Raw genomic sequence first — 144,179 nt, forward strand, 5'->3', positions numbered from 1 at the left:
GGCAGAGTAGTCCTCAACAAAGTGGAGCCAAAGCAGGAGGTAGTACGGTTGCCAACAATTGAGTATCTCATACTATTGGCATCTCCAATAGACTGTGGTCTTCTACTGCATCTAGGCTTCAACAGTAGCCTCTCATAGGCTCCCTTCATGGTGCCAAGCCTCCTATTGCTTGCATGACCCCTTCAGCACCTGCAACTAAGGCTGCACTTTCACAAAAGACCTTGGCTAGGCCCTGAGGCAATGGCAGCCTGACAGGAAGACCAACAGTCTCATCTAACCTGGACACCTGGAAGTCCCTAGAGTCTGACCTACCAACCAAAGAGCATACATGAGATGTTCTGATACCTGAGGCACATTTGTAGCAGAGGGTTGTCTTGTCTAGCCTCAGTGGGAGAAGATGATCCTAATCCTGACTAGAATTTATGTACAAGGTGGAGGTAATACCCAGGGGTTCCACCTTCTTAGTGTTGAAGGAACAGGGGTGGATGGAGAAACCCTCTGAGGAGGGATATGGAGGGGAAGCCTTTGGAATAGAAATGAATTGAGAGATTTTAAAATAAAAAAGAAAAGAAATAAATAAAACCAACCAACCAACAACCATCACCACCACAACCACCACCAAAACCAAAGAGCCTTCCCTGGTCTCTCCCAATGCCAGGGTTCAGCTGCTCTTTATGATCCTTTTATGTCTCAAAAACCAGTACCTCCTGGGTGATTTTTACACATTACCAAGTGTAGCTGCAGCATGAGGTACAACCTTGGCAATCTCTGGAACACAGCTTCTTTGTGCTCTCACAAATCACTTCTAAGAAATTTTCAAGTCTGTGGTCTTGGTCTTCTTTTTTTTTTCTTTTTTTTTTGAATATTTAATTTACATTTCAGTTGTGATCCATTTCCCCACCCCAGGAACTCCCTATTTAATTCCCCCTCCTTCTGCTTCTATGAGGATGTGCCCCTACGTATGCCCCCACTCCCACCTCACCTCCCACGAGTTCCCCCACACTGGGGCATCCAGCAATCACTGGACCAAGGACTTCCTCTCCCACCTATGCCCTACAATGCAAAACAAGGTCATGTGTCTCTCCATATGTGCTCCTAGGCTGGTGGTTTAGACCCTGGGGAGCTCTGGCTGGTTGGTATTATTGCTCTCCTCATGGGGCCACCAGCCCTTAAGTTTCCTTCAGTTTACTCTCTAACTCCTCCATTGGGAACCTTTGATCAGATTAATGGATAGCTGTGAGTATCTGTCTCTGGGTATGTCAGACTCTGAGGGACCTCGGAGGACGTCACCTACCTGGTCCTCTGTATCTTTTTCTTTCTGGTTGTGTCTGAGCTATGTCCTGAAAACAAATTAGTAAAGGTGAGTGGGTCCTTCCCAGGTAGAGATGGCAGGAAATGAAGAGAGTCTTCCCTGGGGAAGGTGCCATTTCCAGACTATCCTGGGACTATGTGACTACAGGAAAAAACTTTCTGTTCCTTATTTTATTTTAACATAATAAAACTGTTGTTCTGGAAACCTGCTCAGGAAATCTATTAATACAAATATTTTACCCACCAGCAATTTAAACAGTCCACTTGTTATTACTGATTTTTTGTTAGTTTTTTTTTTTTTTTTGGACAGTGTAATTAGTTGGTTTTAGTTTTTCTACAATTGATTTAGTCTAGACATTTCCCAGATTTTTCTGTAGCTAAACCGAGTTCCTTTTCATTTCATGTATATAACAACAATCAACAATCAACTTTTCTTTTTTTCATATTTTTTATTGGATGTTATGTTTACATTTCAGATTTTATCCCCTTACCCCATTCCCACCACCACCCAGGAACCCACTATTCCATCCCCCTCTCCTGCCTCCACAAGGGTGTACCACCGCTTACCCCCCACCTCCCCCACCCCACCTTCCAATTCCTCCCCACTCAGTGTTCAGCCTTCATGGGACTAAGGATCTCCTCTCCCACCCACGCCTGACAAGGCCATCCTACACTAAGTATACAGCTGAAGTCATGGGTGCCTCTCTTTGTGCTCCCAGGCTGGTGAGTTAAACCTTGGGGAGCTCTGGTTGGCTGGCACTGTTGCTCTCCTCTTGGGGCCACCAACCCTTTCAGCTCCTTCAGTCCTCTAACTTCTTCATTAGAAACCCTTGTTATTGATTTTTTTAAAATGCTTATTTTCAGTTACAATGTATTCCAGGAAAGATGAAAGACATGTTTTGGCCTAAATAAATAAATAAATAAATAAACAAATAAATTTTTAAAAATCAAGTAAGAGTTTTTATAAAGATAAGAGCAAAGTTGAGATTTACACATGAACATTTTCTAATAACATACTATCTAAATGAAATTTGTCTTGGACCGCTCTGCCCCACGCTTGGGGGCCAAAATGTCGGGGGCCGCTCTATCAATGTTGGAACCCACACTGCCAAAAGCCTTGGGGGCTAAACTGTTAGAGCCTGCACTGCCCCAAGCTGCTCCAGTCCCTTGGCTGGGGTTCAACAAGAGAGAGAGTGAGGACAGACTCGAAGAATGGAGACCAGACAGAGTGTGATTCAATCTCATTTATTCTCCAGTCTCTCTTCTTCTCTCCAAGTTCCTAGTTCCTAGCACCAAGTCTCAAGTCCTAATCCTAGATCTAAGTTGCTAGTCTCTTTCCCAGTTCTAAATTCCTTCTTCTGAGTCTTAAGTCTCAAGTACTCTTCCAAGTACAAATGTCTAATAATTTCTTTTTTTTTATATTGAGACTTTATCAGGCCAATTGAAAGTATGTTTTTTATTGAGATTCATAGTTAATATTTCTTTTTTATTTTATTTAATATTTTATTTACATTTAAGATGACATCCCATTTCCCCTCCCTAGAAAACCCCTGTCATGGCCATGTCCCCCCTTTTCTTTTTGCTTTTATACAATTTTTTTAATGTTAATCAAAGGATTTATAAGTTTGGTAATGCTCAACCAGAAACGTAACCCAATACCCAACCTAGATATAAAAACTATCTTTGACTGGTGGAGACCTGTGAACATCTGCCTCCATGCCCCCTCTCTCTTTCTCTCTCTCATCACCTAGCTTCTCCTCTTCTTCATCGTCTCTCCTTACTCCATCTCTTCCTCTCAATACTCTTTCCCACTTAGCTCCTCCTACATATCACTCTTCCTGTTAAAGTAAAACTTTAAATCTGTATAATTAATATCAAGATGAAGATATAAATTCTTAAATGGCACCAATTTACTTTGATTACAAATTTTAAGGTTTTCATTGGCATGAGCTTCTTAGTGATATAAGAGTGAGATGAATTTTGTTGCTCTCATAGGCATTGTACCAGTATAACACATTTAGGAATACAAAGCTTAGACCCAGTCCTTCTTTAACTTTTTAAACAGATTTGAGATGGTTAGCCTGTGAGTTAAGGGACTATAGCAAATTCATGGCTTGGAGTTTATTGTTAGGGTGTTCTCTATGTTTTATTTAGAAATAGTTGAGAGGAGTTAACAGACAGCAGTCCAGGTTACCTTACATGGATAGTTGGTTTTCAAAACGTCAGAAGTCCACAGAATTGACGTTATAAACATTTCTATATTAATGTTCCTTTTGATTAAGACCTGTCTGCTCATGATAGCTTCCTGTCTTGGATTCTAAGAGGAAATTGAGCATCCTTGGAGTTACTCCAGTTGTGCAGAGACAATCACAATGCAAGAATTGCCCTCTTTCCATCTACAGACAAATTACTGTCCAGAAAAGGACACACATGCAGAATAGTCGACTGATTATATCTGCCTAGACAGAGTAATCAGCCCTTAATAACTCTGCATCACTAAGTTCTGTCAGATGATTCTGGGCCAGCAGGCTGAAGATTTGATGCTCCAATGTTCTGTAGTATAGGGGCTGTCCAGGTGTTCAGAGGTCTCTATAAATTGGCTAAGTTTTAGAAGCTATGCTTTGTGCTTCCCATAATTTCAGTTACCTCAGTCATTCTAGATTTCTGACGGGGTTGAAGACCTATAGTCTCATAGCCAATCCTGGCTATTTACTTTGAGAGAAAAGATCTGAGTGGAAGGTTTTCAGCTGACACTTATTCTAAACATCAGATTTCTGCATTTTGATTTTCAATATTAAGAACATTATTGATGTGAATTACCAAGGGAAATAATTTTTTGGTTGGGGCTTACGAGGCCCTGAAAAATGGTATTAAAAGGTTGCAGAATTAGGAAGGTTAGGAACCACTCTTTTTTGCAGATATGATGGAGTGCATTGCTACTGCTCTCACTTGAAAGCAGAGGAAGCTGGAGGACAACATAGGTAAATGAGGACCTTGAACAGGGACTGTGGTGTTTGAATAGGGATGGCCCTCAGAGTCATATTCGAATGCTTGGCAGATGGGGAGCTTCACTATTTGGAGCTGCAGCCTTTTCCCAAAATGTGTGGCCCTGTTGGAGAAAGGGTATCACTGGGGGGCAGGGTTGGCTTTGAGCTCTCCTGTGTTCAAGCTATGCCACATGGTGCACACAGTTCCTTTTTGTGTTGCACACAGTTCCACGGCAGTTAACCATGTTTAGCCATATGTTGAGGCACAAATCTCTCAGCTAACCTAGAGAAAATATGAGTGAATTCTTCCCAACCTAACTCCATTTTCTCTTCTGAGCTTCCTTGGCTGAACACAGTGAGAAAACTAGGTTTCGCTGTGTCCTGGTGTTGACAGGAGTCTGGAGTGTACAAAGAGCTCTGCTCCCTACCCTGGACTTGTGCAAATGTGAGACTCCTGAGCCAATGTGGTCCCTTTTAAAGCTCTTAGTTTGATTGATTTTGACACAACAGACCTGTCTATGGAGGGTGTGTCAGGAATGGTTAACCTGGAGTCTTTAACCGAATCACTCATGCTGAGGAAAGAACCAAGGTCCTGGTCAGGCTATCCTAGGCTACATAGGAAGACCTCCCACAGTCTGGATTGAAAACTATCAAAGAAACAAATGTTCCGGGCCGACTTAGCAGAAAGCGGCTATCAGCTTTGCAGCCGTCTTGAGCCATATACCCTGACATGAGACTTGGATTACAATAGCCTACAACAGCTGAGCACACTCCGATAATCTTGGTTTAGATACCTTGGGTGTGTGAGATTAAAGGTGTGTGAGATTAAAGGTGTGTGACTTAAGAGTGATCTAGAGATCAGATTTAGAGACAAGACCTAAGGGCATGATCAAAGGTGTGACCAAAGGCATGGCTTAGAAGTGAGACATATAAGGGCAATATGCAGACAGGAGACAGAACAGAGAATCAAACAGAGATGAGAGAATCAGACTATGGGGAGAGAATGAGACACTTAGAGAAAGAGAGACTGAAGAATAAACAGGATTGAAACACACTCTGTCTGGTCTCCATTGATCAAGTCCGTTCTCACTCTCTCTCTCTTGCTGAACCCCGACCCGCGGACCAGAGCAGCACCATGGAACTGGATACAATGGCCTCCAAATGCGGGGCAGCCCACCAAACGCGGGCCTTAACATTTTGCTTGAGCGGAGACATTTTTTGGCCACCCGAACATGGGGCTAGTGAGGTTCTCGACAAACAAAGTAACTCCAAGGCCAATTTATTTTACTTTCTTTTCTGAGAAAGAGTTTATTTACATAGTCCTGGGCATTCTTTTTTTCTTTTGTTATTGGATATTTTATTTACATTTCAGATGCCATTGCCTTTCCCCATTCCCCCCAGCTAGAAAACCCCTATGCCCTGCCCTCTTTTCCTTTTTGCATTTATACAATTTTTTAAAATGTTAATCAGAGGCTTTATAAGTTTGGTAATGCTCAATCAGAAGTGTAACCCAATACCCAACCTAGATATATCAGCTATTTTTGACTGGTGCAGACACATGAACATGTTTCCCCCCTCTTTCTCTCTCTCATCACCTAGCTTCTCCTCTCCTTCTCTTTCTCTCCTTACTTTTTCTCTTCCTCTCAGTACTCCTCCGACCTTAGCTCCTCCTATATATCACCCTGGCTGTTGAAATAAAACTTTTCTCTCAAAATACAATTAGTGCATAATTGTGCCAATTTGTACCACTGAGGTACAAGATAGTCCTAATACCCACTCTATCCTTTTGTTGACTAACCAGAACCTCTGTCATCTCTCCTAACTAAAACACTTAGTTCTGAACCTGGCTTTTTCCTTGGCTTTAGAATGAATTTCAGCTGAAAACCATCCACTCAAACCTTTTCTCTCAAGGTAAATAGAATAAACTATGAGACTATAAGTTTTCAACCCCGTCAGAAATCCAGAATAACTGAGTTAACTAAAATTGTGGGAAGCACAAAGCATAGCTTCTAAAACTAAGCCAATTTATAGAGACCTCTGAACACCTGGACACTCCCTATACTACAAAACATTGGAGCAGCTGTTCTTCAGCCTTCTGGCCCAGTCCTGGGCATTCTTCAACTCAGTAAAGTGAAGACCAAACTCTCCAGCACAATAGAGTGATCTGCCTGCCTCCACCTCTGATGTACTGGGATCAAAAGTATGGCTCATAGATTAAAACATTTGCAAAATGCCTTCACCTCATGTAAGCTTCATCATAAACTAAGGGAAACAGAATTTTGATTGTACCCTGTTCTTTGTAAATGAGAATCATCTCTTTTTTAAATTTTTTATTGGATATTATATTTACAGCTCAGATTTTAGCCCCTAATTCCATTTCCCCTACCACCCAGGATTCCCATATCCCATCCCCCCTCTCCTGCTTCTATCATGATGTGACCTCACCTACCCCCCACTCCCACCTCCCCACCCTCGAATTACCCCCACACACACACACACACTCAGTGTTCAGCCTTCATGGAACCAAGGATCTCCTCTCTCACCTATGCCTGACAAGGCCATCCTCCCCTACATACACAGATGGAGTCATGGGTCCCTCCCTATGTGCTCCCAGGCTGGTGGTTTAGACCCTGGGGAGCTCTGGTTGGTTGATATTGTTGCTCTCCTCATGGGGCCACAAACCCTTTCAGCTCCTGTAGTCTTCTCTCTAACTCCTCCATTGGGAACCCCTTGATCAGTTCAATGGTTAGCTTGAGCATCCTCCTCTGAATATGCCAAGTTCTCGTAGGCCTCTAAGGAGACAGCTATATCAGATTCTTGTCAGCATGCACTTCCTGACATCCACATCAGTGTCTACTTTTGGTGACTGCACAAGGGATGGATACCCAGGTGGAACAGTCTCAGACAGCCCCTCCTTCAGTTTCTGTCCCACACTTTGTCTCCATATTTGCTCCCTTGAGTATTTTGTTACTCCTTCTAAGTAGGACCGAGGCATCCACACTTGGTCTACCTTCTTCATGAGCTTCATGTGGTCTCTGAGTCTAATCTTGGCTGTTTCAAGCTTTTGGGCTAATATCCACTTATCAGTGAGTGCATACCATGTGTGTTCTTTTTTGATTGGGTTACCTCACTGAGGATGATATTTTCTAGTTCCATCTATTTACCTAAGAATTTCCTAAATTCATTGTTTTTAATAGCTGAGTAATAATCCATTGTGTAAATGTATCACATTTTTTGTATCCATTCTTCTGTTGAAGGACATCTGGGTCCCCTTCAGCTTCTGGCTATTATAAAAAAGGCTGCTCTGAACATAGTGGAGCATATGTCCTTGTTATCTGTTGGAGCATCTTCTGGGTATATGGCCAGGAGTGGTATAGCTGGGTCCTTAGGTAGTGCTATGTCCAATTTTCTGAGGAACTGTGGGGAGCCGACAGAAGATGGCTATCATCCTTGCTGCCATCTTGAGCCATATCCCCTGATAAGAGCCTTGATTACAATAGCCTACAACAGCTGAGTACACGCTGATAACATCTTGCTTTAGGTACCCAGGATTTTCCCTTGGGTGTGTGAGACTTAAATGTGTGTGACTTAAGGGTGTGACTTAGAGATCAGATTTAGAGACAAGAACTAAGGGCATGACTTAAAGTGGTGACTTAATGTAGTGGCTTAGAAGTGAGACATATAAAAGGAGAGAGGCAAAAAGAAGAAATTATTATTATGTATTAGGCACTTGGAGTAGGCACTTGAGACACCAGAGAGGCAATGAGGATTAGACACTTGTACTTGGATTTAAACATTAGGCACTAGAACTTGGAACTGGAAACTTGGAATTTGGAGGCACTAGGGACTAGGAACTAGGGACTAGGAATTCAAGACTTGGGACTTGAACTAGGAAGAGAGACTGAAGAATAAACGGGATTGAATCTCACTCTGTCTAGTCTCCATTCTTCAAGTCTGTCCTCACTCTCTCTCTTGCTGAACCCCTACCAGCTGGCCGAGCAGCTTGGGGCAGTGCTGGCTCTAGCAATTTAGCCCCCAAGGCTTTTGGCAGTGCAGGTTCCAACATTGATAGTGCCATCCCTGACATTTTGGCCCCCAAACAAGGGGAAGCTCAGTCTGCAACACTTGTGCCCCCAAGCGTGGGGTAGAGTGGTTCTCAACAAGAAACTGCCAGACTGATTTCCAAAGTGGTTGCACCATCTTGCAATCCCACCAACAATGGAGGAGTGTTCCTCTTTCTCCACATCCTCGACACCATCTACTCTCACCTGAGTTTTTGATCTTAGCCATTCTGACTGGTGTGAGGTGGTATCTCAGGGTTGTTGTGATTTGCATTTCCCTGATGACTAAGGATGCTGAGCATTTCTTAAGGTGCTTCTCAGCCATTCGATTTCCTCAGTTGAGAATTCTTTTTCTTTTTTTTAGCTCTGTAACCCATTTTTCTTTTTTGGTTTTTCGAGACAGGGTTTCTCTGTGTAACCCTGGCTGTCCTGGAACTCACTCTGTAGACCAGGCTGGCCTCAAACTCAGAAATCCACCTGCCTCTGCCTCCCAAGTGCTGGGATTAAAGGCGTGTGCCACCACCACCCGGCTATAACCCATTTTTTAAATAGGGTTATTTGGTTGTCTGGAGTCTAATTTCTTAAGTGCTTTCTATATATTGGATATAAGCCCTGTATCTGAGTCTTAGCCCGAGCAATTAGACAACAAAAGGAAGTCAAAGGGTTACAAATAGGAAAGGAAGAAGTCAAAAATTTCACTATTTGCAGATGATATGATAGTATACTTGAGTGACTCTAAAACTTCCATCAGAGAACTCCTAAACCTGACAAACAACTTCAGCAAAGTGGCTGGATATAAAATCAGCTCAAATAAATCAGTAGCCTTCCTCTACTCAAGGGATAAACAACTGAGAAAGAAATTAGGGGAAATGACACCCTTCACAATAGTCACAAATAATGTAAAATATCTTGGAGTGAATCTAACCAAGCAAGTGAAAGATCCATATGACAAGAACTTCAAGTCTCTGAAGAAGGAAATTGAAGAAGATCTCAGAAGATGGAAAGATTTCCCATGCTCCTGGATTGGCAGGATTAACTTAGTAAAAATGGCTATCCTACCAAAAGCAATCTACAGATTCAATGCAATCCCCATCAAAATTCCAAATCAATTCCTCATAGAGATAGAAACAGCAATTTACAACTTCATTTGAAATAACAAAAAACCTAGGATAGCGAGAAATATTCTCAACAATAAAAGAACCTCTGGGGGAATCACCATTCCGGACCTCAAACTGTACTACAGAGCAGTAGTGATAAAAACTGCATGGTATTGGTACAGAGACAGACAGGATGATCAATGGAATAGAATTCAAGACCCAGAAATGAACCCGCACACTTATGGTCACTTGATCTTTGACAAGGGAGCTAAATCTATCCAGTGGAAAAAGGACAGCATTTTCAACAAGTGGTGCTGGCTCAACTGGAGGTCAACATGTAGAAGAATGCAAATTAATCCATTCTTATCCCCTTGCACAAAGCTCAACTCCAAGTGGATAAAGGACCTTCACATAAAGCCAGATACCCTGAAACTATTAGAAGAGAAGTTGGGGAAGACCCTCGAATACCCAGGCACAGGGGAAAAGTTCCTGAACAGAACACCAATGGCTTATGCTCTAAGATCAAGAATCGACAAATGGGACCTCATCAAATTGCAAAGCTTCTGTAAGGCAAAGGACACTGTCAACAAGACAAAACGGCAACCAACAGATTGGGAAAAGATCACCAATCCTACATCCCACAGAGGGCTAATATCAAATTTATACAAAGAACTCAAGAAATTAGATGCCAAACAACAAAAAACCCCATTAAACAATGGGGTACAGAGCTAAACAAAGAATTCTCAACTGAGGAAACTCCAATGGCTGAGAAGCACCTTAAGAAATGCTCAACATCCTTAGTCATCAGGGAAATGCAAATCAAAACAACACTGAGATACCACCTCACACCAGTCAGAATGGCTAAGATAAAAAACTCAGGTGATAGTAGATGCTGGCGAGGATGTGAAGAAAGAGGAAGATTCCTCCATTATTGGTGGGGTTGCAAGCTGGTACAACCACTCTGGAAGTCAGTCTGGCGATTCCTCAGAAAATTGAACATAGCACTACCTGAGGCATATACCCAGAAAATGCCCCAACATATAACAAAGACATATGCTCCACTATCTTCATAGCAGCCTTATTTATAATAGCCAGAAGCTGGAAAGAACCCAGATGCCCTTCAACAGAGGAATGGATACAAAAAAAATGTGATACATTTACACAATGGAATATTACTCAGCTATTAAAAATGATGAATTCGAGAACTTCTTAGGTAAATGGATGGAACTACAAAATATCATCCTGAGTGAGGTAACCTAATACAAAAGAACACACATGGTATTTACTCACTGATAAGGGGAGATTAGTCCAAAAATTTGAAACAACAAAGATTCAACTACCAGACGACATGAAGCTCAAGAAGAAGAAAGAACAAGTGAGGATGCCTATTCTTTCTTAAAAGGAGTAACTAAATACCCAAGGGAGCAAATATGGAAACAAAGTGTGGGACAGAATCTGAAGGTGGGGGGGTTGTAGGGAGACCATTCCACCTGGGTATTCATTCCATGGGCAGTCACCAAAAATAGACGCTGATAGGGATGTCAGGATGGGAAAGCTGACAGCAGCCTGATAAGGCTGTCTCCTTAGAGGTCCCCCAGAGTCTGACATACCCAGAGACAGATACTCACAGCTTTCCATTAATCTGATCAAAGGTTCCCAATGGAGGAGTTAGAGAGTAAACTGAAGAAACCTTAAGGGCTGGTGGCCCCATGAGGAGAGCAACAATACCAACCAGCCAGAGCTCCCCAGGGTCTATACCACCAGCCTAGGAGCACATATGGAGAGACACATGACTCCAGCTGTATATGTAGGGGAGGATGGCTTTGTTGGGCATAAGTGGGAGACAAGGTCATTGGTACCCTGAAGGCTGAGCATTGAGGGGGGGGAATCTCAGGTTGGGGGGCGGGATAAGGGATTCCTGGGTGGTGGGGGAAATATGGTAAGGGGATAAAATTTGAAATGTAAATATTATATCCAATAAAAGACGGAAAAAAATAGAAAAGCAGTTAGAACCAACATTCTTAATAAAATGTCGGCCCTCTTTAAAAAAAATACTATCTTGATACTAAAATTTGTTTTGAGAATTGTATATTGCAGAATGATCAGCCTTGGTGTATCTACTCAACAAGCAAGCTGGGCAGACCTGCTCAAACCTCTGAGGTCCGGGAATTCCATCTGGAGGCAGCGAAGACACAGCATCAGAGGATTATCAGTTTGCTCTTCCCCCCACTCCTCTTCTAATATCTCAACGCCCATAATCAGCTTGAAGAAGCTAATGGAGAGTCAGCGCCCCTATTCTCTGGGCTTGGGGACTAAGGTGGTAAATGTTGGACTGTCTTTCTAGGGAAAAGTAGTGGTTTTGTGGGAATAGAGAGGATTAGCTAGGGGTTAATTGCATAGCCATAGCCTATTAGTAGAAATCTGTATAATTAATATCAAGATGAAGATATAAATTCTTAAATGGCACCAATTTACTTTGATTACATATTTTAAGGTTTTCATTGGCATGAGCTTCTTAGTGATATAAGAGTGAGATGAATATTGTTACTCTCATAGGCAGTGTACCAGTATAACACATTTAGGAATACAAAGCTTAGACCCAGTCCTTCTTTAACTTTTTAAAACTGATTTGAGATGGTCAGCCTGTGAGTTAAGGGACTATAGCAAATTCATGACTTGGAGTTTATTATAAGGGTGTTCTCTATATTTTATTTAGAAATAGCTGAGTGGAGTTAACAGGCAACAGTCCAGATTACCTTACATGGATAGCTGGTTTTCAAAACATCAGAAACCCTTAGAATTGACATGACAAACATTTCAGTATTAATGTTCATTTTCATTAGAGACCTGTCTGCTCCGGACAGCTTCCTATATTGAATTCTAAGAAGAAATTGAGCATCCTTGGAGTTACTCCAGTTGTGGTGAGACAGCCACTAGGCAAGAATTGCCACTTTCCTTCTACAGACAAATTACTGTCCAGAAAAGGACACACTTGCAGAATAGTTGACTGATTATATCTGCCTAGACAAAGAAATCAGCCCTTAATAATTCTGCAGCACTAAGGTCTGTCAGATGATCCTGGGCCAGAAGGCAGAAGAACAGATGCTCCAACGTTTTGAAGTAGAGCAAGTGCCCAGGTGTTCACAGGTCTCTATAAATTGGCTAAGTTTTAGAAGCTATGCTTTGTGCTTCCCACAATTATAGTTAACTCAATCATTCTGGATTTCTGATGGGGTTGAAAACTTATAGCTATTTACCTTAAGAGAAAAGATTTGAGTGGATGGTCGTCAGCTGACATTCATCCTAAAGCCAGGTTCAGAACTAAATGTTTTAGTTAGGATAGATGACAGAGGTGCTGGTTAGTCAACAAAAGGATGGACTGGGTATTAGGACTATCTTGTACCTCACTGGTACAAATTGACATAATTATGCTCTAATTGTATTTTGAGAGAAAAATTTCATTTGAACAGGAAAGGTGACGAGTAAGAGGAGCTAAGGTGGGAGGAGTACTGAGAGGAAGAAAAGGAGTAAGAAGAGGAGAAGAAGAAGGAGAGGAGAAGCTAGGTGATGAGAGAGAGAAAGAGGGGGGAGACAGGGAGGCAGATATTCATGTAACTCCACCAGTCAAGATAGTTGTTATATCTAGGTTGGTCAGTGGGTTACACCTCTGATTGAACAATTCCAAACTTATACAGCCTATGATTAACATAATTTTTTTTTAAAAAAAAATGTATAAATGCAAAAAGGAAAAGGGGGCATGGGATAGGGGTATTCTAAGGGGGGGGAGGAATGGGGAAAGGGGATGGCATCTGAAGTGTAAATAAAATATCTAATAAAAAACAAAACAAAACAAACAAACAAACAAGATCCTTTGCCATAACTAACTTTGCAAAGAAACTAGAAGTTTCCACTTCAACATCACTCTAGCTTGAGAATCAAGAATAGAAGGAGTTACTGGGACAATTGATGCTGGTTAGTTGGAGAATAGAAATTACTAAAGGAGGGGCCCTCTGGAGACTGCTCCACCTGGGTATCCATTCCTTGTGCAGTCCCCAAAGACCAGTGGTGATGTGGATGCCAGGAAGTGCATGCTGACAGGAGCCTGATGTAGCTGTCTGTTTATAGGTCTGCCAGAATCTGACATGTTCACAGGTGATGCTCACAGTTAACCATTGAACTGATCAAGAGGTTTCCAATGGAGAAGTGAGAGAGAAGACTGAAGGAGCTGAAAGGGTTGGCGGCCCCATGGGTAGAGCAACAATATCAACCAACCAGACCTCCCAGGGTCTAAACCACCAGTCTGGGAGCATGTAGGGAGGGACCCATGGCCCCAGCTATATAGGTAAGTGAAGGTGGCATTGTAGGGCATAGGTGGGAGAGGAAGTCCTTGGTCCAGTGATTGCTGGATGCCCCAGTGTGGGGGAACTCGTGGGAGGTGAGGTGGGAGTGGGGGCATACGTAGGGGCACATCCTCATAGAAGCAGAAGGAGGGGGAATTAAATAGGGAGTTCCTGGGGTGGGGAAATGGATCACAACTGAAATGTAAATTAAATATTCAAAAAAAAAGAAAAAAAAAAAGAAGACCAAGACCACAGACTTGAAAATTTCTTAGAAGTGATTTGTGAGAGCACAAAGAAGCTGTGTTCCAGAGATTGCCAAGGTTGTACCTCATGCTGCAGCTACACTTGGTAATGTGTAAAAATCACCCAGGAGGTACTGGTTTTTGAGATATAAAAGGATCATAAAGAGCAGCTGAACCCTGGCATTGGGAGAGACCAGGGAAGGCTCTTTGGTTTTGGTGGTGGTTGTGGTGGTGATGGTTGTTGGTTGGTTGGTTTTATTTATTTCTTTTCTTTTTTTATTTTAAAATCTCTCAATTCATTTCTATTCCAAAGGCTTCCCCTCCATATCCCTCCTCAGAAGGTTTCTCCATCCACCCCTGTTCCTTCAACACTAAGAAGGTGGAACCCCTGGGTATTACCTCCACCTTGTACATAAATTCTAGTCAGGATTAGGATCATCTTCTCCCACTGAGGCTAGACAAGACAACCCTCTGCTACAAATGTGCCTCAGGTATCAGAACATCTCATGTATGCTCTTTGGTATGTAGGTCAGACTCTAGGGACTCCCAGGTGTCCAGGTTAGATGAGACTGTTGGTCTTCCAGTCTGACTGCCATTGCCTCAGGACCTAGCCAAGGTCTTTTGTGAAAGTGCAGCCTTAGTTGCAGGTGCTGAAGGGGTCATGCAAGCAATAGGAGGCTTGGCACCATGAAGGGAGCCTATGAGAGGCTACTGTTGAAGCCTAGATGCAGTAGAAGACCACAGTCTATTGGAGATGCCAATAGTATGAGATACTCAATTGTTGGCAACCGTACTACCTCCTGCTTTGGCTCCACTTTGTTGAGGACTACTCTGCCCCACACTTTGGGGCCACTATGTTGCTGTTCATGCTTCCACATGCTTGGGGCTAAGTGCTCTGGTCAGGAGAGAGAGTAGAGATGGAGGGGCAAGAGATGAGAAGAATGGAGACAAGACACAGGGTGTGACCAAGTCTCATTTCTTGTTTATTGTCTCTTTCTTATTGTTTCTTTTATTGCCTCCCTCTTATTGTCTCCTCCTCTCTTTTATTGTCTCCTCCTATTGCAAGGAAATCCTGGGTATTTATGAACACAAACCAAAGAACACAGCTGAAGACATTTTTACCACCTTCACCATGCATCTGGGGTCAGTAAACAGCAAAAAAAGATATGTGGGATAAACTTGATGTTTATCAGAGTGTGCTCAGCTGGTAATAGTGGACCTGTATGGGTTTCATTTGAATAGAGTCTAATTGTTGTTGTGCAAAAGTGCTCAGTCTGTTGAACAGCATGAACCCGAGAGACAAGAGACTTAATGCCTGAATGGATGGTATAAAAGCAACACACTTCTTTAAGGGTAGCACACAAGCCCCCTGTTGGAGAAGTAAAAGGTCTAAGCCTTGTACCCACAAATTTTCAATAGAAGAAATTATACCAATGAAATCCTTGAATTTGCATCAGCTTAGTAAAAATTATACAGATTTCTACCAATAGATTATGGCTGTGTAATCAATTTTAGCTCTTCCTTCCTGTTCCAATAAAACCATTTCTTTTCCCTAGAAAGACAGCCTAATATTAACCACCTCAGTCCCCAAGTCCAGGGAATTGGGGCACTGACTCTTCATTAACTTCTTCAAGCTGAATATGGGTGTTGAGATATTAGAAGAGGGATGAGCAGAAGAGTAAATTGATAAGCTTCTGATGTCTGTCTTAACTGCATCCAGCTGGAAGTCCATGGTCATCAGTGAACATGCAGGTGATAAGAAGATTCATTCACCAAGACTGTGTATTCTGTAATATACAAATCTCAAAACAAATTTTAACATCAAGATAATTCTTTTGTTTGATTCCCTGGAATCTAGTCTTCTGGAAGCCTACCTCTGTCATGTCTGATCTATATAATTCTGGAAGATATAACTACTACCTTAATGACCTCTTCTGAAAACACAGAGAAAAACATTTTTTCCCAAATCCGTCTTTCCTTGAGCCAGCAACCAGAAAAGCCTTTATATTGACCTTTTGTCCAGAGGAAAAATATAACTATACAATTCAGAATCACACCCATTTTAAAAGTTAAATCAATCTAACACAATTGATTAACACTCTCCTTCTTCTGTTCAGCTCTCTGCCTAGAGCAACCTTCTATTTATCCATTTATCTCTTTGACTCTCTTAACTCAGAGCAGCCTGCAATTTACTCCTCAAATCTTTAAAGCCTTTTTCATCTGTTGCTCTGTCTCACAAAGCTGGGTATTTGAGCTGGTCATGTGTGTAAGATAGAATCCTTGAAGAAGTAGGTTCCAAGAAAGGTACTGGCAAGAAAATGAAAGCAAGTAAAGAAGAAAGAATCCTTTTTCCCCCCACAGCCCTTATGTAGTCATCCAGGAGAAGATATGACCCAGATCAAAGCTGTGTAGTGCCACAACTGTAAATAAATAGTTCATAGGACTTACTCTTTTTCAGGCTGACTGTCTTGAAGGCAGTGATCTGCTTGCCTCAGTCCCCTAGGCTTAAAGGTATGAACCTTCCATGGTCCTAAGATTTTCATGACCACTCTGCCTCATGACCAGGATCAAAGCCTGTGTCTTTTAGTCTCAAGATCTGGATCACAGATGTGTCCTCCCATTTAGCAATGTCATTCATTCCAGATATAGTCACATGGACAACTGAAGAGCCATCACAGAATTAAATGCCAGAGCTACCATATCTGAACCCAAACTGCTGGTTAACTTCTTTTCATAGAATGGATGTGGAGCAGGGTTGGGGTTTACTTGGAGGTCACCATTCCCTTTATTTCACTTATTGATCTATGTATCAGCTAGAATGTCCGACTTAACCCCCATGCCATTCCGTGTTGTTTCATTTCTCCTCCATCTGTCACATTTGCATTTTTCCTTCCTTGGCTTGCTACCTTTTATCAAAATAAAATGTCATAAGAATGAACAGTAGCAACCACAAAACACAGCCTATAGTAGGCTGTTTTGAGATTTCCTCTGATAATGCAGTGAATGTAAATCTCTTCACCTTAGCCTCGGGCAATTCTCTCAACAGGGAAAAAAAAAAAAAAAAAACCACATTCTTTGCCAAACTATTACAGGAATGATCTCTAAGCAAAACACTAATATTCTTTTTTGAAGAGTCTTAGGCGAGGGCCCCACAGGCCAATCCCTCTCAGCACCACTCACATGTATGTGCTCATTACTATGGCCCATTAAGGGGCTTTTGAACCATGCTACCTTTTTCCTAATACAGTGTCAGAAAGTCCGAAGCCCTCTGAAGAGAAACTTGGCCAGGCCTATCACAGCAATACACAGTCCCTGGTGCCAATTTCTATCTAAGCTAAGGTATCTTTTTCTGTGAGGTGACAGTCTGACCAAGGTAACAGTGATAAAGGAACACATTTAATTGGGGTATGCTTACATCTTCTCCAATGTCATCATGGTGGAAATCAGGGTACCACACAGACAGACATGTTACTGAAGAAGGAGCTGAGAGTTCTGCATCTTGATCCCCAGGCCACAAAAAGGAACTGTGTGCAACACGTGGCATAGCTTGTTTCTATGAGGGTGTGATTTTCCAGTAAAAGACAGTGTATATATCTAAGTTGGGTATTGGGTTACACTTCTGATTGAGCATTACCAAACTTATAAAGCCTTTGACTAACACTTACAAAAAATTGTATAAAAGCAAAAAACGGGGGTGTGGGGGGGAGCATGGGATAGGGGTTTTCTAGGGAGGCGAAATGGGGAAAGGGGATGGCATCTGAAATGTAAATAAAATATAAAAATTTTTAAAAATGAAAAAAAAAAGAAATCTGATGTTTTGGATGGCCTTAGGTGACCCCTGAGGAAGCTTCATTAACTCCAAAGGGATCACAACCCAAAAAGGGACAACAATGCCTGCTCTAACCTCAGTCAGTGGATGCACTTACCAATGAGGATGATACCTAGCAGGCAATACAGAACTTACTTCTTTTTCAAAGATGTGTCCCAGAGGAGAGCCTGATTTTTCCACTTCTAAAGATTGGGGAAAAGTGTATTTTTCCACCTCACATAACTACATCAAAAGTACAATTTTCTGATTCAAGTGATTAAGCTAATTCCTCAGAAGGGTGTCTACACATTTGAGAGTTTAGTTAATTCTAGATGTATTCAAGTTGAAGGCAATCAGAATGTCAACCTGACTGACAGTCATATCAACTCAGGTCACCATTTATTTAACAAAATATATCTGGATGCTAATTAAATCTAAAGAGATGTAACTGTCCTAGGTTGAATGGCAAATGCAATATATATATATATATATATATATATATATATATATATATATATAACCAGACCACATATCAACCTAACATCATATATCAACCCCTCTTCCACCTGTAAATGCCTTACAAATTTAGAATAGTAGCAACGACCCTTGACATATAGTATTTTACTATCTGAAACTTAAATATTTAGGTAAGTTTTCATATTCTCTCAATTGATATTATAATCCCCACCTAAGTACAGCTCAATTTTGAACCCATTTTCCCAGTATTCTGAATAAATTGAGGCTATGAATCACTGATCACAATTTCCCTAGCAAGAGGGCCAGAGAAAGAAAAAGCTGCTGAGCTGGGATCTGGGAAGTAGAGGTTCCCTTTCTAGAGTAGAAGCCTCAGGCTCAGGAGTCTGATGAACATCGAGGGTAGACACCAGATGCCAGGTCCCCTGACAAGGAACATCCACCATTAAATGCCACATCCCCTCCCCTCTACACTTATGGCCTCCAATGAAGTGACAAGAATAAAACATGTGAAGACAGGTGCATCATGTAAATTTATTTAATTTCATATTTTCCAGTCCAACAAGATAGAGAAATTGAGTATCCATAAAATGCTGTATGATTCTGAGGTTTATAGAGAAAAAGAAAAGAGGCTTCACGTGTCTTCACTGAGGATTTGGGCTGTCATTCATAAGTTGACCATGGCACTTGGAGGTTGGTGTCTCCAGGGACAAAGGCAGGAAGTATGTGTGGTACTGTCCTTGGATAGGTGGCATTCCAGGCTTCCGATCCGGGATCCAGTGAATACTGACTGGACACCATCATTGATGGGTTCCCATGGAGCTGTCCAGAAGATGCAGACATGTCATAATCCCAAGGCTGGTATACTGGAGGGGGCATCACCATTGGAGGTTGAGGGCACATAGAAGGCAGGGTGTTACCAGACCGACCATACCAAGCACCTGAGAGGAAAAGAAACAGAGAGAGCATAAACATGGCACCCTCACTCTCCCTGAGTCACTGTAAGTAATTGCCTTGTCCCTGGGTCAGAGTCAACTATGACCAAGCCCAAATTCCACTGCCTTGGGGTGAACCAGGAAGTTTTCCTCATGAAGGCCAGAATTTGCTGCTGTGTGCAACACAGTCCTGTGGGAATGGGGCTTCACTACATAGTCTGCTCAGCTCTATGCCCATGAGAGACAAGCGGGCTGATGCCACTATTGACAGTACCCAAAGTGTCTATGCAGGAGAGACTAACCTTGGACATGGCCGTCCTGCCATCTGGGGCCCAAGATCCTGTACAGGGCCTCTGCATAAGGAGAAAACAGGGGCACGATCCCTGGTCTCTCATTACAGAGAGTTGTGTGCAGGTCCTTCAGGGTCCACATCAGGTCCAAACAGCTTTCCCAGCACTTCTTCAGGCCCATCTGATAGAGGCGCTGGCAGATAGCACTGTTCTTCTTCTTCATCTTCTTGCCTGGGTGGTGGATTTCCTGTTCCACCACTTCCCACTCCTGCAGGAAGATCCTGATTTCAAGGTCAGTCCAGGAGCAACAGGCAGGAACTACAGGGACAGAGAAGCCGGATGAGAAGATCAGAGGTCATGCACATGTACATGTCAACTTTTCTCAGGGACTCTCCCTGCACATTGACCTCCCCGAAGTGGTGTCATTCTCTTATCAAGAGGTTATGAACTCTTGCCATCCTAGGGTTCAGTATCTACCCTGTACTTAATACTAAGGAGTACATTCACTGGTAAAGTGGAAGTGTTTTTAATTTTAGGAATATAGTGTGGTTCTGAGTTTCAGTCCACCTGTGGAGATGCTAGACTGCATTTACCCTATGCTTGCTGTCAGGTGCTGGGCCCAAGGGAAGCATTGATACACCACTCAGGGTTGAGAAAACACAGCCTAAGATTTGGAAGGCCAAAGCTGGAGTTTCCTGACTCCCAGGTATCCTGTCTCCACTGAAAACTATGAAGAGGAGTCAGAAAGGGAGGATTGGGTGTCCACAGGCTTGTGATGAGGAATCCCAGGGCTGGGGGTTCCCAAACTCCTGGACATCCAGGCACTTCTGGGTCTCAGGGAGTTGGGAACCGAGTTGGGCCCATTGGCCAAGGAGCCTAGGGACAGGGGGGAGGGCAATTCTGACTTATCTCAGTGGTGGCAAGTCCAGGAGCACAGAGAGGCCTTCTGTGGGAGACTTAAGATAGTGAGGCTCTGTAGACAAACATTTCCTCCATGCTCCCCAGAGTGGTTCTTGATGAAAGAGATAGTCCTTGGTTCCAAACTGTTAATGGATTGTTCATTGTGAAAATGGGTGCATACCACCTCCTCAGTGTGGACCAGAGATTAAATACCTTTTGCAGAAAGGAATGTCTGAGAAGGGAAGCTTATTGGCTAAACCCTCAGTACCTCTAGATACCTCATTAGCATAGAGAACTTTATTCTGATCTATGTGACCATAGGTCACATTCCTATGTAGGGAGTGTGGTCACAAAGAAGGGCTTGGTCAGAAGCAGGTAAAGCTCCTCTGTGTTCTGGGGCTTCCAACCCAGTCAACCTTACTAAGATTCCAGGCAAGTCCACTGTCCTACACTATATCTCAGACTACAAAGGATTCCAAAGCATTAGTGCCACCTGAGGATGTTGTCCTTGCATAGACTCATAAGCACATCCACACCAGGGAGGTACTCAGAGCCTTTGGCTCTTCTGGGAGAAAGGCAGACATCAGGTAATACTGAATGCTAGGCTTTCCTTGCCACAGATGTCCACATCAGGGCTCTTGCATCTCCTCACAGTCATAGAAAAAGAACCATAAGAGCAGAGTTAGGATTTAGCAGGGATTTGATTACCTGAGGAACTTTGGCCTTCATGCCTCAGCCTCCTTCTCTTATTGGTTTCTTGAGTGTTTCTCACGCTTTGGACTTGGCTTGCATCTCTCTGTGCAGAAATGAATAAATTAAATATTAAAACTGATTTCATGCTACAGGAATTCATGTTTCCTAGCTCTGCATGGACTCAGGAAACAGCCTCCTGTTGCATTAGCTAAGCAATGGACTCTCACTTCCTCATCCACAGATGCTGCTCCATTCCCACTTAATGGCAAAGCTTGTCTGTGAAGTTAAACCATGGAAAATCTAGAGTGAAGAGGGCAGGTGTCCTTGACCAAGTGGAAGGTAAGGAACAGGAACACTTCTCCTTTGAGAAGACCTCAGCCACTCTCTCCAGCTCACTTTCTCCTTACTATCTTTGGGCAAAAAAAAAAATAAAATAAAATAAAAATAAAAATAAAAATCAATATCAAAATCTCCTAATAAACTCCAGCTGTGCTTCAAACATATTAAGGTATCAGACAAACTGTGTGAAACTATACTTTTCCACCCCATATCACAAAACATGAGTGATTGTCTGGTACATAGTCCCAGTTCACTTCTAAGAGGCGTAGGTATGCTCAAAAGTTTAGGATCATTCTTGAGTACATAATTTGTTGTGGGCTAGCCTTGGATAAATAAGATGCTGCCTTAACAATCTAAAAACAAGAAAGACTAATAACAAAGAGTTCTGACTTCTGCACCTCTGTAAATTGCAGATATGGGTTCACAGTCAAGGTAGTTAACTACTTTTACCACATTTCATTGGTTGTACCGTGAACACCATAGCAACACCTTCCATGAGGCTTGCTTGCTATGAGTACCAAATGGTTTCATATTCATATGGAGTGGAGAGACACCAGAAATAGGAGGAGGCTGTAAACCTGAGATGAATTGAAGGACAAATGCCCTAGCTGTGCTCCAGAAAACAGGAGAGTGGATTCCCCTCATCTCACCGTCTGAACTTCATTTGCCTAACACAGTGAGCCAAGTAGAGTTCACTAAGTCCTGATAATCTAGAGTGCTGAACTTCTGCAAGTCTGAAACCCCTGTGGAGATGTGGCCCTTTATAAATCAGGGCTACCCAACCTGCATGTGTAGGGTGGGTTAGCACATGTTAAGGAGGATCCTTTAATCCCTTCTCAGGAGGTAGAGGCAAGAAGAGGATGAACCAGGAGCAAGTCTCAAACTTTTGGAACTCTTAGCCTACATGCAAGACCACATAGTCTCAATTTAAAATTATCAAATAAAGTATATAAGACCAAGGTCAACTAACTCAAGTTTCGTTTCTAAGACAGAGTTTCTTTGCATACTCTTGGCCATCCTAGAACTCACTAAAATTTAGACCAAACTGTCCAGGACTCCACACTGGTCTTTCTGACTCTGGCTCCTTAGAGCTGAGATTAAAAATGTGAGCCACCAACTAACACATTTGCTAAATATCTTCACTTCTAGTAAATCTTAGTTGAAAACCTGAGACATACAGAATTTTTTAATTAATTATTTTTAAACTAAGAATCACCTCTAAGACTGTAGCTGATCCATAGTAATTGAGGTATTTGGTCTGGGAAACTGCTTCCCCAAGGAGCCAAAAGAGAAAAGGGAAGCAGAGAGGAGAGGGGGAAGCTGGAAGTCATGTCCTGTGGAAAAGGCAGGAGTGATGGAGCATGGGCCTTTTGTGATGAATGCCACACTACATATCAAAATTCTGAACCCAACCACAAACCCTACTGCTCTTCATCTTCTCTCAGAACAGGTGTTACAGCCAGAACACCTGTGTCCTGGATGCTTTTCTGTTCTACAGAAGTTCTCAATTTGTGGGTCATTGGTTATTTAGAGGTTAAATGGCTCTTTTACAGGCATTACATGTAAAAACACAGACATTTACATTGGGATTTATACCAGTAGCAAAATTACAGGTATAAAGTAGCCAGGAAAATAATATGGTTGGGGTCACCACAACATGAAGAAACATAATAAAGGGTCTAGCAGATATGATGGAAGGTCTTCCTACACTGTTCACTTTAATGCAAAAGAAACTGAGGGACAACTTGGATGTATACTGGGAATAAGGACCCATGTCACTCGTTTCAAGAGTAGGGAAACCCTTCATTTTGTTTGTTGATGGGTTTTGTTGATTTGAGTGTCTTGAGACAATATTTCATGTATCCCAGGCTATCCTTCAACTTACTACGAAGACAAGAATGACCATGAACTTCTGCCCCTCCTCCTTTGACCTCCCAGCTGCTGGCATTACAGCCAGGAGTCCACACACTCAGGTAATTTCATAGTGGAGTGACAACCAGTAGCTCATGTAATGAATGCAGCAGAGATGGAATCTGATATGAGATCTTCATATAGATTTTCATATGGAGATCACCTTGGAGGCATGGATGCAAAGCATAGGTGCATCTCTTTCTTTTCTTCCTTTAGAGACAGGGTCGAGGATCATTAGGGCTGGCCTAGAACTTTTTCAGTACCGTAGGATGACCTTGAACTCCTGATCTGCTTTCAGGTCCAGGATCTCTGCCCAGCAGATGTGCAAAGCCTCATGTGAAGGAGCAATATCAGTGTGATGTATCAGAACAGTGTGATAGTTTGTATATGCTTGGCCCATGGAGTAGCACTCAGCTCCACCTGCACCATGCCTGCTTGGATGATGCTGTTGATGGTAATATTTAAAACAGCTGCACCTGATCTGTCTTGTGGTATGGGCCACCATCTTCCCAACTAGACAAGGCCTGAGGCCACGAGCAGTGGCTTGTTCTCGCTGCTGCTTAGCTCAGGCCACCAGCTCAGGTGGGTCAGAAGTACCTGCCCTGACACCCACAAGTTGCCAGTGAGGGAGACAGCTCTGCCAATCTTCTCCACAAGGCTGGGCTGAGCCCAGACCATCCCGCCGTCCATGCGTAGCTGGTAGAAATGAGACTCTAATGCTTAGATTACCCAAAGGCTTTATAAGTTTGATAATTAACAAGATGCTCACATAATTAGAGGTGTGTCCCAATATCTAACTTGATATAAGTTATTACCCAGGACTGCTCTTGATACATGTGTGGTCATCCATGGCTCCTACATCTCTCCTCCTTAGCTCCTCCTCTTCCTTCTCCTCTTTCTCTCCTTACTCCTCCTACCTTAGCTCCTCCCAACTTTTGGGAAAAATATGCCACTACATGCTGCCATGTTCCTGCCTTGATGATAATGGACTGAACCTCCAAACCTGTAATCCAGCCCCAATTAAATGTCACTATAAGAATTGCCTTGGTCATGGTGTCTGTTAACAGCAGTAAAACCCTAAGACAAACAGCCTTCCTAGGTAGCCAATGTCCCATAAAAACCTTGTCTTTTCTGATACCTCAGAGCTTCCTAGCAATCCTTAATTACTCTTTTGATAACTCAATAAAGATATGCCTGATGTATAGTCAGAGTTCTCTAGAGTAACAGAGCTTATAGAATGAATGGATGTATGTAAATATAAAGGGGATGTATAAGAATGACTTACAGGCTTTAGCCCAGTCAATCCAAAAATGGTTGCCTATGAATGCAAAGTCCACGAACCCAGTAGTTCTTTATTGCTGGATATTTCAACTGGTCCTCAGTAGATACTTAAATCGAGAAAGTGTAGGCTCTAATTCCAGTGAGGTAATGGACTTGCTGTCAAAGTGAAAGCAAGCAGGCAACCAGCTAAAGCTTCTGTCTTCCATGTCCTTATAGGCTTCCAGCAGAAGGCATAGCTCAGGTTAGATCTGGAGTAAAGGTGTGTCTTCTTTCCTCAAATATCTGGATTTGAAGCAGATCTTCTCTTAAACAGAAATCCCTCACAGGTATGCCCTTCACTTTTGGGGTTTTGTTCATTTTAAATGTAGTCAAGTTGACAACCAAAAGTAACTATCACAGTGATCAATCAAGAATCTATTTTTTAAAAAGCAAGTTAACAAGCTGAGGGAATTAATAAGCTGAATGAACCACAAACAAGAAACAGAAGGTATACAGGATAAATAGATGTCTCCTTTGGGTGTTCTGAGTGTCACTGATAAAGAGATCTAAGAATGGACTCAAGTGTAGGATACGGACAATTTTATTAGACTTTAAAATTTAAAATTAATAAATATATAAAACAGCTTCAGAGAAGGCAGGTTGTTAACCTCATTAGTTGCTCAGAGGAGGGGATGGAGAAGAAAGAAAAAAAAAATCGGCCATGCCTGGTCAGACACATACCCATGAGCAACCACTCGTGGGGGTGAGGGGAACGAGTTTAGAGAAATAGTAAAGAAGCCCAAAATGTGGGAGATTCAAAGTTGTTAGAGAGACCAGGATTTTAAAAAAAGATGGAGCTAAGCAGTAGTGGCCTATCTCTGTCCTTGCACTCAGGAGGCAGGTGGATCTCTATGGGTTTGTGGCTAACCTGGCCTACAGAGGGAGTTCCAGGATAGCCAAGGCTACATAAAGAACCCCTCTCTCAAAAAAGAAAATGAAGGGAGAAAAGTATTAAAGCCAACAGACTTCCACGCCATATGGATGTCTGTAGCCTACATATATTCCCATAAGGGTGGAGATTCTGTGAAGAAAATAGTAAATATCTCAGTGAAGAGCTAATAATTCTTCCTATCTCTTAGCTTGGCCTAAGGTAAGCCAGCCTTCCTAGGGGTGCTTCTTCAGCTAAGTGAATGAACCATTCAACTGGAATGTTAAGTCTCCACCCAGGCTAGAGATTTGATTCTTGTGACCAGGAGTCTCCTCTACTCTAGCACTATGAGAAGGACGCTCAGGGATCGAAAGTTTCCTGTTAAATCAGCACGCTGGCCAGGTGATAGCACACACCTTTAATCCCAGCACTCAGGAGGCAGAGCCAGGTGGATCTCTGTGAGTTTGAGGCCAGCCTGGTCTACAGAGTGAATTCCAAGACAGCCAAGGATACACAGAGAAATTCCATCTTGCAGAACAAAAACAAAAAAATTAGCATGCTAGAAAGGAAGGAGACAGGGGGCAGGGACAATATTTTAGAAGTTGAGAAATTATCAAGTCTAATGAAAGATCTCATCCATGGATTAAAAACCCAGTGAATTCCAAGTCCCCCTGCAACTGGAGTAAAACACTGCCTCGGGGCTTGCTATAGTAGAAGTACAAGCATGTAGGTATGAAGATGTTTATCTTAGTCCTCCTAGGTCATCTCTGCTTTCAGTTTGTATTATCTTCTACTCGTACGTTCACACAGAATCTGACTCATTCCTATTTCTTCTTATATTTTTTGTTATATTATGAACATTCTCTGTCTATGTTAGTACATTTTCTTTTTCAAATGTGTAAACTCTGAAGGCAGCTAAGGTCCCGTCACTTAGGTCACATATGCACTCACCTGCAATCCTGGTGCTCAGCAGGATAAGGCAGGATAACCAAGATCTGGCCAGCCTGGGCTGCAGAGTACTTTGAAGATAGCCCAAACTACTGTGTGAGGTCCTGTCTCAAAACCCAGACACAAGAAAATAAATAAATAGATTCCACCATTTCATTATATGACAATTTATTTAATCAAAAGCCAATTTTGCAAGCATATCTTTTTTCTTTTTCTCTCCATTTTTCATGCTATGCATATGTGGGTGGACATGTTTTTTGCATGTGTGAGGAGGGTGCATTCATGTGGCCAGGGCAGAGGCTGAAAGGTGATGTGGAAAATCAGCCTCAACCCTTCTTCCTCTTTATTCAGTGAGTTGTGGTCTCTTGGTCAAATCAGGAGCTCACAGCCATGATCAACCTTGCTGGGCAGCTTACTCTGGGGATCTCTCCCTTCAGAGGTAATCCACAATATCCACCAGACATTTACACGGTTTTCTGGGGATCCAAACTCCAATACTGAAGTCCCCATTGGTTATTTCTTCATGACAGCTGCATGGGAGTGAGTTGCTGAAGTGAAGGAGATGAAGTCTAAGGTGTAGCTTACACTTCATTGTTTTCCAGGAAGATTGTCCTACACCTTGGCCCCTGAGGACCATGTCTTAGCTGTGGAGTAACCACTGTCCCCAAATTTACATTATCTGACTTTCATGGAGGCTCTTATGCACTAACTGGAAGCCACAGACACAGACAGACTAGTAAAAGATGCCCAAAGGAACCCAAGCCCCTCAGAAGCAGACAAATACGAAAATGTGGAAATCCTTTCACTGTCTGTAAGCTTTGGCTCTGTTTTCCAAAACAATGGCACTTCATTTACTTGAACAAAACATGTTAAAGTGCATCTGTCATCCATTTTTTACCCCTGGGCTCCAGGCAGTTTGTTTTATGACAAATGGTGGCCTTAGCTCAGACCACGTGGCAAAAGACATTCAGCTCAGGTCCCAGCCTCTAATCACAGGCCATAATCAAATTCTCACATTTCCCTCTGGTTATCCTGCTTGACCCTGCTGACCAAAGCACTTTTATTGTACTGCTTAAAAGAACCAGGGATTGAGCAGAAACAAAAGCGAGGTCTGAGAATTGTCACACCGTGTATCCATCCAGCTCTGCCTTCACATGAATAGAACTGAGCTGGAGTCCAGCCAGCATCACTTGATGGAAAACTCTGACTTCCAAAATAAATGTTCCTGGTGCTTTTGAAAATGTATCACAATTAGCCCAGGTTGAAAGGAAGACCCATGTAGTTACCATAAGCACACAGCTGTCTATCATCTCTGGGACCCAGGGTTCCACAGGCCTTCCCTGTATGGTAGTTACTTTAGACATGAGAGCCAAATGGTCCCTTATGCAACCACTCAGCTCTGCTTCTGGCACAGAAAGTGACCATAGACACCAGGCTGATGAGTGTGGCAGTACCCACACAGCGTCACCCACCAGAGGTGGTAGCAGGATTCAGTCTGAGACTTCCTGTTTATAACTGATAGCCCTTCTTGACCTCTCTAACTGTATAAGCAGCCTCAGCCCTGTGGGGTAGGAGTGGCATTTTGGAATTTGGTTGTTCAGTACTGACTGGAGACAGAGCTGAGAGTTAGAGTGGGCTGAAGAGCGGCCAGTGTGAGGTAGCCTGCCTGGTTCCCATTGTTGCAGATTCCTATGAAACAGGTAAGAGTCAGAATGGACTGCCCACTGATGAGCAGGCACAGCTTTCAAGACAGGAAATAAAATGGCTCTTAGCTCTCCCCTTCACCAACAAAATTCTCAGGAGCAGCATTGCTTTCTCAAGCTTCTGGTCAGCATTTTCAACTCCACGTTCATGCTAACTGACCCAGGGCCTCTGACATCAACCTCCTGTTTCCTCCAGTGCTTCCCCATGGTCTCCCACGGATGGTGCTGAGGACCATTCCCCCAAATCTTGTCTCTGTAAATATGCTTCTTTTTGGTCTCACCTTCTTCTCAACCCCTGTCTTTGTAATCAGCTCATCTCTTCTCTAGGACTCCGAACCCTACATGCCCAGAAACTGGACTGAGGGTCCACCTGGACAACCTCGTCCTCCTGACCACTCTTGGAGTTTGTAGAAGCTTATATCAAAACTTAAGTGATACCGGGTGGTGGTGGCACACACCTTTAATCCTAGGATTTCAGAGGCAGAAGCAGATGGATCCCTGAGTTTGAGGCTAGCCTGAGCTACAGAGAGAGTTTCAGTACGGCCAGGGCATTCAGGAAAACCTTGTCTCAATGGGAAAAAAAAAAAAAAAAACTTAAGTGACACTGCTAAGTTTCCATGACTGTGATATTTCCAAGAGAGTTTAAAAAGAGAAAAGGGTTGCCTTGGTGCATACTCTCAGACATTTCAGTCCATGGTCACTGAACCTTATCACTACAGTCCCATGGCAGCATAGAACATTAGGGTGAGAGCTGTGGCAGAGACCACTTCCCCTCTTGTCAGCCAGGAAACAGAGAGGTAAGAGGGGTTGGGTCTCCATTTCCCTTTCGAGGGTATGCTCTCAATGACCTGCCTAGGTCCTACCTCCTAAAAGTTCCTCCACCTTCCAATAGCACCACAGTCTGAAATTCCATATCTCTCTCTCTCTCTCTCTCTCTCTCTCTCTCTCTCTCTCTCTCTCTCTCACAGACACACACACACACACACACAAACACACACACACACACACACACACCACTCAGTACCTTTTCCTGAGAGGTCCATTTCTCTATTTCTGTCTCCTTAGTTTTTCACCTGTCCTCTCTTCAGCCAATCTTGAGCAAACTGCCCAGGTTCCTATTTTAAGGACCCATTTTGAAGTTACTCACTGCTGTAGTTTCAATGTGAAAGTGTCCAAAAGGCTCTTGGTCCCCAGCTGGTAACACTGCTTGGGAAAGTTTATTCTAATTCACAGTCAGAGAGGAGTCACTCATCAAGGTGGATAAGACACAGTAGCAGTGGCCAATAGCCACTGGTCACATTGTATCCACGGGACTGGATACAAAATTTCAAGGTTCACTCCCAGTGGTCCACTTTCTCCCAATAATCAATAGTAGCCAGGATAATATGATTTCATTAGAACCCAGCAATCTTACCAAAGCAAGCCCTGAATACGGCAACATTGATGAAGCACAGGAAAAATTCTTTAAAATAGCCTTTATGAATGAGATAGAGGTCCTCAAAGAGGAAATGAGTAAAATCCCTTAAAGAAATCTATGAAAATACAAATGGTAGAAGAAAATGAATAAAAAAGCTCAAACATGAAACTGGAAATAGAATCAGTAAAGAAATTTCAAACCAAGGGAAGCCTGAAAACAAAAAGTTAGGAACTTGAACAGGAACCTCAAAGGCGAACCTCACCAACAAAATACAAGAGATGGAAGAGAGAACATTGGGCATTGAAGACACTATAAAAGGAACGGATATCTCAGTCAAAAAAAAAATTGTTAAATCCAAAAACTCCTGGCACAAAACATCCAGGAAATCTGGGACACCATGAAAAGACCAAATCTAAGAATAATAGGTAGACAAGGAAGGAGAAGAAACTCAGGTCAAAGGTCCAAAAAATACTTTCAACAAAATCATAGAAGAAAATTTCTACAATCTAAAGAAGGAAATGCTTACAAAGGTATATGAAGCATACAGAAGACCAAATAAGCTGAACCAGAAAAGAAATTCTCCACAATACATAATAATCAAAGGATGGAAGATGATATTCCAAGCACATAGATCTAAGAAGCAAGCTGGTGTAGACATTTTAATAGGCTTCAAATCAAAACTAAAGCAAAGAAATAAAGGACACACATACTCATCAAAATTTAAAAAAAAAAAACACCAAGAAGACATGAAATTCATAACTCTTGAGAACCACTCTGCCCCACGCTGAGGGTCAGAATGTCCCGGACTGCTCTGCTGTTCTGGTCCGAGGGTCAGGGTCTAGCAAGAGAGAGAGTTGGGGGAAGAAGGGGAAGAGACGAGAAGAATATAGACAAACCAGAGGGTCTGTAGTCAAGTCTCGTTTACTGTCTCCCATAGACTATATTCTCCTCCTATTGACTATATTGACACTCTTACAAGGAAATCCTGGGTATTTATAAGCATAAGCAGGAGAACACAGATGAAGACATTTTACCACGTGCACCATGCAGCTGGGGTCACTAAACAGCAAAACAAGCTATGTGGGATAAGCAAGATGTCTGTCACAGTGTGCTCAGCTGTTGTAGGCTGTTGAAAACCAAGTCTCTATCAGGGTATATGGTTCGAGATGGCTGCAAAGTTGATAGCTGCTTTCTAGCTGCTTTCTGCTAAAAGTCGTCTCCCAACACATAACAGCTATGCACAAAACACAAGGGCACCCAAGTTTGTAAAAGAAACACTACTATATCTTAAATTACATATTGACCCTCACACACTGATAATGTGGGGCTTCAATAATTGACTCCCACCAATAGACAAGTCACCAAGACAAAAAAAAAAAAAACTAAACAGAGATATGTTCAAGCTAATAAAGGTTATAAAAAAATGGACCTAAAAGATATTTACAGAATGCTTTGCCCAAATACAAAAGAATAAGCCTTCTTCTTAGAATTTCATGTAATTTTCTCCAAAATTGACCACATACTTGGACACAAGGCAAGTCTCAGCAGATATTAGAAAACTGAATTAACACCTTGCATCCTATCTGACAACCACGAATTAAAGCTGAATATCAGAAACAACAGAAAACTGACAAAGTCATGGAAGCCAAATAATTCATTACTGAATAAAAATGGGTCAAGGCAAAAATTAAGTATTTTCTATAATTAAATGAAGATGAATACACAACATACCCAAACTTATGTGACACAGTGAAGGTAGTTCTAAGAGGCAAGTTCATAGTATAGAATGTCTACACAGAACAAAAAAAAAAAAAAAAATGGAGTGATCTCATACTAGTAACTTAATAGTACATCTGAAAGATCTAAAGAAGGAGGAAGAGAAGGAAGAAGAGGAGGGAAAGTTGAAGGAAAAGGAGGAGAAGGAAGAAGAATCAAACCCAAAAGCAGCAGATAGAAAGACCCTGAAAAAAATTAAAGAAAATATCAGAAGATGGACAGATCTCCCATACCCGTGTGATCAATAGAACTAATATAATAAAAATGGCCTCCCTCCAAAAGAAATCTACAAGAGAATCAATGCAATCCACACCAAAATTCTAACACAATTCTTCACAGATCTTGAAAGGGCAATTTGTAGCTTCATATGAACACACAGACACACACACTAGCTAAAACAATTTTGAGTAATAAAAGAACTGCTGAAGGTATCACCAGTTTCAATTTCAAGTTCTAGTACAAAGCTTTTTAATAAAGCATTTTATTAGCACAAAAAACAGGCTTGCTGATCAATGGAATTGAATTGAAGACCCAGACATAAATCCACATACTAATGGTCATTGCTTTTTGATAAAGAAGTCAAAAATATACATCATTTTTACAGCATCTTCAAAAAATGGTCAAACTGGATGAAAGCTTGTAGAAAAATTCAGTGGATCCATACTACTCATGTACAAAACACAACTCCAAGTACATCAAGGACCTCAGCAATAAAACCAAATATGGTGAACATGATAGAAGAGAAAATGGGGAATAGTCTTGATTTCATATGCACAGAAAAAAGACTTTCTGAACAGAATACTGTTAGCACAGGCACAGAGACCAACAATTATAAGTGGGACCTCATGAAACTGCAAAGCTTCTGCACAGCAAAGGATGCCACCATTTTGACAAAGCAGCAGCTTACAGAATGAGAAAAGAATTTTGCCAACTACCAATCTGATAGAGGGCTAATAGCCAAAATATAGAAAGAACTCAAAAAAGAGTTATCAAGAAAAAAATCCAATTAAAAATAGGGTCCAGATCTAAACAGAGAATTCTCAAAAGAGGAATCTCAAATGGCCAATAAGCACTTAAAGAAATGTTCAACATCCTTAGTCAATAAGGAAATGCAAATCAAAATTACTTTGAGATTTGATCTTACACCTGTCAGAATGGCTAAGATCAATAAAACAAGTGAGAGCTCATGTTGGAGAAACTGTAGAGTAAGGGGAACACTCCTCTATTACTAGTGTGGTAGTTCCTCAGGAAGATGAAACTTGATGTACTTCAAGACCCAGTTAGATCACTCTTGGGCATATACACAAAGGACACTTCATCCTATTACAGAGACACTTGCTCAACCATGTTCACTGTTGCTCTATTCATAATAGCCAAAAATTGGAAACAGCCTAGCTATCCAGCAACAGAAGAATGGATAAAGAAAATATGATACATTACATCATGGAGTATTACTCAGATGTTTAAGGAAATGAAATCATAAAATTCACAGGTACATGGATGGAACAAGAAAAAATTATCCTGAGTGAGGTAACCCAGACCCAGAAAGACAAACGGGGTATATACTTACTTATAAGTGGATATTAGCCGTTAAGTTAATGATAAGCGTCCATAGAGCCACAGAGGCTAGTTATAGAGTAAGGAGCAGGGCCAGATAGATTGGAGGAAAGGGAAATAGAATGGATAGTTATGAATGAGTGGGGAACTGGAATGAGAGGATCAAGTGCAGAGGAGGAGAGGGAGGGGGAGGGGGGACCAGAAAGAGAATGCAGAGGAACAATGTTTTTCCTTGTGGTTTCAAATACAGATTCTTTCCTGTTTTAACAAAGTAAAGTACTGCCTCAGAAAACCTAAGACCTAAAGCGGAATGTTTTACTGATAATCTGAATGTGGGCTGTCTGGAATCATTCCTGCTTTTCTCATCATCAGTCTCTGTGCCCTCCTTTTTGCCTCACTTCCCTGACCTACTGCAGTTCACTAGAATGTGTTTCTGTCAGCCTTTCATGACTGTGCCCATGTCCAGCTGCAGCCTCTTTATTGTGTTTCATTGAAAGCTTGGCCACATGATGGTCTCAGACGGTTCATTCAACCAGGATGGAGAAGCTTCTGGACCAAATCATCAGACTCCAGGAAAAGAAGAAACAAGAAGACAGAGATTTTTAAGTAACTACATTTGAGCTCAGAAGGTTTGGTTCCCAGTAGAAATGTGAGTAAAATTTACCTCAGTTTTGCGGGCTTCTAGAATGTACCACAAAGCTGGGATTTTGGTAATAAAATAAAACTGCTTCCCTTTTCTTCTGTGCCCCCTTCTGATAACCTTACTCAGAAGAATCCATTATGACCAAAGCAAAAGCTTTTCCTTCCTTCCATGTCGAGGTATGAAGAATACCGCTAAGGAATGCATGGCAGACACTCACAGGCATCCACATGAAGGCACAAGCTGCTAAACCTCTGTGTTTTTGTGTTGGAACTGTTTTCTTAGCCCAAAGAGCCAGCTCGTGTTGATCCAGAGGGCTCAGGAGACAGCAGAGAATAATACATCTCAAATTATAGAAAAATTCAGGTTTAGTAGAAAGGGCAATGTTGTTCTTGTGACGGTTCAGCCGCTGAATTCCCTAGTGGTTAGAGAATTCTGTTTCCATAATAGTAACAGCTACAGCCTTGCCCTACACCTGCTGCCCAATATGGCCCCTGCTGCAGCACCCCACATAGAGCTGTAGCCTGCCTTCACCGAGCCCAAGGCATGAGTGCCAAGTGGGTAGGAATGAAATGCTTTTGATGGTCCTCGGGTCAAAGGGGGAGACCTCAGTGCTAGCTAACACAGACAGATGTCCTAGACTCTATCTTCTGCGGAAGGCAGGTCCTGGGCCCTTATTTGTTGAGTGGGCTGGGGTCCTGAGCCACCTCCCTAAAGACCACCAGGCAGAAGCTGAACTTGCCCTTCCCAGCCTCCTTTTCCATACCCAGCAATCCAAATCAGCCTGTTTAGTAAAGCTGAACATCTGCTGAGAAAGGTGGTTTTGTACTTATCTTTCATGTGGGGATCAGAATGGGGTCACATGGAAACCATGAGAATGTGGAAGTCAGAGGATAACTTGCAGGCATTGGTTCTCTCTTTCTACCATATGGGTCCAAGGACACTAAGTCATATTGACTGGCACCTTTATTCACTCAGCCTTCCTGCCTGCCCAGGAAAATGATCTCAAGAAGTACCAACTACTGCAGCTGCAACTTTACTCATGACCAGCCCTGTTCACTGGACTTCTGCAAAAGTGGTGCTGCCTCCTCACTGCTGGCTGCTGCTGAGTTTTGGCAGGAAGGACTCTTATGCCCTCTAGATGCTGTCAGCCTCTCAAAATCCTACAAACTCCATCAGTGAGACACAGGCAAAGAAGTAGCCAAGGCCAGCCCTCTGTGGCCCAAAGACACCTGCTGCCTCATGTCCCTGAGGATCTGGATCAGAATGAGGCAGATAGAATACCAAGGCCAGGGCACTCCATGGAGCTCCCTTCCTTCTACAGGACAGGCAGTGCATTTAACAAGTAGAAATGTCCCTAAGTACCTTGCCTGACTTGGAAAGGCTGGGCCTGGCTCCATCCAGGGCTCTTGCAGGCTACAGGGTACCACTCTGCAAGAGTCCTGGACCTGGGAGAGACTAAAGCCACTGGAAGCAACTAATCAGCCCTTCCTCACACACTCAGACATACATCTTTGGTCAGTAGCTATGGATTGCAGGCTTCTGGTTATGGAATCATCTTCCCTCCCCTCCCCTTTTACTTGTCTTTCTTTCTTGAGGGGAGTGGTGTGGGGTATATGTGTAAGACAAAGATCTCAGTTTACATATATAGCCTCACCCTCTCAATCCTCCTGCCTCAGATTCCCAAATGCAGGGACAGGTAGGTGTCCATTCGTCGTATCTGGCCATCTTACCTTCATGAGCTGTGATCTCACCATACACCACAGTTGCTTGTAAGGAATCATTCAGACTGACGTGACCGAAGACTCAGCTTTTTCTTTCCTCCTCTTTCTCAGAGCTAAGCCAAGGTACAACCCAAGCACGGTAGATGTGCTAGCACTCTACCACAGAGTTCCACCAGCCCCTCAAACTAAATGTCTATCATAAGATCTACATGGGAAAAAAAAAATCCACTAAAACCTAAAGGATGATGCGGAGATGGGCTCTCTTGGACCCTGGATCCACAGACTTTGTCAAAAGAAGTCACAATTTAATAGCCCCTTCTGGTCTTGCCACAGTATTAAGCTTAGGGACTTAACAATGTAAACTTTTATTGTGTTTTTGCACTCAGAGCCAATCTGAAATTTCTCTTTCTCCCTCCCCCCACGTGTGTGTGTGTGTGTGTGTGTGTGTGTGTGTATGTGTGTATTCCCCATATTAGAAAGTAGCTTTTGTTACAGGAGTAGTGATGTTTCTTAAAGAGCAAGCCAAAAAGTCACAAGGCAAACAATGCTGCAGTAGAAAACATAGTGCAGTAAAGGGACTTCCAACAACTAACAATAACCTGCCAGCTGACGGTGCAACCACAGTCCATGGAACTTTGAATGGAAAGGGATTAGTCTGCAAGACAATGATATACTAAGAGGCAAATAAAACAAGAGTATAAGTAAATAGGTAAACAAAGAAAGAAGAAAAAGAACAAAAGAAAGAGAAGTTGTATTATTGCCTTCCAAGAGGAATGCACATGACTCACGGTCTGCCAGTATGCAGGAATACCTACCCATTCAAGGAGACAGTTTTAAAAATGAGACCCAACAGATAAACATTTGCAACCAATCACTTATGGTAACAAATTAGTGGCTTTGAACCCCACTTAAATAAAATGGGTAGCCCTCTTAAATAAAGGGCATTCCATCCTTATTGGAGCTTTATTAGAAAATACTGATTTTTCTGTAAATTGTCATCTTGCAATAGAAACCTTGTGGGAACTCATTTAAGTACCTCATAACATCATTTTTTTTTCCTGTTGGCTTTTTTTCCCTGGGGCCTAGCATATTCTTTGACTCTTTACAGATGCTTACAGATGAGAGTACCGTGCCTTGCTGCTAGCAGCTGTGGCACTGACTGAGCCCTCCCTATCACTGGCTCTCCTGTGGCCACTTACCACCTGCCTCCTAGCTTCCAAGACTTCTTGCACACCTCTCTATTATTTTTGACTTGGCATGTACTCACTTGCCATTTTGTTATCAAGAAGAGTTCTGGGTTCCAGGTCACTGGACTTCCTGCTTCACACCTGGAAGCACTGTACGGTGGCTCCAGAGCACATTTCTAAAACCCCAGATGGCATTTCTGCCATCAGCTTGTGACACGGGCCTTTTAAACTGTGATAGTACCACCTTGCAGGTTGTATTAAACAGAAGACACTGGAGAGTGATTGCTCTTAATCCAACAGGAATTTTTGCTGGTGTTAGGGAGCCTCACACTTTGGGTAAAACACTCAACTCCAGCTTTGGTGAAAAGCACCATTATTACAGCATAAATATGGCCCAGGTGAAGCTCAGTATAGAAATTTAAGTGGAATCTAAAAAAGAAATGTAGGGACAGATCACTGCCTCTGAACCAGAGGGTAGGGCTTTCAGACTTTGAGATCAAAAAAATACGTGTCACCCAGAACAGTAAGGGTTAGCTGAGCTTTGTTAAGAATGCCTTTATCTCACTCTATCTACATGCCCTGTTCCTTTAAGGATTTGTGGCTGATTTTGACTAGGTTTCTAACCAATATTACAAACACAGCTCCTCTAAAGCCCATGCAGACTACTAATCAGGTGGCTACATCTAGCCCTAAACCCCAACTCCCTTGTATTGAAATGGAAGGCCTAAATGGAAGGTCTAGGAACTCAGGAGGCAGCAGGAGAGATAGTAGGATAGTCAGCAGAGATCCAGTAAGACACAGATGCTCAGAGGCACATTCTTATGCATCGTTTCAGTCTTAAAACTTTCAAATTCACTCAACAAATATTTTTACAATTATCTTTATTTTATGTGCACTAGTATTTTACATACCTGTATGTCTGTGAGGTTGACAGAGTCCCTGGAATTGTTGTCACAGACAGGTTTGAGTTGCCATGTATGTTCTGGGAATTGAACCAGGATCCTCTAGAAGAGCAGCCAGTGCACTTAACCACTGAGCCACCCCTACAACCTTGCAACATTTATTAACACCTAATGTCAGGAGCCATAATGGGACAAGCTAATAATTAGCAGATGATCATCCTGAAATAGCTTGCCTTGGATTATTATATAATCTGCGACAAGTGAGCCCTCATCCAAGAAGGCTGTGGGGGACTTATTTTAGGAAAGATTCCTGCTATTAATATGCTTTTCCTATTATTATTATTATTATTATTATTATTATTATTATTATTATTATTAAACATATGTAACAATCACTAAGCAATAGCACACCCCTTTGGAGCAGATCTCTGCAGATCCACAAAGATGTATTGTCTTGTAATGTTGCTATATAGATAAATAGATGACTTCTTGTCTTAATGATGATCCTATAAGAATTCCTAAAATTATATCAATGATTATTAAGCTCTTTTATAACGGGACTGCTATTAGGTCCCTCTCTGATAGTCAAAACTACAATGAGAACTCTGCCAGTCTCCCAAGTGTCATCAGTTAATTGCCCTTAGATAGCAACCAGATTTAATTGCCCTTAGATAGCAACTGTGCTCAGAGCACAGTCCAATAAGGTTGTAAAACAATTAACCAAGGGTCACTAAAAGGGAACTCAGGATTTACTATAGGTGCGAGGACAGAAGTTAAAATATTGCCTGGGTTTATCTATACAAAACTTCACTAATTTCTCAGCTTTAGTTTTAAACCTTCAGTGAACCTGTGGAGCTAGACAGGTGATAAATGTTTAGCCAGATAATTATTCCTAATGGATAAGCATATAAACATTCTGTGTTGTAAACTTCTATTTCAATTTATGATTTGAATTTTGGTGTGAACTTGTGAACTTTGGTTTTGTTTTGTTTTGTTGGGGGGGGGGTTCGAGACAGGGTTTCTCTGTGTAGCCCTGGCTGTCCTGGAACTCATTTTGTAGACCAGGCTGGCCTTGAACTCAGAAATCCACCTGCCTCTGCCTCCCAAGTGCTGGGATTAAAGGCGTGCATCACCACTGCCCAGCACTTGTGAACTTTGTAACATATGATCATGTACTCTGTAAGATGCGTAAGTACTGAGGACAAAGACAAAGAGAGGAATAGTAGTAATAGTCGTCATCGTAGATGTAGAGGTTCGTTAGAATTGCTCATCCTTTCCTTTTCTCCTGCCTAGAATTTTTTCCCTTAGAATCTTTCCTTTGTTAGAATGTTTTCCTTTTCCCCCACTTAGGATCTTTCCATTTTTCCCCTTAGATAGCTTTCATAAGAAACTTTTTACAGTTAGCAATAAACTCTATAATAACTTCTACAAGTGTTTTTTTTCTTCCTGTGACCTCAAACTAGCAGGGGTAAGTTCAGAGCCCAGCAGTTCCTGCTGAGATAGTACAAAAGCTATTTGCCTAATCCTCTGCTGTTAGGCTACAGGTGTTTCACACCGAAGCCTACAGTCTTTTACCCTCAGAAGTTTTTAGGACTTTTTTAGAAGTTATCATCAGCATTCCAGTACAGGTCAGAGAGCCAGAAAGCCTTGAGACCCTCAGACTTTAAAGCCATCACCAGAGTCCTACTCTGTGCCCCTGCCACTACCCTCTCCAGACTGGGAGACTCGCGGCAACCTAATATGTGCCAGAACTGCAAGTCCTAGGTACTTGCAGTGGGAAGTGGAGGATGACCATAACCACACTACATTACATTCTCACAAAGTATGGTGTATACTGTGCTCTTGTGGCAAGGAGACATTTAAAACAGAAGGGGGACAGACATGCACAAATAAATCTCTGAAGACAGAAATCTCAAGTCTGGGAGATGTTCTCTGCTATTTCCACTTTGCATCTCCTTCTGGACAGAACTGGAAACATGTCAGTAGAGATGCCTGGAATTTCAGTCAGATAGACAGAGCTGGTCTCACTGTGAGTTGGTACTAGGTATAGTACATCACTTACAGAAAGGCCCAAGTGGCCACCTTAGCTGACAGTCTCCTCATATCCTGGAGGAGGAACCTGGTTCGATGCCCCACTCCATTCTTAGCATGACTAGGTCCCTAAAGGATGGTCAGTTTGCTGAATAAATGACTGGCTCCTGTGGAAAGAATAGCTCTCCACAAAGGTGTCCTTTTCACATACTTAGGCTACAAATGCCCAAAAGGGTAGAAAGTGATTGTTACATTTTAGTGATTCAGAATTCAATGGTGAATCTAAAATTATCACTTGTGTATTTTATTCCTATTTTATGCATTCTTAAAATCCAAATGGGGCCAGGCATAGTGGCATACTCCTTTAGTTCCAGCATTTGGGAGGTCGAGGAAGGTGGATCTCTGAGTAGAAGCCAACCTGGTCTACATAGTGAGTTCCAAGACAGTCACAGATACATAGTAGACTGTCTCAGAACAAATAAATCCAAATGCAAATCTTAGATTTATCTCTACTCTTCCCCCAACCAAAAAAAAAAAAAAAAAAAAAAAAAAAAAAAAAAAAAAAAAAAAAAAGCCTAAATATCTTACTAAAAATACAAATTATTACATTTCTTATCACCAATCCCTTATTAATAATACTTTAAAATTCTGAAAAAAAATTTCTCCAAGTCTGTTGACAGAAATGGACTTACATTGTGTACAGCATAGCGTATGTCAGTCACATTCTTGGTTCTTAACTGCTGTAAAGTCTAATATCAATGTGCTGCCCCAACCCCATTAACATCAATCTACAGCATGTAATTCACCCTTAAAGATTCTATATTACAAGATTCCCAAGGACTTTAAATATAGTATGAATACCACAAATTGATACCATGCTGTGCACTACTGCCACCTTCTGACTGCAACTCAGAACTAAAAAATTGTGCATTAGAAAGAGGCAAAAGCATCCAGAACTGATGAGATGCTATCTCAAGTAACAAAAAAACCAAACTATTAATATGTGATCAAAGTGTATTTTATATTGTATAGAGCTAAGAACACACTATGACTTAGTGAGCAGTGTTTATTCCAAAAGCAATTGCTGTCGAAACCCCTCTACCAATGTAGAACTAATAACCTGCAACATGTTGGACATTAATGTGTTCCACTTATTGTACAGAACTTGGAAACTGGGCTTCTTTTGATTCACTGTAGCCAAGGTCATTGTATACATGGCTAATACATGGTGAACATTACAGGTATGTGGGTGGGAGCTACTTCTTACTGGGTTGGGCTGAAAGCTGTAGACCAGGGCTTGATACCATCACTGTCCAGAACTACTCTGACCATTTCCACTGGAGCACCTGCAGTCACAGGACAATCTACAACATTCACAGGCAGTGATGGTGGCTTAAACCTAGAGCATGGCAGTAGTCTTTGGGAATACTTCTAATGTGTTCACAGCCTTCTGAAGATGGATGGGGAGTGCAGCCCTGTTATGTAGGTATATCTTGTTTAGAAGTACTTTGACACACTTTTTCTCTACCTACCCTAGAGAGCAGTTCTGTGGCATACACAAATTTTAAAAAAAAAAAAAAAAAAAAAAAGTATGTAAAAAGCCAGGCATGATGGTACACAGCTTTGATCCTACCATTCAGGTGGCAGAGGCAGGCCAGCAGCCTGGTCTACAGAGCAAGTTCCAGGACAGCCAAGACTACTCAAAAAACCCTGTCTGGATAAACCAAGAGAGAAAAAAAAAAGTGTGTAGTAAACAGTTTTGTGTTAATAGTGGTGTGCAGTTTTGAGTTGAACTTTAAAACTGGTATGATTTCTGTACTAAAGCTGTTTCAGACCTTCCCCATCTCCAAGAAAACATGGTAAGTGAATCATAAGGATTGACTGTCCATCTGTAAGGTGCACTATAACTAAGCAGTACTGACCTTCAGAAACCTCAAGCCCTGCCATTCTTACTGTCACTATGCTGCAACAGAGAAATGGTCAGTTTGATACTCAGCTGAGATACCACTACCTGTGGCTCTCCAGTCCCACACAAGCTGAGGCACTTGGCAACACATGATCAGTCTGAACTCTGTAACGATTCCAAAGCCTGAGTGTTGTCATAATGGCCCTTCAACAATTTTGGATTTTTAAGACCACTGCAGATCTCAGAATTTCAAACTAGGAATGCTCACTTTGTCACTACTGTCTACAAGTTAAATTTCACCTTGTATTTTGGTCTAAATTCATGAGCTTGTAATTCAGCAATCAGGATATTCCCTGCCTTTTATTATAGGAACATTTTCCTATCCAATTCATCTCATCCTGTGGTAAGCACAGTGGTTTATTGATTATCCTTCCAAATATCCATCTTCCAAATGAAGACACAGAGTCGATGTTTCTACTCCAGCCCCTTAATAAGGTATTGCCTTGTTGTAGATATAAGCTTCCAAACTGGTAATACTCTGCAACTGGTGTAATCTCAAAGACAGCAGAATAGAATTAGCAAACTCCAGTCTACTCTATACATACATAATGGCTTGTCAGGTGTAAAACTGGTAATTCTGTAATTAAGTTAATGAAATTTATTCTTTAAAATGCTTTCACACAGACACAAGTCATGACTTTTTTTTCTTTTTTGAAGAGAAACTAAAGTAACTTACAGTTAATGGTAGCTTAAAACAAAAGCACAGCCATGTAATGATACCCCTAGAAAATAGCTAGCCAGATAAAATCGTTAATGTTTAGTAATTTAAGACTGTATTTAGGGTACTTAAGACATTTAGGATTGCAAACTAGGTAGTACACATGGTAGAGAAACACAAACTCAAACTCGCTGTTTTCTGCCCTCTCCATCAATACTGTCCTCTATGCCCCATATAAAAAGTTACCCCAGTTTGAAAGTCACAATTGGCCAAGACAAAGGGAAGACAGAAAAAGCAGTGTAAATTAGAAAGCACAGAACAATATGCACGCTTCTCCTATTTCAGTATGGACACTCCAATAACCACTCCATTTCATGAAAGAAAAACATGAGTTGCGATTTGAGTAAAAAGTACTTTTATGGGGGAAAAAAAAAGGCTGAGCGTCTTGCCTAGAAAAATCCTTTAATATCTCATGTTACCTAATACAGTAAAAGCCTTTTGAAATGCGTTGAAGATTCAATCTGCATGGGAAATCCTCCTGCTTCAGAATAGCTAGTCACCTTTTCCTTGAACGATTTTAAGTGGCAAAATCGTTCAGAACAGAAAAATATAGTATCTTCAATAGACATCTCAAGACAATAAAGTTATATTTACAAGATGCTGTCTATAATCAGAAGTCATCGAGAAGTAAAAATAAACTATCATTTCAATGTTCTTTCTCTCAGCAGTCAGTTATGGCCACACACTAAGGACAGCCAAGAATCAAGGAAATGTGTTCCAGGTGAAATAAATTTCCCAGAACAATTCTCATAAAATAGTTTGTTTTTCTTTCCCCCTGAGAATCAAGTAGATCAATCATTGGATTGCATGAGACAAAGACAAGCTCTAAATCCTCTATCATGTACGATCAAAATTTTGCAGGCATTTCTGCTTAGAAAAGCTAAAATGTACAAACAATAAAAACTAAATAGCAAGACATGGTGCTTAGTAGTACCACGGCAGAAATTTATGGTATTTGGTAAAATATACAAGTGACATTTGTGGGTGAGTTTATTGCTTCTTGGATGGGCTGTAGCACCACTCTGAAGAATACAAGATGGTTAGGATTAACCAGCCTATGGTTACAATATGCATTTATAGTAAAAGTGCTTCAGGAGGAGCGCTGAAAAGGCAAGAAACATCTGCATTGTTGTGTTTCCAGCTTCATTTAACAGGTGAGGGGTAGGTCTAGCTTAGTGAAGTAAGGAGTTGCTACTATCAGTCTGATGATTCAAATATAAAACCAAGGGACTGAAGTTATTCAAACTTATAAAAATTTAGAACACTATAAATTTTCATGCCAAAAACATTTCAGATAGTTATTGCTTAAGCGAGCAGTGGCTATACCTGTGAAATTTTCAAAATCATGATTGAGAAAATTTCTTTACTGTGCTAAAATTTATGCTAAAGAAGAGAGAAATTGATAGGGGCTATATAGACACTGTCTAGTCACTATGGAAAACAGGCCAATTTCCCTCAGAACTATTTTGAAAACTAGTATCAACATGGTGATTTCAGGATTCAAAAATAAGAAAGTAACATCACACATGCTATACAAAGTCAGCTAAATAATTGATAATTTTCAAACACCACTTTACTCAGTCTTTAGAAAGTATAATTTGAAGTAAATTTCCTTATCTAAAAGTTATGAACAGATAAACTGCTATGCAGAAGCACAAAGGTATTTTAAATGTAATCTTCTATAAGAAGTAATTAAAATTTCAAAGCCAAACAACCTAGTACCAAGCACAATTTCCTCTGAAACTGACTTCATCCACCAGCTTTTGTTTCTTCAATCACTTGGATTAATCAGCATTCTCCACTGGTAATATCCGTAGGACAATGTGACACTATCTCCCTTCAAGTGGCCTGACTTTCTAAAATGACTATTTTAGGAGTGGCATTTCTAAAAATAACTCTGCCCCACATATGCATCAGTCACTTCTGGAAGCAGGCACAAGAATTCTAATAAGAGCAGTAAAACTTGAGAGTGCTATGCAAGTTGTAATGCAGCATGATCTGTACCCGTAACAGGGGGAGGGTCTCAATACTGATGGTTGGCACGGAAAAAGAAAAACAAGAGTCTGATACTGTCACCAGACATTTTACAAAGAAAAATGTCCTAATCTTGTTTTCAAGTTATAGTCACTCTCTCTCACTCTCTCTCTACTTACACATATATACATACTTTTTTCCCTTAAATTGATGGGGTAATGCAGAAAGTCACAAGTGAGAAAAGGACACTAAGTTTTAATAAGGGGAACATAAAGTTGTTTTCACCAGCATAAGTTCACATTACAGAACACCAGTATCGACAGCATTCTCTTGTCTATTTTTGGTACAGAAGATGGTATCTCTCTACATAACCTGGTAAGGCTTCAGTAACTAAAACAAAAACAAACAAACAAAAACCCAAACAAAACAAAAAACCCAGCCTATTAGTTTACAGTTTATTTTAAAAATTCTGAAAGACACTGCAAGTTCTAAACTTGAGTAGTGCTACCCATACACAACCATCTGGTCAAGAACGCAGTAAAAGCACACCCTTTGAAGGGAGCTTTGCAACAGTAGAGCAGTGCAACAAGAAAAACGTATACATGGCACATTCTCTTCATATTTGTAATGTAAAAAGTTACAAACATACCTAATCAAATAAATAATAATAAAAAAGAATTTGATGTATTTGTTAAGTATCCTAAAACCACTACATAGAATAATGGCAACTTTCACTCACAGATTATTTACATGGTAATACCCAGTGTGGGTACATTGCTACAAAACTCAGAACAGAAGGAGTAAACTTGAAATGTTTTCCTGTAAAGATCTAGCAGCATGACTATCTAATGCTGTGTTATCCCATTGCTTCTGAAATGGTCCTTTTTAGTCTGTGTCTTCATCCAGTTCATAATTGTCTTTATCATAAATGTCTTTTACTAGAAGAACCCGTACAAGCATATTTTCCAAGGTGTTCCGGTCCAGGGAAGTAGATGTGTACCAGACAGGGCTATCTGTAGAACTAGAACATTCTGGTTGCAAATAAAAAACATCCATTCTCTGATTAAGATTCTGTGGACTTTGAAGGAAAAAGAAAAACAAACAAACAAACAAAAAAAAAAGGTCAATTTCACAAAACATAACAAAATTCCCTGCAAATTTACTTCTTTCAAGAATAACTCAGCCCCAAACAATAGATATACTCGGAGCCTCTGCTTCATTAACTGCAGTAACAATATTATCAGTAAACTGGTCTCTAAGTTTTTGTAATAAAGGATTAGTTCCCAAATATAACTGAATTTCTTATTTCATAAAAAATCCAAGACTCCATCAATATACATACTATTATTTTAGTCATTATTGTACTGGTGCCAATTACAATTTTAATCACATTAAATATGCAGGTCCATTTCTGGAAAAGGAAATGTGAAAAACGTGACCTAAAAATGATAAAAATATGTAACACATAGAAAGTCTTACTGCACTATAGAATAGAAAAAACACTAAATTCCAAAAAAGGAATTCCCACCTGCCAAATTGTTACCAGCACTGGAAATCTACAAAACTTAACTGATGGTCCAGAATAGAGCTGGAAAAAGCTACCCTTATGCCACAGTTAGATACATGGTCATGCTAGAGGCGACATTCATGAGAACCACCCTGGAAATCACACTATGATTTGGAAAGTTGTTTACAATGTACAATGCAACTCCGTACTTTCTCTTTCTGAAAGTCAGAGTGCTTATTTAAAACAACACTCAAAATGAGACAGTCCCTGGGCCCTCAGCTCTTTGGTAGTTCCCAGTGTGTGCTGTTTTTAGACAGGGGAAGATGGCAGTCATGCAACTGAAAAGTTAAGGGCCTTCCAAAAAGACTATCTTCAAAGATTTTCCATTCACGTCTAAGTATTTTATTTTCATCTCTACTCCTTCTACCTACTTTTAAACACACCTACCTTTGCGATAGAAGCTGGCAAACAATGACCAGCAAACTGTAAAGTCATGTGCCACGAACTACTCAGTATATAGTATGTGGCCTCTTTCTAGTTTAACAGGACAACTAAATAGATGAAACAAAGACTAAACACCCCAAAAGCATAAAATAATCACTTCTCTACAGAAAGTTTGTATCTCTGCTTGGCAGTCAACAGACCTGCTTTAATCTTCTAATGTAAGGAGGACAGGAGGGATTACTTTTTAGTAAAGAGTGGTTTCTGAATATGGACTAGAATCCTAAAGTACATGTACTAGGTATTTTATAAGTTAGAGCTAAATGTAACATTGCAACAAAAAACTCCATTAAAGCAAGGAGAGAAAAATCTTAAAAATTAATTAAATAACTTCATTTCTTAATAGTGTTAAAGTCAACCAACTTATACAAACATCTTTTAAAAATACCAGGCGAAGGATGTAGCTCAGTAGTAGAGTACTTATATCTAGTAGGCAGGCAACCCCAAGTTAAATTCCCCAGTACCATAAAATTTTAGTCAAATATCATTAATGTTCATTCACCTTTTAGATAAGTAGCATTCAAACATTTTCACAGGACATCTAGAAGGGTTGGCTGTGTTTTCAACTTGTTCAAATACTGGCTCATCATCTTCATGTTTTCGTTTTCCAGTAGCAATTTTATCTTTAACAACAACAACAAAAGTAAGGCTCCTAACACCAATCTTTTTCCTTTCTTGTGAGTATGTGTGTATCTATGACGTGTGTGAATGTGGGTGTACAAATACCACAGCACGTGTGCATGTCAGTTCTTGTCGTCCATCTATCCAAGGCAGGGCTCTTCTGTTTCTGTTACTGCACTGCATTGTATACTCCAGGATAGCTGGCCTAGGAGCTTCCTGGTGATTCTGTCTCTCTTCTCCCCACTCTACTGCATCTGGCATTTTATGTGGGCTCCAGGAATTCTAATTCAGGTGGTCAGACTTGCATAGCAAATGATTTTTCCCACAGCCTCCTAAAATTAATTCTGAGGGAGGACATTACTATTTACCCTTAGTACCTGTTTTAGCAACATAGGACTAGGTGCCCTTCAGGATTTTCTATGTGGCAGCTTTTAGTAATGTACAATTTTTCCAAGAAAAGGATCGAGGGGATCAGCTTAAAACAGGTGTAGTGGTTCATGCCTGTAGTCTTAGAACAGGATCACAGATCCTCGGTCATTCGTTGCTCTATGGCTTAAAGCCAGTTTGGACTAAAAATCTAACCTCAAAACAAACTACAACAATAAGATATAAGACAGTTGAAGGCAGCAAATGGATCTCTAGGAGCTTGAGGCAATCCTGGTCTACACAGAGTTCCAGACTAGCCAACACAACATAGTGAGACCCTATCTCAAAAAGAAACAAACAAACAAACAAAACCAAAACACTAACAAATCAAAACAACAAGACCCGGAATAGACAGTTTATTGTGTTTTATGAAAGTAATTGCCTTTAGTCTCTTAATGAATGGCAAAAGTGGACTTTAGTAAGGCAAGTTTGAATATTCCCACCATAGACAATCTCCAAATGAAAATGCTATACTATCAGGGCCAATGATGGCTCAGAGGTTAAGAGCACTTATTGCTCTTGCAGAAGACTTGGGTTCAGTTCCCCGCACCTACATGGTGACTTGCAATTATTCATACCCCAGTTCCAGGGGACCCTCTTATGACACCAGCAAGCACTGAAATGTGTGATGTACACAAACATTCATGCTGGAAAAACACATTCATGCATATAAAATAGAGATAAATCTTGTCTTTAAAAAGTTACACTACCTTCATTGTCTGTTCCACATAAGGAAGACACCTGATAGCGAAGACATGCTTTATTTTCCATTGTTAAAGGATTTTTTTTCCAGTGCCTAAACACAGTGCCAAAGGAAAGTCTTAAGTGTTGTTCCACTGTTTTCAGGCCAAAATATTTAGTGTTAAAGTAGAAGAGGGTGTTCAAAAGTGCTACTGGAGAGTGGGATCCTAGTTGTTTTATCCTCCAGAGATAGTCTTCTTCAACTCGAGAGAATATGGACCCTTAAATAGAAAAAACTACTTTAAAAGAATTATAAATACCACAAAGAGTTTTAGTTTGACTATCTAGAAATAAAGTGAGTTTAAAACAGCCCTATGTCGATCTACTACTCACATTAAATCAACATGAATGAACCCATAATTACATACTAGCTCTTTTAACAACACATAAGTTGGGAAGCTGAGTATGAAACCACCATCTCCAGAATAAGGTACAGAATGCTTACTTCTGTCCTTCAGTAAAACAAGGACATTATGATCTGAAAATAATTTAAAATCTGTATAATTCTTAAAAACAACACATGATTCTCATAAACATTTTATTCACATAAGAATCTACACTGTAGGTCTTAAGACAATATCTAGCATTGTACTACAAAGAAAGTAGGTCACAGGTTTTACTATATTCTTCACAAACATTAGTTACTATTTATCTGCATATGAGCTCACATTCACAAGCTCTTACATTGTAACTTAAATTACTTCCTAAATACACTTAACATAGTTTCTGTAAAAGTAACAATTCCATTATCAACTATCAACACATATTTAAAATAGCATTACCATCTGGAAGTATGCTTGGTTGCCAACTTCGGAGTATTTTATTCAGTTCTTGCTCAAACATCTGGTATCCTGGATCAATAAATATGTTGTCCTTTCGATTACTACCACATAAGTACTACAAAAAAAAAAAATTATTGAAGGAAAACCAGCTAATTATAAACAGTGAATGTATCACACTTTGCATTTCTTAAGAAAAAAAAAGCTTTATGTTTAGAAAAAGCAAGCATTCTAATAAAACATAATAGATTACTGCCCTTGGGTATGTGTGTACAAGTTAAGAAAGCATAAATTCCTAATTAACCTGTTACTTAAAACATGCAAAGCTGGAAAGTATAACACAGAATCCTGAATGTAAAAAATGGGTAAGAATTATCACTGTGGAACCGGTGAGATGGCTCAGCAGGTAAAGCATTTGCTATGCAAAAGCCTGACAGCCCAAGCTAGGTTTTCAGAACCCACTCTACAAGATTATCCGCTGACTGCCATCTGTGCAGTGTGGCACACAGAGACCTTCATCATACACACACACACTGTCTCTCATTAGTCTGTCAGACAATATATAGAATGATATTTTTATATCATACACAGAGAAAAGATATACATTTTTAAGAATAATCAATGATTAAAGGAAAACAATGAAGAACTGTCTGCCTATGCTCTCCCCTTCCTCTGTAAAAAACTGTGTATATGCCTATACACGGTGTGCTTTTGAAAATACTGAGAACCTAATCAGGGATGCAGCACAAGGGGGAGCACATATCTAGTATACTCAAGGGCTGGGCTTTTATTTATAGTAAAGCAGAAACCAAAACAGAAACAATCTTTATACCTGCAAACTAAACAATTTATAACAGAATCCATGCCCTTCTGGTATGACTTCACTCCTGATATTCCAGCCATGGTGTGTGAGAGTGTGTGAGAGTGTGTGTGAGAGAGAGAGTGTGTGTGTGTGTGTGTGTGAGAGAGAGAGAGAGAGAGGAGAGAGAGAGAGAAGAGAGAGAAGAGAGAGAGAGAGAGAATCCATGTAGAGACCAGAGGTTCTCTATGCTTCTGTGAAACAGGGTCCCTTACTAAACATGGCGCTCACTTGGTTCGGGTAGACTGCTTGGCCAGGAAGCCATAGGAGCCTCCTGTCTCCACCTTCCCACACTGGGATTACAAGCAGACAACACCACAGCTGGCTTTTTATAAGGTTCTAGAGATCCACATTCCAGTCCTCACGCTTGTTCTGCAAGTAATTTACCAACTGAGCCATCTCCTCGGCCCACTGTTATACCTTTCACTGAGATACTAGGGTAACGTTTGTTCCAAAACTGAGCTACCAATACTCCTTGGTATAAATACTCCAAATACTTGAGTGAAGCTCATTACTGTAGCCTCCTGCTATTCTCCTTTACAGCCCACACCAACCTCAAACTCACAACCCTCCTGCCTCACATATGTTGGCATGTACCACTATTCCTGATTTATAAAGATTTTTAAAGTCAAACTGCTCAGATTCTACTTGATTACTTTGAGACAGGGCTATGTAGCCCAGACAAGCCCATAAACTCACTATGTAGTCCAGGCTGACCTCACACTCATGAGCCTACCTGCCTCAGCCTCCCAAGTACTATGCTGGTCATCTGACCCAGACTTAAACACACAAGCTGTGTATCTTAGATAAGCTACTATTTAACTCATCTCTCCTCATCAGAACAAACCAATAGCAGTTAACATTTAGCATAGATACATAGAAAATCAATTACTAGTAGTCAGCAAATGTAATTTACCAACAGGAATATGTTAATTTCCAAAGTTCATGCCAATGTCCGGTAAATAGAAAAAAATTAAAATGAAGGATTGGCAAAATTCAAGTTCATGTCATAAATATTATAAATTTACTTACAGTCTATATAAATATAAAAAACATCTATATAAATGTTAGAGGCTCACAAATAAAGTTGGTTGGATATACTTTATAATTACTGAAAACTTCTCATTTGTATAGAATTTAACTACACAGGCCATTGTTTTACTGCTTCTTAAATTTAATAAACATTGTTTGCAGCTTTAAAAAAAAATTCTTTACTACATTCTTACCTATAAAATACTCAAGGATACAATCCTAGAAGAAATTCTGGGATGTCAAGTCACTATTTAGGGAGGCTGGAGCGACAGCTCAGTTGACAAGAGCCATCCTACCAGCCTAAGGACCTGAATTCAAATTCCCAGCACCCACACAGAAAGCCAGCAACGGCTGTGTGTGCCTGGAACTTCCATCAGGCAGGGACAGAAGGATTCCTCTAAATCTGGGGTCTACACAAGAGTTACAGACCAGCCTGAACTACATAGTAAAGCCCTTCTTCAACAAAAGAACAGAGCTTTCCAACTGGCATATTTAAACTAGTTAGTTATTTAAGAAATTGTATAATGGGGGATATGGAGACTGAGTGGCCACCTCTTATAGCCAACAGGACTTCCAGTGGAGGGAGAAGGACATCAACCCACCCACAAAACCTTTAATCCAAATCTGTCCTGCCTACAAAATATACTGCAGGGATGAAAATGGAGACTGAAGGAACACAATGACTGGCCCAACTTGAGACCCATCCAGCCCTGACACTGTTAATGACACACTGCTATGCTTGCAGACAGGAGCCTATCATAACTGTCTCCTGAGAGCCTTCGCCTAGCAACAGATGGAAAATGACCCACAGTAAAACATCAGGTGAAGCTTGTGAGTCTTATGGAAGAGTTGAGGGGGTAGTATTGAGTAAACGGGAGGGGTCAAGGAAACCACAAGAAGACCTATGGAGTCAACTAACTTGGGGCCAGGGGGCTCACAGAAACTGAACCACCAACCAAAGAACATACAGGAGCTGGATCTAGGCCACCTACACATTTGTAGCAGATGTGCAGCTTGGTCTTCATGTGGGTCCCCTAACAATTAAAGTGGGGGCTGTCTCTGACTGCTACTGGCATTGGATCTCCAATGTAACAGGAAGTCCAATTAACAAAAAAGGTGGTAACATCACTCAACAGTAAAAGACTGAAGACTTCCCTTCCAAGACCATAAATGAACCAAAGGTTTCTTTTCTCACCACTTCCACTCTACAGTGTACTGAGGGAAAAGAGGAATGTGTTATTTAAAACAATGCAGAAAAAAGAAAAGCGGTAAGTAACATGATCATATATGCAGAAAGATTAGGAGGAAACAACCAACGAAAACTAGTAGGTATACAATATTTAAGATGAATATCATGTAAGGTGAATATACAAAAAAGAATTGTATCTATGTGTAAGCAGTGGTAGCTTACATAGCTTAATGTATTTGAAAAAGGGATGAAAAATTGGATGGATAAGATACAAGTGGGACAAAGAAACCACCATTTTGTTATATATCTTTTGAGGTCTTATTCTAATGTAAGAATCAACAAAAGCTAGGGATGATGATCCATTAAGAGGCTGAGTGAGTCTTGGACTTAAAGATAAACAGCCAGTTTCAAAAGGCCAATCAATGCCTCCTTAAACACAGAGGGAGTAGAGAGTTGGGGTGCATCCTAAAGGAGTGGAGGGAGAGATAATCTATCAGAATACACTATGAGATTCTTAAAAACTCAAAGTATCATTAAAACAACAACAAAAAAAAAACAAACCCTCCACACTAACCAATCACGTAACCAAAAAACCTAGAAGCTCAACTTTAGGATGTGTTTAGCAGGAGGTCCTTTAAAATACAATTTTATATACAACTCTAATATACCACTGGGTAAAAATAACAAGAAAAGTCTAAAATTTTCTCTCCCTTTCCCACTGAACCCTAGTGCTCTGATTCATACAGAAAAATACTTGATCTTAACATCTGCATGATCAAAAGTAATGTCTTTAACTAGACAGATGAAACAAGACACAAGTATAGTTACTTAGCATTGCTAGTGTGGGTTAAGTATATATACTTATGCCCTATACTCATCATATAAAAACATCAGCAACTTTAAAGGAAGCTCTGTAGCTAGTCTATGAATTCATTTACTTGCAACTACTAAAAAGGGATGTTGTCCCCAAATACACGATGCTGTTAGACTGCTCACAAAAGATGCCTGATGCTGAGTATGGTGGTGCACAGCTAATTTCAGCATGTGAGAGGCAGAGGCAGGTGGATTTCTGTGAGTCTCAGGTCAGCTATTGCTACACAGTAAAATCCTGTTAAAAGGAGGGGAGGGGAGCACTTGACTTAACTGCTTTTGTCCTAAAGAACTTGAAGGTATAAGGAATGTGTGTACTGTGTTATAGGAAAGCATAATATAGCTTAGAAAAATCCCTTATGTACCCCAAGTATTTCCGAAGACATTATATTCTAGTTTTCCTGGTTAGCCAACAGAAATCCCAGAAAACTGAGACTTGGAGAGATATCTCACCCAAGAGTGCCAGTCAACCATGAGGTTAAGAATTCAGATGTTAGCACTCACATCAGACAGCTCACAAACACCTAGAAACACACTATCTCCAAGGTATCTGACACTCTTTTCTGGCCTCTGTGGGCACCAAAACACACAATTGTACACATATATACACACACATAAATTAAATAAAAAAACTTTTTAAAAGTTCCAGCAAACAAAAAGCTACCACAACTTTTCTTAGTAACATCACATATGAAAGCTTACCTCCTGTATGCCAAGGCAGAGATAATAGATGCTGTCAGGTGCATAATTCTCTCCATTTGGCCGTCGGATCTCATTGACAAAATGGGCTAATCCATAGTTGAGCTCAGCTGTGGTATGAGAGAGTAGATCTTCTTTTAACTTTACTGATTTAGCTAAAAAGAAATAAAAAATAATCAGTAACTTATGGCTCTACACTTATGTTGCACAGCTCATAACTGCCTTTGATTCCAGCTTTAACTATGGTGTCCTCTTTTGGCTTCCACTGGCACACAGGCTCTCTCTCTCTCGCTCTCTCTCACGCTCTCTCTCATGGTCACACACACAGAGAGAGACAGACAGAGATAGAGGAGAGAGAGAGAGAGAGAGAGAGAGAGAGAGAGAGAGAGAGAGAGAGAGAGAGAGAGAGAGAGAGAGAGAGAAACACATTCATAAACATGCACACAGATATAAATTAAAACTGAATCATGAGGTTGGAGAGAGGACTCAAATGTTAAGTCAAGACTATTCTTCCATAGGACCCAGGTTGATTCTCAGCACCCACATGGCAGCTCACAACTTTCTGTTCCAGGAAATTCAACATCCTCTTCTGGCCTTGGTTAGACCCCAGGAATGTAGTCAAAACACTCATGCACATTAAGTAATGTGGGGAGAAAAAAATTAAGAAATTAAAACAAAAATATTAAAGGTTATTAAGTACAGAAACAGATTTTAAAACAGAATTTAGGATAACAAAATCAAAACACTTACAGGATTTTAGCTCATCTAATACCAGAAAGTCTTCATCAAGTTGCCTAGTTTTGACCCAATGTTTCCATGCATTTACACCGTATGTATACTTGAAAGGAAAGCTGCATTCTGAATTGTCAGAACTATCATCATGAGACTGGTATCCTGATACAGCCTTTCTCTTGGTTCCCTGGTAATAAAATAACACTGTAAATCCTTTCTCTGAGATGACATTATTTCATGACATCTATCCAAGTCATCTTTAAACAAAAGCAACTTAAAAAAAAAATTGTGTTAAAATTGGCTAGTACTCTGAGAGTTAATGATAGTTATCTATACTGCTTCTTGAAATCCAACTCCATGAATATGTTTGTATACAAATCACTTTTATATAATAAAATCGGAATAAAAAGTATAAAATAAAAATAGGATTCTAAATGTCACTTTGAGACTGAAGAACTTTTTAATAACTTCAACATTTAAGAAATTTACTACTAGCCATCAGTGGTGGCACATAACCTTAATCCTACCTCAGGAGGCAGAGGTAGGTAGATGTCTGAGTTTACCATACCAGCCTGGTATTCAAAACAAGTTCCAGGACAGCCAGGACTATACAAAGAAACCTTGTCTTAAAATAACAAAACAACAAAGAGGAAAAGAAATGTCCTCGTTTTCTCTTTAGTGCTGCGTATCAAGCCCAGCACCATTCATGCTAGGCAATCACACTGCTACTCAGCCACAACCCAGTCCCTTCTTTGGATGTTTGGTGGTAAGGTTGTCTGTCTGTTTTGGAAAAGGGTCTCATGATTTAGCCCAGGTGGTCTCTAATTCACTCTGCTCTAACATTTATCACCTTCATCATACAGCAGTCACTCCTTTATTTTCAGTTTTCTTTCCTGAGACAAATGTGTGAAAGCCATTTTCTTGGTGTCTTTTGATCTTGTCTTATGTGAAACAGAAAGTTATTGGTAGAATACTAAACAAATTTAGATTCTGTATGTCTATCAAACTGTCTAGTACATACCTGATTTTTTCTTCTTCTTTTGCTGTGTTATTTTAGAGAGGGTGTGTGTGTGAGTGTAAATCAGTGTAACGTTTATTTCAGGCTGGCCTTGAACCACTGATCCTCTAACCTCTCTTGCTAGAATTAACAGGCATGTATCATCACGCCCAGTTTATATAGTGCTGAGAATCAAACCCAGGGCCTCCTATACAGTAGGCAAGCATTCTACCAACTAAACTGCATCCCTAGTCCCCAAAATGTCTTTCTCTTTGTGTTGGAATGCTTAATAATAAACTATACCTCTCTTCATTAATTAACCACATCAAGACTGATGAAAAATTTAATCCACTGAAAACCATTAATTTCTTCCCCCCTTCTCCTTTCGTTTGAGACAAATGCAGTGGTTACAGATACATGTCACCATGCTCACTCAGAGAATAGTCTCTGTTATTGTCAGAGTTGAATTTCCTTTTTAAATCAACTATTTTCTATTTTGACCTTGTATTAAAATTAATTTTAACATCTATCTTCCCATACTGTCAGGTACAAAAAAAAAAAAAATCACCAAAGCATCTTTCTCTGGCATGCTGCTACAGAGATATTAAATGAATAAAAGACATAAAAGCATTAACAAATTCTGTACCTTTTTTTTAGATCGAGGTCTGGGCTGTTCCTCATACTCTTCTCCAAAAACAGGTGGTAATAAAAACTCATTTTCCATATCAAGCTCCTCCGCAGCTGACAAATTAGAAAATATTTTATTTCAAATATAACAGTACAAGCTTGTGTTACATAAACATGAAGGATCATTCAGACGTGAGGATAAGTCTCAGCTAGGCTAGGCACAAGGAGACTTATACTTAACCTGGTGTTGAGTTTTGATAAACCTTATTCATACTACTAAAAACCATATGTAACAAGTATAAATACAGAAATATCATAGAACTGTATGATATTAGAAAAAGGAAACAACTAAAAATTTAGTTAGAAGATCTAAAATGCCAATCTAGTTTAATCTATTGTGCTTTTTTCATCGAATGCTTGACATTTCGTTCAATAGGAATTCATAAATTAGGGAGAAATGAGAAAAGGAACACATTCTTCTCTGATTGTGGCCTGGGACTCACTTTACAGAGACTACAGCTGACAATCCTCCTACCTTAGTAGTAGAACTACAGGTATGTACTATCACAGAAGACTTTGAAACACTTGTCTTTTTTGAGACAGGCCCTTATTAAGTCAGACTGACCTCAGAACGTGATAGTAGCTGCCTGTAACAACTCTAACTCAGCCTCCATCTTCAAGTCCTGGGACTGTGGAAGCATGCCAAGATATCCAGATGGAACACTTCTACACTTAATCTGCACTAAACAGCAAGAAGCAGTTGAGTGTATGTCTTTTTTTTTTTTTTTAAAGATTTATTTAATTTTTATGAGTACACTGTAACTGTCTTTATGCACACCAGAAGAGGGCATCAGATCCCATTACAGATGGCTGTGAGCCACCATGTGGTTGCTGGGAACTGAACTCTGGAAGAACAGTCAGAACTCTTAACTATCTTAGCCATTTCTCCAGCCCCAGGCATATGTCTTTTAAAAAATAAGTAAATATACTCTTTTCCTTTAAATGTAAATTTAACTTTCAAGAACATTAAGAAAAATGCCCACCAAACTAGACATTTGACACACACCTACAATCCCAGCATGAGAGGCTGAGAGGAATGCTTAGGGTTGGGGGCCAGCCTGGACTATAGAGCAAAACCCTATCATGATCGCTAATTCTACGCCAATACTATCAATACCTCTTGAAAAAATACAAGTATTGTATTCTTCTCTAGTTTCTAAAGTTCCTGTAATTAATTCAGTTTTATTTGGAAAAATAAAAAACAAAGAAAGAAGAATGCAGCTAAGTGGAAAAGCACATCTCCAGCATCCTCCACTGCAAAGGACATACAGAAAAAAAGAAACAATTTTAAGGACAAGAGGTAATGATACAAACACTGCTGATCAATTACCTTAAATACAACTATATAACTTGATTTAATAGTGATAAAGTAATATTTAAGTACCTCTGGGGAAATCTATTTCAATATCCAAATCTGGTTCATACGGTACATCAGGCATGTTGGATTGTGTATCTGGGTCAGAGTTCTTTGTAAGATCTGAGCCAATTATGTCTGTCTCAATAATTACACCTGTAACCAAGAAGTAATATCATTAGAAATCAAATTTTAAAATACTCAACAGTATCTTTACTTAATCTCCAAAATACAAACCAATATTAATATGTAAGCTACTATAAAATTTATAACTATAATTAGAAACTCTTAATCCTATACATTCTGGCTATCCCCTTTCAAAAGTTAATGTAACAAAACTATTTCTATGTTAGAGTATCTGTCTCTGTGTGTGTGTGTGTGTGTGTGTGTGTGTGTGTGTGAGAGAGAGAGAGAGAGAGAGAGAGAGAGAGAGAGAAAGCGAGACAGACAGACACATACATATTATTTGCCAGAGTGACGTAAGTACTTCCACTTAGACAAGAATGCATGTGGAAACTGGAGGCTGATGTCCTATGTTTTTCTTTGTTGACTGGATCCCTCTTTCCTCTACCCTGTCCATTCACACTAGGGTTACAAGAACAAGTCACTGTGCCTGATCTTTGAAATAGGTTCTGAGGATCCCAATTCAGGTTCTCACGCTTGTGTGGCAGGCATTTCACTAAGGGGCCATTTCCCCAAGTCAATATTCATAAAAACAATTATCAGAAATAAACTTATGGAGGTAAATAACTACAATTTTCAAACAGTATTTCTGAATTTTAACCAAGTTTCCACATATTATATGCTTGTTAATAACTACCGTATTTGTTTGGATGAACTACTTAATCTTTTTGCTGTACAATTACAAATAAATTTTATCCAATATATACTACAGAGTGACAATAGGCCTCTAGACAGAAAAATAAGACAAATGTATACAATTAGGAAACAAAGGTGTTTGCAAAACAACCTAACTTTTCTATGAAGGATTCATGACATGGCTTCTCATTCTTCTTCCCATGGGGTATTGTTTTGTTATGTACTAAACATACCTAGAACTCACCCTCCAAAACCTGAGCACAAGAACCAAGTGGGTATCTATACTTTGTTTTTAATTAAAAACAAACACCAAGCTGGGTGGTGGTGGCACATACCTCTAATCCCAGCATGTGGGAAGTAGAAACAAGAGGATCTCTGTAAGTTCAAGGCCAGCCTAGTCTACAGCACTAGTTCCAGGATAACCACGGCTACACAAAGAAACACTGTCTCAAAACAAACAAATAAATAAACAAACAACAATAACAACAAAAAACCCATACCCCTAATTAAAATCCACTTCATTTTACAACCTCTGAACCTCTGAGAATACTGCAAAACAACTACTACAATTGACTTCTAGTATAAAAGCAATCAGGCAGTTCAGGACTAAAAATGAATTCTAAGTATTACAAGAAGGCTGGGGGTAAGAATAAATGTTCACAAGGACAGAGTTACCCAGCAAAACACTCATATTAAATCATGACACCACTATAGCAACTGTGTCCTAACAGTAAGTGGGAAAAATTCTGGTTTAGATAAACTAAATTATATTTGATTTGTATAAAAAAAATAAAGTATTACTAGAAATATCTATCACAAAACAAAATCTTAGAAATCTACTAAGAAAAATAACTGAACTGAATTCAAATCAAACAAAAAAACAAACAAACAAACAAAAAAACAGGGAGAGAGTGAATTAGGAGCAATTTCTGCTCTTGCAAAGGACCTAAGTTCAGTTTCCAGCCCTTACAGGGTGGCTCACAACCATCTGTAACTACATTTCCAATGTATATAACGATATCTTCTGAGTTCCACAAGTATCAGGCATACACATATGCAACTCTCAAACACATAAATAAATATTGAAAAAACCTTTTGATTTTTGGAGAACACAAGTAGGTGTGGTGGTAGGCAAAAGTAATCTCATGTACTTCAGAAGATGAGGTTGAAAGAGCTTATTGCCCAGGACACATACTAAGTCTCCATCTCAAAATAAAACAAATTATTTCACTAAAGATCAAGCTTAACATTAGAGCATACCTGGCTCAAGGTGGAGTGTATATTTCTCTTTATATATATAAAAAAGTTTGTTGTTGTTTTATGGGTACAGGAATTGTATATGTCTGTATATCCGTGCAGCACTTGCACATCTTATGCCTGTGAAGGCCAGAAAAGGGCATTGGAACCTCTAGAACAGGAATTAAAGAAATATATAAACATGTAGGTGCTGGGAGCCAAACCTAGGTCTTCTGCAAGAACAACTAGTACTCTAACCACTGAGCCAAAGTGTGTTACTTCTTAATGTATAATATTTCTGCTTTCTCCTAATGTCTTATTAAGTATTGCTACAGGATATGCCTTAAGTGCTGTAATAATGACAATACATAGAACCCATCCCCCAAACCTCTTATTGACAAACTGAGTAGTGTAGCTCACTATTGATGTTGGATGCCTCTGTTTTCCCCTCCTCTTCAGTCATCATATCTGTCATTGTAAGCAATTCTGTATCAAGAGGATCTGAAGAAACTTTGTTTTTGAGGTCCTCAACTGTGGCAGGAATCTTCTCACTGCTGTCCAATGGAGCAGGCAGAAACACAGGAACAGGTACCTAACCAAAGCATTTACTGTTAGGTATACTAAACAATACAAACGATTTCCCCAAATGAAATGTATGACCTACTATTATATAAATACATTATTGAAGAAAGTCTTTAGCAAGACTAAATATCAAAACTAAGAAGTCTACCATGACAAGAAAATCCCAGAACACAAATACTTTAAAAATAAAATTAAGGAAAAATAAGTCAAGCTCAAACATAATATTTTAAACATTACAGGTGATTTGTGATGAAGTGAACATTTTAAGAACCTCTAGTCTATGCTTCAATTCTAAACTTTATGGCTTCAAATAAAATTCCTTCTAAAAATAAACTCAAATATAAAATGAAGTATTGGCACAGAAGATATCACCCATCTGTTCAACTTAACACTCTGCAATGACCATACAAACAAATATGAAAAGCATCAACATGATAACAGGAAGCTGACACAGTTTAACCATGGAAAAGCAGGACAGATGGCTTCTACTGGATGTAAATGTCAACGGCACCTCATAGGCTTGTGTATTTGAACATTTGGTCCCCAGCTGCTGGTACTGTTCTGAAAGACTGTGTGTGGAACCATTAGAAGGTAGAACCTCTTTTGAAGTTCTTAACCATGAACCAAAATGAAAATCCTCCTCCCATTAAGTCAACTTTGTCACAACAACTGTAATTAGTATAGCTCTGCCAGTATCACCAAGCTAATAACTACAAACAAGTTTCCCAAACGGCCTGCAGAAGCTTAGACTAAAAGAGTAGAAGCTCACGTACAGGAACAGGAACTGTGGTGGGAACAGGAATGTTCTGGCTGTACATGTGCATAGGTACAGGAACATACACAGGCACAGGAATAGGCACTGGGACATACTCTGTCTTCCAATTCTCGTCTGAAAAACAAGACATGGAAAGAACAACAAGTGGTTTTAAGAAAACACGTCATAATGGCTCCTCGTGGCAATCCACCTACCTCAGTCTCCTACATCCTGAGATTACAGGTATGAGCCAACATAATAGCTTTTTTTTTTTTTTTTTTTTTTGGTTTTTAAACTTGTTTTGTGGCCAAGCTGGCTGTAAATTAATAGATGCCCTGCTTCTGCTTTCCTAGGAGAGCAATTAAAACATACAGCCGCCAAACAGGACTTCATTTTTCACATGGCTTTTACTTTGGTTAACTGATTTGAACTAACAATATTAATTGTATTAATATTAACAATATTAACTGGCAACTTAACAACAAAGAAAAATAACTTTGTACTCATTTAAAAGAAATGTCTAGTTTCTATAAGCTTTAACAAACTACAAAAGCAACACCTATTCTAACTTAGAAAAAACACTACTTAACACTTCTTTAAAAAATGAAAATATATCCTTTAAAAATACACTTCTATATCCAGCACACTGTCCTGACAATTTCCTTCAGTCTATTTACTTAAGCTATTAATAAGCAAACACTGAGCTGCATAATAGTCCATTTCTGTAATCCCAGCACTCAAAAGGATTAAATTCAAGGAAAACCTGAGCTATACAGCAAGACAGAATCCCAAAAGAAAAGAATCAAAATGGAAATGAAGAGCAGAAATAGTTAATACTGCAAATGTGAATTAAGAACTAAATTATTTTTATCTTTCTGAATAGAAGGAAACAAAACTATCATTGTTATAGACCACAAAGAAACCATTTTCTCAACAGGAAACATGCAACTGTAGCTAGGGTTGGGGGTGGGGGGTGTTTATAGGATTGTGTGGTTTTAAACAAGTTATACTGTAGACCTTTAATCATTGACTAACAGATCACAATTTAATTAGTATGCTTTATTCTCAAGGCAATAAAAAAAAAAAAAAAAAGAATCACAGAGAGTAAAAAAGTCAAAAGAAAAAAACACAATATCCTACACCAAACCTATCCTATAGCCTTTCACTCTAGAAAAGCATGCACTTTAAATCAGTATGGTCTAAGTAGAAGGAGGTACAATTCAAAAGTTCCCAAGTTACCTGTCTGACAAGATTTGGTCTGCATGTGAGGCTTACAGTAAGTTGCTTTTGTCATTGTTAAAGGTTTGCAAAGAATTGCTTTGTTCTTCATCTCTTTGTTTGGTGTAGGAGAAGGGGGTGGTGCTGAGCCCTACAGAGAAGCAAAGAGAAACATTTTATTTTTGAAATTTTTACATCTTCCCAGTACTGATCATGTTTTCTTTCCTCTATTCCTCTGTCTTCTTTTCTTTGTTGAAACAGAGTCTTACTATGTAGTTCTGACTGGCTGGGAACTCGGTATGGAGACCAAACTGTCCACAAACTCATGGAGATTTACATGCCTTTGCCTCCAGAGTGCTGGAGGTATGTGCCACCACTCCCAGCTCATTTTCCGTTTTCCAACTCCTAAGTGAACTTCCACAAAAAGTGGAAAAGTATAACCAAATATTATTACTCCTAGATTACCAGTCATAATCTGTAGGATCAATGTGGATCTAAACACTGGTTAGCAGAAGGAATTCATTCTACAGAGTAATGGCACCTTCAGGAGACACTATAAAGTCCTGAAAATACACAGAACAAAGACTTAGCATTTAAAGTTTAATTATAAATACACTAAGTTTTACTCTGGTAGGGCTTGAGATCTATGATGTAGAGCTATAGTGGTTGATTTTATCTTTCAACCTTGATGAAATTCATAGAACCAAGGGAGAGATTAGTCAAACTAGGGCTTGTGACTTGGCAGCCAGTTTTCCCTCCCAAGCCAACTCTTTTAGCCTTGTATGGTGGGTTGACTTGCCTCCAATCTCTTAGGCATTGTGATGCAAAGCATATACATGTGGTGCTTAACTTTGATGCACAGGGTTATTATTTCTCCATAACATTGACAGTCTTTTCAAGACATCCATTCTGTCTGTACCATCTCCTTTTATGTCACCAAAGCCTTTCTTACCCATTCACTGCACAGCATAAACTATGTGAATTTTAAAATTTTTTATGTATCTTCATTTCATGTATATGAGTATTTGCCTGTGTGCATGTATGTATGTATCATGTGTGAGCCTGGTGCCTGAATAGGTCAGAAGTGGGCAACAGATCCCCTGAAACTGGAATTATGAATGGTTGTGAGCTACCATATGAGTGCTGGAAACCAAACTCAGGTTCACTCCAAGAGCAGTGCTTTTAATTGCTGAGCTGTCTCTCCAGCTCCTAAATTAGGTTTTAACATTTCTATTTCCAGTTACCAGAACTCAGAGCCTTCAAAACTCTTTAGTCTAACAAACATTTCTCCATCAATTAGTTAACAGTAATTTGTTTGATGCTGCCCCAGGCTGAGTTACTGTAATAATAATGGGCAGTTGTCCACTGTGGGAGTTTAACACTAAGTAAGACTTGTGGCTTCCTCATGCCTTCAAAGTTTGTAGAATGTTGATAGTTTAAAAAAAATTATATAAACAAAAATTTATATCCTGGCACACCCTAGGCAAGTGCCCTTCTACTAGGCTGTATCATATAACCTTATTTAATGCAACAAATTTTTTGCGTTGGGTCTCAGTTTCCTAGGTTAGCCTTAAAGTTTGAACTTAACTCTGTAAAACTACTTAGGTCTCTACGTTTTGATCCTCCTGCCTCCAACTCCTGAGTATCTGAGACTATAAGTCTCAGCCACATCAAGCCTTAATTTTCAACTTGATTAGACTGTGTAGGAGAAAAGTGAATAATTTTGTTTCTAGAAATGATTAGAACCTAAGGATTCTGGCCTAATGAACAGATTAATTCTTCAACTCTGAAGGCCAGGTTCTCTCCCTTCTAGCATGATGCAGCTGTAGAACTCCAGAATATTTTAGACATTTCTATGCTTTTTCATCCTATCTCCCACAGAATAACATACAGACAGTTCAAAGATTCTGAGCACTGTCACTACAAGTCTGTAAAGTTGTTCAGAGCATTGATCTAATGACAAGGCTGCAGAACCTGAGTAATTTAAAGCTAGATACTTGAAAACTACTAGTAAGTTTACCAATGCTCTTGAGAGCACCAGATACTCCTGTCAGTTCTAGAAAGCTGTTCTTCACATTCTCCTGTAAAACATGTGCCAGATTCTTCCAGTAGCTACATAACTTACTTCCTTCAAAAGTTCAACATTTTCAACATATCAAATGTGCAAACAGCCAGCACTAGCTCAAGTTTAACATTCTGCTAATTCTGATTACCACTCTGTAGGCAGAAAGCTACACACCAATGCTATTCATTACACTTTTTGTAAATAGATCATAAGTTTCTGATCTAAAAATAAATTAGTACAATTTTTACGAACTGTCGGCTTAACAGCTTGGAAATTCTGATAATACTAAGCACTACTTTAGATTATGGTAATTGCGGCTGTGGCTTTTTTATTACTCTAATCCATAGTTTTATATTGTGAATGTGATTATTGCTTACATCAAACCTCAAATGAAATTCTATTAATAAATATTATAAGGGTGTATTTCGAAAGTGGAACACATTTTAGCTTATTTAAAAAAAACAGATAAGCTTCTCTTTTGACTATGGATACAGGGCTAAAAGATTACAATGCAATAAAAGAAAAAAAGAAGAAGAAAAGAAAAAAAAAAAAAAAAAAAGGACACAGGTCTTTCTTAATAGCCATGATGGCATCCTAACCCAAGGATATAAAGAGCATATGTCTATAGGTTATTGTCATCTCTACATTTATATGAGAATCATGTACATAATTTTCTAAATCACAATTTCTGAGTTAGAGTCTAAATATCTCAGATTTCTGAAAATCTGCTAGGTGAGCTTTGTTGGAGCTACAGATCTTTATTGATTTGTTTAACCACAGTATAAGCTGGTCCACAGGCTTTTTCTAATGCCAATGAACAATTCCTTAAGCACAGACCTTTTGAACAAGAATGTTAGAAACTGTACAAGAGGCGGTATACTGAAGGCAGACTATGCCTCACTGATTTTGATATGGCCAAGCACTCCTTATGCTTTCTAGTAATCATTACAGGAATTAAGGATTTGATGCATTGTACCAAAAGAAAGAAAAGGGCTAAACAAAAATAGGATCATAGAGCATATATTGTATTTTTCAGGTTTAAAAGACTTGTAGATTCAGCCATCCACTAAGAGATCTTCATATCACTACTTTCAACTTCACTTCCCTTGCTTCCCTCCGAGTGAGATCCATGTCAGGTTGGTCTCTAGTGTGTAGCTCGTGTACTTTGTCCTCTGTTGCTTCTCTTGAAAACCTTCTGACTGCTTACCACTGGCCCATCCATGTCCTCAGTATACAGAGAGGGACAGAGAGGGAGAAATCCTATCAAAGCTATTCCTATGTCAATTCAAACACCATCTGGGTAGAGGCTATAATGACTCACTTTTATGTTCCTCATATGTCTAACAATCTCTCCTACTAGTAAGTAAGCTGAGTGTTTACACTGTTTCAACACAGTAAAAAATAAATAAATAAATAAAACCTTTCATGGTGATCATATTAACTCAGCCTAATTACTTTCACTTATACTATAAACCACATCACAGCACTAAACTGAGAAATACTCACTGTCATTTTGGTTCGGGACGTCTGACAGCCCTGATCTAAAAAACATAAACATTTAAAAATAAGACAAATACACTTTCTTGACATTTTTATAAATTCCTGCTTATCAGTGAGTTTTATCAATTTTGAAAAATTATTTTAAAAAACAATCCCAAATTTACAAACAGTATAAAAACTATGCAGGTAAGTTAATGATTAACTAATTTTTCCCTTTGCCCTCTCTGAATACAGTATGCTTTAGGGAAACTTCTACACTCTAAATAAAATAAAAGAACACAACTTCTAAAAAGTTTTATTGTTACTTTTAGGCCACAACTAGCACATAATCTGCTCAGACAACTTTTTATTTGAATTTGAAGTTAGCTGTCACAGAATAGATGATTTTTTTTTTAGACAGTTCTTTTAATTCTGTTTCATTTCTCTATAATTTAGCTCAATGATGCCCAAGACTTTTCATCAAACATGTTTTTAAGGGGGAATAAAATAAGCAATGTATCTATAAAACATTATCATACAGGAAACTTAGACCTAGAGAAAGTATGGTATTTATTTCAATGTTATTTTCTATTTGTACATAAGACAAAACTGACCTTTTTGGGAGAAGCTTACTAGGGCTATAAACTATCATCCTTACTCTACCAGTGAGGCATGACCCAGTTCTAATAACTACCTTCAAAATCAAGTGTTTATGAACAACGCTTGGGACTCTTTAAGAATATAAAGAGTTTTCAAGTGGTCACATGACATACCATAATGTAGGTTTTCAGGTCCTTTTTGGGTTGTCATGTTGGGCTCATTTTGTTGACAGTAGAAACGTAGTAAGCAGTGTTGATCACAGAAATGTTTCATTTCTCCACGCCACTGCACTCGCTCTTTCAGAGTGCCTTGGGATTTACAGCAGTCACACCTTGCAGCCTTAATAAAGAGGGAAAAGTGCTCAGACATTTTGAATGAGATTTAACATAGCACACATAGTAGCTGACCAAAGTGATGAGAAAGTACTAAAATGATATCAAAGAAAAAATAAAATTGTAAGTCAAACATGAAGACTAAATGTGATACAATTGACAAAATCCAATCTTATAACAGCAAAGCAAAGTAAAAAAACAAAGACTGGCTGGAGAGATGGCTCAGCCGTTTCTTGTATTTGCTGTGCTATCTTAAGGACTGAAATTCTGATTCTAGCATCCATAAAACTAGCAGTATCCCATCAACACCTATAAGCTCAACTGAGAGATCTCATGCCCTCTTATGGTTTTCATATAGAGGTATGTGCACCTGTGTACACACACATATGTGAATCATTAAAAATAATTAAATTAACATGAGTATACAAAATTAGTAGAAATTCACTTGAAATTAATTTTGAAATTGAGCATGGCAGTGCATACTTACTATTCCAATAGTCAGCAGGCTAAGGAAAGAAGTTAGCAAGTTTGAGGTCACAATGGGCTACACAGTAATGCTCTGACTCAAAAACAAACAAAAGCTTAAACCAAACAGCAAGTAGCATAAGATAAAACAATGTTGAAGCCCATAATCATAACAAATAGAACTCTCCAGCAATTATATTATCTTAAACAGTTCTTATTGATAAGCAAATACCCAGATGATTTCTTTTAAAGAAAGAAAATTAGTTCACTGGTGAACTGCAGGACAGCATACTGGGCAATAACAGGAACGACGTCTCCAGGAAGACCAGAATAATTCTGAAACAAGCTCTTAAATGGAACTCAAAAATAACAGCTTAAAATGTTTTATTTTCTGAGAGTTTAATAAAAAAGAAGTTAATTTTCTGATAAGCACACAGAAACTACATTGTAAAACAGCCAATATTTACTTAAAAAATAAAATAATTTAGCAAAATATCCATCAGAAGCTGGGCAATGGTGGCATGTGCTCTTAAGCCCAACTATTTGGGAGGCAGAGGAAGGTGGACCAGCCTGGTCTACAGAATAAGTTCCAGGACAGGACAGGCTATGCAAAGAAACCTGGTCTTAGAAAAAGATTTATTATTAAATAAATAAACAAAGAAAAGATATCCAATCAAACCTACAGCTAGGAATACAACCAGACCAATGCAATCTATAACTTCTATAACTTCACCTATGTGTATGTGTATATATGTGTGTGTGTGTATATATATATATGTATATGTGTACATATATGTATGTGTGTGTATGCATGTATATTTTTATTTCACTCTAAAACTCATTCTATTACACTTTAAAATAGTAACTAAAGAAATAGTTTCACCTAAATCTTGCCCATACTTAAGACATTTTGATCACTGAATGAACAAAAGATCTAATTAACTCCAAATACAATAATAATTAAGTTTCTGATCTATAAATAATTACTATATTTTTAAAAAACTGATCATCAGCTTAACGGCTTGGAAATTCTGATAATGCTAAATATTATTTTACAGTTCATAATTGTAGCCATTACTTTTTCATTACTCTAATCCATAGTTTTATTGTGTATGTGGTTATCTCAACTCCTATCTCAAGTGAAATTCTATTAATAAATACTGTAAGGGTGTACAAATGTACTAAAGTAGAGTACATTTGAACTTGTATAAAAAAGTAAACTTCCAGGTGGGAGACATTAACAAAGGATCATATAGGTACACAGGTCTTAAAGAACTAACAAAGATAGGCCATAATGCACTGTCTTTTTTTCTCTAGTTCAGCTCTCTTGCTGAATAAACATTCAACAAGGGAAGCTTCATAGTATAAATTATTAGCAGTAACTGATTCTAATATCATATGCCTTGTCTAATATTGCACGCTGCTGATAGTATTATGTAGTAATAGTGTGACAGGGGCATTTAGTATTTAACCTAGGTCGTTATATGTTTTTTTCAAGTGGACAACACCCTAGATATAAGGAAAGCAAAGAAAGGAACTTTGACTTTGCCCACATGCGTTTGCTCTCAATTAGCATGGTCATCTACCTTGCTGCTGCGGCTGCTGCTGCTGCCACCACCATCTTTTGCTGACATCAAACCTAGATTTTGGGACCTTCCAATAAGGTCTACCCGCAGCTCTCCAGGCCTCAAATACCAAACCACAACTGCAAAAGTACTCCACTCTGTGAGAGATACTCTCATCAAATAAAGACTATTTTCAAACCACAAAAGTGTTTCAGGTTCATTTTCTTTCTGTCCTTGTTTTTATAATCAAATAGACAAAACACACACACACATATACACACACAAGGAAATGTAGGCTTACCACCATTTACAAATGAGTCAGAACACTAGGGGGGAAAAAACAAAATCAAAGCAGTAGCCTGACCACCCCACTTACTAAAAACCTGAGATAGAAGCCTAATGTTGACCTCCTATCTACAGTTCTTACAACAGCCCTGCAAAATGGACACTGAAAACCAACACTCAAAATTTAAACATCTAACACCAAATATTAAAATTGAAATAACAGGATTCCAGCAGACAAACCAAGTCAAAACCTGTACTCTATCTTGACCTCAAGATATAGACTAACAAAGGAAAGACAAAATTATATTATGAATCACTAGAAAACAAAAGAATTAATAAAAGTAAAACACACAAAAAGGGTTCTTCATTTAACATTTAAGCTAAAACTCGGTTTGTGTAAAATTTATCAAATTACCATAGCATAGCATAGCAGTGTAGTACTCTGTACTACACTGGTTTTTTAAAAGGTATCGTGATGCTCACCCTTGCCTCAAACCTCATCAGCTTGCTTCCATATCCCAAATGCTAGAATTACAGGCATATGCTACTACAGCCAGAAATGTTTATTGAAATTAATGATTCAAAAGAACAAAATTAAATATAACCTATCCAAAAATCTGAATAATAAAATCAATCCTTCATTCTATAATCAAACATGCTTGCTTTTTTTCCTATGACCAATTTTATTCCAGAAAACTGAAAATGATTTGTCCAAAGAAAAAACCAGGGCAGGATAATGTCAATTACTCATGAAAACAAAGTACCCAGTTTTTCAAACTGAAAGAATAACTGAGAACTCAAAACTAACAATTCTAAGTTCAATGACATAAAGTTGTGGAAGGTATAAACTTTTCATTGACTTAGTATCCTAAGTGTTTTACTGGCAGCATGTATGTTTGTAAACCAAGTGCATGTCTAGTGCCCACGGAAGTCAGAAGAAAGTCAGACCTCTAGAATTGGGAGTTACAGGTGGCTGTAACTGTACATGGGTGCTAGAAACTGAACTAAGCTCCTCTGCAAGAACAGCAGTGCTCTGAGCCATCTTTCCAACCCCTAAACACAGGGTCTTTTTGTGTAAACACAGGCTAGCATCCAACTGGCCACCCACATGTCTCTGATAGCTTGAATTACAGGTGTGTACCACCACACCCAAATAAAACAAATTTTACTCTAAGATTTTTTTTTTTTTTTTGGTTGTCTATCAACACATTTTTCTATTCCAACTGGAAAGAGACAATTTGTATAAAGTCTCTTTTTAAATACAGAAGCAATCTGCTGTAAAGATCAGGAAACACAGATTACTTAAAATGTCTGATCAAGTAAAAACCATACATAGAAGTTGAATGAGAATGCTCCCAACAGGCTTCCACAACTGAACACTTGAGTGCTGGATTAAACACTGTTTGAGGAGGTCTAGGAGATGTAGTTTTGTTTGAAGAAGTCAGTCAGGATGAGCAGGCTTTCAGAGGTAAAATTCTGCCACTTTCCAGTATACTCTCTATTTTGTACTTACAAATACATGATGTGAATTCTCAGCACCTTTCTCCAGCCACCATCCCAACCTGGTACCTCTCTCTATTCTGACATTAAGAACTCTAACTTTCTGGAATTGTTAAGCCAAAATAAATTTTTCTATAAGTCATCTTGACCATGTTGTTTTATCAAGGTAACAGAAATAAAACTAATATAACATACTAACAGAAAATTTAAAAGCATACTGTTAAGTATTTCAATAAAATATATTTTTGTGGTACTTGGCATCAAACAGAGAGCCTTTTGCCTACTAAGTAAGCACTGAGCTATATGGCTCTCGTTATTAAATTTAAATACTAAAAATATATAAAATTATTTGAATTCCAGGTAGTCTCTCAATACTATTATGTATATTGCACAAAGGTTTGTGGGTTTTAAATAAGAATTACTATATTGGAACATATTTCATATATGTGTAACTAGGCACAAACACACCTTTACCCATCAAAACAGAAATCATTACTTTTGTTTGTTTGTTTGTTTTTGTTTTTGTTTTGGGCCAATGAGAAATGCCAGTTAATTCCAGAGAAATTTATGCTTTGAGATTTGATGAAATTCTTAGAAAGCATTTTCTAAAGCCTGTTGCTGATTATGAAAGCACTTTCCCTTCAAACAGTTGTCAAGGTGCTTGAAAATTGAGTACCTGGTTGGCAAGAGGTTATGACAGTAACCAGCTTCATCCTTTGAAGCATTGTCAGATTCTTCAAACTTCATCTATGTCACAGTACTAGGAGTCATGATGTCTATTTTCACATGCTTTAAAACTGGACAGACTTATCACAAACATGATATCCACACGATATGACGAACTTTTACCACTGAGATACTTTTCTATGTTATCAGTGTAGAGATTAGTAACTTCTCCTTGGATAAAATCTGATCATACAAACTCCAAATTTATGTTTATTTTCTTGTCTTTAAAAAAGTCATCAAGAATGAGTGTGCACACCTTTAATCCCAGCAGTCAGAAAGCAGAGATGTGTGATATCAAGGCCATCCAGTGTTACACAGTGAAACACTGTCTCAAAAAAAGTAGTTAATACAATGGCCCAAAGAGTATTATTTATTGACTTTTAAAACGCCTTTTATAATATACAAAATACAGTTGTTCCACACTTCTGTTCCACAATGAGATGGCTACGTGTGAACCCACACACACATATAAACAAAGACTTACAAAACATTAGATTAACATTTAAAGCTACTACTGCTATTATTCAATAATGGCAATGGAGTTACTAAAAATAAATTTAGAGAAATATCAATTTTATGAAGCTAAGCACTGAAAATACATGAATAGCCTAATGGTTGGTAATACATAAATTAATTCTAAAGAAAAATAATGATAATTCCACTTCAAAATATAGAAAACAAGTAGGAAAGACAAAACCCATCTTAATGAACAGTACAAACAGGACTAGGCATAGAGTACAGAAATTAAAAGAGGATTCTGTCACACTGACAGATATAAAGCACTCTAGAAGACACCCAAAGGAGCTGCCCTACTGAGGTGCTGCACTTGCCTTGTAATACCATTCCTGGAATTTCTTACAGCATTCTTCACTGCAGAAGTCTCTGACAACTCCATCAAGTTCTTTAGTGGCTCCCTTCTTACACAGCTGAGAACAATAGTTGCAGGTAACACATCTTAATCCTAATCGTCTTGCAAAATCTTGTTTGTATAATAGCTTGCAGCCTGAAAAATGTTGTATTTTTTTTTTTAAAAGAACACATAAAAAGACGTTTTAAACTGAGACAAATCTTGTAATACGAGCTAATTAACAGTTTCAGAATATGTCGAATATATTCACATGTAAAATACTCTTCCCTAGCTGGGCAGTGGTGGCGCACGCCTTTAATCCCAGCACTTGGGAGGCAGAGGCAGGCGGATTTCTGAGTTCGAGGCCAGCCTGGTCTACAGAGTGAGTTCCAGGACAGCCAGGGCTACACAGAGAAACCCTGTCTCGAAAAACCAAAAAAAAAAAAAAAAAAAAAACTCTTCCCTTCTGACTGAAAACCTCCATGTTTTTATGTGTACATTCAGGTTCATGTGGAGACCAGAGCTTGATGCCAGTGGTCTTCCTCAGTTGCTCTCATTGAACCTAAAGCTTGCCAATATATCTCAAATGGCTAGCCAACAAGCCTCCAAAGCCTCCTGGTCTCTGCTTCCCTTCCCAGTGCTGGAATTACAGACTGCCATGTCCAACTTTCACATGAATGATAGGGACCAAACTCAAGCATTCAAGCCTCATGTTTCAACAGCAAGCACTTTACTGACTGAACCTTTTCCCCAGGCCCTCTGAAATACTAGGCCTATTATAACAACACCAACCTGTAAAAATTAGAACAGAATATTATTATATTAGAAAATATGTCACCTATCACATAGGTTCAAACAATACTTTTAAAACATTAAAATTTGGTAATGCTTCAGATCTATTTTCTATTTGAGTAAAATCGCAAATATACAAGTGAGTGCATTAGAAAATAAATGCAGACTGCTAAAAAGTTCTGACTAAATTCAGATAAATCTTTAGAAGGCATTATATTCAAGTTTTCTAGATTCTTCCTAACGATCTATTTTCATATAGAAATTCATCAAGAAAATAGAACTCTGCTATCTACTCCTTTAATACCTCTCCTTATCTTCTGCATAAATGTATTTACATATATCTAATTTCCAAACTATACTACCCCTCAAGTTAAATAAGCCTCCATATTCTTGCTCATGCTACTTCATGTAAGTAGAATAATCTACTATTATCTAGGAAATCTGATCTATCTTTTAATAAAAAGCTCAAATTATAATTCTACCATATACAATGTTTTCATAAACCCAAGTGTTTTAAATGTTCTGTTCTATCTGTGAATCTCTGCTTTTGGAAGCTGGGTCTCGTTACAATCTAACTCAGGGTGGCTTTGAACTTTCAATCCTCCTCCTTCAGATGCCTGAAGGTTAAGATTGTAGGCAACTGCCACCATACCTAACTGTACAGTTTTAAAGAATAAAATGTTTTGCAAATCACTATGTAACATTCTACAATTTATTACTATTACCTATATTTTATGTTTAAAATTACATTTATTTGCATATGTAAATATGTATGTGTCATGTCATGTCATGTCATCATGCTGTAGCCTACACATGGCAGTCAAGACAACTTTAAAGTCAGTTCTTTCTATTATATGAGTACTGGGAATCAAATTGAAGTCATCAAGCCTGCACCTTTCCCCATTGAATCATCACCAGCCTTTGAGCTATATTTTAAAATATTTTTTAATATACATCTTCTTTAGTTTTTTGTTGTTGGGTGTTTTATGGTTTGGGTTTTTTGTTGCTATTGTTGTTGTTTTGGTTTTTTGTTTTTTGGTTTTTTTTTTTTTGAGACAGTCTCTATGTAGCTCTGGCTGTCTTGGAACTTGATTGACATACTGTGTCAATCAAGCTTTTCTGAAACTCACAGGCATCTACCTGCCTTTGGCTCTAGACAGCTGGGATTAAAGGTATATGCCACCACATCTGACCTTTTTTAATTCACTGAATTTGATAGTAAACAGTTTACCTAGAAAACTAGGTTAAGTAACAGAGGACTTCAAAACAAAAACAAAAACAAAACTCATTCAGTAGTAAAAAGTAAGAAAAATACACATCCTTAACACTTTATACCCATTTGAAACTTTAAGTCCTTCCCAATGAAAATTATGTTTCTAAGTACTATTTAAGATGCACTCTTCAATTTAATAAAATCCATTTTAGATTTATAAAAATATAATTTCTATAAGCTCACTAATATATATATTAATAATATTAATATGTTCAGACAGGATAAATTAGACTGTTTTGGAACAAAAAATGTAGGCAATGGAGTAAATCAACTCAGTATTAATCTTCTGTTGTTTTGTTGTTGTTTTTTCAAGACAGGGTTTCTCTTTATAACAGACCTGGCCATTCTGGAACTTGCTTTGTAGACCAGGCTAGCCTCAAACTCACAGAAATCTGACTGCTTCTGCCCTCCGAATGCTGGGATTAAAGGTATTTGCCATCACACCTTAGAATCGGACATTTTTACTATAACTTTGCTCATAGATAATAATAGTAAAGCATGGTTCTAGGTGAGATGTACCAATTACAACTTAGTAGAAATGTTCTGCGTTGTTAATTAATACCGTCTAACATGCATGCTGTACTGTTTGTAAGATGTATGGAGATACCATTGAACAAACATTTCTTTTCTGCCATTGACTGCTGGCATTCAGAATTACCCAACTTCCCATTTACCCCAAATTTGATAGAGGAATTCACAGAAAAAGTAGAAGCAGGGGACAAAGAGTCCTTGATGGAAAACTAACAGGTCAAAACAAGAGATAGGAAGCTTTTTTGTAAAAGTATTTATTGCTAATGACTGTAGACTCATAGTTGAGAATGAGAGACAATGAAGGCGTCTATGATTTCTAACTCCCCCTAACAAAACAGGAAACCACTGAAAAAAGGCCTTAAAAACTGTGATAGGAAGGGGGCCAAGGGTGTGCGGTAAAGAGCAACACATCTTTAATCTCAGCACTTGGGTTAGGAAGAGGCAGATGGAGTTCAAGGCCAGTCTGGTCTACACAACAGAACTACACAGAGAAACCTTGTCTGAAAAATAAATAAATAAATAAATAGATAAATAAATAAATAAATGGGATATATCTCCTCACAATTGATAGCTTCTAACAGAGCTGGTTTTTTAGGGGGGAGGGGGAAATATATATATATTATATATATATATATATATTATATATATGTGTGTGTGTGTCTGTGTCTTTAGGCGTATATCTGTATCTATCTCTGTGTATATGTATGTATATATCTGTATCTATATCATATATACACATATATATATGACAAGATAAAGGCAGATTAGAGCAAAAATGTGACAACTGGAAACACTAACAACAAGCACCCTAAAACCCAATCCTGTTTCATCCTGTTTCTATCTCTGGAGAAGTAAATTTAGAACTAGAGTTCATGTCTATAATCTGAATTCTAATATAACACCAATGCAAGTTTAAGTGAAGATAAAGGATACTTGTGAACTATGTAACAAAACCCAATGTGTCTCAGACATCACAAACCAGTGTATCCAGTCTGCTTGTCACTATATGTAACTCCTCCCACCTCTCCATCAATGAGACTTACTAAAATGCTTTGGGTCAGAGAAATTTCAGATTTGGGAGCTTTTTGTGGGGTATTTGTTTTTAAAAGTTGCATGGACTTTAGTGACTTCCTTAACCTGAGAATCCAAAACCTGAAACTTCTGGAGTATCATGGGTTTCAGATTTTAAGGTCAATGATGATCAATCTATATACTAGAAAACTCTATAGCTGCAAGCTGGTAGAAGAAATGGAGCTAACGCAAAACATTCTTCCTGCTCTTGAAAAATCAACTTTCAGGCTACAATGTACAATTCCAGTTAGTAATAACATGGTATGACAATGTTTTCTTTCATTTTATCCCAAAATTTCTAGAGATGAAACCTTGAGGCCCAGAACTCTAAAAATACATATAAAACAACAAAAAAAGATTCAGTAGAAAAGTAAACGAAGTTTTGTAAAGCCATATTAAAACTGTGTACGTAGTCTGGATGTCTGTAATTATATATTCTTTAAATAATTTAGCAAAAACCATTATATATATTGAAAGTTATGAACAATGCTGTATACACACTTGCCTTCACTACAGAAAGGTCTCTTAACGCCAGAGAAATTTACTGTTTCATGCAGAGTCTTCTCCTCTTGGCAGTATTCGCAATATGTAACTATGCAATGCAACTTCTTATAGTCATCTGAGCAAGTTTTGCTGCAGAACTGATGCACTTTGTTCTAAATGCACAATGGGAACCTTGGTAAGTATGAGAACCATCTCAAGACCAAGTTTAAGAAATAAACAAGCCACTTTTACAGAAAGTTAAATCATTTGGAGACACATTTGCTAAAGGACACAGACATTAGGTTAACCACCTGAGCATTATTAACTACCCCAAGTACTGAGTGACTAAGAGAACAGTCACTAACATAAAGTAACAGCCTAGATATGCTAATGACTTGGATAAACATAAAGAAAATAATGAAAAATACAATGTAAGCTACAGAAATACAAGATACAACATTTTTAGGTAATCAAACACATTCTTGTCACACTTTAATAAAAACATCTATTATGTCTAAAGTTTTCAATTTGGTGCTCTTAAACGACACTGATGCAAAAACATGAGACTGAGTTAGTTAGTTCTCTAAAATAAAAAGTTAGTAATTATTATTTCTCTTGGCTTCAAGCTACAATTATCAGGCCTACTTTTTAAACAGTGACCCAGGAGTTAAGAACTAAAACTCCAAGCAAAGCAACTGTTCTCCCAAAATTATAACAGATATAGATTAAGTCTAAGTAATCAATGTAACACATAAAGATATCAAAAGACTAAAATAAGGAACATAAAAGGCTAGAAAACAAGTAGTTAGAGTAATCATTAATGAAAAACTGCCCTATAATGAATACATAACTCAGAAAAGATGGAAGAGAGGGTGCTCAGAAGTAAAGTATTTGCTAAGCATACTCAAGGTCCTGGTTCAATAAGCCACATGTGCATGCACATGCACAAATTAAGACGAAAAAGAAAAAGTATCCTAACTGCTAATTATGGAGTCCTAAGGCCACAGTCTCCTAAGAGAGATGCTCACTCAATAGAGCAGTATCTCTTAATGGCATCTAACACTAAAGTTCTATGTAAGTAGAAGCAACACCATAGTACTACAAAATATGAACAGTGGGGAAATGCCCATTTTCATCTAAAAATGTATGATCTCAGCTTATTATGAAATCTTCATTTCCTATATGATACTATTTCATATGTTTGCCTACAGATTTTCCTCACTCCCTGGCCATTCCTTTATTTTCATATTGGGCATTCAATATTATTTCTGCAATTAGGTGGTTATTAGTCTAAAACTCATGATGAAATGCCATCAAGAGCCTCAAAAGCATGAATGGTTTAACTACTCTGGAGACAGCACCAAGCAAAATAGAAGTAAAGAATTTTATAGGCTGTGCTAGAGAGATGGATATGCTAATGACTTGGAGAAACACAAAGAAAATAATGGAAAATACAATGTAAGCTACAGAAATACAAGATACTACATTTTTAGGAAATCAAACACATTCTTGTCACACTTTAATAAAAACATCTATTATGTCTAAAGTTTTCAATTTGGAGAGATGGCTCAGTGGTTAAGAGCACTGACTGTTCTTCCAAAGGTCCTAAGTTCAATTCCCAGCAACCACGTGGTGGCTCACAACCACCTGTAATGAGATTGGATGCCTTCTGGTGTGTCTGAAGACAGCTACAGTGTATTCATATACATAAAAATAAATAAATCTTTTAAAAACAATTTTTACAGGCTCTAAAATAATAAACCTTCCAAATATTTTGGAAATCATGAAGTCTAATTCTAGCTATCACTTTTGACCTAAGCATTACATTTTAAGTAACATATGAACAACCATAGAAAATCGTTTGATTTTAGTTTTACGTCTTATATAACTTTTTAAGTATATACTCCATACTCTACCCTCCAACCACCCAATCCACCCCCAAAAAAGTTAAAGGATGGCCAAAAGTAAACACCGTTCATCACAGCAATGGGCAGCCTGGATCATCATCTATTCATTACTGTCTTCTTAAAGAAACAAACTCACATGGAAAAGGCAAACGAAAGAATATGACAAAGTAAATAAGTACACTACAAAAGGTTAAGTACTAAGGAAAATAAACAAGATTCACAGCCTCTACACCCTTATTAAAATATATTTATTAAAATATAAAACAGTAAATAACAGCACGGTATCTGCCTTACAAATTCTAATTCTACAAATATTCAGCAATAATATATTCATAATTCACAAATGATAATAATGACAAAGAGAGAACAGTATGGTAGTCTGCAGTGACTCTGGGTATATGAATCGACTTTTATATTTTATTACAAACATACTTTTATACATGCGACTTTAATAAACTGCTTCCTTGAAATCTATCCTATTAGTTTCACTTCTACAAAGTAAACAAACCACTATTATTGTCCACTAAAAAAGAAGTTTCCAAATAGAAATGTCACTTATTTTCTTAGATTCTTGTCTTAGCGTTAGATAACACATATAAGGAAACAAGACTTGCCTCCCATTCCAAGATTTCTGGTTTTGAACAAAAGGAATTTTTACAGTAGTTGCATTTCAACTGAATATCACTGGGTGCTACAAACTGGCCATTTGGAGATGACTGCATGCTTAGAGCCTAAAATAAAGAACAAAATACACTTAGTCTGAGAAGTATTTTAGAACTTCTAGCCATAAGAACTATCAAATGTCTACTACATGCAGAAAAGAAAGCAAGTTTCTTTGCTATTTTAGTACATGAAACAACAATTCTTAATTTTGCCTTTAAAATACACTGTGTCAAAGGATTGAGATACAGTTCAGTGGTAGGATGCTTCAATGTCTAGTACATTAAAAAAAAAAATCACCCCAGTTAGATTTAGAATTGAAATATTTACCATGAGATTATTTAAATATGAAAAGGAAAAACTATAGCTCAATTATCTCAGCTGAAGAAAAAAGGAACAGTAAGGTTAGTTTCACAAGTTCTAAACTATAAATAAAATCAGGGAAGAGAAATGAGGAGAGAGGGAGGAAGCGACAAGTCAAGAAGATAGAAAAACATGCACTTATCTCCCCAAGGTTCAAATATTAAGTTACAAATAACTCGCATCACTCCCGTAACTCTCGATCCAAGTTATCATCAAGAAAAACAGCATGTATTACTTTTTAAAAAGGTAATCAATTCTTCAGAGTTAGGTGGAGAAAGAGTAAAAGCTGGTATTCATACCAGAAATAATTCACAGAATAAGATAGGATATATAAGCATACATGGACTTATAATGCTTTTTTGGTTTTGGCTTTGTTTGTTTTCTGATTCTTCATTTATGACAGGGTCTCCAGACAGTCTCTGATGTCCTGGAACTAGCTATGTAGAGCAGAGATCCTTCTGCCTCCCTAATGCTAGGCTTAAAGGCAAACACCACCACAAAAGAACTTTTCACCCCCTAATTCCTTTTCTTTCTTTTCCTTTCTTTTCTATTCCTTTCTTTTATTATCATATCTTTTCTGTGTAACCCTGGCTGTCCTAGAACTTACTCTGTAGACCACGCTGGCCTCACACTCAAGAGGTCCACTGCCACTGCCACTGCCACTGCCACTGCCACTGCCACTGTCTCTCTGCCTCTGCCTCTCTGCCTCTGCCTCTCTGCCTCTCTGCCTCTCTGCCTCTCTGCCTCTCTCTCTGCCTCTCTCTCTGCCTATCTCTCTGCCTCTCTCTCTGGCCCTCTGACCCTCTGCCTCCTGCGTATGGGGATTAAAAGTGTAAGCCACTACCATTCATGCAAAACTATTTTTTTCTGATTCTTAACCTGAATATACTGGTATTTATTTTTCTTTTGAAGTATATCACATATACATGTGACATTTAACCTTGTACTTGTATGAAGTAGCTAATAAAATTATTCAACAAACACTGGAGGGAGAAGCAATCATTTTTAAATACCACACAGTACAATTAAAGTTTGCTTAAAAAACATTGACTATCAGATGACTAAAATGTTACATGTCTTTTGGGCCATCTGATGCAGTTTCATCTACCCAAGACTAAATAAAGGACTTTGAGTCACAAACCTGCAAGAGCTATATTGAATTTTTTAACTTCTAAAACTGTGAACTTATAGCAACTTTTGCTTATAAGCTATTTTGTTATAGTAGTTTAAAGAGATAAAGAATACTATTATCTTCTTTACATATTTATTTTTATGCATGCTGGTGTTTTGACTGCATGTATATGAGGGTGCCAGATCCCCTGGAAAAGGAATTACAGACAGCGTGAGCTGCTATGAAGGAATTGAACACAGATCTTCTGAAAGAGAACCCTTAAAAATATTTAATGTAGCCAGGCACAGTGGCACACACCTTTAATCCCAGCACTCAGGAAGAAGGGGCAGGCTATCTCTGTGAGTACAAGGACACCCTGGTCTACAAAATGAGTCCAGGACAGCCAGGGCTCTGTTACACAGAAAAACCCTACCTCAAAAAACTAGAAGAAAAAAATTTTAATGTATATGTACACAGTCTCATCAAACCAGATCCAACAGAAGTTTCAAGTAAACAGTAATAGTAGTTAGGCTTGTCATAGTGGCTCAAATCTGTAATCCAGCACTTTCAAGTTTGAAACAGAGATATGCACTTCCAGTTCTAGATGAGCCTAAGCTATAGTGTTAACCATCCGAACAAAAAAAAAAAACTAAGTTTATCATCCACCTTCAATGAGGATATAACTCAATAAAGCAACAGTCATTCATCTGAATTTAAAACCTTAATTTAAGTAGTAGTAACTGTTGTAGTAACTACTATAGCATATTTAAACGACTATAATTTCAGTTTAAATAAATTAACATAGAGCACGGTACCTGGAATAAAGTAGAACTGTTGGATGAATTAACTCATGAAGCATGGCTTTATGCACTGGTTTGAACCTTTGGGCAATACCCTGAAATTTTCACGTATCATAGGTAAACCTACTAGTACTACCTAACTACTGCTTGAGTTCATTCTAAACTATTCCCATTCTGAGGTCTCAGCTAAGTCTCAACACTACCTATAACATTATCCATACTCTAACTCTGAAGAACTATGTCAGACAGTTCAGAACATTTACCAAATCAATCCTGTCTTCCTGAAACGGATCCCATACTAAGTTAAGGTCTACTCTAAGAAGTTGAATCCCCTTTTTACAGGTTCATGTCTAATTTGGAAAGCATATATGCTTCATACTTACAGGCTGAAGACATTTTCATTAATCACGGAACACAGATACTCAAACAAGAAGAGCACTGAATTAAACCACACTAAAACTCACTTTCCTTCAAGTTCTACATCATAGTAATAATGTACAAAAGTACAGCCAGACCTTCTGTGATTCAGGCTATAATCTCTACCCTCTCATCAGGCACGCAACAAATTAAAAGTAACAGAAAAGATAAAGTATATTACACTGTTATCTATGTGCATTTTATGAGGATAGAGAAAAATAAGTAACAAACCTGAAATTTAGCTACACAACTGGAATTGCAAAAGTTATACAGTTTTCCATCAGGCATTGTGGCTTGGTATTGAGGTAAAGAGTTTCGCTTACAAAAATGGCAAATAATTCCCAAACCTGTAAGAGAAAAGATACATACATGATTTCTTTATAAAGTAAAAGGTTTTCTAAATACATTGACTGATTTTTTAAAAATGGGTCTCTTATAAATTATTCTATTATTTATAACTTAAGTTATTCAAGATTACTTCCATCTTTAAAAAAATACTGCCAGTAGTTTAAGAGATGGCTCAGCAGTAAGAGCTCTTTCAAAGAACCAATAGCTCAGTTTCCAGCACCACAGACAGCTAACACCACCTCTAACTCCATTTCCAGATGGTCCTTCACCCTCTTCTGACCTCTGTGGGTATTACATGCACACAGGTGCACAGACACATGTGGGCAAAACACCCAGACACATAAAATAAAAATAAATAATTAATAGAAAAGTATTGCCATAAAAAAAGTTAAAAATACCTGTCAAATTACCTAAAGTATACATGGATACATAAAAATGTTTTAGCTATTTTGGGGTGTAATCAGAGTTTTAGATAAGAATTTCAGATACAGAGAAAACTTTACTAACTTTTAAAAATTAACAAATGTAGAAATCATCGAAGTTAGGTATGGGAAAACAAAACGCAGTTAAAACTATATAAAAACAAGGTCAGTTACCTTTTAATAAACAGTCATGATATTAAAGTCTTTAAACTTTCCAAATATCTGAAACTTACTTTGTGATTTTGCATATTTTGTCTTGTGACTGTTCATGCAAGCAGTTGAACAATATGGCTCCATATATCCATTAGGACCTATGCACTGAGTCATATCAAAAAACCTGCACTGTGTTCGGCAACCAGTACAAGTTGTCAGTTTTCCATATTTCTAAAATTTGAACATAAAAAGGTAATTTAAAAACACACATACGCATACATACATTCAACTAGAACCAATTTCTTATCATTTTTTTTGAAGAGTGAAGCACAGCACTCTAAAGAGCCCAAGCCAGCCTCAAAACTTATGGCCTCCCTTCCGTAGCCCCACAAGACCTGAGATTGCAGACACATGCCATCATACATGGCTCAAAGCATTTGTTACCTATTCAAAGTGACCTATTACTCTCTTTTATCTAGATGCAAACTAATTGTGCCATTAACTAGATTAGGTATTAACAAACCAATCGTCATCATCTAACTCTCCTTCAAAAAACAATGAGTTTCTAAAATTTAGTTGAAACTCTGGAAAGGGCTTAGTACCATTTTTGTATGTGTACAATGATTTTGGCACTATGCTCAAGACTGAATCTCTAAGAAACAAGAACCAAGCAAACACTAGGACTACTAAATCTCAGTGCTTGGAGGTGGGTTGTAGTTTTTGGAGCCCAGAAATTTTACTAAGTTGAGGAAATAAATGAAGCTCTAGACTACTCCAGTTTGGAAAACAAACTAATGAAAGGGAGCTGCACAAGAAGAACAATGGCTACCTAACTACAGATATCTCAAAGGAGTCTCTGGCTAAGAACTAGTATGTGCATGTGTGAGAAACAGAGACATGAAAGAAGATGGCAGTGGCGCTGCATGCCTGAATCACATATATATAATACAGACAGCCTCATTGGCTAAGAAACAATGAAAACATCAATTCTGAGATAGCAGAAGGGTATTATTCATCTGGGTAAACAATATCCAAAAAAAAAAAAAAAAAAAAAGAGATATCTGAAGAATTTTCTAAGAACACAAGTATTTTCTGACAAATAAAAGACATGTAAAATTTAGTGGAATTGAAAAATCTATCTTTTAGAGATAAAAATACTCATAATCTGATAAAATTTAAGAAAATAAACTTTAATATATTTATTCAACTATTATGCTAAAAATGGATTTTAATTCTTCATATACATTTTATACCACAGACTCACATAGTATAAGGAGATAACTAATTCCCACAAGTTGTCCTCTGACCTTCATACACCCACCATGGCGCACGCGCGCGTGCATACGCATACACACGCATACACACACACACACACACACACACACACACACACGTATAGGTCGGGTGTGTATGTAATTTTCTAAAATAAAGTCTTAAATCTCACCAACATTTCTGCTCACCTCAGGCTGCATTAAGAAAGAGTCCTGCATATGATCTCGAACTTCCTTCAGGAAGCTTGGATGGCTACCTACCTAAAACATTTTAAAAGACTTTGTAAGTACATGAAAGAAAGCAGACTGAAAAGTGAATGAACTGTCTATGAAAACTGCTTCAATTATTGACTAATTTATAATCTTCTAAGTTTCAACAATGCATTTTCTGTTCTGTGCCCACTGTTGATGGGGAAAAATGATACAATGATAAAACATTAACTTAACAACATAGGGAAAAAGAAAACAGTTTGATTTATACCCTTCCATACCCTCTAGGTTTTAAAGAACACTTACTCTTTAATAAACATTCTGGTATTCTCTCTCTCTCTCTCTCTCTCTCTCTCTCTCTCTCACACACACACACACACACACACACACACACACACACACACACGACACAATCCACTCCCCATTGGCCTGGCTGTCCTGACACTCACTATGTAGACAAGACTGGCCTCAAACTCATGGAGATCTCTCTGGCTCTGCCTCCTAAGTGCTGAAACTAAAAACATGAGCTAGTAACCTGGCAAGATATATTAAAAGATATCTTAATAATAGAGATTACACTCTTGTCTCTCTTTGGACTTCTGGTCTTTTGTTTTGGGTTTTTTTTTTTCCCCCTTCCCCTTTCTCTTCTTTCAGGCAGGGCCTCACTAATAGAAGCTCCTGAAAAGCAACTAAGCATCACACAATATGCACTACTATGATCTACAGCACTATTGTAAAAAAGGAGGATTCTAGAAACTGAGCAGTGAGGACATAGATTAAAAAGTCAGCCACTATACTGACCTTTAACCCCCGCACTCAGAAGGCAGAGGTAGGTGGATCTCTATAAATTCAAGGCCAGACTGGTCTAAAAAGTGAGTTCCAGGACAGCCAGTGCTACGTAGAGAAACCCTATCCCAATAAATAAATAAATAAATAAATAAATAAATAAATAAATAAATAAATAAGAAAAGCAAAGGACACCTTAAGAAAGGATGATATGATTTTGGTTCCTAAGCCGTATGAAGATACTGCTTGAACTAGAACATATTATGTTGTGGTCTCCAACTTGTCTGCTTACGTCTTTTCATCTTGCATGGACTCCTACCTACTTACTTATGAATGTATAAAAATAACAGCTTAAAGAACATAACATAAAAAAGTATTTCAAGCAAGTATCTAATTTAACAATGATAGGGTGGTGGGGCTCAGGGACAGTGTCTATGCTTAACTAACACTAAAGCTCCACTTGAAAGGCTGAAGGAAAAGGAAAATCACCATGGGTTCCATGACATGTAGTGAACACATGCACACACCAAGAAAAATAGGAAAAAAAGAAAAAATATCCCTAGACTAGGAACCTGAAACTTCGATTAAAAAGAGCAATCCTTATTACCAAAAGCAAACCTAAAACCACATGTTAGAATTGGCTAGCTAAGATTTCATAAGCAGCCATCATAATAATGCTTTAGTAATCACAATATGTTTAAAAAGAAATTAAAGTAGAAGCTCTCAGTTTCAAAATAGATACAGAGCCAGGTATGGTGGTACACACCTCTAACCCTAGCACTTTAGAAGCTAAGGCAGACAGATCTCTACAGAGTTCAAGCTGCACCAAGGCTATCTCAAAAAACAAAAGAAATATAGAGAAGAAAAAAAATGTTAAAAGGTCAGAAGTGTAAGACAATAATAATAGAAACTGCACTGTTTTCTATCTATAAAGCTCTGGAGCACTAGACAAAAAGAGCTAGACAAGAATTCCCAAAAAATGCTACCTGGAGATGCCTAACATCAGGCAGAAGACTAAACCTACAGATAGAAGTTGAGTAAACCCTAGATTAACTTCACTTCCACCCTGAGGTTGGGGTGGAGGGAGGGAACCAACAATATGTTAAAATTAAAGACAAGAAATCTTGAAATTAGAAAAGGAAACACTTCTAGAAAAACACAAGTATACTGCAATTGCAACATAGAAAGACAAAACATTCAACCCTCTACTCCAGCCCCATCCACAAGAAACAGCAAAGCAGGAAGACTAGATTCCCATCTAAGAACCCCAATCTAGACACTATTGTGTTAAAGATCAACTCTTCCACTCCACCAGGCAATAATAATACAGCTTAACCAACAACAACTACTCTTACCCCAAATCCTACTAAGGTGTTCTCACCTAAGTCAGTCAAACCAATAACTAGCAGCAACAAGGCCAATTAGAGAAGGTAGCTGCATCTCAAACACTAAAAAAAAAAAAAAAAAAAAAAACCAACAGAACTGGGGATGTTATCTCAGTGGAATGTATTTGCAAAAGCCCATAGTGAAGCCCCAGACCCATACAAACACTGTGTTAGTACCTGTCTATAACTGTACTACCTAGAAGGTGGATATAGGAGAACCAGCCTTCCAAAGTCACCTTCACCTACACACAGCAAGTTGAGACTCAACCTAGGATACACAAAAAAAAAAAAAAAAAAAAAAAAAAAAAAAAAAAGGGGGGGGGGGAAACAGCAGTAGCCACCACAGCTGCTGGGCATGAAGCATGAGACTGGATGAGACAGGAAGAATACCTATTTGAGACAATATGGTTCCTTAACAAGAACTTGTCATTTATTCATTAAATCTCAAATCATTACTCCAACTTCCCTTTTAAAAAGGAAAACCAATCAAGTAAACAAATACAAAAGAACAAGCCTACCTGTGGTGGTACATACTATTAATCCCAGCACTCAGGAAGCAGAGACAAGCAGATCTCTGAATTCGAGGCCACTATGATCTAGAGAGTGAGTTTCAGGATAGCCAGGGATACACAGAAAAACCCTGTCTTGGAGGTGGGGGTGGGGGTGGGAGGAGGAGGAGATGATGGAGATTGAAACAAGGGCTTTTCTTACACAGGCAAGCAAGAGGTAAATGTTCTATTACTGAACTCCAGCAAATCACTACTATAACCTAACAATAGAAAAAAGAAAACAAAAACCAAGATTAAAGCACAAAAACAGTAAAATAGAGTAAAAAAATTAAAATCAACATAAGTTGATTATTCAAAAAGATAAAGGCTAAACCTGTAGGCTACAAGCCTATAATACCAGCTACTGAGACTGAAGCAGATAGGGTGCTATGAGTTTGAGGCCAGCCTGGAATACACAGTGAGTTCCTAGCAAACCTGGGCTACAGAATGAGAACCTGTCTCATTTGAATAAATGAATGAGGAGGGAAGGGGAGGCTGGGGAGAAGAATAGATAATGAAAGCACAGGCTGCTCTGTGGGCACCACACACAAATGTGTTGTGCACACCCATACATATAGGTAAAACACCATATATATAAAGATGGTAAATAAGTTAAAATTTAAAAGTGTTTTTCAACAATTATAAGGAGAAAAGTTTAATCCCTAGCATCCAAGTGAAATAGCTGAGCATAGTGGCATGCATTTATATTATAGTGCCAGAGAGGTGAAAACAGATGGGTGCTCTCGAGCTCTGGGGTCAGTCAGCCTAGTTTAATTGTGAGCCCCTGATCTCAAGGCAAAGCATTATTTCAAAAACCAAGATGACAGAAGAATGACACTCAAGATTAACCTGTGGCTGGCATGCATGTATGTATGCATGCATGCATACATACATACATACATACATATACATACATACATACCTGTAAGCACCCTTGCATACATAACTGCTCATGTCATCCCCTGCCCCTCAGCACACACGCACACGCACAAATGAAAATATGCAAAGAAAGAGATATGACCACAACTCAGTGGGGAGGCATCTGCCTAGCATGTGAGGCCCTAGGTGCAAAAAGGGGGGAAGACATAAAAAAACAAACAAACAAAAAAAAAAACTTTGCTAAATTAACAAGACACAAAAGCTGAGGAAATAAACTCCTCCACACACAAACCTGATGTCTTGAGTTCCACCCCTAATGCCCATACTAAAAATACATAAAAAGCCAGGCATATTTGTAACAGCACCTAGTAGTTCCCAAGCCCTTGCTCACTGGCCAGGCAGCCTAGAAAACTTGGTGAGTTCCAAGTCAGTAAGATATCATATTTCAAAACATAGGTATATATACCAGGTGGTCAGCACCTGAAGAAAGACAGCCCAAGGTTGACCTATGGCTTACACAGATGCACACATAAGCCCATAACCAAACATGTATACATATATACACCAAAATGGACAGAAAGAACATTAGACATAAATAACATTCATGTTTTGAAGAAAAAAAAAGTACAAGAAAGTGGTATGAAAAGTAGTACAAAACAAGTTCAACCTAGATGAAATGGAAAAATTTCTAAAATGACAATTTCCCAAAACAGACACAAAAACTCCCCAAAATGTGTCAAGAGAATTCTATTAAGTAAAAAGACTTCATCAATCCATGAAAATTCCCTGCCACTGGCATAACGGCTTACAGGTGTACCCCTAGCACACAGAAGTCTGAGGCCAGCCTGGAGAACATATCAGGGCTCTATTTCAAGACTAAAGCAAATTTTCATCAGAGAAAAGCCCAAGAATAAATAGACAGTTTCACTACTAAATTCTATAAACAGGCATTCTTAAACTCTTCTAAGTGGATGAGGCACTTTAACCACCTCTCCACTGGCCAGTATTACCCTCACTACAAAACATAGATAACTACAAAAGAAAATCAGAGGCATAAGCTTAGTCAGAAGTATGTAGTAAAGATCAAGTGGGATTTATCCCTATAAAAAGCATTCAAAAAAGGAAATCTACATGCTACAATAATTTTTTTAATTATCTCAAAGGAACAGAAATAGCATTAAGCCAAATTCAACACCCTTTTATGATTAAAAAAAAACACACACAATACACTTAATATTAAAAAAAAAAAAAAAAAAAAAAAAAAAAAAAAAACCTGAACCTTACAATGGCTATATATATCAACTACCAAAAGTAAGTACTGAATTGGTGAAAAACAAAAAGCTTTCCTGTGGGATCACAAACATTTTCTGGTTATTTTCATCATTGCATTAGACGTGACATTAAGTCCTGCCAATAGCAATTGGCAAAGAAAAAAAAAAATCACATAAGGCATCCATCCATATTAGAAAATAAGTAAAACTGTAATTGACAGGTAGATGGAATGACTAAAAATTCAGAAGATCCCAAGACAGTAACAGTAAAATTAGAGGTAATAAATACTTTCAGCAAAGCTGAAGATCACAAAGGACAATAATTTATCATATTTCTATATATTGGCCATGTGCAGTCTCGAAAGGAAATAAATGTGTCAATTAACAAGCCCAAGACTACACATGTAGGAATAACCATAGAAATGAAGACCTACACAGTGAAAATTACAAGACTGCTCAGGAAACAGACTTAAATAAATGCAAAGCCATATGTTTATAAATAAAAAGGCCTAATATTGTCAAGATGTCAACACTAAACAAAGCCACATGTAGATTCTATGCCACCATATTCAAAGTTCTATTTCTGCAAACTTGAAAAGCAGCTTCTCAAATTCATATAAAATTAGAATGGGACCAAGATATCCAAACAATCAAGAACTGAATTCAGAGTAGCTAAACAAAATTGTTTCCTGGCTTTAAAATACTATAATCAGGATAGATATGTAGCTCAGTGGTTCATACCTAGTACCAAAACAAAACAAACAAAAACGTAGGAAAGAAAGGCAGAATAACATAGCACATAGCAGTGACACAGGATAGTGAGACACAAGGCACACATTTGCTCCTGTACAAAGATTAGCATTTTCCCCACTGTAGACAATAAAAACAGGAAAGGCACACAAGTTATTTCAACAGGGAACATACTTAATGATGGGTAGATGTCACCCTCAACCAAATGATTCTAAAGCCAACATCAAATTTTTTTGAGGGTGTATCTTACTATGGATAGTCCTCAAACAATTAACCCTCCTGCTTCAACCTCCCAACTACTGAGATTATAGATACCTATTATCCCCAAATACGGGGTAACAGAACATTCTGTTATTTATCATTCACTACTTCGTAACAGCAAAAGATGGGTCATAGTTTAAATGCCATCAACAACAAAGCTACTACAATACTACTATCTCTTATACAGTCAATCTCCCAACATTATAGAAGGAATTATAGACAACATCCTGATTTACTGGTTAAAAAACACTCCTGCTATGGCTAATTCAGGTTATTAGCATGGAACTGAGCATGGTATGAGAAGAGATAGAGGCACACTGTTACACATACTGTGCTTCCAGCATACAAATATACTGAATGAAAATAACCCAAAAGCACAAAAATAAAAGATAATTAAAATGCAATAAATAATGTAGGAACGGTGATGTATGCCTACAATTACAGTACTTGGGAGGCTGAGACAGGAGTTCAAGGGCAACCTGAGTTCAAGGGCAACCTCAGTTCACTATTGTTTAAGTCGGAGTCTGTAGTATATGGTATACAGCAGCTCTAAAGAACTAATTAATACTAATCTAATCATCCATGTGTTTCAATTTAATTTTTAATAATGGGTTCATAAAATTATGATGAAATAGACTATGCTACCATAAAGGCTCAGGTATTTTTTTTAAATAATTGTATTGGTGTTGAAGGTGTCAGATTCCCTGGAACTAGAGTTGCAGACAGTTATGAGCTGCCATGTGGTTGGTGAGAATTAAACTCAGGACCTCTGGGAAGAGCGGCCAGGGCTCTTAACTGCTGAGTCATCTCTCCAGGCCCTATGCTACCATAAAGAAAGAGAAGTATCTATCCAGGTATTGATAGGGAATGAGTTAAGAGACATAGCAAACAATACATACATTAAGATATCTTCTGTTTATAACTAAAGAAACTTAACAGTGAAGTTAGCCATTTCCTTAATTTTTCAAAAAGAATACAGAACAAAACTGTAGACTGAGAAGCACTACTTACAAATAATGCATAAGAGTCGAGGAGAAAACAAAATAGCAGATAAACTAAAGCTCATCTTATAATGCATGCCACTTCTAAATGTATTTACAAACTCAAATGAGACCTAACACTAGAAATTAATCTGAAAGCTTAAAATCTGAAGGTAATCATTCTCAACCCAAGTTCTGTGTGAAAATTCCTCTCCAACTCCCCCAAAAGAAAATTCAAGAGAAACTGCACTAATAGCAATTACTAGGACATGTATAATTACTAGCTGATTTCCATATATATACACACACACACATACATATATTCTAATTGATTTGAGGTAGGCCCTCTTCATATGAAGACAACCATAAGATTAACTGAGATTCCAGGATAAATGTACTTAAACCCTCCTACATTAACCAGCACTACTACAATGCTTCCAAATCCACCCAAAAGAATACCTGTTGGTTTGGTTTTTAGCACATAAATTACCTGTTTGTATTCAGTGACACAACTCTGACAGCAAAATCTTTTCTGCTGACCATCAATCACCAGAACATTATTTCCAGCACCTTTACTGGGCAAATACTCTCCGCACTGTTCACAGCAATTCATTATCAGACCATTGGCCATTCTATATCTGTTAAAGCAGTGGTCACTGCAGAGTTTATGAGTCATGTTTTTAAAACTAACTTCATGGCGAATCTAAAAGAAAAACAAACAGAAGCTTTAAGAGTTTACCTGTTTTCAAGTAGTTAAAAAGGTAATTCAACAGCAACAAAGACACTATACCCCAAGAAGACTAATTTGAGGAAAAGTAAAAAATCGAAATACATTTCATGTCTTTGAACTGTTTATATATGGAAGAATACATGTACACATGCATGGCACTGAAAAAAAATGAATGACCACAGTAATTATCACTATAAACCTTTGAAGATAAAAATGACAGAAAATCCACCATGTTTTAAATCTTTAGACAACAAAAGAAATGACAAAGTATGCTGCACTGGCAAGAAAGAAAAAAATGACAATACTACAATCAACTCAAACAAGGTGTATATATATATATATATATATATATATATATATATATATATATATACACTGCTCTAACATCATAATTAATAATGTAAATTTTTAAAAATGCTTGCACTTCTTTTTGCCTGCAAGTGTTTGTCTTTCTTGTATAGTCAGTCTATTTGTATAAATAAGCATATTATTAGATCAATAAAAAAGGAAAAGCAATCATAATACTATGACGTTTTTTCTGTGACTAAATGAACAAGGTAATCTTTCCTGAGTGAGCTTCCTTGGAAGACTAGAATTATACAATCCTAGTCTTGGAAATCATCACTCTGAGGACACACGCATCAATATAGAGCACAGGGAAACTGTCAAAATCTGAACTCATCTCTCATACGAGAAAGTAAAAAGTACAGAAGTACAAACCTCAGTCAATTTGCCACAGATTGTGCATCTTGATTTATTTAGAGCTCCTTTAGCAGGACTCTGTTTGTCCTCATAGAGAGACAAACAAGATGTACTACAAAATTCTTGGAAGGACTCACTTGAGTCCACTTGAGCAACAATGGTTCCTTTCATTGTAGTTATATCTCTGAAAAACAAGAGGTATAACTTAAAGCTCCATTTCATAAGAAACCGAAAATAAAGGTTATAACTAATATTTTTAGCCACAGATTGAATCATGGAAATCAAACAACATTTTTAGATCCAGGAAATCACTTTTAGTATAAAATGTGAACTCTTAGAAAAGATTAAAAGTCAAAATATTTGATCCTATCACTAATAATTTATTTTCAAATGCACTAACAAGGCTTTCAGATATTGGAAACATTAAAATAAAATTTCTACAATAACATGACTAATTTAAACTGATACTGCCTATTCAATTCCCCTTCCCAACTGATTAATAGATAAACGTGAGATTACTAGATCATGGAATTTAACATCAAGAGAGACTACACAAAATAGTCTACTTAAATGCACCACTTGCCAGGCATGATAGCTCATACCTATCATCTGAACACTTAGAAGGTGGAGGTTTGAAAAGACACTAAAATCTATTATCAAAGAAATAGTTTTACTTTTCCAGTAACCTAATACTTAGAAGGATTGCAGAGTTCAAGGTCTCATATAGGTCTCATATAGCCAACTTAGATTACATGAAACCATGTTTGAACATAAATGAATGTATGAATGAATGAACGAATAAATGAGCAAACATAAATAAATAGAAGGTGGGGTTTGCACCTGTAATCCTAACTCTTGGGAGAAGTAGTGGGACTGCCACAAATTTGCAGCTAGGATGACTTATATGAAGTTCCAAGATAGCCCGAACTACATAACAAGATATCTCAGAGAAACACAACCCCCAAAAAACCTAAATAATAATCATATGATAGTATTGGCATTTCTTTGAAAGAACTAAATTTCTAAACACTCTATTACAGTAATTAAAACAATCTAAATACTATAGAACAATTGTTTTTGTGCTTAGATTTACTACAAGAATAAAACACGAAGCCCTTCCCAGAATTCTAACGGCTAAAAACAGCTTCAGACTTGGGCTTCTCAAAAGAGTACAGAAAATTCATCTGATTTAACCCTGTAATACATTATATCATCTATACTTGCTTGTAATCAGTGGGAATGGTTCCAAAAAAAGGGGGGAGAAGCTGTATTTCCAAGGCTGTCCAGAAAAATTACTGTCCAGAAAAGGACACACTTGCAGAATAATCAACTGATTATATCTGCCAAGACACAGTAATCAGCCCTTAATAATTCTGCATCACTAGGTCTGTCAGATGATCCTGGGCCAGAAGGCTGAAGATCAGATGCTCCAACGTTTTGTAGTATAGGGACTGTCCAGGTGCTCAGCAGTCTCTATAAATTGGCTACGTTTTAGAAGCTATGCTTTGTGCTTCCCACAATTTCAGTTAACTCAGTCATTCTGGATTTCTGACGGGATTGAAAATTTAGTCTCACGGCCAATCCTGGCTATCTACTTTGAGAGAAAAGATTTGAGAGGATGGTTTTCAGCTGACATTCATTCTAAAGCCAAGAAAAAGAGCCAGGTGCAGAACTAAGTGTTTTAGTTAGGAGAGATGACAGAGGTTCTGGTTAGTCAACAAAATGATGGACTGGGTATTAGGTCTATCTTGTACTTTACTGACACAAATTGGTATAGTTATGCTCTAATGGTATTCTGAGAGAAAAGTTTTATTTTAACAGGAAGGGTGGTATGTAGGAGGAGCTAAGGTAGGAGGAGTATGGAGAGGAAGAGGAGAAATAAGGAGGAGGAGCTATGTGATGAGACAGAGATAGAGAGGGCGAGGGACATGGAGGCAGATGTTCACGTGTCTCTGACAGTCAAAGATAGTTGATATATCTAGGTTGGGTATTAGGTTACACTTCTGATTGATATTGAGCACTACCAAACTTATAAAGCCTTTGGTTAACATTAAAAAAATTGTATAAAAGCAAAAAGGAGAAGGGGGCATGAGAAATGGGTTTTCTAGGGAAAGGAAATGGAGAAAGGGGATGGCATCTGAAATGTAAATAAAATATCCAATAAAAAATAAAAAACAATTGAATATTAAAAAAAAAAAGGTACCTGGATCATGAAACTGTAAGTCTTTAATAATATTCAAAACAAAAACAAAACAAACAAAAAAAAAAAAACCCAAAAACCAAAGTTTTACCTACTGAAAATAACCAATTTCAAAGATATTGTAAAATGTGGCATATTATAATACAGAATGTACTATATATGCATTCTATATTATAAATACATAGCTGTCTAACATTAAGCTATATTCTTAAATTTAATAATGAACTTAGTAGTAGAGTGCCTCTATGAGGTGAGACTCCTGATTTGCTCCCTAGCACTGTAAAAACAAAAAATATAAAAACAGGGTAAATATTCAGATTTTTTCAAATTTAAGGAATCCATTGGACATGACAATCAAAATAATTACAAGGACCTAGACAATCAGCCCTGAGCCAACCAAATAAGAAGCCCCATCTATAACCCACTTGGGCTTCAAAGATTCAAAGTAGCTTACCGATTTTTAAAACATGAATTCATCACCAAAAAATCTCTAAAAAAAATTTATGATCAATATTCAATGACATGGAATTGTGTGAAAGGTTAATCTTACTTTTTACACATAACACAGAGTTTCTTTGGAGCAGGTTTATGAGAGAAAGAAGAAAGGCAGGTGGTTGAACAAAAGAGGTGAGCTGATCCTTTTCGTTGGTAAGCTGTCTGCCCCTTCTGCAGAGGTTTTTTGCAGTTTGCACAAGTGACTTTAACTGGTTTAGTGGGTTGTTGGTTTGAGGGCTGGAATATCTGTTTAGGAAGTGAGGCCACTGGTGATAAAGAATCCACCCCTTGTTGTTTCTGGTTACGAGGAAATGATGCAGACTGGGAGATCCAAGAATCTTAAAAACAAAATATATAGAAAAGAATAATCAAACAAGTGTTTAAAGACACTGAAATCTATTATCAAAGAAATAGTTTTACTTTCCCAGTTTGCCCAAGTTTATGATACTAATATTAAAGACACACATGATAGTTCATGCCTGGAAAACTCAAACAGGAAAACTGTCATGAATTTAAGACAATCCTGAGCTCTGAAGTAAGAGACCTGTCTCAGATGTTAATGAAGTAGCAACTTTGCAGAGGAAGTGTTTGCCAGTAAGATTGTCTGCTTTCTGTAAATAATATATCCTAGTCTTAAAAACAGCAAGAAAGTATACAATGTATGATTAGCTTGATTTAGCCATTCTACAATTTATACATATTTCTAATCAACATATTCTCTAAGATAAAAGCATATTGTTTCTGTTTGTCAGTTTAAAAAAAAAAAAAAAAAAAAAAGCATGGAGCTGGAAGACCGCTCAGATGTTAACTATTTGGCTGCAAAAGCATATGGATCAGAGTTCAATCCTCAGAACTCACGTATTTTTTTGGTTTTGTTTGTTTTGTTTTCTTTTAAAAGCAAGCCAAGTATGGTATACACACTCACCCCAAAACTGAGGAGATAAAGACAGATCCCCAGAGCCTACTGGCCAGCCAGCCTAGGCAAATGAGAAGTTCTTGTCTCAAAGAGTAAGATAGACAATGCTTGAGGAACAATACTCAAGATTAATCGCTGGCTCCCACAGCAATGCACATGTACCTTATGCAAATACCCATGCACATACAACAAACATGTAAAAACAATTTTAAAGTAATAGTTCGTTTTCTGAGTTCAAAGCCAGCCTGGTCTACAGAGTGAGTTGCAGGGCAGCCAGGGATATACAGAGAAACCCTGTCTCAAAAAAACAAAAAAAAAAAAAAACAAAAAAAAAAAAAAAAAAGAAAGAAAGAAAGAAAGAAAAAGAAAAATGTCATTGGTATGAAACAGGAAGTGTAGATGCATTTAGAAGGAACACATATATCAACATATGGAATAATGTATGGTGGCACATGCTTTTAATCCCAGCATTTAGGAAGCAGAGGCAGGCAAATATCTGTGGGTTTAAGGCCAGCCTGGTCTACAAAGCTAGTCCAGAACAGCCAGAACTTGTTAACACAGAGAAACACTGTCTCAAATAACAAACAAAAAAATGAAGTAAGATATTAGGACCTTGAACAAATGCAACATGGTTGAAAAGACATAAACTATTTTCAAACATCTTTTTAAATTTTTTCTATTGTATCTATTGTTGGGCTCTATATATGCATATGCCATAGGCCAAAAATGTCTTCTTCAGAATAGCTTTCCAGGGGAGGTGAGACGGAGGGACTTGGAAGAATGGAGGGAGGGGGGAGGCTTTGAGTGGGATGTATAAAGTAAATAAATAATTAATATTTTTTTTTGGGGGGGGGTTCGAGACAGGGTTTCTCTGTGTAGTCCTGGCTGTCCTGGAACTCACTCTGTAGACCAGGCTGGCCTCGAACTCCGCCTGCCTCTGCCTCCCAAGTGCTGGAATTACAGGCTTGCGCCACCACTGCCCGGCTAATAATTAAAAAAAAAAAAAAAAAAAAAGAGGTTTCCAGAGAAAACCTTTCTCAAAAGCCCCAAAAAAAATTTTTTCCATGATGAGTCAGGTGAGGCAGTGGTGATACAAGCCTTTGATCCCAGCAGTAGGGAGACAGAGACAGATGGATCTCTTGAGTCTAAGCCCAGCATGGTACATACAGAGTGAGTTTCAGGACAGCCAGGGCTACCTACACAGAGAAACCCAGTCTCAAAAAGAAAGAAAAGAATTAAATTAATGCCTGCAGAATAATAAGTGGCCTTCTTTATATATCAGCTTTTACATTTCCCCTACTTCCAGGTTTCCACTTCCCCCAATACTTAAAAACATTTTAGAAATAGGCAAGAATGGTAATTAATCTAAACCCTCAGTTTTATACAAGATAACAAAATAACAGTAACATTTTTCCAAATAACACCAGTAGAAGAATTGGTATAAATAGCAAGATTTTATAACTTTTATTTTTAATCAGGGTAGCCTCAAAATCTCTATGTGCCTGCCCCTCATTCTTAATTAAGCATTTTGCAAATGTTCTTCACTAATCAGATACTAATGTTGGAAGTAAATAAAGAAAAATAACAGGCTGGAAAGATAGCTTACAGGTTAAGAGTAACTGGCTGCACTTTCAGAAGACGTATGTTCAATTCCCAGCACCTACATGGAGGCTCACAGCCATCTATATAATTCCAGTTCCAGAGGGTTCTAGTCCCTCTTTTGGCCTCCACAAGCTCATGGTGCAGATACATACACACAGGCGAATACTCATACACATTAAGAAAATAAGTTGTTTTTTAAAAACTCATATATCAAAGAGCACTGCATATCACCTACATTTTAGTTATCCCACATTAATTTTATACAATTGTAAGTGTTTAAAGTTGTTAATGAGACTAAATAATGAAGAGGAGATAAACACATAGAACTGAGGTAGAAAGACATAACTTCATGCAGAGAAGAGGAACATACACAGTTATTTGTGAAAAGGCCAGTTTTCTATGTTGGTCTGTTTGAGGAGAGACCTTTTCAAGATAGTGTCTCACTGTAGCCTAAGATGCCCTCAAATGTGCTATGTAGCAGAGGATAGCTTTGAATTCCTCATCCTTCTGCCTTCATCTCTCAAGGCCTGAAACTACAGGCATGTGCCACTATACCCAGCTAAGGCCAGTTACATAATATTTGTATTTTAATATTTTTCAAGGAGCAAAGCAGCTCATAAAAAGGGAACTTCCAATAGTCAAGAAATATTCCAACTTAGCCAGGCAGATGGCTGCCTTTAGTCCCAGCACTTGGGAAGCAGAGGCAGAAAGAGGATGGCGGACTTCTGAGGTTGAGGTCAACCTGGTCTACAGAGTGAGTTCCAGGGCAACCATGGATGTAGAGAAACCCTGACTCAGAAAAATTAAAAAGAAAAAAAAAAAAGAAAAGAAAAATATACCAACTTTGATAAATAATAAATGAAGGGCTTCCTTCCACTGGAAAACATAAAATAAAAACCTAACACTAAATGAGCAACAAAACAAACACAGCATGTGTACTGTCACATGCCTTTAATCCCAGCACTCAAGACAGAGGCAAGTAAATCTCTGAGTCCAAGGTCACCCTAGTTTAACATAGCAAGTTCCAAGTCAGTCAATGCTACAGAGTGAGACCCTATCTCAAAGAACAAAGATAGAAACAAGCAAACAAAGCACAAGGCTCCAAAGTCATTGAGTTGAGTATAGCAAACAGGTACAGTTTTGCATGTCAATCATCCCTTAGAATAATTTAAAACTGAAAACTGTATTTTGCTTTCTTCAGGATAGGAAATTTTAAAAAAACTTAGTCAATTCAATAAAAACATGCAGAAAAATAAGAGAATGAGTAGAATTTATTGTACAATGTTTTTAAGTATGTTATTAATCTTTTTGTTCTAATTTACATATTATAACATTAATATATTAGCAAAAGGCAATCTATAAAAATATGCTAAATTTATGCAGTATTTTTAATTCATTAAACAAAATCATACTGCTACTAATATTCTACTTCACAAATACTATACATTTCACAATTCATTAAAATTTTAAACTTTAAAGTTAACAAAATTAAAACATTTTCTATATGAAGACACTAAATAACACTTTTATTTCAATGAAAAAGGTACCTGACAAAATATTAAATTCATTTTTATGAAGTAGAATATTACTTCTTACCAGGGTTATGATGAGGTGCAGACTCTCCATTCTGAAATACATCTCCAGCAACATTCATCCTACCAGGATTAAAAGGTCCTACTCCAGTCTTGGTCTGTGAAGTTAGAGATGGGGTGTACGTCTGTATATTCACACCAAAGTTACTGGACTGAAGTCCATTAGAGCCGTCTCCCAGGCTGGTGTTATGCAGTGATGTTACATGAGTAATCATTAAGTTCATGTCTCTCCCATCAGTACTTTCTAGTTGGCCATCACTCACAGAGCTTACGCCTGTTTCTAAGGTCGTAACATTAGCTATCTGAATTTCAGAGTCTGGTTCTGTGGTAATACCACTGTTACTCATTCCTGCATTTACTTTACTTCTTGAAAAAGTGGAACTAGAAAAATCCACATCATTTGTTCTGTTTTTAGTTTCAGAAGGTCTCCTTTCAATAAAATTTGAGGAATTCTTCTCTTGCCCTTGATTTGTTTCCATGTCCTCTTCATCATCAATAACAATTGTCTCACTTACACTGCCCTTTTGCGGGGCCAACTCTTTTGATGAAGGAAGGATTTTGGGATCGTTTCCTTGTAATTCTTCATTTTTTGAAGATGTAAATGTTATGGGTCTTTGATCAGCAACCAAAGGTGCAGAAGATGAAGGAGGTTGTACAGGTTCAATAAAAACAACATCATCATCATCTTCCACTGATGAGTTCTGAAACTTACTAGATCTAGACACTAAAGCATTAGGTGGGCCACTGTATGAATTTCCTACGTTCGAGAGACTAGTTGCCATGGCTGTACTTCCTAATAAAACAGGAGTTTGATCAGTCAACTCTAATGTTCCTACTGAACTTGTGTCCATGCCAAAGAACCTGTTCAGGGAAATGAAAGAATATAAATGTAAGCGTGTGACTTTTTTTTTTTTTTCAAAGGCGCATTTATTTTCTGTTATAAGACTCCTGCAGGATCTTCTGTGGTCTCAAGCATTTTGTAATTTACGTATCCACATACCTACATGCAGGGTAACAAGGAACACAGCCAATTTTCAGTAATTATGAATACTATACTTCCACTGCCACTTTCTAGAGATAAGCTATTTACTCCATAGAGTTTGCTCAAAATGTAAATAGTTATGTGCCAACAGAAACTCCAAAACTAACATGATAATATGAAAGTAAGGGATCCACATCAGGTATCTTCCTCTCTCTCTTTTGTTTTTCAAGATGAAATCTTTACCTGGAACTGACTTTTTGGTCCTTAGACATTCAGAAATCTTTTACTAGTTTTTCACAACCACCCAGTTTTAAAAGGTTGGCAGGTCCTAGGTCTTCCAAAGAAAGCTTGGTACTACTTACACCTTGATCTAATCCCAGGCCAGATTTTTCTTTACCTTGTTTTTTTTAATTAACATCTATTTTTATTTTTACTTATGGATATGTGTATTGTATGTATACCACATGTGTGCAGTTACCCATGGGGGCCAAAAGAAGGCATCAGATGTCCTGGAGCTAGAGTGAAACCTGGAGCTAGAGTGAAAGGCAGCTGTAAGCTGTTCAACATGAGTCCAAGGAACAAGCTCAAGTCCTCTGAAATAGGAAGCAGCAGTCTTAACCACTGAGTCACCTCTCCAATACTTTTCAACTTAATTTTTCAATCTCTCACTTAACTAACAGAGCTCACCAATTTGATTAGATAGATTGGCTAGCAAGTTCTAAAGATCCTGCTGTCTCTACCTTTCCATTGCTAGGATGACAGGCACACACAGCTTCTGATGTGGGTGCTCAAATTCAGGTCCTCATGCGTGCATGCTTATGCAGCACACATTTTCTCATCTGAGCCATCACCCCAACCCCTGGTTATATAAATCTTAAAAGCCTGGCTTAAAATCATAAAGTACAAAGAGCTAATAGGATAGAGGACATAAATGTAATTATCACTTCAACTAAAGGGTGACAGGGGTAGAGAATGTGTTCACTGTTTATCATTTTCCTAATTTTTATATCACGTGGTTTTCATTTTTTAAGCTGAATTTATTGGTGAGGAGGGGGATCCTTGGCTTTTACGTTTCATAGGGAGGGCCTTGCAGTTTGAGGTTACCCTGGTCTATAAAGCTAGTTCCATTAAGGCTAAGACTACACAGAGAACCAGTCTCAAAAATACAATCAATAAATCAACCAATAAATAAAAATAAATATTGAGAGAGATAACAATAGAAAAATATATAATTGATGGTCAGAAACTTTATTCTAAAACACAGTTGAAAAATATAAATTGAGTAACCATTAACTGGTGAAGAAATCAAAAGGTTTCCAGTGAGAGTTGAATATGGTAGAAGTGTTTGGCAGTGCTAATAGCTTTATAGTGAAAATACATTGACAATTTACAGATAAACTTCAACATCCCTACTAATTGCGAATTCATAAATCATCTCATGACTTTGTGAGTGGAAGATCTTTGCTCTAAGCTTTATTCTACCTCTTTGGTGTCAAATAAGCAAAGCTATATACCAGCAGACTTCAGCTTTAGTGACTACTGTCTATTTCCCCATTAATTTTAACTTCTTATTAAAAACAATTCAAGTTTAAAAGATATATGAATGTTTTACTACTCTATGAACCATAAACAAGAGGTAATTTGATTATGGTTAATTTACTATCACTCATACCTTGCTAACAATCATCCATAACTTGCTTAACTTTATGAAATTCAAGTGTCACAGTGTGAGACCCTGTTTCAAAATAAAAACAAATTATCATCATCTTCTCACTTACAAGCCTACCAGTGAAAGCCTGTCTCAATTTCTAAAAAAGAAGAAACAAGAGAAAGAATACTTTCCTCTTTAAAAACCTACTTAAAAATTTTTTAAGTACCATAAAGGAATTATAGGAGGCTAAGACAAAGTTTCTACAACAAAAGAGTACCAGCTTATGTGTTTGTTGTACCTACTATAGTTTTCAATTAATATAATGAATTTAAAATTAATAATCCCTAATAAAATAGAAAAATGAGTTGTAAAACATTAATTTAGCAAAACAAAATATCAAATAAAATATATTTAAAACATCATAAGAGGATGACAAAAATAATCCTTTTTTTTTTTTTTTTTTTTTTTTTTTTTGAGACAGGGTTTCTCTGTGTAGCCCTGGCTGTCCTGGAACTCACTCTGTAAACCAGGCTGGCCTCGAACTCAGAAATCCACCTGCCTCTGCCTCCCAAGTGCTCTCCCAGTTTTTTAACAATATCAGCAATAGATTAGCCAGGATGTTCTTCTTTGATTTGGGGGCAATACTCAGAAGAGAACAAAAAGACCTAAGTAAGTCTTTTGTTTGTTTGTTTGTTTGTTTTGTTTTGTTTTTTGAGTCAGGGTTTCTCTATGTAGCTCTGGATATCCTGGAACTTGCTTTGTTTGTTTGTTTCTTCCTTTCTTTTTTTTTTTTTTTTTTTTGAGACAGGGTTTCTCTGTGTAACCCTGGCTATCCTGGAACTCACTCTGTAGACCAGGTTGGCCTCGAACTCAGAAATCCGCCTGCCTCTGCCTCCCGAGTGATGGGATTAAAGGCATGAGCCACGACTGCCCAGCAAGAATAAACTTCATTATCACAGTATAGCACTATTCTGGAAATAATATCCATCAATACAAATATAATAGCACTCAATACAAGCACAAATCAATACAAATGTAAGAGTGCTTGTTTATCATTCTGGAAACCCCAGGCTCTATCCTCAGCACCACAAAAAACAGGTCCACTGTCACATGCCTGTGATCCAAGCATTGTAGGGCAGAGGTAAGGCTCCAAGGTCATCTGAACAAGAATGAACAAAAAAAAGAAAAGAAAAGAAAAATCCTCTCAAATCAATAAGAAACAAAGAAATAGCAACAACAAAAGAAGCACCCTAAGTCTGAATTCATAATGGAAGGAAATAATAATGATGATGATGATGATAAGTACTGTAGAAATAAGCAGAAATTAAAATAGGAAAAAAGCAATGGTTGATTCTTTAGAGAAAGAAGTAAAATATACTTAAAAAAGTACTGTCTATTTAAGAGGGAAAAATCCTCAAATTACTAAAATGGGAAATAAAAATAGAGGTGTCACTAGTTTTACAAAAAAAGAATTTATAATGAATAACACAAGCAATTCATCATATGTCAAACTGGATAACAAAGATAAAATGAAAAAATATCCTTAATACTCACAGAAAGGAAGAATATGAAATCTGAGTAGACCTAAAAGACTCAAAGTTGATTAAGTCAGCAGTCAGAAACATCTCAGCAAAAAATAAACTGGGGGTGGGGGAGGACTAAAGAGATGGCTCAGTAGTTAAAAGCACTGAATGCTCTTCCAGAGGTCCTGAGTTCAATTCCCAGCAACCATACAGTGGCTCACAACTATCCATAAAGGGATCTGATGCCCTCTTTTGGTCTGGTGTGTTTTCAGACAGCTACAGTGTACTCATATACATAAAATAAATAAATATATCTTATAAATAAATAAGGACATAGCTTTACTTATGAATTCTATCAACATTTCAAAATAACCAACAACAACTCAAACCTCTTCTAAAAATAATGAAAATGGACCCAGGTAGTCTTGGCATAAGCCTTTAATCCCAGCAGAGGCAGGCAGATCTCAGTTCTAGGCCAGCTTGGTCTATAGAACAAATTCCAGGACAGCAAGGTCTACACAGAAAAACCTTGTTTCAAAAAAAAAAAAAAAAAAAAAAAAAAAAATCAACAGTGATGATGATGGTGATGATGGTGGTGAGGGTGATGATGAAGAAAAAGAACAAAAAGAAAAAGGGAACATTTCCAAACTCCCTTTTTGAATCCAAAATTACCTGGATATATAATTCTGGCAAACACATTATAGGTAACTATTAAGTAAATGTGCGAGCTTTCTTTCTATTCTACTCAGAGTATGTCCTTCAAAATACTCCATAATGTTTACCACATATTAAAATACATGTAACTTTTTTAATTACTGAAAAGAATGAAAAAAATCAAATCTTCTTAGCACTGTTGGAAATGAAAACTAATGTAACTATTAAAATTTTTTTAACCAAAGACAAAAAAGACATCCTAGCATAAAGCTGGTATGGAATCCCATACCTGTAGCTCACCCTTACGCAGCAGAAGCACAAGAACAGAAGCTTCAGTACTCAGGGAGGCAGAAGCAGGCAGATCTCTTAGTTCAAGGCCAGCCTGGTCCACAGAGCAAGTTCCAGGACCATCAGGGCTACATAGAGAAACCCTGTCATGAGAAGGGAAAAAAAAAAAAAGGGTATGAAGAATCTTCAATGACTTTTAAAAAATTGTATTATGATAAGTGTGCAAATGCATTATATGTGTGTCTATGTATATATATGTGCACTAGGCACACACGGTACACATACATACATATAAGCAAAGCACTGATACACATAAAATAAACCTAAAATTTTAAGTAATAATAAATATTTTTTAAATGTCACAAATTTCCCCCTTCCCTTTTCCCTTCTCTCTCTGGCCCTGCTCAGTCCGACCCAAAGATTTTTATTTTATTTATTATATGTAAGTACACTGTAGCTATCCTCAGACACCCCATAAGAAGTCATCAGATCCCCTTACAGATGGTTGTGAGTCACCATGTGGTTGCTGGGAGTTTGAACTCATGACCTCTGGAAGAATTGTAGTGCTCCTAACTGGTGAGCCATCTCACCAACCCCTAAATGTCACAAATTTAAAAAAAAAAAAAAAAAAAAATTAAGACAACTAACTATATGGGGAGGACAGAATGACCAATTAGGGGAAAAAAACCAAATACATTAAAGTTTCTCCAATACTACCACTGAAAAATCAATACAGAAAATCTGTGACCAAATGTAGAGGAGGGCTTCCCCTAACACCGGCAAGATACCTTCTGATTTAGCTTTATTCTGATACTATCTTTCTAGAGACATCAGATAGATCCCACAGGTTGAGGACTCATGTATGTATCTTCCATGTCAGATTGCAAGCCACAGGTTTGTTTTACCATGTTTCTTATTAACCAGCTCTAAACTGGGGGTCCTCAAGATCTTCTAGTTAGGTCCACACTTTACTAAAGCTATCCATAAAACTCAATTTGGGATTTACAGTTTACTTTATATAAATGGTATTTTGAAGACTATAGACGAGATCTGGAAAACAAGAGCAAAAGAGGCCCCTGCCCCTCCTAGAGTGCCATCCTCCAGGGCTCTCTAAAAGCTCCCTGAACCTTTTCTTTTAGTTTTTTATAAAAGTTTTCGAACACTGATGATAAAGTTAACTGTTATTCTCTCCTTTCCCCAGAAGTAACAGTTTGGAACTGAAAAATCCCAACCCTCTTATACCCCCGTCTTTCCAACTACCAGTCCCTTGCCCTACCCATATTCTGAAACCAACAGGACTACCAGCCATCAGAAATACCTCATTAGCACAGATATCATTTGAGATTCATAAATTTCAGTCAGGAAATAGGGAGCAAATAGTACTTTAACTGAAAATAGTACTTTTCAGTTAAAGTGAACATAAACAGTTGAAAATAGGCACCAAGAGGCCCAGCAGTTATGAACACTGAGCTACTCTTCCAGAGATCTAGATTCTATTACCAGCATCCACAAGGGTAACACACACATCTGTAACTCTCCAGCTACAGAGACTCAGACACCCTCTTCTGGCCTCCATGGGCACCAGACATAAACAAAGTATACAAATGTGCAGACAAAATACCCATATACACACACAAAAAAATATAATAAAACAGTAATTTTTTAAAACTTAGAAAAAAGCTACCAAGAAGAATAAAAGAACTACTTGTATTAAGTAAATATAAATTATATTATACTGACAAAAATAAAAAGACTCAATTATACTTTTACATTATACTATGTATGGTCGTCTGAAAGAGCAGGAAAATATCTTAACTACTGTGTCATCTCTCCACCCCATGATACTATCTTTTTGTTTTTAATTTATTTGTTTTAACACAGGGTCTCACTATGTATCCTTGGCTAGCCTGAAACTCATGTACAGCAAACTGGCATTGAATTCACAGAGACCTACCTGCCTCTGCCTCTGAGTTCTAGAATTAAAGGTGTGCACCACCTACCCAAAAATATAGTGAAAAGAAAAACTGCCTAAAAAATTATGACAGAGAACAATTGAAAAGACACCCAACATCAACTTTTGGCCTACACACACACACACACACACACACACACACACACACCCCAAATGTACATGTAAATAAATACAACACACACACACACACACATGTGCCATGAAGAAAGGTTTATTCATAGCCAAAAATAGAAGTTATTTCTTCTAATTTTCAATGGACTGTTAGGAACTTAAAATAGGAAAATCCTAGTCAGGCAAGCTAACAAACTCCTGAATCCCAGTACTTAGAAAGGAGGCTGAAGTTAATATGGACACAATGATACCCTGTATCCTAGTCAGTCACAGCTGCCAATGTAACATAGTCCAGAGTAATCTAAGGGAGAGAGAGTCTCAGCTGAGTAACTTCACATCAATTTGGTCTGTGCCATGTCTTGTCTTGACTGATGAATGATATGGGAGGGCCCAGCCCAACATGGGCAGCAACACGTCATCTCTGGGCAAGTGAGCCTGCGCTGTTTAAGGAAACAAGTCAGCTGGAGAGTGGTGCTGCACGCCTTTAATCCCAACACCCTGGAGGCAGAGGCAGGCGGCTCTCTGTAACTTGAATGATAGTCAACCTTACCTTGAAAAACCAAAATAGAAAAGAAAACTAGATAAACATTAACATGTGAGCAAGCCAGAGATTGAGTAAGGGAAGAGTGTTCCTCTGTCATTTCTGCTTCCAGTTGGTGCCCCAACTTCCCTCAACAATGGGATGTATCCTTAAAAGTATAAGCCAAACCAATTCTTTCTTCTTCAAAATTGCTCTTGGTAAGAGTATTTTTAACACCACTACCACAACAACAACAAAAAAGACAAAACAAAACTGAATCTGGTAGTAGGAGTGAGACTGTTGCTACAACATAAAGCTTTTTATGCTTTTGAACTATTTAGCTAGAGAATTATGGAAAATTTTCAAACTTTGAGTTGGAAAGCCATTGCAAACCAGTGCTTAATAAATGGGCTATAAATGGAGCTTAGAAGATAAAAATACTGCAACTTTTGTCTTGTCTGACGTTTCAGAGGGAAGCAAAGACTCTTAACAGGATCGTTTGTACTGCATTTTGAATTATCATTCTGTGGTTCCTGATCAGCTAGGACCGAATAATCATTAGTGATGGATAAGAAGTCAGGATTCACTAAGACAACTCTTCAAGGCAGTTATTTCTTCAGTGTCAGCATACAGACGGGAGTTGGGGAAGATGGGGAGGGTTGTGGATTCGACATGATACCAAGGCTGTATCATCCAACTGGTAGCCAGAACTAGGCAACTCATAAAAATCAGTCCACCTGGTACTGGTTCTGAAGGCATAAAAGTTGTAGGACTGAGAGGTTCATGGAAAATGGCTGAGGCCTGGCACCATGTGGCAGAGGCAGAGTCAATAAAGAGAGGTCAGGAGAAGCCATTGATGAAAGTGCAGTCACAGTTGCAGTGGAGAACTAGGATGTGTTAGATTCATAGCCATAAAACTTCCGCAGAGAACAAAAGCAAGTGTGAATGAAGCAGAGTTGGCCTAGCCCTAAAAGACAAGTTATATGTGCTATGGATGACATAGCCTAAGAGGTAAGCTGTCAAGCCCTTTGGCATTCAGAAGGTAATTAAGTCTTAGATGCCAAACACTGAGCTTCAGAATTTGGATTTATACTGCTGGATTTTGGGTTTGCTTTGATCTGAGTATAAATATGCCTAGTTCTTCCCACTGAGAGTAAGAATGAATACTACTGGTTTTTAATTTATAGGGCCCACAGTTAAGAAACTTTGGACATTTAAAGAGATTAAACTTTTCAAGTATTGAAAATTTTTAGCCGGGCGGTGGTGGCGCACGCCTTTAATCCCAGCACTTGGGAGGCAGAGGCAGGCGGATTTCTGAGTTTGAGGCCAGCCTGGTCTACAGAGTGAGTTCCAGGACAGCCAGGGCTACACAGAGAAACCCTGTCTCGAAAAACCAAGCCCCCCCCCCCAAAAAAACAAAAACAAACAACAAAAAAAAAAGACTGTGACTTTTATGATATTAATTTTATTTTATGATATTAATGAGATACTAGAAACAAGGAAAGAGGTGAAAGGCTATGGCTTCAAGTGATATATTTCTGTGTCAAGTAGACAAGGAATGGAGTATCCTAGTTATTTAGTTTCAACTGTCAATATGACACAGCCTGGAGTCATCTAAGTATCAAATGAAGAGCTGCCCAGATCAGATTGTGCCGTGCCATGTCTGTGAGGAATTGTCTTGACTTGTGTTTGATGTGGGAGGGCCCAGCCAACTCTAGGCAACACCATCTCTGAGCAGGGAGGCCTAGCCTAAGCTATATAAAACTAGCTGTATGGGGCCTTTAATAACACTCTGGAAGCAAAAGCAGAGGCAGGCAGATATCTATGAGTTTGACTGCAGTCTGGTCTACATAGGAAGTTCAAAGCCAGAAAAGCTATATATTGAAATGCTGTCAAGAAAGGGGGGAAAAAAAAAAAAGAGGAGGAGAAGAGTGGAAAAGAGGGAGGCAGGAGGAAATACTCCAACAACATTCCTTCTTGGTTCCTGCTTGAGTTTCTACCCTGACTTCCCTCAATGATAAACTGTGACCTACAAGTGTAAAATAAATAAATCCTTTCCTCCTCTAAGTTGTTTTTTGATCTGTATTTTAATCATAGCAAGAGAAGCTAGGACACTGTGTTTGAAAAAAAATAATAAAATAAAATAACAAACAAACCACATGTGATCAAGTATTTGTGGAACCTAGTCAATTTTCTAACACTAAAATGGATTTTTAATGGTGAACAAAAAAATTGTTAAATATTTTAACTTCATTTTTAAACTGATATGCTTTTTAAGATGATTTATTTATTTTTATGTGCATCTGGCTGAGGATGCCAGAGCCTCTAGAAGCAGAGTTACAGACAGTTGTGAGCTATCATGTGGGTGCTGGAAACTGAACCCAGGTCTTCTGGAAAAATGCTCAGTGCTCTTAATCGCTGAGCAGCCTCTCCAGTCCCTAAACTGACATGTTTTTAAACAAAATAAAAGGTGTGTTATAATTCACCCTTTAAGATGATCAGCTATCTTTTTACCATGAATTTAGCACAGCCACCAAGGAAGATGCACTTGCTTTCTATGTAAAAAAAAAAAAAAAAAAAAAAAAAAAAAAAAAAAAAAAAAAAAAAAACCTTAAAATGACAATTATTTTAAAACTAGAATATCCAACCAGGTACAGCAAAATTGTCTAGATTGTATACAAAAAACACGCTGTAAATGTTGTTCTGAAGCTCATACATTTATCCAGCAGCAATATCTTCTCACTGGCAACTTTATGAGTTACATGAATTGGGATCTGCACAGCTTCTGGATTTGAGTATGGTCAATCTAAAATCCTTGTTATATACTGTTAGTAACAGAAAAAAAATCAATCAAGTAAAATTCAAATAAAAATGTACTAAGCATGGAGTCCAGGCAATCTATTTCCTAGTGAGAGACGTTCCAGAAACACAGTCTGTCTCTGCCTGTCTCTCTCTTAAGGTATCAGGATACTACTGTGGTGATCACGAATATAATTCCAGCAGGATAAGAAATTAGTTTGAGCTTTCCTTACAGTCCCTAAAGACACACAGAAGTGAATCATTACGATTCTTATAATAAGTACCATTTAACATAATAAACTATGTGTTAATGTTATTAGTGAAATAGGGACGGATATTAAAGGATAAAGAGACAAAATTAAAAACTTTACATCTGACAACAAAGATTTTTCCTATCACAGTAATACCAGAGGATGTTATAAGAGCCAAAGATTCATTTTGTCACAATAGCACTGTTTTGTATACTTCTGTACCTCAAACAAGCAAAACAGAATAAAAGCCTACATAATAAATCCAATTATACAAATCTACAGTCTGACAAGCTCATATCCATGCAAGCTAGAAATGTTCTTATATCAACTTCTGTGAACCACCAAAGTGACTGACAAAGGACTGACAGTCAGGCCATGTCCAGTGATACATATCTATAATCCTAGGTAATCCTCACACAAGACTGAGGCAGGAGAACTGCTGTGAAGTCTAGGCCAGCCTGAGCAACATTTACACACACATACACACACATACACACACACTCAGACACCCCTCAAGACTGTCTCAAAAAACAACCAAACAAAACCACAACTAAGAAAAAGGGGAGAAGGGCTGGAGAGATGGCTCAGCTGTTAAAAGGCTAAGCTCACAATCAAAAATATAAAAAAAAGGGGAAGAGGAAAGTAAATCATTCATGACAATATAAACAGCATCCACATGAAAGATACTCAAATGTACTGAGTGAGTTAATTCCTAAAAGGATTTCACACTCATTAGAGGTTTATAGTCAAACTAAGCATAGAGGTAGACATCTGAAATCCCAGTACTTGGAAGGCTGAGGCAGATGTATCTCTCAGAGTTCTCCGAGTTGTTCTACAAAGTGAGTTCCAGAACTGTACGGTAAAACCTCATCTCAAATAATAATAATAAAGTTCCTTCAAATTTTCAGACTAATCTAGACATACACTGCAAAAAAATTATACTGATACAAACAGCCTCTAATGGAGTTGAAATAAGGTAGTAAAAAATCTAAATGAAGCAGGTGATGCTGGCACATGCCTGAAACCCCATCAACTAGAAAAAGAGGTAAAAAGAACAGTCCAAAGACATCATGTGCTACACAGTGAATTCAAGGCCAGCCTGGACCATAATCCTAGTCTAAATTAAATTAAATAAGTAAATAAATAAATACCAATTGTTAACTATGGGTCATTCACCAACCCCTCAGACAGAGATCTTCTATGTGGCCCAGGCTATCCTGGAACTCACTCTATAGACCAGGGTGGCCTCAAACTAACAGATTTGCCTCTGCCTCCTGAGTACTGGATTAAGGGTGTGCACCACCACCACCTGGCATTTTCTATTTTTTAAAAAGAACTGGACAGAATTCAAGCACTTTTTATATTTCTACTTCCAAGCAAGAAACTGTTATTTTGACTTGGTTTTAAAATTTAAGATCTATGACATGAGAATCATAAAGTACGGTACAGTTGCCGGTGTTGGCCTTTGTCATCACACTGCCTATGTTCAGAACCTGCTTTACTAAATACTTCCCAGTATCTTTCTATGGCTATTTCCTCCTCTGCAAATTCAGAATAAAAACAGTATTCAGAAGGGAAAAATATTAGCTATACTACCAAGTTCTCCTGTGGATTCAATTACTTAATACAAGTTTAAAACGTTTAACATTGGGTTGGCAGATGGCTCAACAGTTACAAGTACATGTTCTTACAAGGTTCTGTTTCCAGTACCCACACAGTGGCTCACAACATCCCATACCCTTTTCAGACATCCTTGGCCACCAAGTAAATGTATTTCACACATACACTCAAGCAGGTAAAACTATCATACACATTAAACAGAAACCATAGGCATCTATACTTATACCTTTGAAAGCACACAAGGAACAACCAGAGCTGCACTGAGCTCAAGAGTAACATTTGGGACAGAAATGTAGCACAGTTGGTAAAGTACTTGCTAGCGTGCAGGAGGCTGGGTTTGATTCCCAGCACCACATAAATCTAGCAAGAGGGCACAGGTGTAATTCTAGCACTTGGGAAGTTGAGACAGAGGGATCACAAGTTCAAAGTCATTCTAGGCTATGCAACTAAAGTTCAAGGTCAACCTGGGATACATCAGACCCCTCTCTCAAAATAAGTGACAGGGCTGGCAAGATGGCTGAGTGGATAAAGGCACTTGCCTAACAACCTGAGTTGAATCCACAGAACCAATTAAACAGTGAAGGGTAGGACCAACTCCAAAAGTTGTCCTGACCTACACGCTGGTACTGTGGCATGTGCACCAACACAAACACATCATGCACTCACACACTATAAAAAAGAAGTGTGACTTAATAGAAGATTGGTCAACACCAGAGATGAAACACTAAGTAAAGGACTACACAGGTCTGAGCAGCATCTACTAGTTGAGATGAAACAACACATGCAAAGAACAGGTATTGTGTTCTTTCTTAACCACATCCACCTTAATGGTCAAATTCTGTCATTCAGATCAGACATGTTAAGCAGCTCTCCCTAGTTGTCCAATACCTGAGGTCAACTAACCATTATGACAAGAAAAATGTCAAAAATGGTTGCGTGCACTTCAAACCAAATAACATTAATTCCCCCTCTGTAACTCTAGAGGGCACCAGAAATATGCCCTCCTTCACAACACCCCTCCTCCACCGGTAACGTGAGCAGCTGCAGAAGCCCATCTTCTGGTTGCTGGGGTTGGTATTGCAGCAGAAGCGATGTCTGCAGCGGTGGAAACAGCAGCGCCCACTCCCAGCTGCCTCACCAGGCATCACTAGAGCTTCTCCCGAGAGCAGCTGCCACCCAAGAGAAGGCTCCTCCCCTGAAGAACCAGGAGGGCCAAGTCCCATAGCTGAACCCCTATAATCCGACGATGTCCTCTGTAATAAGCAACAAATTAGAAGCAACGGACTCACAATGGTGTTTTCCTCACTTTCTGCCAAAGATGCACCAGATAGGGTTGAACGAAATTTCTGGTCCTGGGATAAAAGAAAAAAAAAAAAAAGAGAGAGAGAGAGAGAGAGAGAGAGAAATGGATGAACACTCAATCTAGTAGGAGCACCAAGCCTATCTCACCAGGAGGAGGCAGAGAAGGGACTAAGAGGTCAAGGAGGTTCGCCGCTTCTATTATTTACCCCAAAGCCCACCGAAAATGACTCACTCCTACCCAAGTGGAGTGAAATATTTTATTGGGGCCAATTACCTATGTGTAAGCGACAATCTGCACGGAAAGGGACTTGAAGGCATCAAGCAGAGTAGGGAGGGGGAAGGGCAAACATTGCCCCGACGCCAGCAAGGGACTTGCACTCCCTCGCAAATCTTACCACTAGAGTCATTCCAGTCAAACTCAGCACCAATGTACAGGTAAGAAACCGTTTATGTCAACGATGGGCTAATATTGCCCATATTTGCCCCAAGCAGTTGCCCTGGGCCCGAGGTTTGCCCCCCCTGCAGTCGGAGACCGGCAGCGCTGCCTCCCCGTCCGCCATTAGAGACCCAGCCAAACAATACGTGAGGAGCAAGAGCCGCGCAGCACAGCGCCGGGGAGGAGACCAGCGACGAAGAGGACCCGGCAAGACTCAAAAGGCGCCCCTCGCCAACGAAAACTTGGGGTCTCGGTCCGGCAGACAGGGTGCGAGTGCGGCCCCCAGGCGGGAGGGCCACAGGGCCCCTCCCCGGCCCGCCCGCCCGCCCGCCAGCCCGCAGCACAGAAAGGAAAACACCCCGCGACCTCCGGCCGCCGCCGCCCGCACCCCGAGGCCCCCGCGCCCCCCGCCCCGGCGGCCGCCTCATCCAGCCCGCCCGGCCGCGCCCGCGCTCCCTCACCCCTCGGGCCCCACGCGAAGCCGCCCTGGACACCAGCGCGGCCCCCAGCGCACCCCGAGGCCCAGACGCAGCAGCGGCGACGCCGGCCGCCGCGGGCTGCTAAGCCCGGCTCGGTGGGAGGCTCCCGACGCTGCCCTCACCCATCTCCGCCTCCCCAGTCGCCCCCGCCTCCGCCTCCTCCTCCCGAGGCTGCGCTGCTCCCAGCCACCCCCACTCTCCGCGTCCCTCGACAGGAAAGACAGCGGGGAGAAGCCTCACCCGGTTCTGGCTGCAGCTCCGCGGAACGAACCTCCCCTCCCCCGGCCCACCCCCCTTCGGCGACACGCACAACTCCGCTCGGTCCAGTCCCGGCTTTAGCGCTGGTGAGGAGGAGGCAGAGGAGGCGGCGGCGCGGCGGAGCCCGGGGAGGCCCCGCCCTCCGCACGCTCATTGGCGGAAGGCGAGGGCGGCCCGGAACGCCTCGGGCAGGTTCCATTGGCCCAGTCCGCCTTCTTTCAGGATCCTCCTCGGCGAGGCAGTCACAGCGGCTGTCCGTCAGACCTGGGCCACGCCCTCGGGCATGCCGGCCCTCACCCCCCCACACACACCCCACCCCCGCCGACAGCCCGGGGCTGGGCCGGCCCGCTCTCCCTCCTTCCCTCCCTCTCTCCTTTCCTCCCTCCCTCCTTTCCTCCCTCCCTCCGTGCCCCCGCCCCGCCCCGCCCCCACTCGCGGGGTCCGCCGGGGTCAGGAGCCCGAGTGGCGCTGCCCGCGGTACGGCTCGCGCTTCGGCCTTGGGGCGGGTGTTCGTCGTCGAGGCTTCCCGCGGGCCGGGATCAGGACCCTGGGCCTTGGCCTCCAGACGGTCGCCGCGGCCCCCTACCACTCTGTCTTAGGAGAGACGCGGCCTCGATGTCCCCGCGTCCTCCCTGTCCAGGCCCCGGCGGCTGGCGAGCCCGGCAGTGCCTGCGGCGGACCTAGGGGCGAGCCCGGCCGCGGCTGCTAAGGGACTGGTGCGCGGGCGGCCGTGCAGGCGCTTCCACCTTGCCTGGCCTGTGGGAAGAGTGGCCCACCTCCGCCATGCCTGCGGCCAGAGGAGACGTCGGCCTCCATTTTGTGGGATCTGTTGGGAAAACTTGGAGCCCATCAGAACCGAACCCGTGGGGACGAGAAACTTGGCCCGAACGGGCCGGATCGCGCTCTACCATAGGCCTTGCCCTCCGCCGCTAAGGGCTTGCGCGCCTGGATTGCGCCGGGCCACACGACGGTGCGGGTGCCCGGACTCTGCCGCCGGGCAAGATGGAGCCGCGGGCTCCCTTAGCGGGCTCACGCTCCTGGGACTTGGGCTGTCTGGGCTCGGCCGTCGGCGCCTGGCGGAGCACGCGCTCCCAGGCCTGCCCAGTGCCTGCCTGTCCTCCACGTTGACGGGGCCTCGGGACACCGCGTGCCTTTCGCTACAGTCCCGGCCCCGTGGGCAGTGACTCTCACGGGAGTCCCACTGGGAGCATTTGGAGCGGAGCTGCTGGAGGGCGGCACGAGGGTCTTTTGTTCCTCGTCTACACCTACGTCTTTGGACGAAGACTTGGCGACTGATTTCCAAGACTCTGGAACCTAAGAAACGCACCTCGCCCTGGTGGTTGGTAGCGGCATTACAACGGATGTTGTTGGTTCCTTCCCCAGCCAAATGGATGGATTGGATTAAATTAGACCTCTGAATTTCCAAATTGACAATACCGCCTATTAATGAATCATATGACGTTACATTTTAAAGCTCTTCAGGATGATAATAAACATGAAAATTTTAACAAAGTGAATTACTGATTGAGGTCTCAGACTAATGCGTAGACTGCAGTGGATACCATTTACAAAGAATAACTTGGTAGAAACATTCATTTTCAATAAAGAATTGCTTTCACCCTCGTTTAAATTCCACACATAAATTGATCTCCTTCACCAGTTGAAGAAAAAAACCTACAACACATATGAATCAGCTTTTCAGAGAGTATTTTTCAGAAAACTTAAGAAAATTATTTTTGTTTTCAATACACTAATTCTGGTGAAATTTCATATTTCACAATACCATTTGACTTTGACATGCTTGATGTCACTATCACAAAAGGAGCATCTTAATAAATGTGAGGAATGATAAAATTCACTGACAACATGGAAGTATATGAGAATATGCCATCTAGGGCCATATACTATTTTTAACATTTTTTCATACAATGTATTTTCATGTTTTCCCTTCCCCCAGTTTCTCAAACCCTCCTCATCACCTTCCTACCCCAACTTCCTGTTCTTTCTCTCAAAAAGAGAAAGAAATCAAAACAAATAAGAAACTGGTAAGACAAGGGGAAAAATTGTGCCAAACAGTGGTGGCACACCCCTTTGATCTCAGAGCAAAGACTTGGGAGCAGAGATAGACAGATAGACCTCCAAGCTCAAGCCCAGCCTGTTCTACAGAATGAGTTCCAGGACAGCCAGTACTGTAACACAGAGAAACCCTATCTTGAAAAACCTAATAATACAAAAACAAAAAATAAAAGTCCACAAGAAAAGCATGGGGTTGGTTTGTGTTGGCCAATACTCCTGGGCACCTGGCCTACCCTGAAGGTTGGTTGATACACTCTATGACACTCCATTGGAAAAACTTGAGTTTCTGTTTGCCAGCAGATACTAGTTGCAAATAGCTTCTTGATTAGGAGTGGAACCCCATGTCTGCTTCCCCCTTACAGTGCTGAAATTTGAACCCCAGCAGGTCCTATGAGTTCAGTATCAGCCTCTCTGAAAGGTCAGTCCTGGTGTTCCTTGGAGTCATTCCCACCTCTGGCTCTTACAATCTGTCCTACTGAATACATCCCTGAGCCTTGAAGGAGGGGTCTAATGAAGATATTAGGGTCCTATCTTAAATCAACTCACTGAATTTATTGTTAGAAGTGGTTTTAGGTGGTAAGCATTGATTGGTTTGCCACAAGCTGTTTACAGGGGAGCAGCTGTATACTGCCACCAATTTCCTCATATTATTGCTATCTTATACTTCAAAATTCTCTGGTGACCTGAGTTCAATCTCTACAACCCATATGGTAGAAGACATGTGTGCATCACCTTTCCTAGAAGTTATTCAAGTGTTTATTTGATTAGTTAAAACAGATTCTTAAGCTCTAGGATGGCCTAGAACTCAAATATGTTGCTAAAGATGACCTTGAATTATTGGTCCTTCTGCCTCTACCTCCCAAAACCTGGGATAAGCATGTGCCACCAAGCACGTCTCAAATGAATCATATACTCCAGGCAGGCCTGGAACGTACACCATAGCTGAGGATGATGTTTTAATGCTGTGAACAGACACCATAACCAAGGCAACTCTTATAAAAACAATATTTAATTGGGGCTGGCTTACAGGTTCAGAGGTTCAGTCCATTATCATCAAGACAGAAACATGGCAAAGTCCAGGCAGGCATGTTGCAGGAGGAGCTGAGAGTTCTACATCTTCATCTGAAGGCCACTAGAAGACTAACATCCAAACAGCTATGACTAGGGTCTTAAATCCCACACCCACAGTGACACACCTACTCCAATAAGGCCACACCTTTAAATAGTGCAGCTCCCTGGGCCAAGCATATACAAACCATCACAGATGACTTTGGATACTTTATCTTGCCTATATTTCATAAGTTCAAAGATTACTAAGATGTGCACATGTGTGTGTGCGCACACACACACACACACACACACTGATAAAACTTTAAAAAATAAAATAGGTGGAAGATTAGATATAATAATTTGTTCATCATTTTCTTTTGTCCACAAAACTTAACAATTTATTAGAGTTTTGTTTCATTTTGTTTTAAGAAAATCTTTCACTGTGTAGCCTGACTGGCCTAAAACTCAATATGTAGACCAGGCTGCCCTAGAACTCATAGAGATTCTCCTACCTAAGCCTGCAGAGTACAGAGATTAAAGGCATGTCCTGTCATACTCAGCCAGTTACAAGAATTCTGAACCACATGTGATGTGGATTTCTCCTAGAGAGAGGAAAAAATACCCATTCACCCCAGGTAGGGTACCAAAGTCAAACCAAAGAAATGAGTCCACACAAGTAGAACATTGTAAATGATGCGTTTACTTATGACTACTTACAAGAATATAGGCAATTTATGTTGAAAAAAAGTCTTCCCAGAAGCTATTATAATATTTGATACCACCCTGGAGGGCAGCACCTCTGGAGCGCCCCAACCCCCCATCAACTATTAACTACCTACTTATTCTTAGAAAGCCACGGGGCCTTGAGAACCCCTCCCCCATCAGCTGTTAACTGCCTATATATTCTTAGGATGAGCCAGGGTTTTGCGAGCCCTTCCCCCAACCAACTGTTAACTGCCTATGTATCTACAAGGGGAGAAGATTATGAACCTCTTACCGCCAATATGATAAACAGTAATGGGCCAAATCTTGCACAGGTCTTGTATAAGTAATTACAATTGCTCAGAGTTCGAGAGTACAGGTACTAAGTCATGGCAAGAGGACATCATTCTACAACAGTAGGGTGGGGTTAGTACATGATAATTTAAATACAAACTACACTCAATTTTGTTTGAAAGTTCATTTTATAATGACCATTTTCTAACAGCGCCCCAGACCTCAGCACAACTGACTCCATGATTGAAGTGCCATTCAGACATAAAATGCAACGTGTAGACAGTAGCACAAGCCAAAAGAAAAACAAAGGCCAATCTATCAAAGTCCAGAGTTCTGAAAAAGCCTCTAAATGTATTAAGTTTGCTTTTTGGCTTCTGTGGTTCCACTTCTAGCTAATAGTCCTAGTTAACAAAAGTCTGTCAACCCAGAACATGGTTTTGTGCTTAAAAGCTCACCCTGGGAAAGGCTGAGTGCTGCACTGGATCCCAAACACTTAGTGTAACCATTGGCCAGTTAATAACGACTTTCTATTGGCTTAAACCCATGTCTGAGCAGTCTTCTCTGCTGAGTACCTGACAACATGTATGGTGATCTCAGCCCTAGGAAAGCAGAGGTAAACAAATCTCGAGTTCAAGGATGGCCTTATCTATATAGGAAATTCCTGGACTGCCAGGGCTACATTAAGAGAAAAAAGAAATCTAAGCTGGCAGTGTATCACTATATAACGCAGTCTGGCCTTGAATTCTGGCACAAGCATTTAATCCCAGCACTCAGAAGGCAGACAGATCTCTGAGTGTTGAGGCCAACCTGGTCTACAGAATGAGTTCCAAGTTAGCCAGAGTTACACAAAGAAACCTTTTCTGGGGAAGGGTGTGAGAAGGACAGAAAAGGAAAAGGAAAACCAAAACTGAATAAGTAAAAGATTCAAAATAATAATAATCCAAATAAGCAAATGAATATTATCCAAGTATGGTGGTGCACATCTGGGATCCTAACACTTAGGAGAAGGAAACAGAAGGATCAGGAGTTCAAGGCCAGCCTGAGACCTCATGAGACCATGTCTCAAAAATCATAGAGGAAACTGAAGACATGGCTCATGAATTATGAGCACTTACTGCTTTTGCAGAGGACCTTTTTTCTGATTTGAGAGAGAATGGCTTCCATAGACTCTTATATTTGACACTTGGTGGCACTGTTTGGGCAAGCTTGGGAGGGGTAGCCTTGCTGGAGGTAACACGTTACTGGGGATGCATTTTGAGAGCTAAAGGTCTTGCCCTGCTCCCAGTTTACTCTCTCTGCTAATGATTGCAGTTAAAGTTGCAAGTTCTCAGCTTCCTGACTTGGCACCAAGGCTGCTTATCTCTATGGAGTGGTAATCTCAAATAGACTCTTCCTTCTGGATGTTTCTTCTGCCTATAGTGTATCATCACAGCAACAGAAACGTAACTAATGAGATGTGGATTCAGTGTCCATCTCACAGCTACTGTAACTCTAGCTCCAGGGTATCTAACACCCTCTCTGGCCTCTCTAGGCACCAGGCACACAGTGCACATAGTTATACATAGTACACATAAATGCAGCAAATTAGTCACACCCATAAAAGAAAAGTAAATTTTTAAAAAAGGGCCTACTGCCTACTGAGATAGCTCAGAGAATAAAGGCACTTAACACAAAGTCCAATGACTAAAATTAGATCCCTCAAACCCATGTGGTGGAAGAGTCAAAACAAAGCTGTCCTCTGACCTCTGGATATGACCCACATAATATATAAATAAATCTTTAACTTTTCAAAGAAGAAGCATCTGAATGTTCATAACAGTATTGTTCATAATTTCAAAAAGTTATAAACCAACAGAATGTTCACCAACTGACGAATGAATAAAACCTGGAATAGCCATATGATTGAATATTACACAGCCATAAAGAGAAACGAAGTTCTGATAAATGTGTAGACAACCCTTCAATAGATTGTCTTAAATGAAATAAGCTAGACCCAAAAGACTATATACTGTACAATTCCATTTATGTGAAATGTCCCAAATAGGTGAATCCATAGAGATATCAAATTCTTAAAGCTGAGGAGGTAGGGTGCATGTCACAGTGGGGAGACAGGCCAGGGGAGGCTCAATTTTAAAAAGGTTGGAAAGTGAAGAAAATATGGTATTTTTTATGAAAAGAATGAAATGTTCTAAAAATCAATTGAAGTGATAGCTTTGACAGATCTGAAAATCATTTAAATACACACTTTGATTTTTTTTTGTAATGCTTTTATTTTGGGAAATGAGATAGAATATTACTGTATAGCCCAGGCTGGCCTTAAATTCTGTTTCAAGATTAATATGTTTATCTATTTACTTATGTATGTAGGCACATGTGTACCACAGTGTGTGGAGGTCAGAATATAATTTGAGGAGTCAGTTCTCTCCTTCAACCATGTGGGTCCTAGGGATTAGATCAAGATCTTTAGGGCTGATAGCACAAGCCTTTACCCAACAAGTCGCCTCAATGGCTAGTCTTGAGCTCTTGATTCTCTTGCCATAGACTCTCCAAAGCTGAGATTATAGGTATGAGCCACCACACCTGGCTTACCTATACATTTATAAAAGGAAATAAAGCCAAGTGTGGTGGTTTATACCTGTGACCTCAGCACTGAGGAGGTGGAAGCAGTAGCTTCAGGAACTTGAGGTTATCTATAGCTACGTATCAAGTTTGAGAGCAGCCTACATAAGACTTGTCTCAAAAAAAAAAAAAAAGTGTGGAGGGAGTAAATAGCATGGTCTACCAAGTATGTTTCAACAAATTAGTAATTTAAAATCTGTGTATATGGAGTTACTCTGTACCAATACAAAACATGCTAACACATAATTAATTGTAAACAGGAAGAAAGGAACTGAGAATTAAACAAATGTATCCTGCATTAAAGAAAAGACACAAGACTGAATAGTTTATACTTAAACTATCATCATGAGACTAGAAAGATTGCTGAATAAAGGTACATACTGTTGGGTTTCAGACCTCAGACAAGGGGCTGAAGTGGATATTTTACATCCCAAAGCAGACCTGACCTCTATGTTCCCCCAGCATCCTTCAGTCCCTACTTGGCATATTCTACCCCCAATCTTCAACTTTCCAGCCCAGGAGCTGGGCTGCTCTTCCCCAGAGACTCCTTCCTATATAATCCAGACATTTTGGTCTCTCTCCCTGTTTTTCTTTCTCTTTATCCATGCTATTTCTCTCTCTCCCTTTCCCCTCCCTGACTTCCTCCCATGGTGAATTCCCTGAGAACTCAAACTCACCCACTCGAGAGCAGTATCCCAATAAAACTGCGTGTGTGTGTGTGTGTGTGTGTATCTCACTTGCCACTAAGCCTGAAGATCCCAAGAACATGAGACTATCATGGTGGAAGATGACAAACAACACCCACAGGTTGCCCACTGACCTCCATATGTGTACTATGGCACTCATGTAGCCACGCACACATATCAGTAAACCTTTAAAATTTAGAATGTTATCATGTGCGGATGATTAAATACAATCTGAAGTTTTCATGCAAAACAACCTAGGCTGCACATGGAGTGAACCAGAGGTAGAAGTGAGAAGGAAAAAAAGACTGGCTGGCACTTAGAACTTTCTTCCAGATTAGGTGGATATTGTCCGTTGAATGAGAATGCTCCCATGGTATTGTGTGCTTGAACACTTGGTCCCCTGCTAGCACGGGCCTTGGGTTCATACTTATAAGAAATGGGTCATTGAGGGGAGGCCTTGAAGCTTTTCACCCAGAACTCTTGTGTTGCCCTGCTGACTGAGCATTTGATGAAACCACCCTCTTCCTGCTTCTACTACGAGTCCTTCCCCATCTTCAAGAACTCTAACCTCTAATACAGTAAGCTGAAATAAATGTTAGCTGCTTCTTGTCACAACCATATTACTGTCCCCAAGAAAATTAACTAGTGTTAATACATTGGACTTACTGGTCTCTTCACAGATCACTCTTGAACCTGAGGGATAAAATTGAAGCAACAATGCTTGTTGGTTACAAAACTGGTGAAAAACATGAACAACTGTATTCCAGAACTTTTTCAGATCTGCCAGCAGTATAAATAAAACATGGAGGCTACTAATAAAGTTTAAAGCTTAGGCCTTTTGCTTGGGCAGTTAGCTCATTTAACTTAACCCAACTGCCTAGCCTACAACCTGACATGTGGCTAGCTCTATACTTTTCTGTTCCACTCCAGTCTGTGTCTGTTCCCCTCCTTGTCTGGTTTTGAATCTGCTTCTGCTTGTTTCTCCCTACATCACTCCTCTGCCTAAAATTCACCTTCCTCCTTGCCCTAGCAAGGATGCCCTTGTCATCAACTCTTTATTACAACCAATCAGCACTAAGACAAAACCAGAACAACTCTTGATTGATTGCCTTTAGACAGGTAAGGATAAAAGAATTTTTACAAATGGGAAAAAGGCTGTAATGGGCCATAGAAATGACAATACCAGAAGCCTGTGGGTACATCTTTCTTTGCTGGTACAGAAATAACAATTGATAATACAGAGAAACACAGTCACACAATATGAAGAAAGGTTGCCCCAACACAACTGAGTAAATAGCAGATAAAAGACTTAGCATTTAGCCGAGCATGGTAGCAAAGGCCCATAAACCCAGCACTCAGGAGGCAGAGAGAGATGATCTCTGAGTTTGACACTATGTATGTCATATATAACAAGTCCCAGGCCAATGGGAACTACACAATAAAACACTGTCAAAAAAAAAAAAGGAAGAGGCTGTACAGAAAGATGACTCAGTATGGACAAATTTTAATTCAGCAACTTGACTGCTATGGCAAGGGATCACGTCCAAACACCTCCTATGTCTCTGTGATCTAGCTGCAATGACACACCTTTATTCCTTTTGGCTGGAATACATACTTGACCTCAGTATATGCCTTTTATCCCAAACAATGAAGGAAGAAGGAATATTTGAAAGTGGCTTCTAATTGAGGGACAGACAAACTGATAAATCAGAGAAACATTTGACAGAATGAGTCAGAGATAGGATATGCACAACTCACAGGAGATCAGACAGGAGAGAGAGTAGTGTGGAGAACAGAACGAGTTCAGACACAGTTATTACTGGGACAGTTTTACAGAGACTGGTTGCAGACACAGGTGAAGACAAAACAAGCCAGAGAATAAGAGGAAACATGAAAATAGGAACATATTGCTAGACTTAGCTTAAAGCCAAGCAAAGCACTTCAGTCAGAAGCCAAGAGAAGCCTGTTTAAATCAGTCAACTTGAAGAGGAGTTTGAGCCAGAACAGTTGTGTTGAACCAGTTCAGAAAGGGTACACTTATTTCAGCAGTAAGCCTCCTAGATAAAAACAGCATCTGGTAAATAAAAGTTACTTTTACAACCCTGTAGGTAAAGGTGCCTGACAACCTGAGTTCCATCCCTAAAATCCTCAAGGTGGAAAGAGAGAGAAGAGGTCACACACATCCTTTGACCTCTACAAGTTGACTGGGGCACATATACCCTTACACACATGTTGGGGGCTGATTTTAGCAGAAAGCGGCTATCAGCTTTGCAGCCATCTTGAGCCATATACCCTGACATGAGACTTGTATTACAATAGCCTACAACAGCTGAGCACACTCCGATAATCTTGGTTTAGATACCTTGAGATTAAAGGTGCATGAGATTAAAGGTGTGTGAGATTAAAGGTGTGTGACTTAAGAGTGACCTAGAGTTCAGACTTAGAGACAAGACCTAAGGGCATGATTAAAGGTGTGACCAAGAGGCGTGGCTTAGAAATGAGACATATAAAAGGAAGAGACAGAACAGAATCAGACACATCAGACATTAGGTAGAAGACACTTGGCTCTAGAGAGAATCAGACACACCAGACATTAGGTAGAAGACACTTGGCTCTAGAGAGAATGAGACACATCAGACATTAGGGAGACACAGCAGACAGAGGAGACACTTTTAGGAGACACTTCAGAGAGTACAACTTGGAGTACAACTTGGAGTAGGAATTAGGCATTAGGAAGCAGGCACTTGGGAGAGAACTTGGAAGAAGTAACTTGGAACTTGGAGGGACTAGGAGCTAGGGACTCCAAGACTTAGGACCTAGACTGAAGAATAAACGGGATTGAATTACACTCTGTCTGGTCTGCATTCTTGGAGTCCGACCTCACTCTCTCTCTCTCTCTCTTGCTGAACCCCGACCCGAGGACCAGAGCAGCAGCTTGGGCCGGGATACAGTAGCAGGCAAACGCGGGGTGGCCCGGGCCTCACATTTTGCTTGGGCCGTGATATTTTTTGGCCACCCCAATGTGGGGCTAGTGTGGACCCCAACACACACACATGCCACAATAGTCTTACATGACTCCTTTAAGTGTACAGCTTGAGAGAGTCTCCATTCCTCTCATCTGCCCACAGCAAACCTCAAAAGGATCTCCTTTGTGAGTCCCAAGAGAGAAAAGTTATTCTCAACACAGGTCATTTCTAAATTGGAGATTTTATTCTGATCATTAGTTATCATGGCACACCTGTAGACGGAAGACAAAATTGTTGTGTTTTCCTAGTAGAAGTTATTGCCGGTTGATTCCCTCCCTCTTATGTCCAAGCTTTTGCCTGGAGGCTTATATTTCAGAAGTGCATCTAGGCTGCAAGTGTGCATGTACGTGTGTGTGTGTGTCTGTGTGTGTCTGTGTGTGTCTGTGTGTAGTGTGTGAAGACTAGAGGTAAAAAAAAAGTCATATTTCTTTCAATCACTGTCCACCTTTCTTTGATTACTCATTTTTGTTTTTTCAAGACAGGCTCTCTGTGCACCTCTGGCTGTTCTTGAACTCACTATATAGTCCAGACAGCCTCAAAACTCATAGACTTCCACCTGCTTCTGCCTCCTGAGTGCTGGGATTGAAAGCATCATGATACTTGCCAACACCTTATGATTTAGATGAGGTCTCTCACTGACTGTGAAGCTCACCAATTCCACTAGAATGGTCAACCAGTGAGGTGCAGGGATCCCTCTGTGTCCCTTCTCCAGCACTAAGATGGGAGGTCCTCAACTTGTGTCTAGCTTTTTACAAGGGTGCTACACAACTGAACTCATGCTTGCAAGGCACATCCTTCCCTGGTGAGCCATCTCTTTAGGCCCCAGCACATGTGAACTCTCAAGTGTTTCAGAGCCTACAGCTGTGCACTGGATGGACAAGAGTCAAAGGCAATACAAAAATAACACAGTGGAAAGGCATACCATGAAGGAACTCAGTGGGGATGCTCTGTCTCCCTACTTAAATGATTACTCCAAAACAGCTAAGACACCAAAATAGAAAAATAATAATCACATCAGGAATGAGAATGCATGATAGGAAATGTTCTCACAAAACCCCTTTCACTAGTTGGTTGGTTGGTTGGTTGGCTGGCTGGCTGGTTGGTTGGTTGGTTGGGTTTTTGTCTTTGTTTGGTTTGATTTTTGGTTCTTCAAGACAGGATTTCTCTGTGTAGACCCAGCTAGTCTGAAAATTGCTATGCAGACTCACAGAGAAAGGTCTACCTGCCTCTGCCTCATCAGTGCTGGGATTAAAACCATAAACCACTACTCTCTGCCAGATGTACATTTTTAAAAATATATATTTTACTGATTTTGTGTGCATGCAAGGGTGGGTGCACACAGGCCACTTGTGTGTGTGGAGGCAAGAGTTGGTTCTGCCTGTCCACATTGTATCTCTCGGGTACTGCATGCCAGCAGTCAGGCTTGGCAGTAGGCACCTTTACGATAGTGAGAGACCTTACAGGCCCTAGATGCACTTTTAATTCTTACTTAACTTCATAGGAAGCTTTATTTAACACTAGTAGATATGTGTGGGAAGGTAATAGGAAAAAGATTTGAGAAGAAAATTATGGAAAGTAACAGTTTGGGTCATTGGAGAGATGGCTCAGGCGATAAAGCTGCCTTTCCACCAAACCTGATGACCTGATTTTCATCCCCAGGACCTAGATGGTAGAGAGCAGTGACTCCCAGAAGCTGTCCTCTGGGTGCCTACTGCCTACTGTGGCATGTGTATGACCACAATACAATAAATACAAAATATTTTTTAAATTTATTTATTTTATGTAAATACACTGTAGCTGTCTTCAGACACCCCATAAAAGGGCATCAGATCTCATTATGGATGGTTGTCAGCCACCATGTGGTTTCGGGTATTTGAACTCATGACCTCCGGGAGACCAACCAGTGGCCTTAACCACTGAGCCATCTCACCAGCTCATAAAAAATATTTTTAAGAAACTAACAGTGGAAGTTAAAAAGACAGATCTGAGCATTAGATTCTTATTTCAAATACTTGTTTAGTCTATCAAACTCTCAGAAATGTCCCATCTCTTAGAGCTCTTTTCCTCATCCCTATGGTAAAGCAATACAGAGCAGTTATATGGACTGGAGAAGGTGTGTGAAGCTGATATGAAAATGTAGTCTAGTGCTCTGAGTGCCAACAAATCACCAAGGAGATCATGTAAGCCCAGTTGCTATGGCATTTGAACTCCAGCATCACCTACCACTGGGCAATGATTGTAGGCAGGCAGTGACTTCTCAAACCCTGTTTCATTATGTGAAAAATACAGACAGCCCCTCCTTTCAGAGATATAATGGGCACCTGTATGTACAACTTGTAAACTTCAATAAATGCTTATGTTTTTGAGTTTCATTGCTATGAAGAGACACCATGACAAGGCAACTGTTATAAAGGAAAACATTTCACTGGTGCTGGCTTACAGTTTCAGAAATTTAGTTTGTTATCGTTATAATGGTAAGCATGGCAGCATGCAGGTAGACATGGAGCTGAAGGACCCAAGAGTTCTACATCTTGAACCACAGTCAGCAGAAGGGGACTGTGTACCACACTGAGTGGAGCTTGAGCATAGGAAAGCTCAAAGCCATTCCCACAATGACACACTTCTGCCAACAAGGCCATATCTCCTAATAGTGTTATTCCCTATGGGCCAACCATTCAAACACATGAGTCTATGGGGACCATAGATATTCAAACCACCACAACTTGTCATAATTGGCTCAGTAGATTATTAGAGATATAATTTTTAGCTAGGCTTAATGGTATACACCTACAATTCTGACACTTATAAGGCAGAGGCAGGACTGTACCAGTCAGTTTTTAATCAATTTCACACAAGTTAGGGTCATCTGACTTAGAGGGAATCACAATTGAGAAAATGCCTTCATTAGACTGACCTGTGGGCGTGACTGTAGAGCAGGATTTTCTTGATTAAGAATTGATATGGTAGGTCTTAAGCCTCTGAGGGGCTCTGGCATGTAGTTCTGGACTGTGTAAGGAAGCAGTCTGAAGAGGCTGGAGGAGCAAGTCAATAAACATTGTTCCTCCTCTTTAAGTTCCTGCCTCCAGATTCCTATTTTGAGTTCTTGTCCTGACTTTCCTCCATAACGGGCTGTGATTGGGATGTGTAAGTCAAATAAACCCTTTCCTTACAAAGTTGGTTTTGATCCAAACATTACAGCTATAGAAAACAAACTAGAATACATATCATGAGCTTAAGACCAGCCTAGGCTACATAGGGAGACTGTGTCACAAAGAAAAAAGTGCTAGGCTTACAGACTTTGCTGTCTCACTTGGGCAGAAAAAAATATGTATACTAGCTTATGGGGTCTATATTGGGATATTTACCACCAACACTATGCTCATATGTAATCAAGACGATAACTGAAAACAGATCAAGTAGAGCTTTAAAAGAAATGCATTTTTTTTCTTTCTGAAAGTTTAGTATAACTTTTCTTTTTTTTTTTTTTCTTTTTTTTTTTTTTCTTTTTAGTTTCTTCGAGACAAGGTTTCTCTGTGTAGCCCTGGCTGTCCTGGAACTCACTCTGTAGACCAGGCTGGTCTTGAACTCAGAAATCCGCCTGCCTCTGCCTCCCAAGTGCTGGGATTAAAGGCGTGTGCCACCACTGCCCGGCTAGTGTAACTTTTCTTAAGGTAAAAGACAAGTTTATTTATGGTCTGCAGGGAGCACGTTGTGTATGACAGGAACAAAGAGCTTTCCTGCTAATGTAATTTATCCCATCTTCCCAATATGGGGACTGAAGATTAGCAGTTCTAATCTAAAAGTTGTTTGAGCCTGGTTAGTTAACTAACATAGACTTACACATTGGATTTTTCCCATTGAAAAGAAAGAAATCCTACAAACATAGAAGAACTAAGGAGGTTTTTTTTTTTTTTTAAAGGAGAATGTAACTTCAGTTATTTTTAAAACTACTTTTAATGATGGTTCTTAAATGCTTTAACCTCCCTTCTAGCCCACCACCCATCAGAGGTAGTGGGAAAGAAAGAATATGGGGGAAGTGGACCTATTTAGAAATGGTTCTTTGGAGCAAATCTCATCTGTGTTGTCAGGAAATCGACAGTTCAGTTCACAGGAAAGAGCAGCTCAATCCACTAGCAAACACTTCACGGATATACCAACAGTCCGGTTCGGTAGTATCAGGATAAGCAAACACGAATCAGCAGCAGTGGCACTACCTAACAGAGACAGCCAAGCCTCAGCCACGAGTCAGCAAGAAGTGCCAGGGCCAACAAGCATTGAACAGGAATCTCTATAAGCAAGCCTAACCCAGCCTCCATCACTGTCCGTGGAGTCCTATTATACTCCCTCCAAGCATGTGTCCTCCACAGATCTTGCCTCACTATGTGTCTTGCCTCAGCACGTGAGTCTGTCTCAGCTGATATCACTCTGCTAATCAGCTTGAATCCTTGGAAGCAGCAAGAAGCTGCAGCACATCACCAGAAGTTTTTTGGTGTGTTTCTCTGTGGAGTGCCAACAAATGGAGCTCAACTACGCAGTGTAAGGTGGACCAATACACGATTGTGTTAGCAAAGAATCCTTCATCACGTGTCCCCACATGCTTACTTTAGCAGTACATCCTTTCACCTGTGTCTGCTTCAGCTAAACGGTCCTTCAAGTGTTTGCCCCAGCAAAACACTATCTAACTGAGCTGACTTTCCAAAGAACCCTTAAGTTTCTACTTCAGGAGAAGAAAGACAGAAACAAGTTTAACATGACTGATTATTACGTAGAAATCCTATTCCTGGGTGTGGCAGGGGCATGATGGCACATGTGTATAATCTCAGCTCCTGTGAAATTGAGGCAGGGTAACCCTCCTTTAATCCCAGCACAAGAGGCTGGGTGCAGAGGTAAACAAATCTCTGAGTTTGAGGCCACCCTGGTCTACAGAGTGAGTTCCAGGGCAGCCAACGCTACACTGAGAAACACTATCTCGAAAAAACAAACAAATGAGGCAAGAAGATTAGGCATTCTCAGTCAATTTCAGGTACATAGTAAATTCGAGGCTAGTCTGGGTTATACAAGATCTTGTAGAAGGAGGAAGAGGAAAAGGAGAAGGAGGAAGAAAAGGAGGAAGAAGAAGAGGAAGCCTCTTGCCTAAGAAGGGCTCCTTACTTAGACTTCTGTCTGGAGGAAGAAAGCAAAAAATGAAGTTGGCATCTAGTGTCTGTATATAGTGGCCTTGGTAAGTACACAGATCAGGTACGGAGATAAACTAATCCTTTATCTCTTAAAGCAAAAACAAGCAAGTCTAGAGAAGTAACAAGAGTCGGGAGGACTGGAAGAATGCCTCAGCGTCTGAAGATGGTGCTGATTCCACTGTCTGCTAAGCCTGTGGCTGTCTGCCTGTTCTGAAGGCCACAACAGAGTTCCAGATGCTGCATAATTTATAAAGACTGGAAATGTATTGTAGCTGTGGGCCTTTCGATGCCTGCCCCAGTTCTCGAATAATGACACAGAGGCTTATATTTATTTACAGTGCTTTTGCCCTTAACATAAGCTTGCTCCCCAACCAACTCTTCACTTACATTTTCCCATTTAGTCTCATCTAAGCTCTGTTGCCTGGTAACATCTCCTCAGTTTCATTCCTCACCTCCATAGCGAATCTCCCTCGCTTGCCTTTTTCCCAGAGTTCCTCTCTCTGCCCAATGTCCCACCTTCACCCTGCCTTTTGCTATAGGCCATAGGCTTTTTATTTTAACCAATCAGAAGATGCCTTAGGCAGGCAAGGAAGGGCAGAGACACATCTTCACACAGTGCCTCTAAACATTATCCCTACATATTAGCTCATTCTAGATTCAGAGAAATTCTTCAAGGTGCCAAGTGGGAAGAGCCTTCTTGCTGCCTCAGTATGGACAGTAACACACTGCTAAAGAGCAGAGATCCCAAAAAGCAAATAAGTGACCACACTCCTAGATTAGCAACCCATAACTGTCAAAAGGGCACTAATCAAATCAATATGTAAGGGGAGAAGCCCCCCCCCCCATGTAAACTCTAACTCCCTAACTCCTCTTAGTATTGTCACAATAATCTCTCTCTCTCTCTCTCTCTCTCTCTCTCTCTCTCTCTCTCTCTCTCTCTCTCTCTCTCTCTCTCTCTCTCTCTCTTTCTCTGAAACTGACTCTGCTATAGCCAGCCTGGCCTTGAACTCACTATATAACAGGGAGATAATAGTGAGTTCTGATTGTTCTGCCTCTTTTTCCTGACTGACAGACATGGTGACCATGAGTTCTAAAGGAAAGGAAAAACATTGCAACTATGAGTCTTTTGGAGCCTGAGTTTCTTCACTAAAATGAGAGAATTACATGTTCTATGTTCCTTGAAAGAAAGCTTTTGGTTTTCATCTATTCTGATCTGTGGGAGCCCATCCCAGCACCTTGACCACTTCCTTCTCACTTCCCTGGTTTATTGCTAATACCTTTCCTTTTCTTCTTTGTGGCTTTATTATTTTTTAAATAGTTATTTACAATCACTTTATGTGTAGGGGTGTTTTGTGTTGTGGGATATCTACCAGAGATGACTACTCAAACATAGGTGTAAGCCATAGAAGTCTTTATTAGCATATAGGCAACAACCCTGGGTGTTTAGGATCCCAGTGCACCACTCAGCCTTTCTCAGGATGAGCTTTTAAGCACAAAAACATGTTCTGGGTTGTCATACTTCAGTTAACAAGAACCATTAGCCAGAAGGGAATTTATAGAAGCTAAAAAACAAGGTTGGTACATTTAGAGACTTTCTCAGAACTATGAACTTTAATGGATTATGACTTTGTTTTTGTTTTCACAGATGCTAATATATATATATATATATATATATATATATATATATATATATATATATATGCTGAGTTGTATGGCTTGCATGGTACTTCCATCATGGAGTCAGTTGTGCTAAAGTCTGGAAGCTTACTAAGATCTGGAGCCCTGTTACATTTTGCCTACATGTATGGAAGTGTACTGTGTGCATGCCTGTGGAGGCCAGGAAAAAACATTAGAGTTACAGATGGTTATAAGCTGCATGTGGTGGTTTGAATAAAAATGGGCCCATAGGGAGTGGAACTATTAGGAGATATGGCCTTGTTGGAGTGGGTGTGGCCTTGTTAAAATAGGTGTGGCCTTTTTAGAGGAAGTGTATCACTGAGGGGGGTGGGCTTTGAAGTTTCAGAAGCTTAAGCCATACCTAGTATGGCATTCACTTCTGCTGCCTGCAGATCAAGATGTAGAAATCTCAGTTACTTTGTTACAGGATATTTGATCACAGTATAAACAATGAGATTGTGCTATCTACTGAAAAAAAAAAAAAAAAAACCTGTTTCTAGTTGTGTGACTCAGCCTTAGCACATACCATTAATCCCTCTGGCTAGAATAAAGACACACGCTTAGTACACACCTTTAATCCTACAAAAATGAAGGTAAAGTTAGTTTGTAGAAGGAAGCACCCATGTATGAAAGTGATGTCTAATTGAGTGGCAAAAAAGTGGTAAATCAGAGAAGGGTTTGACAGAATAGGATATGCCCAACTCTCACGAGAACAGAGGGAAGAAAGGTGACTTAGAGAAAGCAGTGCAGAGGGAAAGAGGAGGCAGTTTTCCTGGGACAGTTATAGAGAGACAGGTTGCAGAAAAAAAACAAACTAGACACAGATGAAGACAGAATGAATTAGAGAATGAGAATGAGCCAAAAAATTAGAACAAATTGCTAGAGTTAGTTTGAGATCAAGCAGAGAAATTCAGGAGAGGAGAGAAGAGGAGGAGGAGGAGGAGAGAGAGAGAGAGAGAGAGAGAGAGAGAGAGAGAGAGAGAGAGAGAGAGAGGATTGAATCAGCCAGCTTGAAAAGAAGTTTGAGCCAGAACAGCTTAGTTAAATCAGCACCAGAGATGAGAAAGAGCAAGAAAGGGTGAGCTTATTCAGCAGCAAGTCTGAGTTTGAAAACTGTCTTTGTTGGGGTTTTACTGCTGTGGACAGACACCATGACCAAGGCAAATCTTATAAAGGACAATATTTAATTGGGGCTGGCTTACAGATTCAGAGGTTCAATCTAGTATCATCAAGGCCAGAATATGGCAGCATCCAGGTAGGCATGGTGCAGGAGGAGCTGAGAGTTCTACATCTTCATCTAAAAGCTGCTGCTAGCAGAATATTGACTGCAGGCAGTTAGGAGTAGGGTCTTTTTAAAATTTATTTTTTTTTAATTGGATATTTTATTTACATTACAGATGTGATCCCCTTTCCCCATTTTCCCCCACCCAAGAACTACCCTATTCCATCCCCTCTCCTCCTGCTTCTATGAGAATGTGTCCCCACCCACGAATTCCCTCACACTGGGGCCTCCAGCCTTCACTGGACCAAAGACTTCTTCTCCCACATATGCCCAACAAGGCCATCCTCCCCTACATATACAGCTGGAGCCATGGGTCCCTCCCTATGTGCTCCCAGGTTGGTGGTTTAGACCTTGGGGAGCTCTGGTTGGTTGGTAGTGTTGCTCTCCCCATGGAGCCAAAAACCCCTTCAGTTCCTTCAGTCTTCTCTTTAACTTCTCCATTGGAAACCCTTGATCAGTTCAATGGTTAACTGTGAGTATCCGCCTCTGTATAGTTCAGGCTCTGGCAAACCTCTAAAGAGACAGCTATATCAAGCTCCTGTCGGCATGCACTTCCTGTCATCCACATCAGTCTACTTTTGGTGACTGCACAAGGAATGGATATCCAGGTGGAGCAGCCTCCAGATGACCCCTCCTTCAGTTTCTGTCCCATGCTTTGTCTCCATATTTGCTCCCTTGAGTATTTTGTTACTCCTTCTAAGAAGAACCGAAGCACCCTCATTAGGTCTTCCTTGTTCATGAGCTTCATGTGGTCTGTTTGTTGTATCTTGGATATTTCAAAACTTTGGGCTAATATCCAATTATCAGTGAGTGCATACCATGTGTGTTCTTTTGTGACTGAGTTACCTCACTCAGGATGATATTTTCTAGTTCCATCCATTTGCCTAAAAATTTCTCTAATTCATTGTTTTTAATAGGTGAGTAATACTCCATTGTGTAAATGTATCACATTTTTTGTATCCATTCTTCTGTTGAAGGACATCTGGGTCCCTTCCAGCTTCTGGCTATTATAAAAAAGGCTGCTATGAACATAGTGGAGCATATGTCCTTGTTATCTGTTGGAGCATCTTCTGGGTATATGGCCAGGAGTGGTATAGCTGGGTCCTCAGGTAATGCTATGTCCAATTTTCTGAGGAACCACAAGACTGATTTCCAAAGTGCTTGCACCATCTTGCAATCCTACCAACAATGGAGGACTGTTCCTCTTTCTCCACATCCTTACCAGCATCTACTATCACCTGAGTTTTTGATCTTAGCTATTCTGACTGGTGTGAGGTGGGATCTCAGGGTTGTTTTGATTTGCATTTCCCTGATAACTAAGGATGCTGAACATTTCTTTAGGTGCTTCTCGGCCATTCGAGTTTCCTCAGTTGAGAATTCCTTGTATAGCGCTGTACCCCATTTTTTAATAGGGTTATTTGGTTGTCTGGAGTCTAATTTCTTGAGTTCATTTTATATATTGGATATTAGCCGTCTATCAGATGTAGGATTGGTAATGATCTTTTCCCAATCAGTTGGTTGCCATTTTGTCCTATTGACAGTGTCCTTTGCCTTACAGAAGCTTTGCAATTTGATGAGGTCCCATTTGTCAATTCTTGATCTTAGAGCATAGGTCATTGGTGTTCTGCTCAGGAAATTCTGCCTAGGTATTCGAGGGTATTCCCCACCTTCTATTCTATTAGTTTCAGTGTATCTGGTTTTATGTGAAGGTCCTTTATCATCCACTTGGGCTTGAGCTTTGTACAAAGAAATAAGAATGGATCAATTTGCATTCTTCTACATGCTGACCTCCAGTTGAACCAGTACCATTTGTCGAAAATGCTGTCCTTTTTCCACTGGACAGTTTAGCTCCTTTGTCAAAGATCAAGTGACCATAGGTATATAGGTTCATTTCTGGGTCTTCAATTCTATTCCATTGATCTTTCTGACTGTCTCTGTACCAGTACCATGCAGTTTTTATCACTATTGCTCTGTAGTACAGCTTGAGGTCAGAGATGGTGATTTCCCTTTTATTGTTGAGAATGGTTCTCACTATCCTGGGTTTTTTGTTATTCCAAATGAATTTGCAAATTGCTCTTTCTATCTCTATGAAGAATTGATTTGGAATTTTGATGGGGTAGGAGTAAGGTCTTAAAGCCCATGCCTACGGTGAGACACCTACTCTAACAAGGCCACACCTCCAAATAGTACCACTCCCTGGGCCAAGCATATACAAACCATCACAAAAAAAAAAAAAAAAAAATCTTGTATGAGGGCTAGAAGCTTCCATGACTAACCCTAGGTTAACAGACGGAGGCTATAAGTCTTTGAGACAATTACTACAGGAAAATAAAAGTTACTGCTACATTCCTTCTCCAACAATATGTCTTCCCGCATGCTGATAGTGGACTAAATGTCTGGACTATAAGGTAGCTCCAATTAAATGTCTTCATTTATAAGAGTTGTCTTGTTCATAGTGTCTCTTCACAACAATAAAGCCCAACTAAGACAGAAGTTGGTACTTGGGACTGGAGTACTGCTGCGATAGGCCTGACTATGGTTTTTTTTTTTTCTTTTTTTTTGGAATATGGAACACTCTGTGGCTTTGAACTAGAAAAGCAATTGATCATTGTAAGCAGGGCTTAATGGGATATAGTAGTAGGATCATGGAAGACAGTGTGCTGAGAGTGATTTGAACTGTGAGGCTCAGCTCAAGAGGTTTCAGAGGAGAAACATAGGAGCATGTTGCCTAGAGATCATTCTAGTGATATTTTGGTGAAGAATGTGGCTGCATTCTGCCCTTTTCCGAAAAAAAAAAAAAAATCTGCCTGGGACTAAATTGAAAAGTTATGACTGACAGCTTTGGCAGAGGAAATTTCCAGACAGCCTAATACTACCTGTGTTGCTTGGTTTTAACTGACCGTGCTTATGTAGATTTATAATGAGAAGGAGCAAGCTAACCAAGGAAAAATACAAAATGTACAGTTAGAGGTGAAAAGGAGCATCAGGAAGTATAAACAAATTAAAGAAAAGCCTGGTGCTAAGAGGAATGAAGGAATGTACCACACCCAGCTAAGCTTCTAACTTGGAAAAAGGAATTAAAGAATAGTTTAGGGCCAAGTGTGGTGATGCACATTTTTAATCCCAGCACTCCAGAGCCAGAGGCAGATAGATCTCTGAGTTTGAGGCTAGCCTGGTCTACAAAGCAAATCAGGACAGCCAAGCTCAGACACTGAAGGAAAACATCAAAAATAGAAGTCTGGCCAAAATGTATTAGAATTCAGGAAGCCATATGCCAGCCCCCAAATGCAGCAGAACTTTGCAGTGTTGTTCCAGGAAGCATTTATGAACCCCCAAAAGACCACCAAGGAAGGAGCTGTTTCTGATGTAATCATATTGAAGTCTCTTTATTACAAACTCAAGTTCGGGCTTACTCACCTCCAGCCCACTGGATGGTTTGGTGAAGCAGCCCCGAACTCTCATCAGGACAAGGTTTATAGGAAAATGGGAGCAAGTGAGGGGGTGTCCAACCTGGCAAGCATCTAACTGAATGTCTATTGCAAGCCAACAGGTGGGTGCTCTGAAGTACGACCATATACAATCACAAAGAGTCTGAAAGTACATCTAAAACAATCAGACTACTCTTTGATTAACTGTTGCTATGAAGTAGCCAAGGAGTAACCCTGGCCAAGGACAAGCTGTGGGTCCCTCCTGGTACTTAGATGCAGCTTGGACTCAGCTGCAGGTTGGGTTCTTTTTATTTCACTTTCTTTTATTTTTTTCTTTTAAGATGGAGGCTGATTCCAAGATGGAGTAGGTTTGACCTCTCAGCAGCTTCAGCCATGTGGCTTTAGAGTCAAATATATATATATATATATATATATATATATGTGTGTGTGTGTGTGTGTGTGTGTGTGTGTGTGTGTGTGTGTGTGTGTTGTGGAATCTTCCTCAGTGACTAAGGAAAGTCACTGAAGCCAGGCATGTGTCAGGGGTGTCCCTGCATGGAGGCCCATGGAAGCCATTGTAAGAAACTGTGAAGGTGAAGCCTGGTTTACCTTGGAGACTCCAAAAGGTTAGCAATGCCAGAGCTGTGGGATACCTGTCAAAGAAAGCTACTAATAGGGTGTAGAACCAGTCCAAGAGAGAGAAGTCTGATGCAGTCAACAAAACTGAAAAGAGTTGGCAATCTGAAGAGCACTTTGACATCAAACATGGAGATGCAGTTTGGAATTTTCCCTGCTGGTTTTTGATCTTGTTTCTGTCATTATGTCATTTCTTCATTGTGCCCACTTTCTTCACTTTTGGAATGGTAATGTGTATCCTGTGCCATTATATGTTAGAAGTATGTGATTGTTGGGGGCCGACTTTTAGCAGAAAGTGGCTATCACCTTTGCAGCCATCTTGAGCCATATACCCTGACATGAGACTTGGATTACAATAGCCTACAACAGCTGAGCACACTCTGATAATCTTGGTTTAGATACCTTGGGTGTGTGAGATTAAAGGTGTGTAATTTAAGAGTGTGACTTAGAAGTGTAGAGATCAGATTTAGAGACAAGACCTAAGGGCATGATTAAAGGCGTGACCTGAAGTCATGGTTTAGAAGTGAGACATATAAAAGGCTAGAGGCAGACAGAGAGAGAACAGATTACTTAACATTAGGTAGAAGACATTTGGCTCTAGTCAGAACAATTAGGACAGTACAGGAGAACAATTTGGAGGAACAGAGGAGAACAATTTGGAGTAACAGAGAATCAGACACTTCAAGGAGTACAACTAGGAACTAGGAACTTAGGACTTGGGACTTGGACTAAGAAGAGAGACTGAAGAATAAACAGGATTGAATCACATCCTGTCTGATCTCCATTCTTCGAGTCCGTCCTCACTCTCTCTCTTGCTGAACCCCGACCCACCCTCGGACTGGAGCAGCAGCTTGGGCTGGGATACAATGGCCGCCCAAACTCGGGGCAGCCCGGGCCTCAACATTTTGCTTGGGCCGTGACATTTTTTTGGTGCCCGAACCTGGGACTAGTGCAGTTCTCAACATATGATCTGCTTTTTTATTTTTGTAAGTAATTACAGTTAAGAGATTATCATGAGTCTCAGAAGTGATGTTTAACTTTGAACTTTTAAACAGTATTGATATTGTAATAGACTATGGGGACTTTTGAAGTTGGACTATGACATGATTACAAGGGTCAGGAAGTGGAATGTGGTGGTTTGAATGATAATGACCCTATGGTCCCATAGAGAGTAGCACTGTTAGGAGGCGTGTTCTTGTTGGAGAAAATATGTCATTAGGGGTAGGCTTTGAGGTCTCAGAAACTCAAGCCAGTCCCAATGGCTCACTGTCTCTTCCTGATGCCTGAAAATTCAGACGTAGAACTCTTAACTCCTTCTCCATCCAGTACAATGTCTGGCTGCATGGTGCCATGCTTCAGGCCACAACAATAATGGACTAAACCTCTGAACTGTAAGCCAGCCCCAATTAAATGTTTTCCTTTGTAAGAGTTACCATGGTCATGGTGTCTCTTCACAGCAATAAAATCCTAACTAAGACATGTGGATGCTGGAAAACAAACCCAGGTCATGTGCAAAGTTCAGCAAATGTTCTTTACTGTTGAGTCATTTCTCTAGCCTCCCAGAATATAACTGTAAAAGACAATATTATATTAGATTATTTCAGAGATCATTTTAATCAATCAAAATTTATGAGCTTAAAAAATAATAAACTGAGGTCAGGTATGAAACATTCCTATAATCCTAGCACTCAGGAGGTAGAATAGGAGGATCAGTATCTTCAGGTCTTCCTTAGCTACACAAAGAGTTCAGCCTAGGCTACATGACACCTTATTTCAAAAATAAATAAATAAATAAATAAATAAATAAATATGATGATGATAACTACTCAGGGCATGAGACCATGCCTGTAATTCCACGACTTGAATGGCAGAAGCTGGAGGGTCACAAGCCAATTGAAGCTCAGTATGATTTACATAAGGAGTTCCAGGTCAACCAGGGCTATATAGTTACTCTGTGTCTCAAAAGACCAAACTAATGCCTATAATAATAATTAATAACATGAAAACAATTCTTTCAAAGATAAAGTTCAAGCCACTATAGTAGTCAATTTTTCATCACTATGACAAATTATCTGAAATAAGCTAACTTAAATAGAAGGAAGGATTTGTCTTGGTTTGCAGTTTCAGAGGTTTCAGTTCATGATCAGCTGACTCTGTTGCCTTAGAGCCTGTGGTAAAGCAAACTCCATGAGTAGAGAGCCTGGTAGAGGAAAGTTGTTGACTTCTTGACTAATGAGAGCAGAGAGAGGAAGAGGCCAAGGCCACACAGTCCCTTTCAAGGCCCCTAACTTACACTAAGTAGATCCTACCTTTGATAGGTTCCACCACCTCTCAATAGTGTCCAGGTCATGGGCCAGGTTTTATCATGTGTGCTTTTGGAGACACCTAAAGTACAAGGCATAGCACTCACTTAATCTTCCCTTACATTGTCAACTAACAATCACTGAATATCTGCATTGGATACCTCTTCTCTAAGATAAAACACCTAAAATTAAGCAGATTCAACAGTTTTGAATTTTCCTGTTACAAAATACTTTTCTCAAACTATAAATATAAAGTCAATGACTTTCAGAAGAAAAACAGACACAAAAATAGAGCTACATATAAGAAAACCCAAAACCACAACAGAAAACACAACCCATAAAATTGGCAATCACACATGACTCCTGTAATATTTTCTGAACAATTTTAGGTTCCTACCAATTAAAGCAAAAAAGAGGGAATTTCCATGGGTCATTCACCATGTAATGGTTTGAATGAGTATGGCTCTCATAGACTCATGTGTTTGAATGTTTGGCCTTAAGAAGTGGCACTATGAAGAGGTGTGGCTTTGATGAAGTAGGTATGGCCTTGTTGGAGGAAGTGTGTCATTGTGGAAGTGGACTTTGAGGTTATATATGCTCAAACTATACCCAGTGTGGCACAGAGTCTTCCGCTGCCTTCAGATCAAGATGTAGAACTCTTAGCTGCCACACTTCTGAGCATGATGATAGTGTACTAAACCTCTGAAACTGTAAGTCAGCCTCAATTAAATGTTTTCTTTACAAGAGTTGGCATGGTCATGGTGTCTCTTCGAAGCAATGAGAACCCTACCTAAGACACACCCCTATACGTGTACAACCTCCCCATCATCTACATTCCTGAAGAGTATGTATTGACAACAAAAGTTCCTTTTGGTCTCATCGGCATTCAGGATTTTCCACATTTTGGATTCTTACCATCTAGATATATCATTGTATCTTACTGTTGTTCTCTCTCTCTCTCTCTCTCTCTCTCTCTCTCTCTCTCTCTCTCTCTCATTTTTTATTTGTTTGTTTGCTTGCTTTTGTTAGAGACAGGGCCTCTCTGTGTTACAGTCCTGGCTATTCTGAAGTTCAGTTTTATAAACCAAGCTGGCCTCAAATCTAGATATCCACCTAACTCTGCCTCCTGAGTGCTAGGATTAAAGGTGTGTGCCACAATGCTCAGCTGTTGTTGTTTTCCATATTAATGTTAGATAAAGCAATATTTTTTTCACGTATACAACTCCAAAAGATCTGCACTGCCCATTTTCTTTATAAGACAATGCTATGACTCCGGTGTGGTGTATCTCTCCAGGTTTATGCTATGAAGGTCTTGTTCTCTTGGTAACCCCATTGAGATGAAGAGGAACCTCCATGAGATGAGGCCTTGTGGTAGGTCTTAGGACAACTGAGAAGTACCATTGGAGGATTTGAGGGTTCTAACCTAACAGAGGACATGGAAGTCTGACTAAGCCTGCCCAGTCAGTCAACAGGTTCTCCAGCACAGGAGTGAGGATTAAAAGAAAAGAAACAATTAGACAATATTGTAGCATGACCGCAGCCAATTTTGAGGCTGAAGGCTGAGGCATGTTTATTTTTCCCAATTTTCTTTTAAACTATTTTAATTACATGCAAGTATTTAGGTCAGTTCTAGGTTGAGGAACTAGATGTAAATAGTCAAGAAACAAACAAGGCAATAAGCAAAGTCCCGTGATCACTCCTGTGATCACTGTTTCTAAGGACTTATCAGGATGACCAAAATATTTGAGCCTACTTCCCTGTCCTAGCCCAAAGTCATATTCATGCCTGAAGCCTATTTCTTTGTTTTAGCCTAAGACTTATATTCCTGATTTAAATTACTTCTCTGTTTTAGCCTAAAGTTATATTCCTGCATGAACATACTTCCTTGTCCTTGGCCAATGTCAGATTTCTGTCAAGCAGCACCAAAAGCTTTCCACATTCCCCTCCCCATTTATTTTATTTAACAAAACTGAGCCTGTCTTAGGTCATTTTGACAAGAACGCCCCCCTTACCCATCATCGAATATGCATTATCAAAAGCAATGCACTTCTGTCTTAGGTTGTTAAGGCACTGCAGAAGGTTGCCTGTCCTTGGCTTATCTGCCTGTTAAATCTGGGGGTCCATTTTTAGTTTCAAGCCATGTATTTTGGCTGCCAACATGTTGATGTTATTAAAGACAAGCTTTAGCATGATGGTCAAGAATAAAAGTATTTCCAGGACCAAAAGGGCTAGCATGCCATTCTTGAAGCTTGACCAAGATGAAAATGCTGACATCAGGCCATAAATAATTTTATCAGCAGTATCTGCTGGATCAAAGCTCAGTGGAGCATCATTCTTTAAATTTATAATCTCAGTGTGTAAAGCTAAAACATCTAGAGAGGTGTTAGAATTATGCCAAATACCCTGTAAGTGTCCTTGAACCTTTTCCCAACTATAGTGGTTGTCATTGTAAATTTTAGAAGTAACACAAATCTATTGGTATTTGGCATGTCATCGAGATGGCTCTTTACATTTAAACCCTGAATCTCTTCTCTAATAATTTGAATAGTATCAAAAAGAGCATCAATTTGTTGTTCCAAATGTCTAAATCCTCTTGAATACTCAGAACATTAGTAACAATTTTTGCTAGATGATTAACAAAGGTAGCTGTCTTAACTTCTTGTGTCAAAGCAATTGTGAAAGCAGTGGCACTAGCTATTAATGTAATCAAAGCTGCCATGCCAACTACCTAATCAAGCCCACTACCCTCTTGCTTCTGCTTAAAGCCTGACTCACTTCTTTTAGTACTTATGTAAGGACCCCACAAAGGGAGGACCTCACCCAAGCCTCAGGAATTCACTGCCACCCATTAACTCACAAGACACCAAACTTGATGTAATCAGCAAGAGGTATATTTTGATCAACATGTTGAGGTCAAAACCCATGACCCATGCAGGGGCAGTGGGGTCTGACCCCGGGGCTTTGGAGACAGAGAGAATTTAAAGCCAAAAACCACAACTCAGGGGGGGAACCACAACCCAGGGGGAGTGAAGGAGGGTTATTGGAGAGTACCTATGGAAAGTCCCAGCCCATTATTCGGTTTGTGACAGGGTCCAAGGAACAGTCATGGGGAACATTTTGTATAGGCTATTTTCTAAGAGTCTATTCATAACCAACCATCTATCTTGTGGTCAGCCAAGTTCCTGAAACACAGAGCTCATGATCAAGCTGACCTGCACTCTTGGTTCTGCCCAGCCTGCTAGGAGATTTCGAAAATTTTTAACTCTTTCACTTGCAAGCTTTTTTCAAAATACCATTGTCTTGTAATATTCACAGGCAATAAAACAAAAGCTGGTTGATAGATCACTATAACAGACATATCAGGTTTCAACACCCTAACACAATTAAAAAGTGTACAATCAATATAACTTACATTGAATACTGTAGAAAAAACAAAAGTATTGACAATTAAAAGACATGACAATTTTAAAAACCTTAACATATACATTAACACTTGTTTCAAATTCAGATCCTGCCCCAACTTTTTCTATTGCTAACATCATAGAGAACTACAGCTAACTTCCAAATATGTCTCTGAAAATGTCCAGAACCAGCCTTCCAAAAGAAGACTGTCATTTCCAATATTGGATTGATTTCTAGACCAGTCCATGAATGAGTCAGAATAACTGGTCACATTAAAGAAAGTAGAAGAATCACAATAACTTCTCTTTTTGATTCTCTGTCCCACAAGATCTAAAAGCTTGAAGCAAGGCAGCTTGTCCAATCTGGGATATAGGCAAGCAAAGGTGGGTCAGGAAGATGTGTCTAATACAGCTTCCCAGTCACCATTGTCAGGGTACTCAGCAAGTCATATTCATGCCTGAAGCCTACTTCTTTGTTTTAGCCTAAGACTTAGATTCCTGACTAAAGCCCATTTCCTTGTCCTTGGCCAATGTCAGACTCCTGTCAAGCAGCACCAAAAGCTCTCCACAGAGGTCTTTGTGCTCACAGACATGTGCTAGGGGAACATGGAAATCAAGTACACAGAATTGTTTTTCCATGGGAAGTAATGCAAAGCCTGATTTCTACCCAGAAGTCTGGAGCAGGCATGCTTTCTAGGCTGGTAACCTTTGTGCAATCTATGTGGCTGAAGAATTTCAGTCACAGGAACTTTCTCCAGTCCCAGTCTCATAAACTCGTTTCTGTCAACAACATATAGAACCTATTTTTACAGACATTACAAAGAGTTTTGGTAGTCATGTCTGATCCATATTTAACTTACGTTGTCTGTTCCTCAAAGAGATTTATGTATACCTTATTAGAGCAGGATTGTGTCATCACCAGAATAGTTTTCCCCAAATTGTGCTATGCTTAAATATGTCTAAAATAAAACCACTCTGGATCAGACTCCTGCAGTTTGAACCAACACCAGACACTGAGTTCAGTTGTGCTGAACAGCCTTCTTGTCTCCTGAAGATTGTCTCTCTGCTGCCTCCGAAGGTCAAAGAGAACCCCACACCTCCTCCCACCCAAGTCTCTCTCTGTTTTAGTGTGGTTCCTTCCTTAAGCCCATGATTCACTGTCCACTATGGACCCTGTTAAAGTCCACAGCACATTTGACCTTTCAGCCAGTGAAGTTTCCTTATACAATTAGCGGCCACAGATATTTCGTAGACGTGGCATTAACGGACACAGAAGAGAGTAAAGAAGAAAGTCTGTAAAGAGCTGGTGATGTTTAGAAAACTAAAATTGTCCCAGAAATAAGTAATCATCGTTATTTTTCTCTTGATGGGTAGTGTCCTGGCTGGTTTTGTTTGTTTGTTTGTTTTTCAAGCCAATACAAGCTAAAGTCATCTGAGAAGAAGAGCCTAGAGTTTAGAAAAGGTCTCCATCAGACTGGCCTGTGGGAATGCTTTCTTCAAAGTCCCTCCAGGGTGTCTACTTCAGTTACTGCTGCCACATTACTGCCCTGACCTCCCCAGTGATGGACTGTAAAGTGTAAGGTGAAACAAACTCATTCCTCCTGGAGTTGCTTTTGGTCACAGCTGTCAGTTTCTATCTATTATAGCAATAGGAAACTGAGACAGATAAGTAAAAAGACCAGAAGAAGAAATACATGCAGAAACAAGTAAGATGTAATTACTAAAAGCACCATACCACGGCAGCCTTCTGCTTCTGAAAGGTTAGTAAGAAATCAGATCTGAGGATACACTCATGGGAAAGTGGCATTCAACACAGACAGCACCCAAGAAAAGGCAGGAAGAGGAAAGCATTATGGACAATTTTATTGATTATACAGTGACATTAAAATAAATAGGTCTATGGGAAATGATGCTGAGAGGCTGCACCTATGGTTAGGAGCCTGTTCTACACGTGTTTATCCATGCAGGCCTGAAGACTGCACCTATGGTTAGGAGCCCGTTCTACACGTGTTTATCCATGCAGGCCTGAAACGTTTGCCAAGGATTATCATCTCCCATCTCTAGTCATCTTACTAGATGTGGCATAATGATTCTAACACTTACTTATTCATTGTTATTAATACAAAGTAGAATTTTTTTATTGTTGTTTTTTTCAAGGCAGGGTTTTTCTGTGTAACCCTGGCTGTCCTGGAACTTGTTCTGTAGATCAGACTCACCTCAAACAAATAAACATTCACCTGCCTTTGCCTCCCAAGTGCTGGAATTAAAGGCATGGGCCATCACTGCCCAGTTAGAATTTTTGTATATTTAGTTTTTTAGATTTATCTATTTTATTTCATGTGAATGAGTGTTTTATCTATATGTAGAGATATGGAGATTCAACACCCTCTTCTGGACTCTACAGGCACCTGCATTCAAACATACATACATACACACACACACCCACACATACATACACACACACACACACACATACACACA

The 144,179-nt window shown here is 39.4% G+C and overlaps 2 protein-coding genes across 7 annotated transcripts; both read right to left on the reverse strand.

Annotated features, from left to right (window-relative positions):
- Positions 1-18,913: 18,913 nt before the first annotated feature.
- LOC117705598 (uncharacterized protein MSANTD5-like) lies at positions 18,914-21,306 on the reverse strand. Its single transcript, XM_034498341.2, has 3 exons — positions 21,154-21,306; positions 19,558-19,863; positions 18,914-19,261 (listed from the first exon to the last, which is right to left on the reverse strand). Exons 1-3 carry the CDS (start codon positions 21,296-21,298, stop codon positions 18,984-18,986), a joined length of 729 nt encoding a protein of 242 aa, XP_034354232.1. The 5' UTR covers positions 21,299-21,306; the 3' UTR covers positions 18,914-18,983.
- A 23,048-nt stretch (positions 21,307-44,354) lies between these two features.
- Zmym2 (zinc finger MYM-type containing 2) lies at positions 44,355-113,482 on the reverse strand. Of its 6 annotated transcripts, none has more exons than XM_034497225.2 (25): positions 113,324-113,482; positions 112,156-112,218; positions 98,500-99,356; positions 94,441-94,723; positions 91,709-91,874; positions 90,749-90,961; positions 83,378-83,449; positions 81,998-82,148; positions 81,226-81,341; positions 78,258-78,374; positions 75,759-75,909; positions 71,570-71,742; positions 66,040-66,205; positions 65,294-65,328; positions 61,744-61,873; positions 60,524-60,639; positions 59,589-59,760; positions 57,144-57,269; positions 55,719-55,813; positions 54,094-54,262; positions 53,347-53,498; positions 48,698-48,812; positions 47,885-48,136; positions 46,630-46,750; positions 44,355-45,197 (listed from the first exon to the last, which is right to left on the reverse strand). In XM_034497225.2, exons 3-25 carry the CDS (start codon positions 99,344-99,346, stop codon positions 45,005-45,007), a joined length of 4,131 nt encoding a protein of 1,376 aa, XP_034353116.1. In that variant the 5' UTR covers positions 99,347-99,356; positions 112,156-112,218; positions 113,324-113,482; the 3' UTR covers positions 44,355-45,004. The 6 variants fall into 6 exon arrangements, with proteins under 6 accessions (XP_034353116.1, XP_076787059.1, XP_034353118.1 ...); XM_076930944.1 differs by lacking the exon at positions 113,324-113,482 and adding an exon at positions 113,206-113,245; XM_034497227.1 differs by lacking the exon at positions 113,324-113,482 and adding an exon at positions 113,066-113,223.
- Positions 113,483-144,179: the final 30,697 nt, after the last annotated feature.

This window comes from Arvicanthis niloticus, chromosome 3 (genome assembly GCF_011762505.2).
Source record: "Arvicanthis niloticus isolate mArvNil1 chromosome 3, mArvNil1.pat.X, whole genome shotgun sequence".
Lineage (NCBI taxonomy): Eukaryota > Metazoa > Chordata > Mammalia > Rodentia > Muridae > Arvicanthis > Arvicanthis niloticus.

Coding starts and splice junctions, on each gene's coding strand:
- LOC117705598 (XM_034498341.2), bottom strand. CDS start 21,298: ATGAATTCCTGTAGCATGAAATCAGTTTTAATATTTAATTTATTCATT. Junction 19,864..21,153: donor TGAAGGCCAAAGTTCCTCAG/GTAATCAAATCC, acceptor CTGTCCCTGTAG/TTCCTGCCTGTTGCTCCTGG. Junction 19,262..19,557: donor GCAGGACGGCCATGTCCAAG/GTTAGTCTCTCC, acceptor TTTTCCTCTCAG/GTGCTTGGTATGGTCGGTCT.
- Zmym2 (XM_034497225.2), bottom strand. CDS start 99,346: ATGGACACAAGTTCAGTAGGAACATTAGAGTTGACTGATCAAACTCCT. Junction 90,962..91,708: donor TCTGTGGCAAATTGACTGAG/GTTTGTACTTCT, acceptor TTTTTCTTTTAG/ATTCGCCATGAAGTTAGTTT. Junction 48,813..53,346: donor TCTGCCTTGGCATACAGGAG/GTAAGCTTTCAT, acceptor TTTTTTTTGTAG/TACTTATGTGGTAGTAATCG.